This window comes from Grampus griseus, assembly GCF_964374135.1.
Source record: "Grampus griseus genome assembly, chromosome: 10".
Lineage (NCBI taxonomy): Eukaryota > Metazoa > Chordata > Mammalia > Artiodactyla > Delphinidae > Grampus > Grampus griseus.
Genome location: NC_139004.1, coordinates 39,952,675 through 40,070,924, shown reverse-complemented (window position 1 = coordinate 40,070,924; position 118,250 = coordinate 39,952,675). Strand labels below are relative to the sequence as shown.

The 118,250-nt window shown below is 48.2% G+C and overlaps 10 protein-coding genes and 1 pseudogene across 16 annotated transcripts; 4 read left to right on the top strand and 7 right to left on the bottom strand.

Moving 5' to 3' along the window:
* Positions 1 to 14,276: 14,276 nt before the first annotated feature.
* VPS52 (VPS52 subunit of GARP complex) lies at positions 14,277 to 35,487 on the bottom strand. 2 transcript variants are annotated; one of them, XM_082664082.1, is made up of 20 exons: positions 35,147 to 35,487; positions 34,227 to 34,311; positions 34,017 to 34,069; positions 33,758 to 33,833; positions 33,500 to 33,567; positions 33,034 to 33,209; positions 32,500 to 32,650; positions 32,117 to 32,217; positions 31,873 to 32,005; positions 31,669 to 31,726; positions 31,167 to 31,300; positions 30,569 to 30,724; positions 29,992 to 30,110; positions 29,591 to 29,714; positions 29,205 to 29,300; positions 28,987 to 29,094; positions 28,695 to 28,760; positions 15,543 to 15,654; positions 15,207 to 15,325; positions 14,277 to 15,000 (listed from the first exon to the last, which is right to left on the bottom strand). In XM_082664082.1, the coding sequence occupies exons 1-20, from the start codon at positions 35,234 to 35,236 to the stop codon at positions 14,854 to 14,856; spliced, it is 2,172 nt and encodes a 723-aa protein (XP_082520208.1). In that variant the 5' UTR covers positions 35,237 to 35,487; the 3' UTR covers positions 14,277 to 14,853. The 2 variants fall into 2 exon arrangements, with proteins under 2 accessions (XP_082520208.1, XP_082520209.1); XM_082664083.1 differs by lacking the exons at positions 34,017 to 34,069; positions 34,227 to 34,311; positions 35,147 to 35,487 and having other exon boundaries at positions 33,500 to 33,571; positions 33,758 to 33,944.
* An 89-nt stretch (positions 35,488 to 35,576) lies between these two features.
* On the top strand, positions 35,577 to 40,456 carry RPS18 (ribosomal protein S18). The gene is made up of 6 exons (XM_082662750.1): positions 35,577 to 35,653; positions 36,123 to 36,221; positions 39,746 to 39,832; positions 39,921 to 40,022; positions 40,130 to 40,221; positions 40,340 to 40,456. Exons 1-6 carry the CDS (start codon positions 35,651 to 35,653, stop codon positions 40,413 to 40,415), a joined length of 459 nt encoding a protein of 152 aa, XP_082518876.1. The 5' UTR covers positions 35,577 to 35,650; the 3' UTR covers positions 40,416 to 40,456.
* A 699-nt stretch (positions 40,457 to 41,155) lies between these two features.
* Positions 41,156 to 42,788, top strand: B3GALT4 (beta-1,3-galactosyltransferase 4). Its single transcript, XM_082664249.1, has 2 exons — positions 41,156 to 41,203; positions 41,383 to 42,788. Exon 2 carries the CDS (start codon positions 41,406 to 41,408, stop codon positions 42,540 to 42,542), a length of 1,137 nt encoding a protein of 378 aa, XP_082520375.1. The 5' UTR covers positions 41,156 to 41,203; positions 41,383 to 41,405; the 3' UTR covers positions 42,543 to 42,788.
* A 343-nt stretch (positions 42,789 to 43,131) lies between these two features.
* On the bottom strand, positions 43,132 to 50,034 carry WDR46 (WD repeat domain 46). Its single transcript, XM_082664676.1, has 15 exons — positions 49,917 to 50,034; positions 49,605 to 49,817; positions 49,416 to 49,496; positions 49,160 to 49,272; positions 48,949 to 49,036; positions 48,759 to 48,820; positions 48,433 to 48,537; positions 48,177 to 48,327; positions 47,916 to 48,051; positions 47,497 to 47,596; positions 44,184 to 44,497; positions 43,943 to 44,037; positions 43,722 to 43,817; positions 43,481 to 43,594; positions 43,132 to 43,394 (listed from the first exon to the last, which is right to left on the bottom strand). Exons 1-15 carry the CDS (start codon positions 49,983 to 49,985, stop codon positions 43,296 to 43,298), a joined length of 1,836 nt encoding a protein of 611 aa, XP_082520802.1. The 5' UTR covers positions 49,986 to 50,034; the 3' UTR covers positions 43,132 to 43,295.
* A 377-nt stretch (positions 50,035 to 50,411) lies between these two features.
* Positions 50,412 to 51,724, top strand: PFDN6 (prefoldin subunit 6). 2 transcript variants are annotated; one of them, XM_082664632.1, is made up of 5 exons: positions 50,412 to 50,430; positions 50,577 to 50,722; positions 50,992 to 51,062; positions 51,144 to 51,268; positions 51,516 to 51,724. In XM_082664632.1, the coding sequence occupies exons 2-5, from the start codon at positions 50,659 to 50,661 to the stop codon at positions 51,643 to 51,645; spliced, it is 390 nt and encodes a 129-aa protein (XP_082520758.1). In that variant the 5' UTR covers positions 50,412 to 50,430; positions 50,577 to 50,658; the 3' UTR covers positions 51,646 to 51,724. The 2 variants fall into 2 exon arrangements, with proteins under 2 accessions (XP_082520758.1, XP_082520757.1); XM_082664631.1 differs by having other exon boundaries at positions 50,418 to 50,722.
* A 310-nt stretch (positions 51,725 to 52,034) lies between these two features.
* On the bottom strand, positions 52,035 to 60,018 carry RGL2 (ral guanine nucleotide dissociation stimulator like 2). Of its 2 annotated transcripts, none has more exons than XM_082664422.1 (18): positions 59,800 to 60,018; positions 59,349 to 59,575; positions 58,019 to 58,102; positions 57,585 to 57,763; positions 57,404 to 57,454; positions 57,017 to 57,314; positions 56,495 to 56,746; positions 56,309 to 56,412; positions 56,131 to 56,215; positions 55,979 to 56,047; positions 55,737 to 55,811; positions 55,119 to 55,151; positions 54,877 to 54,998; positions 54,685 to 54,780; positions 54,491 to 54,602; positions 54,092 to 54,382; positions 53,333 to 53,447; positions 52,035 to 53,224 (listed from the first exon to the last, which is right to left on the bottom strand). In XM_082664422.1, the coding sequence occupies exons 2-18, from the start codon at positions 59,532 to 59,534 to the stop codon at positions 53,013 to 53,015; spliced, it is 2,364 nt and encodes a 787-aa protein (XP_082520548.1). In that variant the 5' UTR covers positions 59,535 to 59,575; positions 59,800 to 60,018; the 3' UTR covers positions 52,035 to 53,012. The 2 variants fall into 2 exon arrangements, with proteins under 2 accessions (XP_082520548.1, XP_082520549.1); XM_082664423.1 differs by having other exon boundaries at positions 59,370 to 59,575; positions 59,800 to 60,016.
* Positions 60,019 to 60,662: 644 nt separating this feature from the next.
* Positions 60,663 to 71,265, bottom strand: TAPBP (TAP binding protein). Its single transcript, XM_082664081.1, has 8 exons — positions 71,078 to 71,265; positions 70,775 to 70,945; positions 70,281 to 70,541; positions 63,565 to 63,963; positions 62,821 to 63,162; positions 62,641 to 62,730; positions 62,470 to 62,507; positions 60,663 to 61,778 (listed from the first exon to the last, which is right to left on the bottom strand). Exons 1-8 carry the CDS (start codon positions 71,112 to 71,114, stop codon positions 61,767 to 61,769), a joined length of 1,350 nt encoding a protein of 449 aa, XP_082520207.1. The 5' UTR covers positions 71,115 to 71,265; the 3' UTR covers positions 60,663 to 61,766.
* A 252-nt stretch (positions 71,266 to 71,517) lies between these two features.
* ZBTB22 (zinc finger and BTB domain containing 22) lies at positions 71,518 to 74,015 on the bottom strand. The gene has a single exon (XM_082664047.1). It carries the CDS (start codon positions 73,998 to 74,000, stop codon positions 72,090 to 72,092), a length of 1,911 nt encoding a protein of 636 aa, XP_082520173.1. The 5' UTR covers positions 74,001 to 74,015; the 3' UTR covers positions 71,518 to 72,089.
* A 1,456-nt stretch (positions 74,016 to 75,471) lies between these two features.
* DAXX (death domain associated protein) lies at positions 75,472 to 79,858 on the bottom strand. Of its 3 annotated transcripts, none has more exons than XM_082663973.1 (8): positions 79,781 to 79,858; positions 78,626 to 78,884; positions 77,640 to 78,471; positions 77,300 to 77,514; positions 76,918 to 77,140; positions 76,283 to 76,757; positions 75,913 to 76,123; positions 75,472 to 75,724 (listed from the first exon to the last, which is right to left on the bottom strand). In XM_082663973.1, the coding sequence occupies exons 2-8, from the start codon at positions 78,830 to 78,832 to the stop codon at positions 75,665 to 75,667; spliced, it is 2,223 nt and encodes a 740-aa protein (XP_082520099.1). In that variant the 5' UTR covers positions 78,833 to 78,884; positions 79,781 to 79,858; the 3' UTR covers positions 75,472 to 75,664. The 3 variants fall into 3 exon arrangements, with proteins under 3 accessions (XP_082520099.1, XP_082520100.1, XP_082520101.1); XM_082663974.1 differs by having other exon boundaries at positions 78,626 to 78,881; positions 79,781 to 79,857; XM_082663975.1 differs by lacking the exon at positions 79,781 to 79,858 and having other exon boundaries at positions 78,626 to 79,527.
* A 1,013-nt stretch (positions 79,859 to 80,871) lies between these two features.
* SMIM40 (small integral membrane protein 40) lies at positions 80,872 to 82,621 on the bottom strand (the record flags this gene model as incomplete). The annotated part of the gene is made up of 2 exons (XM_082663835.1): positions 80,872 to 80,882; positions 82,340 to 82,621. One exon carries the CDS (start codon positions 82,619 to 82,621, stop codon positions 82,379 to 82,381), a length of 243 nt encoding a protein of 80 aa, XP_082519961.1. The 3' UTR covers positions 80,872 to 80,882; positions 82,340 to 82,378.
* Positions 82,622 to 99,658: 17,037 nt separating this feature from the next.
* Positions 99,659 to 101,473, top strand: LOC309828330 (heat shock factor protein 1-like; annotated as a pseudogene). Its single transcript has 2 exons — positions 99,659 to 101,121; positions 101,343 to 101,473. The product of its transcript is annotated as a heat shock factor protein 1-like (transcript).
* Positions 101,474 to 118,250: the final 16,777 nt, after the last annotated feature.

Here is a 118,250-nt window from a genome sequence, read left to right as displayed (position 1 = left end):
TCCCCCAGGAAAAGAGCTTTTCCTGTTTCTTAGAAAAGAATCTGTACTTCCAATCTCCTGTCCTCCATCTGAGAAGTTTAACCAGGCTGCCTGAGACCTACTGCCATCACGGACGGATCAGATTTCCCGGGATTTTCTTGAAGGGATTTTTTAAAGAGATAACTGAATCCCCAGAGATCTCCATGACAACCCCCACCATCAAATTCTAGTTGCCCACAAATCCCACCCAACCCCATCACTTCCCCCAGAGGCCGCTGGCTGCTTATTGCCTCCGGTGCTAAAGCTACACCCAGCACCCCATCGGATGAGGCCATCTCCCTGTGCCCACTCCTGGACCCACGGGCCCTGTTTCAGGGCTTTCTGTGACCTTCACTGCATTTCACACTAAGAATAAAGCCCAGACGGAGGCTGCTTTTTCCAGCAGCACCATGGGCCTCTTATTGAAAGGTGAAAATAGGCAGAGGCATGTATCCAAGGAGAAGGAAGGGAAATGGAGGAGATGGAGACCAGTGGAAGAAGCCAAGGGAGGTTGGGGGAGAAAGTGGGAGGTTCTGGGTGTGGAAAAAGTAGAACAGGGTTGTGTGGGAGAAGACAAGAAACACCTGGCCAGTACAAGCACTTCCTTGCATTTGCACTTCTTCCGCAGGATTCCTCACTTACTGTCTTCTTCATGTGCTGGGAAACTGGTTTTGAACAAGAGTCAGCAGGGAGTCCCACGGAGCATCCCCTCCAGATTGGCACCCTGGGGCCCAGCGTGGCCCCGAGGATGGCACGTCATCATTCACTCTTGTAGGAGGTTCTGCTAGGGGAGTTTCCGCCTTGGGCGGCACCTTCAGTAAATTTATTGTTATTGTTCATGTTCAAGGATAAGGTAGACCTTAGTTCTTGTATTAACTTCCCCCAAAGAAAACTCTTTAGAACTTGGCAGATTTCTCCCGATGATGTATCAGAGAGGCTGATTATTGCCACATGCAGGAAGGGATGAAAGAACCTCTAAGGTAAAAGGATCACTTGGGAGACCGCTGGTCAGTTTCACCCTTTCAGAAACTATGTATTGAGTCCACCATGTATCAGGACTGTTCTAGGACCTGGGTACCACAAACAGGTGTGTGATGTGGCCCCGCCTTTGAAGCATGTGATCTCAGGTGTTCGTGGTGAGCATCTCAATATTGAATCTAGTCCTAACGAGTGTATCCACTATAATATCTCTCAAGTCTGTCCACTCTTCTCCATCCCTCCACCTCCCTGGGCCAGCGACCACTTGGACTGTCTGGCTCTTCTCTGAATCACTGAGATCACTGGAGAGACCGGAAAGACCTTCTCTGAAACAAGAGGCATGCCTGAGTAAGAGAGACCTTTCTGAAATGCAAATCTGATGGTTTCAGGCACCCTGCTGAAACACAGTCAATGGTTTCCCACCGACCTTAAGTTAAAGACCCAAGTCCTTAACCTGGCCTCTAAGGCCCCTTGGGGTGTGGCCCCACCGGCCTCTCCAGCCTCACCTCCCACTACTCACCCCTGTCACTCCCTAGCGCTCTACTCCACCGTGGCGTGCTTCCTCCCGCAGGCTGGGCCCTCCACCCGAAAGGCTTCTTCCATTTCTCTTTTAAGTTAGCTCCTGTGCATTCTTCAGATCTCAGCTCCTTTACCACATCCTCAGGGAAGGTACTCAGACCTTCCTTTCGAGTCAAATTCCCCTCCTCTGAGCTCCCACACCAAGGCGCACTCTTTCTCCGAGGTACTGTGTGTGGTCGCAGATCTGTGTTTTTTGGGGATTACTCGATTGGTGTCTGGCTCCCCATGGAACGTAAGCTCCCTGAGGGCAGGAGCCAGGATTGCAGATGCTCACTCTTGTCATTCCCTGGACCTGGAACTGGACACTCTACGAATATGGAGTTGAAATATTGGTTGAAAGGATGCATGCATGCCTGGATCTGGGGCAGGGGACGCATATTTCAGGATCTCAGGATGGATTGAGGCCGTGATTCTCCCTCCAAAAGCTGCAGCCCAGGAGTCCCATATGTCATTTCCTTAACACCATTCCTTCCTCCACGCTTCCTGGCATTGTCCGTCCACGGTTGAGCCTCCGTCCCAGAGTCCTCCACCTTGCCCATGAGACCCCTTCTCCCTTTGACTTCCTAATGCCCCTTCCTGGTTTTGCCTCTTTGGCCTCAGAAGGCAGCATGGAATAATATGGCAACAGCAGAGAATTCAGAACCAGAAATCTGGGTTCAATAACTAGGTAAAAGGATTAGCAGTGTGACCTTCAGCTGGCTTTTAAACCACTCTGAACCCTAGCCTTCTTATCTGTAAAATGGGAACAACTTCAGAATCAAGCATGACGGAGGATGTGGAAAATCTAAAAGCACCATCACCTAGGAATACTGATAAAAAGGAAAAAAATTAAACATATAACTGAGTTCTCAAAAGGAAAGTAAAATCCCAGGTGCTAGAAACAAAGAGAAAACTGAAAGCCAGAGGGTGAGCTGACTGTGGCTACGGTTACTAGGAGGGGGCTGGGAAGGAACAGGTTCTGTCAACCTGTTCTGTTTCACCAGCCACCCAGAGACAAATGAGGTCTCAGTCCTGAACAGCTGGGGAAATTAGATGAAAGACAGCCAAAGTTGACTCAAGAAGAAATAGAAAGCCTGACAGCTCTATAAATTCTAATAAATTGAATGAGAAATTTTAAGTACACACACACACACACACACACACACTACCCAAATGGCTTTATAAGTATATTATTCTGCTAACTCTTCAAGGAACTGTTTATTTATTTATATAGACCGTGCCAGACAATGGAAAAAGAGGACCAATTGAACTTATAAGATTGAAAATCCTAAATGAAATATTAGCAAACTGAATCCAATGGAGTTTGTGCAAGTGCATGTATATATGCACGTGTGTATGTGTGACCAAGCAGAGTTTATTCCAGGAATACAAGGATGGTCTACTTTAAAAAATCTATTAATGATATTTACAGCATTGACATATTAAAAGGAAAAAATATGATTGTCCCAATATGTAGAGATGCACCTGGATAAAGTTTAACACTAATGATTTAAAAAACAAATCTAACTAACTAGGAATAGAAAATAACTTCCAACACTAATACAAAGATACTAGTTTTTACTGTTTCTATTCAACTTGTGCTGGGGGTGGTGGTGGTCTGAACTAGCACAATAAGAAAAAGTAGAAGTAAAGCCATAATTATACATAGATGATTGATTATTTACATAGAAAATTTATGAGAACCTACAAACAATTAAAACTAACACCCTTTTGGGGGGCAAGATGAATATTCAAACATCAATATGGCTATACAACAGCAATAAACAAATTTTGTTTTAAGAAAATACCATTTGTAATTGCAACAAAAACTATAAGGTACTTAGGAATCAATATAGCAAAATATGTGCATGAGCTTTATGGAGAAAATTATAGAACTCTATTGGAGAACATGAAGAGAAGACAAAAAAGAATGGAGAGATATGCCATGCTCATGAGGAGGAAAATTCAATATACAGCTGATTAGTTTTTCTCAAATCTATACATTTAGTACAATTCTAATCAAAATCTATACATTTAGTACAATTCTAATCAAAAGTACTAGAGGGCTTTCCTGGTGGCGCAGTGGTTGAGAGTCTGCCTGCAGATGCAGGGGACATGGGTTCGTGCCCCGGTCCGGGAAGATCCCACGTGCCGCAGAGCGGCTGGGCCCGTGAGCCATGGCCGCTGAGCCTGCACATCCGGAGCCTGTGCTCTGCAACAGGAGAGGCCACAACAGTGAGAGGCCCGCGTACCGCAAAAAAAAAAAGTTCTAGAATTTAGTACAATTCTAATCTAAATTCTATTTAACAAGCTGTTCTTTACATTCTTGTGGAAGAGTAAATGGCCAAAAAAAGTCAAAACAAGTTTGAAGTGCAAGAATACTGGAGTGTTTGCCTCACCGTATATCACAGCTTTAAAGCTGGAGTGATTAAAGCAGTGTAGGCCTGACACATGGACAAATAGATAGACCACGGGTCCAGAATCAGACCCGCAGAGATATGAGAACTTTGTATATGACAAAAGGAACATAAGTCAGTGGAGAAGGATGGACTATTTCTTGACTTGTCTGGGGCTAACTGGCTATCCAAATGAAAAACAAAATGGATCTGTGCATTACAACAGATCCAAAAATAAATTTCAGATACCTTAAATATGTGAAAAAGAAAACTTTAAGTTCTTCAAAGAAAATACAAGAGAATACATTGATGATATCAGCATAGGGAAGGATTTCTTAAACAAGATACAAAAACACAAGCAATAAAAGATTGACACATACAACTACATTAAAAAAAATTTTAACTTCTATGAGACAAGAAACAACAAAACAAAAAGACAAGCCACAGATTGTGAGACTATTTACAATCTATATGACCAATAAAGGAAGGGTATTCAGGATTTATAAAAAACTCTTGCAGATCAATTAAAAAAAAGGACAAGGCAGGGGGAAATGAGCAAAAGCTATGAACAGGTAAGTCATCAAAGAGGAAGCCAAATAGCTAATAAACATAGGAAAAGATGCTCAACTTCCCTAATAATGCAGAAATGCAAACCCAGACCATGAGATACTACTTTACTAAATCAGCAAAATTAAAATAACTCTGATAACACCAAGTGTTGACAAAAATGTGGGATATTAGGAACTCATCCATTTTGGCTTGAAGTGTGAACAGTTATAACAAATTTGAAGGGAAATTTGGCAACACTTAATGCTGAAAATACACATACCCTAAAACCCAGTGCTCCGGCTTCTAGATGTATTCCTTAGGAAAACATTTATAGGGGTTCCCCTGATGGTGCGGTGGTTGGGAATCCGCCTGCCAATGCAGGGGACACGGTTTCGAGCCCTGGTCCGGGAAGATCCCATATGCCATGGAGCAACTAGGCCCGTGAGCCACAACTACTGAGCCTGCGCTCTAGAGCCCACGAGCCACAACTACTGAGCCTGTGAGCCACAACTACTGAGCCCGTGAGCCACAACCACTGAAGCTCGCACACCTAGAGCCCTTGCTCCGCAGCAAGAGAAGCCACCACAATGAGAAGCCCATGCACCACAACGAAGAGTAGGCCCCGCTCGCCACAACTAGAGAAAGCCCGTACACAGCAACAAAGACCCAACATAGCCAAAAATAAATTAAATAAATAAACAAACTCTGATCATGCATAACTCTTAAAAAAATTTCTACATATGTACAAGGAGGCAAGGATAAGAATGGGCATTGCAGTATCATGTGATTGTCAAGAAAACGTGGAAACATCCTAATCTGTCCTTAAAGGAATAGATAAATAAAGTACGGTTTATTCTTACAGTGGACTGCTACACAGCAGTTAAAATAAATGACTTATTTACCAACATATAAGTAAAAGAAAGTTGCAAAAGTGGATGTTGTATGATATTTATGTGTTTTAAAATACACAAACAATGATACATGTTAAAAAAAGCCTATTTGTTGGGACTTCCCTGGTGGCGCAGTGGTTAAGCAACTAAGCCCATGTGTCACAACTACTGAGCCTGCGCTCTAGAGCCAGCGAGCCACAACTACTGAGCCTGCATGCTGCAACTATTGAAGCCCACGCGCCTAGAGCCCTTGCTCCGCAACAAAAGAAGCCACCACAATGAGAAGCCCGCGCACCGCAGTGAAGAGTAGCCCCCACTCACTGCAACTAGAGAAAGACCGCGCACAGCCATGAAGACCCAACGCAGCCAAAAATAAATAAATTATACTTATATTAACAAAAGCCTGTTTGTTAAAGTAGAAAATATGCATGGGAATAATTCCCAGTGACTTCAGAATGATAATTACCACCTAGAAAGGAGAGGAATGGGATGAGCTTTAGCTATAACTGTAATGCTTTTTTAAATTACTATTTTTAAAGAAAAAAATACAAAGCAACAGAGGCAATGCAGCCATGAAGATTTGCTCAATTGGGTTGTTGTAATGAGCTTCTACTGCTTAACGTCTCCCCACCCCCCAAAAGTGTGTGCTTTGGAATCTGGCAGAGACACAACCTCAAACTTGCTCAGGATTCGGTTGTAGTCATCTTTTGTTTCCAGGATATAGGGTAAGAGATTGCAGAAGCATTTCCCTGGGGCCGGAAGGATGTTAATTATGAGAGCAGAAGGTCAGGGTTTCAGGTTGTGCTGTGCCAGAACTGAGGGCCGGATCCCAAGTGACAAAGGTGCCCAGGTGTGGCTTCATAAATGTGGCACATGATAGGTGAGGTCCCCTAAAGTCTGTGGACCAGAGCAGGGCCCCTGTGGTCCAGATCTGAGCATGACACTGTTCGTGATCATATTCATATTCACTTCGAATTCACTTTTACATATTCACTTTTGAATATGCTAAGTCTGTGGTACCTTTGAGACATCCAAGTAGGGATGCCAGGTAGGGAGTCAGATCCACAAGTCTGGAGATCAGAAGAAAGACATAAATTTGAGAGTGATCAGCTGATAGCAACTGAAGCCGTAGGTCAGGAGTGATGGATTTCCTGGAGGCAGAGTGTAGCATGAGAAGAGGAGGGGTCTAGGGCTCAGGACCCTTGAGGATCTCCAATACGACCAAATAGAGCAGGATGAGCCAACAAAGGAGCAGGGAGCAGCCAGAGTGAGAGGGGAAAACCCAGGAGAGTGCTCAGTCCTGGAAGCCAAATAAAGACTGTGTTTCAATGAAGAGTTGGTCAACGGCTTCCCTGGTGGTGCAGTGGTTAAGAATCCGCCTGCCAATGCAAGCAACATGGGTTCAAGCCGTGGTCCGGGAAGATCCCACATGCCGCAGAGCAACTAAGCCCGCGCGCCACAACTACTGAAGCCCACGCACCTCGATCATGTGCTCTGCAACAAGAGAAGCCACCGCAATGAGAAGCCCGTGCACCGCAACGAAGAGTAGCCCCGGCTTGCTGCAACTAGAGAAAACCCGCGTGTAGCAACGAAGACCCAACGCAGCCAAAAATAAATAAATAAATAAAAGAATTGGTCAAAAGCATTGAATACGGGAGGGAGGTCAAGCAGAAGAAAACTAAATAATGGATTTAATGAAATGAGGGTCATAAAAAAAAGCACCTGTGTGGCCTGGGAGAGGTGGACACCAGCCCAAGAGGGTTGAGGTGTGAGTGGAAGTGAGGGACTAGAGAGAGAATTTTCCCCCAACTTTTTATTATGAAAAGTTTCAAGCATACAGAAAAGTTGAAACTATAGTATAATGATCACTTGTACATCCACCACTTAATTTAAAATCGTTATCATGTATACATACATACATACAAATATTTACATATTTAGATCTAGTCCTTGAACCATGTGAAAATGTAGGAGATCGTGACGCTTCACACGTGAACATTTCAGCACACATGGCCTCAAAATAAGGACTTCCTCCAGCTAAGGAAATAACAGTCAGTCCCTAATACCACCTGATATACAGAATATACTCAGATGAACCCCCAAATGGCTTTTATACATGTCTTTTCAAATTAGGATCCCATCAATGTACACGCGCTGTGTGCGAGAGAGTGAGGCTGGGTGAGGGGATGGAGAGGTACAGGGAGTGGTCAGAGGAGGAGGTGAGGTGGAGGTGGGGGTTGGTTTTTCGTGTTTTATTTTGAGAGGGAGAGGCTGAAGATTCAGGAGGGGAAAAGGGGGAGGGTAATCAAGGACATGGGATGCAGTCACAGGTAGAGAAACTGGCTTTGGGCAGGAGGTGCCTCTGCTCCAGTGGTTCTCAAAGTGGGGTCCCCAGCCAGCAGCATCAAGCGTCACCTGGAAACTAGTTACAACTGAAAATTCTAGCCACCCACCCGCTGAATAGGAAACGTGTTTTAACACGCCCTCCAGGCAATTCTGATGCGCCAAGTTGGAAAACCATCGCTCTTTTCTGAAGGAACAGGGAGAGATGGGCACAGGTGCTATGTGGATTTGGTAACACGTGATTGAAGGAGTCCACATCTAATGGCTTCAGTTTTCTCTGTGATGTAAGAGCAAGATCATCAACTGAATGTGAGGTGGAGACAGAGAGGCATCTCATAGGCTCCAGGAACAGGGAGTTTAATGTAGCCAATGACCAGCCTGATGTGACTGGTTAACGAAGCAATGCCTCTTAGGGACCACGAATGAGGAGTGGTGACCATTTCCTGGCTCGAGACTTCTTCCAACACTTCTTAGCTTGAAGAATAAACTCCTGAAGAAAGATCATTAGGCTCACCAGGGTTGAGGTTTTGCCTGAGACATACAAAGGATGGAAATATAGCGGGGCAAGGCAGTTCAGGATACTGTCGAGAGAGCTGATGAAATGAAGGACCACACAGGTGTAGCCACATAAGGTGGGGCTGATGGGCTGGAGGAAGGGAGGCACCAGTGACCCGGAGGTCCCGGGAGACTGAGAAATGGTTGCGAGAGGAGGAGAGACTGAAGGGGGGAAGCTTAGGAGATGGGGGTTGAGTGATTCTGGAGGAGCCGCTGCAGATGACAAGGTCCAGGGTGTGACAGTGAGGAAGGGTGGCCAAGTCGGAGTGGAGAAGGTCCAGGGCATGAAGTCACCAAGGTGTTCAGACGTCAGGTGGGCAACAGGTCCCCTCCTTGGACAATGAGATGGGAAGAGACAGACAGTTTGCCGAGTGCCAGAGTCCCCCTGAGCGAGATGGAGAGGTCTGGGAGGGGACAGACAGTAGCAAAAAGGAAGACAGCAATTTAGCCCAATGGCTGAGCCCCGGAGGCAGAGGGTTATTTTAAAGTAGAAACTGGGGGTGGGGTGGGGTGGAGGAGGAGGGTCTGGAGGCAGCAATCTGGAGCAATGAAAGCACCCTCACCTATAAGAAAATAAACAGCTGTCATTTCAGAAGCCTGCAGAGGAGGTAGTACCCTCCAGGGAGAGTTCAATTTCGGTTAAAGCCAGGAAATGGAGGGGGCACTCCAAGGAGAAGTGAAGGGTAGGAGGAGACTCCCAGCTTATTAGAGGGCACGAGGGTGGGTTCAGGAGGGGGCACGTGGGTCAGAGCCAGAAAGCACAGAGTGTGGTGGAGACAACAACGCGGTAGAGTAGGTGGGCCAGGGAGTTTACATTTTCACTCTTAAATATAAAAACAGGGATGGGAGGCAGGCTGGATATCATCTCATTAGTCTCTGGGAAGCTATAAGAAGTGACGGTTCAGGATGTGGCCTCTAGAGAAGACCTGCTGGATTCAAATCCCAGCGTTGTCATGCACGACCTTGGGCAAGGTCTCTGGGCCCCCATTTCCTTGCTGTAAAATGGGGATAACAATAGTTCTGACCTCACAGGGTTGTTGTGCTGAGCCAGTGACTTAGTGTGTTAAATGTTGAGAACAGTGTCTGGACAGGCATTTCAGATAACTCGGTGGTGGCTCCCAAGCCCAGGGGAGCAGTCTCTTGGCTCACCTGGCCTCTGCCCTGTGCTAGGTAGGAAAGCCAAGTAGCCACCCCTTGGATGGGAATGAGGAGTTTTGATGAGCAGCTGCAAATGCAAGAATGACTCCAAGATCAGAGACACCCAAGAAGATCCTGGTAGAAAAATGGACTCTTTGGGGGCAGCAGCTTGGGGTCACTGCCTACCTCTGGGAGGGGGGCTTGGTTCCCCAAGATCACAGAAGATTTCATTGCTACATATCAGACCAATTATGGCTTCTCTAATGATAGCATGTCTAGCTCTACCGCAAAAATACAAGACGTTAATTCTAGGAATGCAGAGGAACTTCTGCAAGAAAAACCTCAAACCCACTGATCCCAAAAAGAGGGGAGAGAAGAGGAAGAAGCAAGATGGTCTCATGTCCACAAAGATAGAAATACAAATGTATTATATATCTAATTTGCCTCTAGACATTACAGTAGGTGAATTTACACAGCTGACATCCAAATTTTGCATTATTATGAGAGATCGTCAGAAGAATTTAAGGTCAAGTTTTACAAAGAAAATCAAAGAAATCTTAAAGGAGGTGGGCTTTGCTGTTATTTGAAGAGGAAATCTTTGGATCTTGCATCACAGCTCTTCGATGAAGATGAAATTGGAAGCTATAGGGAGGAATGGACAGGGAGTTTGGGGTTAGTAGATGCAAACTATTACATATAGAGCAGAAAACAACAAGGTCCTACTGTATAGCACAAGGAGCTATATTCAATATCCTGAGATAAACCATGATGGAAAAGAATATAAAAAAACGATATATGTATAACTGAATCACTTTGCTGTACAGCAGAAATTAACACAACATTAAGAAGCCACACATTACAGGTCAAAGTGGCAAAGTTTCAGCTGAAGGAGTGATATGATGCCTCAAATCTACAAGAAGAAGCTGTCTCTGCAACAGAAGCAATTGGACTGGAGACCTGAGAGGCAAGATGGGCCAACCAGAATGTACCATGAGTGAGTTGTCATCATCAAAAATATATTTCATCCAGTGGATTCAGAGGATGATCCGTTGGTGCCGAAGGAGGTCAGAGAACACCTCTGAGTGGAGTGTTCCAAGCCTGGACAAATTAAGAAACTCCTTTTCTTTGCTAGGCACGCAGCTGGTGTGGACTACGTGTCCTTGAGGAATGCAGAGGAAGCTGGTTATTATATTCAAACCCTTGATGGAAGGTGGTTTGATGGCCATGAAATCATTGCCCACGCAGGGGATGGGATTACAGACAATCGGGTTGAGGAGGCCTCAGGAGAGAGGGAGAGTTGAGGGTAAAGGGGAATCTCCAAAGGCTAAGTGTGTGTATGTGAACTGAAAATAGTTAATTCTCCTGTGTGCGGTGATATACCAAGAGAGGTGGAGTGGGAGGGCGCTGCACCACAGGCAGCAGTGTTTTGTCACTATCATTGTAGAATTGCTGGTGCATGGTAACAATAAAAAGTCGATTTTAGTATTATTTAAAAATTCTCTACAGACAACTGAAGAAATACTGAATTTCACTTTGAGGCTAGTGAAAATAAAATGTACTTTTCCCCATCCTCATTCACAGATCCTTTGGGATGCTGATTAAGAGCCTTGCCTTAGAGCCAGCGATGTCTCAGAGTGGAAAGGAAGCCAGGTCAGGAGAACATGTTGCTCCCCGCCCACCAGTCTTCTGACCCTTGGTCCCTAAATCCTGGAATTGTCCTGGCTTCTGTCCTTTCTAAATCCTGCCTGTCCAGCTTTTCCCTCAGTTCTGTAAAGATCCTTCTAATCATTTACTCTTACTTCACCAGAGTTAATTTGTTATTTCTCTGCAGACAGCTGCTTCCTCAGCTCCATGACTCCCAGCCTGGAGTCATGGAACAGGTGAATTTGGGGCACAGAAGTTTCGAACCACTGAACGGCTGTGTGGTGTTGGGTTCATTACTTACTCCAGCACATGAACCAGGAAGAACACCTCCAAGGACAGGTGTGTGAATTTGGTGAGATGACATATCTGCTCTATGATTTCAGGGACCTTGATTTATTCTCTGCTGAATCTACAGTGCTTGTCACAGAACACAGAGAAGGGGATCAATACATATGCCTTGGTTTAATGAACTTTGTATCTGAAAACACTCTATAAACTCAAATGCAACATGAATTGCTACATCCATTTTCCCCAGGATGGAGAGAGCTGATTCTATTTTTCCCTTCAAAGTTGTCTTGGTCTTGCTTTCTCCTTCTTTCCTTGAATCTTTACCCTAAATCTATGTTGGAACCCAGCCAATTTGCCTGCTTCCCCTCATGCCTGATTTCCTAAAATCTGAAAAGCCACCCTTCTTAAATAGAGGGTGGGTGGGTCCATATTGATAGGATGGGAAGAAAGGAGGAATCTCTTATTTCTTTTGTCCTCAGGGTACATGTCCACATTCAATAGCTCTGAAATTGATGCTGAGATGGGCACCCCCATTTTATGCAGAAACAGAGCTGTTGGACACAGAGTAGATATTTCCCAGAGAGTCCAGTTAAGAAATAACTCAGGACAAGCTGAGGGCACCGAGGTGTAAAAATAGAGGGAAATGATATTTCTTTAAAGGACAGAGATCCCTTAGCATTGGGGCGCTATTACAATCCATAAGGACACCTCCAGGTCCTTCCTATATGACACTAGGTAAAGACAGGGACCGATGTGCCAGATACAGACACGAGTCTTACAGGTTAGCAAAGGGAAGGAGGATATTGACACAGTCCCGTCCTAAGGAGTGATCCCTGATGCTTCTGGGTCTGTGAGGCCAGTGTGTCTGTCATCAGCAAAAGGAAAAAAGTGAAGGAGAAGCTTGAGGGGCGGTGATGTTAGCCAGAAGTTATGAGTTTCAGCCTGGGGATCACAAGGACCCATCTAAGCCACAGGACTGAATGTTGTTAGACTGAAGGAAAAGTCCCTCAGTTGCTTCAGCTTGAAGGGAGCATGAAGGGGGCTCTTCAGCAGTCGGCCAAGTTTGAGCGGATGAAGAACTCCATCCCCTGGTCGATGCTGCCCCCTGGAGGTCTATATAGGTATCGCGGCTCCCTTTCACGCGATTCTGTCGCCTTTTCATGCCCTCCTGAGACCGTTGGGTCAGAGGGCTCCTGTGGATTCGCGGAGCAGTTCAATGTCCCCGAAAACTGTGTGCTCCAATGTAACTTTAATGCCTCCAGGCTCCAGAATATGAGCCTCCTCATATTCCAGCAATGCTCCTCAGTGAGGCCTGCAAGAAACCGTGTTTATCAGTCCAGCGTATATACTTAGGTTCAGGGATGGACAGGAGAAGGGAAGCGCAGAACTTCGAAAACCAAGGCGCCAGCATGCACAGCCCTTCTCCCATCGGAGTATTAGGTGACTTTCGATGAAGACACCTGTCTCAGGAATCTCCCTCGTGGGATATCCAGAGACCCCCTTCTCAGAAACCGCTCTGTCAAAGCAGCTTATGTCTCCCTAGTCCCAAGTCCCAAATCCTGGGCCCTTCTGTGCTCCTCGAGCTGGGGCAGGAATCAGGTCAAATGTGAGAATATCTGGATCCCCCTGGTGGTGGTGGGGTTGGTGGGTAGTAACGGGACAGGAAGGTGGAGGCGCCCAGCGGTGAGCTCGCGGTCCCCCAGAGCCCAGCACACAACCGCCCAGCACTGGGCAGGCCTCAGGGAATGTCTGGGGCGAAGAGTCAGGCAGGGTAAACCTGGAAGGACGCCGAGTGGAGGGGGAAAGTGGTGGTGACACCGGGTGAGGTCAGTTAAGGACACTGTCCTGGTTCTGCCCCGGAGGCGTCTGAGGCAGTCAGGAGCCGCCCTCAGTCCCCACCATCTCTGCACCCTCCCCGGCTCTTCAGTCCTTGAGACTGAAGCTCAGAGATATGGGTCCCAAAGCCAATCAGAGCGCTGCTCTCAGAGATGGGGCGGAACCCCAAAACGGCGGGAGCCGGAGAAAGCGGCTCCAGCGACCCTGCCACGCCCCCCCACCGCACCCCCCCCACCCGGCGGCAGCCAATCGGCAGGGCCCGCGGGCAGAAAACGGTCCAGCTCTGCCTCGCCCTGCGCGGTCCTCGCTTTCAGCCACCCGCGCTCAGGCCATACGCGGGACCCCTTTGTACTCTTATTCTCTCTGCCTCCGCGGGCGGGCTGGGCCTGCATCCAGAGTGCCAAAGCGGGGCCTGGGAGGGAATGATTAGGCTATAGGGGCGGAGGAAGCGTCGCCAAATTACCATTTTCCCCTGACTGCCCAGGCCTTCCCCCTTAGGACTTAAGGCGCCCCCATGTCTCCCCAGTCTAGAGTCTGAGTTCAAACGAGGTGTACAGGCAGCGGCAGCAAGCAGGCGCCGAGTCATAGAAATGGATGAGATGGTCACATTGCAAACCTGGCCTACTAATGCCCCAGTGGTGTGGGTACCGCAGCCCTCTAGCAAGTGGCTGTGACAACCACATCAGAGGAGCTAGGGAGCTGACACTGAAGGAGAGGAGGCACTCCCAGGGTCAGCCTGAGGAGGCAGGAGGCAAAGAGAGCTGGTGTTGGTGTCAGGGAGCCAAGGCAGACCTTGGACAGTGCCCAAGGTGGCACAGCCGTTGATGCATCTGCCACCTTAACCAGGGCCATTTCCTCCACCAGGCTGGTTACTCATGAAACAGTCTCCACCCTAAAAGCACTACAGCCACTCTTTTGGCCTGAGGTAGCTAGAGGTGAGAGGTAACCGTGTGCCCCTACTTTCTGGACACCCACCAGAAGGGATGTAGGCCCAGGAGGTAGTCAGAGAGCAAAGATGACCCTGGAGCAGAGATGGGGCTACTTGAAGGCCCCAGGAGGAAGGAGAAAAGAAATGGGAAAAGAGTGTTATGTCATGTTAAATATTTATTGTTTTCTGCAGACTGACCTTGGTGTAACTCTCAAGCCAGGAGGGGACTGGTTAGTGTTCAAGTTGCTGAGATCTTAGGTCAAAAAGCTACAGAAAAGAACTCACTTTGAGGGAAAAGAAAAAAAAAAAATCAACCATTATGAGGCAGTCTCTCCCCTTGCCACACCAATTCGAAGAGTCGAGGCTTCACACCTCATAACATGGTGACAAGAGCTCAGTGAACCAGAAGGTTTTACTGGGAGAAGAAAAAAGCCCTGGGGGTGGGGCAGTGGAGGGAAAGAGAGGAATGACAAAACTGGAAAAATAATAAAGGTCATTTTGGAAGCCCAGGAGGAAGTGGTCCTGGGAAACCTGAAGACATGGGAGATTCTGAAAGCCAAAGGGATTCAGCTTATCCTGATGAGGCAGGGTCCTGGGAATGAAGGAAGGGTGAGGCATGTCAAGGACCTGGGAGGCAAGGGAAGAACTGGAAGGGGGCCCCCAGGTGAAGAAAGGTATGGGATGGGGCACAGAAGTCCATGGAGAGGGCTGGCGGCTCCCAGGGTCCGGCGCATCAGAAGTTGGGCTTGTGCTTCTTGAGCTCCACCATGAGGTGGTGGATGTTGATGAGCTCGGCCCGGGCAGGCAGGGCTCGGAGCTGCGGCTGAGACAACACCCGGTGGAAGCGATGATAGAGCTGGATCAGCTGGGTCAGCGCTCCCTGCTCAGAGAAAGTCACAGAGGGATGAGAGTTGGCGTGGTGCTAGGGATGATGATTAGGAGTCAGGTTAGGGCTCATCCAGAACTTTGGGCACAGCTAGTAGTTGAAGATCAAGGGTCATTTGTATGATTCTGAGCCCAGAGAAAAGAGGGGGGAAAATCAGTGATGGGGTGGGGTGGGAGTGGGGACTGGGAACTGCAGGTCACCTGGATGATACTGGTTCCATTTTTGAAGTTGGTGAAACTCCGCATTACATCCTGACTCAGAGACTCCACTGAGGATTTCCAGGAACTACCAAAGCCACGGATTAGCTGAGTAACCCGGGCTGAGAGTAGGAGGAAAGAGATCATGGCTAAGTGATATTTGATCCCTCTACGTCTTCCCCAAGGCATAGCCACCCTCACCATGCAAGCCCTCTTTCCTAGTGTTCTCCCAACCCACTCTTTCCTGCTCGACACCCTCCCCATGTAATCTGCATCCTTGAATTTTTCTTTTCCATTCACCTTTCCACTGACCCCATCATAACCACCCCATTCTCAGACCTTCTTCCCCACGAAGTCGTTCAGCTTGTCCACGCTCAATCAAAGCCTCAGCTTCCTTCACAAATGCCACCAGACCCCCAAAGGGGGGAGACAGCAATTCTTCAATGAATTCCTGTAGAAACATACACACATACAGAGTTGAGTTTACTGGTGTTGGCAGATTTTCCCCAATTCTGGCATCATGCCCAACTTGGTCCTTAGAAAACTCCCATAACAGAACAGCTAAACTCTGCAAAGGTCATATACTTTAAGACACTGCCAGACTCACAAGAAGTAGGGGAAATCTCCAAGGATTACCCTCCTCAAAAAAAAAATTTTTTTTAATTACATTTGAAAAAAATTGAGCTGGGAGCAGAGGGCTGGAACCAGAGAAGTGGATAACTGGGAGAGGCAGGGCTACCAGAAGGCAAGTGGCCATGGCAACTCTGCTATCGGGAAGCTGAGCCTGATGCTAGCCTTGAGTGGGGATGCTGAGCCTGGTCTCTCACAAGAGCCTCAAAGAGGTGCCAATGTAGACCCATGTGGACGGCATCTTTCAGCTATTGCAAAAGGAGAGGTAAATCTTCTCTGAAATCTCCTCGATCCCAATTTAGGCCCCTATGAATGCTTAAGACCAAGAAAAGAACTCAAAGATCACCAGTCACAGAAGAAAGCAAGCTACCACGAGAGTCAGCACAGACAATAAGCAATGGACTTAGACCTCCAAAGACTGCCAATGTTAGAACTGTCAGATACAGAGCAGCTGTACATTCTGTAAAAACTGTTCAAAGAAGTTAAAGGTACAGACACAAACATGACCAATTAACAAGATTAGGAATGGAAAGACTTGAAACAAAATGGAATTTTAAAGAAATGATTTAAAAATTTTTAAAAAGTCAACTGGCTAAATCGCAGATTAGAAATACCTGGAAGCATGATAGAGCAAATTGGAATTTATAATTAAAGAACTGACTCAGAATGCAGCAGACAGATAAGGAGATGGAAATTTTTGAGACACTGATAAGTACAGAAATCTAATGGTCTAGGCAGTGATCATTGATGCTACTGGCAAAAAGAGAGCCAAGAAGACATTATGTGCCCCTGATAGACGTACACACCACTACCTCTCAAATAGCCTTGTAAGAAAAATCTAATTGGAACCTGATCAAATCTTTCCATCGAATTACACATTTATGGGAAAAAAGGAACAGTTTAGGCATGCCACGGAAGGCAGTCAGCAAAATCCAGACTGTACATCATTCTACATGACAAATGACTCCATTTCTTCCACAAATAAATTGCAGAGCGGGGCAGGGGGGTAAGATGGAAGGGAAATCTATAGATTAAAAAGAGACTCGTGAAAAAAAAGAAAAAAGAGAGACATGTATGGACGCATATGGATCCTGACTTGAACCACTGTCTATGAGATAACTGGGGATACCTGAATACTGGCTATTTTGAGAGTGTTTTTTTTTCTTTTTTTGGCTGCACCACACGGCTGATCTCAGTTCCTCGACCAGGGACTGACCCTGGGCCACTGTAGTGAAAGCACCAAATCCTAACTACTAGATCACCAGGGAACTCCCTGAAAGTGATAATTTTTTTTAAGTGTGATAAAGTATTGTGGTTTTTAAAACACATCCTGATACAGATGAAGTGATAGGGATGTATGGGATTTGATTCAGGGACTTCCCTGGTAGTACAGTGGTTAAGAATCTGCCTGCCAATGCAGGGGACATGGGTTCGATCCCTGGTCTGGGAAGATTCCACATGCTGTGAAGCAACTAAGCGCGTGTGCCACAACTACTGAGCCTGAGCGCCACAACTACTGAAGCCCGTGCGCCTAGAGCCCATGCTCAGCAACAAGAGAAGCCATCACAATGAGAAGCCCACACACCACAATGAAGAGTAGCCCCACTCGCCACAATTAGAAAAAGCCCACGTGCAGCAACAAAGACCCAATGCAGACAAAAAAAAACAAACAAACTTTTTAAATTCAAAATCACTGTGGGTAGGGGGGACAGGTGGGAGAAGGATGAACAGTGAGTGTTGATACAGATGAAACAAAACTGTCTGTGAGTTGTTATTGGTTGAAGATCTGTGATGGCCCCTGGGAGTTCACCATGCTATCCTCTATATAGCATGTACATTTGAAATTTCCCAAAACACAGAGTTAAAATGAAAAAGCAAACAAACAAGTAAAAAACAATGGAAGGGAGGAATTAAAATAGGGAAAGAAAAAAGAAAAAACAGAAAAACAAAAAACCCAACCCAAATAGTAAGATCTGGTAAGGTGAAAATGAAACTTTTATTCCATTTAAAAATAAACTACTTCCACTTAAAAATCTTTTGTGGAATCTAATATGGTACAAATGAACCTGTCTACAAAACAGAAATACAGCAGAAGCAAGAAGAACTACAATCCTGCAGCAGGTGGAACAAAGACCACATTCACAGAAAGACAAACAAGATGAAAAGGCACAGGGCTATGTACCAGATGAAGGAACAAGATAAAACCCCAGAAAAACAACTAAATGAAGTGGAGATAGGCAACCTTCCAGAAAAATAATTCAGAATAATGATAGTGAAGATGATCCAGGACCTCGGAAAAGAATGGAGGCAAAGATCGAGAAGATGCAAGAAATGTTTAACAAAGACATAGAAAAATAAAAGAACAAACAGAGATGAACAATACAATAACTGAAACGAAAAATACACTAGAAGGAATCAATAACTGATGGAGAAGGGATAAGTGACCTGGAAGACAGAATGGTGGAATTCACTGCTGTGGAACAGAATAAAGAAAAAAGAATGAAAAGAAATGAAGACAGCCTAAGAGACCTCAGGGACAAAATTAAACGCAACAACATTCACATTATCGGGGTCCCAGAAGGAGAAGAGAGACAGAAAGGACCAGGGAAAATATTTGAAGAGATTATAGTCGAAAACTTCCCTAACATGGGAAAGGAAATAGCCACCCAAGTCCAGGAAGTGCAGAGAGTCCCATAGAAGATAAACCCAAGGAGAAACATGCCAACACACATAGTAATCAAATAGGCAAAAATTAAAGACAAAGAAAAATTATTGAAAGCAGCAAGGGAAAAATGACAAATATCATATAATGGAACTCCCATAAGGTTAACAGCTGATTTCTCAGCAGAAACTCTACAAGCCAGAAGGGAGTGGCATGACATACTTAAAGTGATGAAAGGGAAGAACCTACAACCAAGATTACTCCACCCAGCAAGGATCTCATTCAGATTCGATGGAGAAATCAAAAGCTTTACAGACAAGCAAAAGCTAAGAGAATTCAGCACCACCAAACCAGCTCTAAAACAAATGCTAAAGGAACTTCTCTAAGTGGGAAACACAAAAAAGAAAAGGACCTACAAAAACAAACCCAAAACAATTAAGAAAATGGTAATAGGAACATACATATTGATAATTACCTTAAACATGAATGGATTAAATGCTCCAACCAAAAGATATAGGCTTGCTGAATGGATACAAAAACAAGACCCATATATACGCTGTCTACAAGAGACCCACTTCAGACCTAGGGACACATACAGACAGAGAGTGAGGGGATGGAAAAAGATATTCCATGCCAATGGAAATCAAAAGAAAGCTGGAGTAGCAACACTCATATCAGATAAAATAGACTTTAAAGATTGTTACAAGAGACAAGGAAGGACACTACATAATGATCAAGGGATCAATCCAAGAAGAAGATATAACAATTATAAATATATATGCACCCAACATAGGAGCACCTCAATACATAAGGCAACTAACTGCTAACAGCTATAAAAAAGGAAATCGACAGTAACACAACAATAGTGGGGGACTTTAACACCTCACTTACACCAATGGACAGATCATCCAAACAGAAAATTAATAAGGAAACACAAGCTTTAAATGACACAACAGACCAGATAGATTTAATTGATATTTATAGGACATTCCATCCAAAAACAGCAGATTACACTTTCTTTTCAAGTGCGCACAGAACATTCTCCAGGATAGATCACAGCTTGGGTCACAAATCAAGCCTCAGTAAATTTAAGAAAACTGAAATCACATCAAGCATCTTTTCTGACCACAACGCTATGAGATTAGAAATCAATTACAGGGGGAAAAAACGTAAAAAGCACAAACACATGGAGGCTAAACAATACGTTACTAAATAACCAAGAGATCATTGAAGAAATCAAAGAGGAAATCAAAAAATACCTAGAGACAAATGACAATGAAAACACGATGATCCAAAACCTATGGGATGCAGCAAAAGCAGTTCTAAGAGGGAAGTTTATAGCAATACAATCCTACCTCAAGAAACAACAAACATCTCAAATAAACAATCTAACCTTACACCTAAAGGAACTAGAGAAAGAATAACAAACAAAACCCAAAGATAGTAGAAGGAAAGAAATCATAAAGATCAGAGCAGAAACAAATGAAATAGAAACAAAGAAAATAATAGCAAAGATCAATAAAACTAAAAGCTGGTTCTTTGAGAAGATAAACAAAATTGATAAACCATTAGCCAGACTCATCAAGAAAATGAGGGAGAAGACTCAAACCAATAAAATTAGAAATGAAAAAGGAGAAGTTACAACAGACACCACAGAAATACAAAGCATCCTAAGAGACTACTACAATCAACTCTATGCCAGTAAAATGGACAACCTGGAAGAAATGGACAAATTCTTAGAAAGGTATAAGCTTCCACAACTGAACCAGGAAGAAATAGAAAATATGAACAGACCAATCACAAGTAATGACATTGAAACCGTGATTAAAAATCTTCCAACAAACAAAAGTCCAGGACCAGGTGGCTTCACAGGTGAATTCTATCAAACATTTAGAGAAGAGTTAACACCCATCCTTCTCAAACTCTTCCAAAAAATTGCACAGGAAGGAACACTCCCAAATTCATTCTATAAGGCCACCATCACCCTAATACCAAAACCAGACAAAGATCTACAAAAAAAGAAAATTACAGGCCAATATCACTCATGAATATAGATGCAAAAACCCGCAACAAAATACTAGCAAATAGAATCCAACAACACATTAAAAGGATCATACACCATGATCAAGTGGGATTTGTCCCAGGGATGCAAGGATTCTTCAATATATGCAAATCAATCAATGTGATACACCATATTAACAAACTGAAGAAGAAAAACCACAAGATCATCTCAATAGATGCAGAAAAAGCTTTTGACAAAATTCAACACCAATTTATGATAAAAACTCTCTAGAAAGTGGGCATAGAGGGAACCTACCTCAACATAATAAAGGCCATATATGACAAACCCACAGCAAACATCATTCTCAATGGTGAAAAACTGAAAGCATTTCCTCTAAGATCAGGAACAAGACAAGGATGTCCACTCTCACCACTATTATTCAACATAGTTTTGGAAGCCCTAGCCATGGTAATCAGAGAAGAAAAAGAAATAAAAGGAATACAAACTGGAAAAGAAGTAAAACTGTCACTGTTTGCAGATGACATCATACTATACATAGAGAATCCTAAATATGCCACCAGAAAACTACTAGAGCTAATCAATGAATTTGGTAAAGTTGCAGGATGCAAAATTAATGCACAGAAATTTTTTGCATTCCTATACACTAATGATGAAAAATCTGAAAGAGAAATTAAGGAAACACTCCCATTTACCATTGTAACAAAAAGGATAAAATACCTAGGAATAAACCTACCTAGGGAGACAAAAGACCTGTATGCAGAAAACTATAAGACACTGATGAAAGAAATTAAAGACGATACAAACAGATGGAGAGATATACCATGTTCTTGGATTGGAAGAATCAGTATTGTGAAAATGTCTATACTACCCAAAGCAGTCTACAGATTCAATGCAATCAAGATCAAATTACCAATGGCATTTTTTACAGAACTAGAACAAAAAATCTTAAAATTTGTTTGGAGACACAAAAGACCCCGAATAGCCAAAGCAGTCTTGAGGGAAAAAAACAGAGCTGGAGGAATCAGACTGCCTGACTTCAGACTATACTACAAAGCTACAGTAATCAAGACAATATGGTACTGGCACAAAAACAGAAATATAGATCAATAACAGGACAGAAAGCCAGAGATAAACCCATGTACCTATGGTCAACTAATCTATGACAAAGGAGGCAAGGATATACAGTGGAGAAACGACAGCCGCTTCAATAAGTGGTGTTGGGAAAACTGGACAGCTACATGTAAAAGAATGAAATTAGAACACTCCCTAACACCATACACAAAAATAAACTCAAAATGGATTAAAGACCTAAATGTAAGTCCAGACACTATAAAACTCTTAGAGGAAAACATAGGCAGAACACTCTATGACATAAATCACAGCAAGATCCTTTTTGACCCACCTCCTGGAGAAATGGAAATAAAAACAAAAATAAACAAATGGGACCTAATGAAACTTAAAAGCTTTTGCACAGCAAAGGAAACCATAAACAAGACAAAAAGACAACCCTCAGAATGGGAGAGAATATTTGCAAGTGAAGCAACTGACAAAGGATTAATCTGCAAAATTTACAAGCAGCTCATGCAGCTCAATATCAAAAAAAACAAACAACCCAATCCAAAAATGGGCAGGAGACCTAAATAGACATTTCTCCAAAGAAGATACACAGATTGCCAACAAACACATGAAAGAATGCTCAACATCATTAATCATTAGAGTAATGAAAATCAAAATCAAAACAATGAGATATCATCTCACACCAGTCAGAATGGCCATCATCAAAAAATCTACAAACAGTAAACGCTGGAGAGGATGTGGAGCAAAGGGAACCCTCTTGCACTGTTGGTGGGAAAGTAAATTGATACAACCACTATGGAGAACAGTATGGAGGTTCCTTAAAAAACTAAAAATTGAACTACCATATGACCCAGCAATCCCACTACTGGGCATATACCCTGAGCAAACCATAATTCAAAAAGAATCGTACCACAATGTTCACTGCAGCTTTGTTTACAATAGCCAGGACATGGAAGCAACCTAAGTGACCATCGACAGATGAATGGATAAAGAAGCTGTGGCACATATATACAATGGAATATTACTCAGCCATAAAAAGAAACGAAATTGAGTTATTTGTAGTGAGGTGGATGGACCTAGAGTCTGTTATACGGAGTGAAGTAAGTCAGAAAGAGAAAAACAAATACCGTATGCTAACACATATATGGAATCTAAAAAAAATTTTTTAAATGGTTCTAATGAACCTAGGGGCAGGGCAGGAATAAAGACGCAGACGTAGAGAATGGACTTGAGGACACAGGGATGGGGAAGGGTAAGCTGGGACAAACTGAGAGAGTGGCATGGACATATATACACTACCAAATGTAAAACCGATAGCTAGTGGGAAGCAGCCGCATAGCACAGGGAGATCAGCTCGGTGCTTTGTGACCACCTAGAGGGGTGGGTTAGGGAGGATGGGAGGGAGGGAGATGCAAGAGGGAAGAGATATGGGGATATGTGTATATGTATAGCTGATTCACTTTGTTATAAAGCAGAAACTAACACACCATTGTAAAGCAATTATACTCCATTAAAGATGTTAAAAAAAAACTGCAGTGAAAAACTGATAAACTTATGAATTTCAAAACCTCTCTCTCAACTACTGATAAGTAGACAAAAAAAAATCAGTAAAAATATAGGTGATGTGAACCTCAGAATTAAAGAGCTTGATTTCCACACCTGACAATCAAAGAATACACAATCTTCTCAAACATACATGGGGGACTTTCCTGGTGGTCCAGTGGCTAAGACTCTGTGCTCCCAATGCACGGGGCCTGGGTTTGACCCCTGGTCAGGGAACTAGATCCCACATGCCGCAACTAAGAACCGGTGCAGCCAAATAAACAAATTTTTAAAAATTTAAAAATTTAAAGAAAACATTGGACATTTACAAAAGTTGGTCGTGTCCTAGGCCAAAGCAAATATAAACAAATTTCAAAAAATTTTCATATTTCAAATATTCAGTACCGAAAGGCCACATTCTCCATCCACAATGCAATTAAGTTAGACATTAATAACAAAAAGATAAAAAACTACTTTTGGAAATTTTAAAACACTCCTCTAAAAAATCTCATGGATTGAAGAAGAAATGACTGAAATATAAAAATTCTTAGAACTGAATAATAAAAATGCTACATACTCAAACCTACAGAACTCAATAAAAGGAGTACTTAGAGGGAATTTCATAGTATATTTTTTTTAAATGGCAGTGCCACAATTTTTTTTTTTAATTAATTTATTTATTTTTGGCTGCGTTGGGTCTTCATTGCTGTGCGCGGGCTTTCTCTAGTTGCGGCAAGCGGGGGCTGCTCTTCGTTGCGGTGCGCAGGCTTCTAATTGCGGTGGCTTCTCTTGTTGCGGGGCACAGGCTCTAGGGCACACGCAGGCTTCAGAAGTTGTGGCACGGGGGCTTAGTTGCTCCGCGGCATGTGGGATCTTCCCGGACCAGGGCTCGAACCCATGTCCCCTGCGTTGGCAGGCGGACTCTTAACCATTGTGCCACCAGGGAAGCCCAGGAATTTCATAGTTTTAAATCTTCCTGGATGTGTGTGCTGGCAAGTTCTAAGATACTTCCAAGGAAGAGATCATTTCAATCTCAAACTCTTTCAGAATAAAAAGAATGAAGAAATACTTCCTTCCCACCTTCTTCTTCAAATCCAGTATGACTTTGGTACCAAAACCACACAAGTACAAGTACAAGAAAAGAACATCACAGGCCAATCTCACTTCTGCACAGAGAAGCAAAAATCCCATATGAATTAGACCAAATCCAGAATGGTTTAACATTCTAAAATCTACAAATGTAATATACCACACAGTAGATTTTTTTTTAAATTGAAGTATAGTTGATTTACAACATTGTGATACTTTCAGGTGTATAGCAAAGTGATTCAGATATAGATATATATACAGATAGATATATACATTCTTTTTCAGATTCTTGTCCATTATAGGTTATTACAAGATATTGAATATAGTTCCCTGTGCTATACAGTAGGTCCTTGCTGTTTATTTTATATATAGTTGTCCTAATTTATCCCATCCATGACATAATAGATTTTTAAAAACTTAAATATATGATTACCTCAATGTATGCAGAAAAAGCACACATTCTTGATTAAAAATTCAATACCCATTCATGATTTTTTAAAAATTAATAACTTTTGGCATACTAGGGATCGAAAGGAATTTTCTTCACCTGATAAAGGATATCTATAAAAAACCTACAACAACAGTACTCTTAATGCGGAAATGATGAAAGCACTCCTTTTAAAATTAGGAAGAGATAAGCATTCTCACTATCACCACTTCTATTCAACCATTCAGCTTTGTACTGGAGGTACTAGCCAATGCAGTAAGAGAATAAAGACATAGAGAAATTAAATACATAGGGATCAGAAAAGAAGAAATAAAACTGTCACAATTCAGAGATGATGAACGCCTACAAAGAAACACACACACACACCTCCAAAAACATTATTAGAAATAATTTAGGGGACATCCCTGCTGGCGAAGTGGTTAAGAATCCGCCTGCCAACGTAGGGAACACGGGTTTGATCCCTCGTCCAGTAAGATTCCACATGCCGCAGAGTAACTAAGCCCATGCATGAGCCACAACTATGGAGCCCGAGTGCCACAACTACTGAAGCCCACGCAACTAGAGACCGTGCTCCACAACAAGAGAAGCCAACGCAGTGAGAAGCCCGCGCGCCGCAATGAAGAGTAGCCCCTGATCGCCGCAACCAGAGAAAGACCGTGAAAGCCTCCACGCAGCGATGTAGACCCAGCACAGCCAAATATAAATAAATAAGTTAAAAAAATAAAAATAAAGTTAAAATGATACTTAAAAAAAAAAAGAAAGAATTTAGGAAGGTGGCTGGCTATATAATCCATGTACAAAAATCAACAGCATTTCTACACACCACTTCAAACAAGTAAATTTCTTTTTTAAAACACAATATTTAAGGAACAACAGTTTATTTAAAGGACAAATCCTAAAAGAATAAAGTCCAAACAGAGAGAAAAAAAAATGTAGTTATTATTTCTAGTAATTCCTAGTATTATTCTTAGTAATTATCCCTAAATAAATGTAGATTTACTTCTAGTAGGAAAAACTATGATAAAAACTCTTAGCGCAAGGGTGATTAAAAGGAATTTTCTTAACCTGATAAAGGGCATCTACAAAAAAACCTACATCTACATTACTCTTAATGAGAAAATGATAAAAGCATTTCTTTTAAACTCAGGAACAGGATATTATTCAACTATTAAACTGTTATAGGGTCCTGGCCAGAAGAGTAAAAGATCAAAGACATAAGAAATTAAAGGTAAAGAATTGGGAAGGATTTATGTATTCCTAGTAGGACTAAAGCTACATATTACACCTACCTAGGAGCAATTCTAACAAAAGGTTTGCAATATCTTTGTGCTGAAGACTATAAAAGGTTATCAAAAGACAATAAAGAATACATTTAAAAATGTAGAAAGGGGCCATGTTCGTGGATGGGAAGTTTCAATATCAAAAAGTATCAATTCTTCTAAACTGATCAATGCAACTACATTCAAAATCATTAATAAGCTTTTCTGAAAACTTATAAGCTGATCATAAAATTTACATGAAAAATCAAAAGGCCAATAATACTCAAGATAATGATGAAAAAGAAGGTAGGAGAGGGAAGTCCCTGGCAGTCCAGTGGTTAGGACTCCGCACTTCCATTGCAGGGGCATGGGTTCAATCCCTGGTTGCGGAACTAAGATCCCACAGCTGCATGGTGCCACCAAAAACAAAACAAAACAAACAAAAAAGAAGGTAGGAGAATTTGTCCTAAAAGCATGATAATTAAAACTGTTTTGCAGGTAGACAAATTGATCAATGGAATAGACTAGAGGCAAGAGGCACATGTTTGTGGAGTTTTGCTGTGTGACACAGACAGGACTACAGATCAAATGGGGAAAGAAAGGGACTTCCTATAAATGGTTCTAGGCCAATCATTTTTCCAAATAGAAAATAATTAGTATCCTACCTCACATCATACACAAAAATCAATTCTAGGTAAATTTAGGGCTTAAAAGTAAAAAGCAAAATTCTACAATATTAAGAAAATGCAGTATAATATTTTTCTGGCTTTGGGGTAATTAGGGATTCCTTAATCAAGACACAAAAATAAGGATTATTAAATTCATGAAGTTACAATTAGAAATTTCTGTTCATCATAAGACAACATAGAAAAAGTAAAAAGGGGAATTCCCTGGCAGTCCAGAGGTTAGGACTCTGCACTTTCACTGCAGAGGGCCTGGGTTTGATCCCTGGTCAGGGAACTAAGATCCCACAAGGCTCGCAGAGCGGGCAAAAAAATTTTTTTAAATAAAATTAAATCAAAAAAAAAAAAGTTAAAAGATAAAACACCTCCTGAAAGGTATCTGCAACCTATACAATCAACAAAAGATTAGTAGGTAAATGTATTAAGAACTCTTATAAATCAGTAAGAAAAACACAAACAGCCCAAGTTTTAAAAGGTCAAATGCTGACAGACATTTTACAGAAAAGAAAAATTTGTATGGTTATTTAACATTTGAAATGATGCTCAATCTCATTAGTAATCAAGAAAATGCAAATCAAGCTCCCAGTGAGACACCTACCAGAAAGGCAAAGATAGTCTGATCTATCGTATGTTGGAGAAAATATGACTCATTGAAAATTCTTATACATTTCAGGTAAGGAATAAACTGGTCCCATCACTTAGGAAAACAATTTGGCATTGTCTCATAAAGTTGAATACTAGCATTCTCTTGATGCAGCAAGCCTACTCCTACCTCCAAGAGAGATTCTTTTTTTTTTTTGCGGTATGTGGGGCTCTCACTGTTGTGGCCTCTCCCGTTGCGGAGCACAGGCTCCGGACGCGCAGGCTCAGCAGCCATGACTCACAGGCCCAGCCGCTCCGTGGCATGTGAGATCTTCCCGGACCGGGGCACAAACACGTGTCCCCTGCATCGGCAGGCGGACTCTCAACCACTGCACCACCAGGGAAGCCCCAAGAGAGATTCTTGATAAAACTTTTGATATATCTATGTGTGCTAAAAGACATAATTGTTCATAAAACAATGTTCACAGGAGCAAGAAACTGGAAATAATCCAAATGTCCTCTGTTATATTCACACAATGTAACATTATATTGCAGTGAAAAAGAATGAGCTACATGGGCTTCCCGGGTGGCGCAGTGGTTGAGAGTCCGCCTGCCGATGCAGGGGACACGGGTTCGTGCCCCGGTCCGGGAAGATCCCACATGCCGCGGAGCGGCTGGGCCCGTGAGCCATGGCTGCTGAGCCTGCGCGTCCGGAGCCTGTGCTCCACAACGGGACAGGCCACAACAGTGAGAGGCCCGCGTACCGCAAAAAAAAAAAAAAAAAAAAAAAAAAAAAAAGAATGAGCTACAGCCATATGTCATAACAGGACAATACTAGAAAAATTATGCATGAAATAATCCTGTGATTCTCGCTTTTATGGCACTCAAACCCCAAACCAAATAGTTAGTTTTTGCATACCTATAGCTCTATTTTTTTTTTACTTTTTTTTTTTTGGCCACACCATGCGGTATGCGGAATCTTAGTTCCCCAACCAGGGATCAAACCCATGCCCCCTGCAGTGGAAGCACAGAGTGCTAACCACTGGACCACCAGGGAAGTCCCTATGGCTGTATTTTTAAAAGCCAGGGCATGATAAAGACAACATTTAGGTCAAGAGGTGCCTCTATGTGAAACGCAGGGTGATGGGGTGGGGTTTATTGCCAAGGTGTGTGGTAGGTTCATGGATGTCTATATCATTAAAAAAATACAAAAGAAGGGCTTCCCTGGTGGCGCAGTGGTCGAGAGTCCGCCTGCCGATGCAGGGGACACGGGTTCGTGCCCCGGTCTGGGAAGATCCCACATGCTGTGGAGCGGCTAGGCCTGTGAGCCATAGCCGCTGAGCCTGCCAGTCCAGAGCCTGTGCTCCGCAACGGGAGGGGCCACAACAGTGAGAGGCCCGCGTAGCTAACGGCCCCTTCTGTCTCTCTGTCTCTCTGTCTCTCTCTCAACTAAACAGCACATGGGACTATTCCTTTCCTCTTCCCCATACCCCTACCTGTGTCCGAGCATTGAGCAGCTGTTGGAAACTTTCAACCTCTTTGCTGTCATCCGCAGCCCGCTCCTAAGGGAAGACACAGGGAAATCTCAAGTTTGGGGAGAAGCTGCCCTTCACGTCGGAATATCCCCTTCTCCCCACATTTACTGTACATAGCCAGACGCTGTGCCAGTCTGCAAGAATAAAACACCAAACAAAGCCAGCATAATCTTTGCCCTCGTGGAGGTAACAGAGCAGTGGGGGGAACCCAAATTCTCCAGGGAGGGAGACAAGGAGAAAGGGCTTCAGGTACCATCAGCACCCCCAGCATCATGTCGTAGTTGTTGATCAGAAACACAAGCTGCTCCTTCCTTGAGGAGAACTCGGCTGCCACTCGGAGGACAAAATTCTCCACCTCCACCTGAAAAAATGAGAGGAGGAGGTGGCAGGAGCAGGCAAGGGCCCCCACCTCACACTCCAGCCCCCTGCAGCAGCGCTGTGGCTCGGCAACCTCTCCCAGCCGCCCCTCACCTGTAGCTGGCCTAGCAGCTGCATCGTCCGTTCATTGGGAATCGTCTGATTGATGCTGACAAGAGCCGAGGAGAACTCTGCATAGCGGCGTGTGATCTGGGAGAAAGAAGGTAGGAAGAAAAATCAAGCCAACCCCCTGGCCCAACCCATGAAACCCCCAACTCCCTTGAAGCTGGCCAACCGGTCTCTGGGTGACTCCCACCTCCAATCCCTCCCCCAACAGTGCCCAACCCACCCTGAGTCTGACCACACTCCCAGATTGCCCCTCACGCAGCGTGGCTAGCTGTCCAGCCAGGCCCATGGACACGACCGTGAAGCTGGGTGACCCCTGCAGTGAGGCTTCGAGCCCTGCCTTTGAACGGCCCGTTACCCCTGACCGCCCTCACGTAGTGAGGCCGAGTGTCCAGCCCCCCGAGGCGCTGAGGGTCAGTGCTGCGGACACTCTGGACGTTCATCTCCAGGATCAGTTCAAACCGTGGCCACAGCAAGGTAAGCACTTGTTCCCAGTACCTGTGGGCTTGATCAGAATCAGAGATCTGGCAAGGAATGTCAGGGGTGGGGGCCAGGGGGAGGGTGTGTGTGCGGGAACCCTCATCGACAGGTGATAGCTGGTGGAGGCTGGAGTGGGTGTGAAAGGTGAGTCTGGAAGCAGCAGTACTGCCTCTAGACAGACAAATGGTAACAGGGTCAATGGTTCAGGTCAGGAGGAGCCCACGGGTCAGAGCAGGCTGGTGCAAGACCAAAGATTTCAAGGCCAGTGGGACATCAAGGACCAGAACTCAGCGACCTGTCCAGGGCAGGAACATCCCTCTTGGCTGTAATGTTGCGGAATCGGAGGACAATATGGATACAGAGAAAAACAGCAATGGCATCGTAGCAGTCAGTGAGGTAAGACTCCAGGTGTTTCTGTGATTTAGGAACAGGCAGGGGATTGGAAGAGAGCATCTGTTACTTTGCTTTTCCCAGTGGCCATGGACAGATGCTTGTGCTCCCCTAGGGACGTGGCACTAGGGAGGGGATCTAAATGGGAAATGCTCCCTCCTTCCCTGCCCACTGGCCACTCGGGTGGTCCTGCAGCCTTGCTCCCCAGATCTAAGATCACAAGCCCATCATAGCAGAATTCAGGGCTGACCACCAAGGTTTAGGGGCCCCTGAGTTTTCAGGTGCTGTCACCTGTGTGTCCCCAGGAGCCTCTGGGACCCCAAGCTTTGATGGTTTCATGGGGAATCACACAGCGAGGACGAGGCTCATGCATTTTAGAATGAAGGGATCCTGGTTTCAGTAACCCCAGGGCTGTGACCTCACTGTGGTGCTGACAAGAACTGGGGACAGAGTTTTAAGAGCCCGGGAGCGAGGGAGCCTACCAGGGTCATGCTGAGCGTGCGGCCCATGACTGCGTGGAAGAGGTCGTGTGCAGCCGAGCCAGACACAACGAAGAATTCACAGATGAAAAGGTATTCACGGCAGGAGTTGTCAAGGAGGGCGTAGTGCTGGCTGCGGAAGAGGGCCTCGAAAGGATACTAGGATGGAAGGGGTAGGAAAAGAGACAGACGGGATGGACCCCAGTACCAGCAGTCCATGGACACAGCTGGGAAATCAGCAAACCTGGGTAATGGGAGCTCAGGAGACCCTCCCCATCTACCCCTAGTCCAGGCTGCGAAAGAGCATCCTGAACGGGTACTGAAGAGGTAGGGGGAGGGGGGGCACGAGAAGACGCCGCCTCCACCTGCTGTTGCTGCTCCCATATCCTCCTTCACACCTGCCTCATGACATATCACCCACCTCTCCCCTCTGTACACCCTAAGTCAATGGTCCCCACCCTCTTATCACAGAACACTGGGGTGACTGGAGAAGAGGACTCCCACGGGCCTGCAGTGGGGGAAGCTTCGCCCTGAGGTCTGTACTCGGAGTTCTCCCGCCCCCACCCCCACCCCGTCGGCTAAGGCTTGCTCCTCCTCCTACCCTCTGTTCTCCCCGCTGGGCAGTGTGGGGCACAAGGATGGGGGCTTCCAGTTCAGTGGGGGAGATGACAGAGCCCCGGGTCCCCAGGGTGAAGATGGTATTCCTGCTGCGGAGGGATGGCTTTGAGAAGAATCGTGGCGAGTCAGAGTCAAGGAAAACAGTCACATCACAACTGTGATGGAAGGTCAAAGACTCAGGACTTCCAGGGGCCCCCAGCAGCCAGACACAGCCCCAGGGTCCCTCTTTCCCAGTTCTGGAGCCCCACTTCACCTCACATCGGTGAATGAGCCCTAAGGAGCCTCTACACCCCCTAACATCATATGCAAAACTCTGTGTCAGGATGATTTGTGCATTTTTCTGGGGAGGGAGGCCACAGCCTTGATCACATTCTCAAAGGTTTTGGTCCCACAGAAAAAAGGTAAGCAGCAGTGCCTTGGAGGCTGGAGCCCGAAGCCCCCTCACTCTCCAGACCCAGCATGAGGGCCCCTCAGCTCCAGGATATCTTTCTTGGCTGTATCTTCTACACCCATTAGATCATCCTTCTCAGCGACCTCCTCATACTAGAGAAAAGAGCAGAGAGAACTGGGAACCATCGCTTCCCAAAGTGCAACAAAAAAATGTCTTTTTATCCTGTCCCCCATTGCCCCGTAGCTGCCCCTCCCCGCAGCCCAGGGGCCCAGGACTGCCTCTTCCTCCGTGGCCTCACCTGCACCTTCATGAGCCGCCCCAGGTAAGAGCGGTAGTAGGACAGGTAGATCTTGCTCAGTGTCTCCACGTACTCGTCCCTGATCTCCTTTGCGGTGGCCCGTTCGTTGCCCAGCAGGAACTGATAGAAAAACCTGGAGATGCCAGGGACCAGTCAGTCTCCCTGACGGCCCAAGACGCCCAGCATCATGCTGGGCTGCTCAAGGGCTCCGAGGCCACCCCCAGCCCTTCGTTTGGGCGACAACCTGTACTTCAGCAGGGCCGTCTGGGGGATCTGATAGTTGGTCATTGGTTTTCTGAAGGAATAGATCTTCTGAAGGATGAACTCTCGGATCTTCGTCACTGCCTAGACACGGGGGACCAAACACAGGGCATGAAGCTGCAACCTCACTGTTTGGGAATTACTGAGGGAAGGAACAAATGTTGGATATGGAAGGGGTAAGAGTAGAGAATACCTCTTTGATATTTCTTAAGACTTTCAGGGGAACCCAGAGATGTGCTCTGCTAGGTAAAGGCAAGGTGAAGTTCTTGGGCACAGGCTACAATGAGCTTTGCCAGGGCAATTCAGGGTGGACTTCTCAGGCAGGCTGGTTTGAGTAGTCTCTAGGGTATCCACCCCCCTCCCCACCTTGATCCGGAGCCTGTCGAGCACGCCTCGGACGTCTGCACAGGCCGCTGTGCCCCTAGCCTCCTGCTCTCGGACTGCAGCTGCCTTGGCATCCAGCTCCTGCAGCTGCTCCAGGAACCGGGGCTCTGTGACTGGTGCCTCCAGAATTGCCCTGGGGAGCAAGGAGGGGTGGGATGGGGGAGGAGGGAGACCCAGACACCCCTAGACTCTAAACCATACCCCTGGCATCCAGCCTCTGTCTCCTCTCCCTTCTTACACTGCATCATAGAGTCAGGACACACATACAAAGTTTTCTGTTCCTAGACACACACACCTCCACCACCCACATAAGCCTTGGACCCCCTTCTCTACGCCCAACCCTGGATGATTCCTAATCTTTGATGCCTAAAGCCTGCATCAAGGTTAGGAAGCGCTGTCAACCCACTCATCAGTTTCTGGAAGTGACGTGATGGAGACCCATGTGGTAAGTAGGGTAGGTCGCTCCAGCCCATCTACTTGGTACAGACATTATGCCCCTTCAAACTGATGACTCACGTGACCAGAGCAGAGGGCACCACCAGACCATCGACAAGCTCCCCGAGTTTCCCCCGGACAGCCTGGCGGTTTCGAAGCCGAATGTTCATGGCTCCTGACTGTTCCTGCAGTGTCCGGATCTCAGAGCTGATGGAGCTGAGATCACTCTGAAAAGCTCCCAGCATCTGCTCCATGCGCTGGGGGAAGGTGGAAGTGTTACTGAATGGCCATAGGGTTGGTAGGGGACGAGGGGGCCACCCAAGTTTCTTGGTAAAATCTCCAGCATCTATCAGTCCGAGGGTAGTGGATGATAAGGGAAGAGGTACCTGAAAGATCACTGGCAAATAACATCAGTCATAGCGGCAACAACAAAAACGGCTGCTGAGGTCACCCTGAAGTGACCCTAACTGTCCCCGCCTGAGGCTGATGACGTAAAGAAAGTTCCCAGAGACCATGATCTGGGCTCAGGATTATGAGGGTTACTAACCTCAAGGACAGCATCACAGGCTGTGATCTGGTTGTGCAGAGATGCTATGTTTTCACTCTCTTGGATATCTGACTCACAAAAAGTCAAGGGGCCTCACTGTGGAGATGGAGATCCTCAGACCCGCAGGACCCCTCCAATTTCTCCCTGAGGTGACATAAACCTCAGAGAGAAGATGGCAGCCCCAGCTGGGCTGTCAGCACCATGCCCCCCAAGATGCCCATTTTAATAACACCACCCTTTTTCTCTGCTGGAGGATACAATCCCGAATGGATTTCTGCTCAATCTGCTGTAGCTCCAGCTCAACCTGCTTTGAATAGTGACGGAGATCCACACCCTGGGAGGACAGAAACGTGACAGGTCAGGAGGGAGTCAGTGAAGCGATGCTGGAACAGAGTCAATGAAGGACTAGAGAGTAAGACACCAAGGTGGTATTAGAAGAGCAAGAGATTGTTTTCTTCTTCTTTTCTCTGAGGGGAAGGTAAGTGGAGGGACAGATTAGTATAGTGGAAAACCTCACCGTTTTAAGAGCTTCCTTTACTAACTCATCCTCCAGATTCGCCTGAATGTGAACTGCAAATAGAAGTTCATCATGAGGGTCCATCCAGCTCCTCCACAGCTCCATCCCCACATTGAACATCCACACACTAACCCCTGCCCTAGTACTTCCAGCCCCCATGCCTCTCAGGTTATAGGAACTGCATCCCCCCACCCCCGTGCCATCACTTACCATCCACTTCATCCAGGATGAATTCATCAGAGGTGATGTCCAACTCTCCAAGCTGCAATGGCTCCTGAAGACCCGGACCACCCTCCTGGAGAGGGACAGGTTAATGGGAAAGCAAGGGGGAGAACAAAATACAATGGGGTAATCACCAACCCTTCAAGTGAGGGAGAAGGACTTTCACTGGGGAGCCATAGGTAAATACTGAGTCCAAAAATTCCAAAAGCCTCAAATTGTCTCAGTCTTACTGACTGGGGCTGATGGGTAGGGAATATGACCAGCAGACAGGCAACCCAGAAAGGGCGGAGGTGACCAAATGAGGAAAATTAGGAGATGCAGAGGACAGAGCAGAACCTACAGTTGAATTTAAGATCTCTAGACTCCTGCTATCTTAGGTGTTCTATCACCATCCCACTCGGGAGCCCCAGCCTTTCTAGAAATGCCAACTAACCTATAGTGTTTACCTACATGCCAGGGGCCATCTTATTTGTATTCATTTGCCTAATCCTAACCGACAATCTATACAGTAGGTCTTATTTTCTTCACCTCATAGGTGTGGAAAGTGATGGCACAGAGGGACTAGTTAACTTGCCCAAAGACACACAGTGTAAGTGGCAGAAATGGAATTAGAACCCAAGCAATCTAACTCCAGAGGCCATGTTCCTAGCCGTTACTCTACACTGCTTTTCTATTCTGCCCAAACATCTGGAGATTAACTGAAATTGTGGCCCCAGAACCTGAGTCTCGGCCATTCTGGTCCCCGCTCAGTTTCAGGTCTGATTCCAGGAAGGTGTATGGAGAGCCAAACCGGGTAGCATCACCGGTAGCAGCCGAGCTCCCAACCTTGTGCCTAAACCCAGCCCAGGCCTTTCTGACGTGAGGAGATCGGACGAGACTCTGCAGGAGAAACAGCCCTGCGTTCTCACCAGCGGGCCCTCCTCCTCCTCCATATCTGAGGCTCCGGCCCGCAACACCAGCTCCCGGGCGGCTGCAGCCATGGTCGCAGCGGCGGCCATTCCGCGCAGCCTCACTTCCGGCAGCTGTCAGGCGAGTCTGTTCCCCGGAGTGGAACTACAAGTCCTGGAGTGTCTTGCACTGCGCGAAATCGCTCCCAGATATTTGAGTTAAATTGTTTGCCTCCAGCCTTTCCCGTTCAGCTCTAACCGCTTCACCCAAGTGCAAATGGGAATCGGAAGTCTTAAGCACGATCTCAATCCGGAACCCTCGTTGCTCTCACACCCAAGAACTTTACGAACACGTAAAGAAAAACCGCACCGGAAGTCTTGGCTCCCAACTCAGACTCTTGCACAGTTTCCGGAAACTCATCAAGATCGCTCCGCCCCTTCCGACGGGTAGTGATATAGTGCTGGTACGTCACTTCCGCTCTCTCTTCCACTGGAGGCCTACACGCCGCCGCTGGGGCCGCCGCCATGGTAAGACTGGAATCGGTACGGGGATCTGGCGACATCGGAACCGGGGCAAGGAAGGTCTGCTGTCAGGGGGCCGAAAATGTCCTACTCTGGGGGCCTGCAACTTTCTGTGTGGAGCTTTGGATCGCACCCCTGGAAAAGGACGACTAAAGACATCCAGTTCTGGGGAGTGGGGCCGGAGGAAGTCATTCCGCGGGCGCTGGAAAGGCTTGGGCGTGAGTGGGGCCCTCCGGCCTCCGCCACTCAGAGTGTACTTTGGGAACGGGCAGGAGACGTGCTTCCTCCCGGAGGTTGCGTTTTTCCAAGCCTGAACGCTTGATGCTCCTGCTGTCTGCAGGACCGAGGAGTTTGTTGTGTCGTGAAAACCTGACGGGGGCTTCTTGCTCTCTGTGTGACAAGCTTAACGCTCGTGTTTGAGGTTACAGTTTAATAGTAGTTCACGGTGTCTAATTTCTCCCCGAATCTCTGTCAGTCTCTAGTAATCCCCGAGAAGTTCCAGCACATTTTGCGAGTACTCAACACCAACATCGATGGGCGGCGGAAAATTGCCTTTGCCATCACTGCAATTAAGGTAAAGTAGGGTAAGGACTACTTGGGTTGTAAGTGAAACTTGGGTTGTTAACAATTGAGCTTTCATTAAGGCAAGGTGGAGGAAGTCCCAACCAGATCACCACATCTGCTGGGTAAAAAAAGAATAGTTAAGAGTGCAACTAGTTCCCTTAACCCCTTAACAATATTTGCCCGAAAAGGTAAGTGATAAAAGCCAAAGAACAGTCTCAGGTCAAGCCAATGTATTTCACCTAGGGGATGGAGAATGGGTTTGGTTGTCTACCTGAATTCACTAAAAACTTCCTGGACCATCAGCCATCAATCAGCTTGTAAGGTCCGTGCTAGATTTGGTTTCTGCCGCTCTCCCCCAGTGCATCATAACAGCAACTCTTCCTGGGAAATGTGTATATCCTAGGAATTGGATTATTGTACATTTTGAAGGGTGAGTAGAAATGCTGAGAGATTCTAAGTTGGGAGATGGGAGGTGTCACTATGTCATGACAGGACACCATTATAAGTATTTTATAGATAGGTTGTTAATTTAAAACAGTACATCATAAGCTTTTCTTTATAAGATCCATCGCATTTACTTTTTCATTCTGTAATTCAAGGAGCACAGCTTTCATACTTAAATGGTACATATGAAGACTGCTTCCTTCTGTTCTGTGAAACTAGTAAGGCCGTGTGGAATACAGTACAGGCTTACCTCATTTTATCGTGCTTAGCAAGAATGTGTTTTTTGTGGCAGCCCTGTCTCAAGGAAGTCAGTTTTCAATAGCATTTGCTCACTTGGTGTCTCTGTCACATTTTGGTAATTCTTGCAAGATTTCAAACGTTTTCATTACTGTGTTTGTTAATGGTGATCTGTGATCAGCGGCCTTTGGTGTTACTATTGCAAAAATATTTAGACTTGATGAAGACTCAGGTGATGGTTACCACTTTATAGTAATAAAGTATCTTTTAATTAAGGTATGTATGGGGTTTTTTGAGACATAAAGCTATTGGCTCCCTTAATAGATTACATAACTTTTACATGTGCTGGGAAACCAAAATATATTGTGTAGCTCCCTTTATTGCAATATTCACTGTTTGGCATGGTCTGGAACTGAGCCCACTGTATCTGTGAGGTTGCCTGTTCCCTTTTTAAAGGCTGTAGGTGAGATAGTGAAAATAAAAGATGAGCATAGTTAGGATACTTTTGTTAAACCCTTCCTCTGCCTCTTTGAAATTAATTAGTTTGTTATTTGTTAGCTTAAGTATGTGTCAACCTTTGTAGTCAGCTTAAAACAGTTTAACCAAAGCAGTTTCCGATACTTAATGAGTATTTTGATAAATCTTTTTATTAACTTGATGCCCTACTTATCACTGGGAAAGATTAGATATAGACAGGTACTAGGGCCGTTGCTAATTGTGTGGAAAGTCAGCCTTTGCTGGCTCTTCCTCTGGTGAGACAACTGAAGCTTGCAGGTGGTCTTTGGGTGGGGGGGCAGTTTTTAGCTATTACATATAGTGCTATTACAAATGTTCTAGTACATGTACATATACATTCTTAAAGAACATCCATTTACATTTCTGGTAGGTATATAGGACATGTATATGTTTAGCTTTAGTAAATATTGCTAAACAGTTTTCCAAAGTGGTCGTATCAATTTACACTTTCTACCAGAAGTGTATGGGAGCCCTGTTGCTCCACCACCTTTGCAGGTGGTCTTTTGTTAATGATCTGGAATGTAGGGCAGGGTAATACTTAGAAATTGGAAGAAAGTTGCCGGGGGGAGGTTGAGTATAAGGAGGGGTTCCTCAAAAAAATGTAGTTAGAGGAGCAAGGTTAATTGGCCAGGGAAAGGTGAAGTATTGAAGTTGGCACAAGCAGAAGAGGGTATTTGCTGAGAGGTAATACACACCTGCAAGGTTATTCTGTGCCATGATCCCTTTGTTGTTTTGTTTCCATTTGTCCACTTTGGCTATGAATATTCCTTAAGGCTGGTTGTTCTGCTCTTTCTCTAAATCAGGATGATAACTGTTGTCTGCAGATTGTTTGGAAACATGGAGGGAGTTGGAATTGGTCACAATGACTGGGTTTCAGAGACTAGTATGAAGTTAGTATCAACTCTTCTGTTATATGGTCCAGGCCCTTGAGCTACAAAGATGAGAAAGTGATGATTTTCTGTAGTGTACTCTTCTGGATGGAGAGAATAAGGGTGGTCTGCTTGGGGCAGAGTAAAGGGGATCTGTGGGTCTAACTTAGGAGGTTGGCAAGCCAGTATCTAAATAGGGCTTTCAAAAATCTTAGCTTGACAGCAACTTTTTTAAAAACTTGTTAATGGAAAGTTTTAAACACTTAAAAGTAGAAGGAGGGGCTTCCCTGGTGGCGCAGTGGTTGAGAATCCGCCTGCCGATGCAGGGGACACAGGTTCGTGCCCCAGTCCGGGAAGATCCCACATGCTGCGGAGTGGCTGGGCCCGTGAGCCATGGCCGCTGAGCCTGCACGTCCGGAGCCTGTGCTCCGCAACAGGAGAGGCCACAATAGTGAGAAGCCCGCGTACCGCAAAAAAAAAAAAAATAGAAGGAAGAGAAAGTTTGAGAGAGACTTAAGATCCTAGTCTCTTCTAAATCAATCTGGTAATTTGACTTCCTGCTCACTTTCTTACAGAAAGGAAATGCCATCTATTTCAGTTTCCTGGGGCCCTTGTAACACAGACTTGTTGGCTTCAAACAACAGAAACTTAATCTCTCAGTTCTGGATGCCAAACATCCTTGGTTTCTTTGTGTTACAGCTGCATCACTGTAGTGTCTCGCCTCTTATCACATGCCTTCTTCCCTCTGTGTCTGTGTCCTCTCCTTTGATAAAAACACCAGTCATTGGATTTAATCCAGTATGACCTCATTTTAACAAACTATTTCAAAATAAAGTAACGTTTTGAGGTTCTGGATGGACATATATTTGGTGGGACACTGTTCAGCCCAGCACACAGTCCTTCACTATCCAAGTCAATTTGGCTTGTGAATTCAGGTGGCAAGGAGTACCAGTGGTGGTGGTGATATGATGCCACTGATTTAAGTGTTTGTTTATTTTGATCGTGCAGTGACCTGCCCAAAGGATCATGGCCTGTCGCCCTTAGACATCGTGAACAACTGACATTCCTACCCCTTAATCAACCCTATTAATTCAAAATACCCTAATCTTGCTGCCTTGGTGCTACATCAGCTCTGAGGGGCATCAGCTTCATTCTCCACGATGCAGAAATGAGGAGGTGCCTTTCTTGGATGCTGCTGTATTGTCTGAACAGCAGCATTTACACTATGTCCGTATGCTGGGCAAGTGGGGAAAAAAGATTCTGCTTTCAAGGGGTATATGCCCCAAGTTCTCTGGTCCAGCCCTGCCTCTGAACAAAACTTTTTCTCTTTTAATGATTAGGCTTTGTATCTGGAAAAGTATAAGGCATTAGGTTATTTTAGGACCTACCTTTCTGTGCTTTTTGAATCATGGGTCTATAAAGGAAACCCAAAAAATCAGACTCATCCGACTCTGAAACCTTTCCTCAGGGTGTGGGGCGAAGATATGCTCATGTGGTGTTGAGGAAAGCAGACATCGACCTCACCAAGAGGGCAGGAGAGCTCACTGAGGATGAGGTGAGGACAAGGAAGGGGGGCTGGGGATTGGGCCTATGGGGAGGGGGCGGGGAGACCATCTGGACCTGACCCTTGTCCTGCCTGCCAGGTGGAACGTGTGATCACCATTATGCAGAATCCACGCCAATACAAGATCCCAGACTGGTTCTTAAACAGACAGAAGGACGTGAAGGATGGAAAATACAGCCAGGTGTGTATTAAGATGGGGGAGATTAGAGAAAAGCAGGGTGTCCAGTTAGAATTGGTCATAGGCCAGGGGGTAGAACAAGCATACCTCACCATCTCCTCTGTATCCAGGTCCTGGCCAACGGTCTGGACAACAAGCTCCGTGAAGACCTGGAGCGACTGAAGAAGATTAGGGCCCACCGAGGGCTCCGCCACTTCTGGGGGTGAGTGGGGCGGGGGTTCATCTCTGCCTGTCCCTAGACTCCCAGGGAATTCTCATGCTCTTTTTCCAGACGTTTGTATGGTGTAAGACCTGTAACCCTTCTCTTTTCTCACCTGCAGACTTCGTGTACGAGGCCAGCACACCAAGACCACAGGCCGCCGTGGCCGCACCGTGGGTGTGTCCAAGAAGAAATAAATTTGTGGGCGTTGTCTGTTAATAAATAGTTTATACAGTTATGGCTTCCTTCTTTATGGTTCTTTGCATTTTTCTGGAGACACTAATAGGGAACATGTTCTCACACTGGGGCCTGTTGGTCATTTTCCCTCCTGCCTGATTTCCCCACTCAGCTGCCCAGACAGTGTCCTTGGTCTTGGTTAAAGCTATGCTGTTGCCACTCCCCACTGCGGGAAGCAACATTTTACTTAGTGGTGCCCTGCTCTCCAGGTGGGTGGGAGAAGGGGCAACCAACACGCTCATCCTCGAGGAGGAGCCCTCACGATTTTCAAGACTAGGCTCCCTGTTGTCTTGCAGGGTGTTGAGGCTTGTGTAGGTAGTTGAGCCTAGCCGGTTGCCGCTTAGGCGAGTATTTCCAGGTCTTTACCACCCTAGGTTTCTGAGAGTTGGGGGGAGATGCTGATTTTGGTGACCCGGAAGAGCTGAGCGGCAGGGGGGGTGGGGCGCATTGTTGCCAGGGAGCCGCTGCCGTTCCGGCTGCACAGCGTTCGCCCGCTGTGCCCGAGGCCCGCGGGTCCAATTCCATTCTTGCCCAGTTTCGGGGAAGACCCCACTTGTACACCACAGTCCCCTCTGCATTCTGCTTGCCGCGCGGCTGCGAAGCTTCTGACAGGGTTCCCGGGGGCGCGCACGCCACGCCCTCCCAGCGAGAGAGGCGGGGCTAGGACGCTGCCGCGGACGGAAGAGGTGACTGTTGAAGCGGAAACCCGCCGGCCATGGAGGCAGGCCTCGGCCGCCGAGCCGACAAGGTAACCTCCCTTCAGCTGCAGCCATGGGCCCCGCCGCGCCGCCTCCCGCGCCGGCACCGTAGGGCGCTGGCACAGGCCGTGCCCTCCGCCCGCCCCAGCCCTGACGTGACCGGTTAGGGACCGAAGTGTCCTAGAGCTGCACTCTCCGCCCTCTAACCGCGTTCCATCTTTCCCTCCAGGTCCCCTCTGACTGCGCCGCACCATGCGCCTCAGCCTCTTCCGGCGCCTTCTCCTGGCCGCCCTGCTGCTCGTGATTGTCTGGACGCTCTTTGGGCCCTCGGGCATCGGGGAGGAGCTGCTGAGCATCTCGCTAGCCTCCCTGCTCCCAGGCCCGGCCTCGCCCGGGCCGCCCCTGACCCTGCCCCGCCTCCTGATCCCCAACGAGGAGGCGTGCGGCGGTCCCGGCCCCCCGCCCTTCCTGCTAATCCTGGTGTGCACGGCCCCGGATAACCTGAACCAGAGAAACGCCATTCGGGCCTCGTGGGGCCGGCTGCGCGAGGCCCGAGGGCTCAGGGTGCAGACTGTCTTTCTGCTGGGAGAACCCAGCTGGGGCTCGCGCGGGAACGACCTGGCGCGGGAGTCAGCGGCCCAGGGGGACATAATGCTGGCGGCTTTCCAGGATTCCTACCGCAACCTCACTCTCAAGACCCTCAGCGGGCTGAACTGGGCCGACAAACACTGCCCCGTGGCCCGCTACATCCTCAAGACTGATGATGATGTGTTCGTCAATGTCCCCGAACTGGTATCAGAGCTGGTCCGGCGAGGAGGCCGCTGGGAGCAATGGGAAAGGGGCATGGGGCCCCCGAGAAAGGCGAAAGTTGGAGATGAAAAGTGGGAAGGAGGCCCCACCTTGGCGAGCCAGCCTGTGCCTCTCTTGTACCTGGGCCGTGTGCATTGGCGGGTGCACCCCTCTCGGACACCAGGGGGCAAGCACCAGATATCAGAGAAACAGTGGCCTCCCACCTGGGGCCCCTTTCCCCCCTATGCCTCAGGCACGGGGTATGTGCTATCGGCTTCTGCTGTGCAGCTCATACTGAAGGTAGCCAGCCGGGCACCCCTTCTGCCACTGGAGGATGTCTTTGTGGGGTTAAGTGCCCGACGAGGAGGCCTCGCCCCAACCCACTGTGTCAAGCTGGCTGGTGCCACCCACTACCCCCTGGATCGGTGCTGCTATGGGAAATTCCTGCTGACATCCCACAAGCTGGACCCCTGGGAGATGCAGGAAGCCTGGAAGCTGGTGGGTGGCTCTGACGGGGAAAGAACTGTACCCTTCTGCTCCTGGCTCCAGGGAGTCCTCGGCATCCTCCGATGCCGGGTAATAGCCTGGCTTCACAGCTGAGAGGGCGTGAGCGCCCAGGAGAGGGGTGAGGAGCTGAGAGTCCAACCAGCACCCTCACCACCTTCTCTCTCCCGGGCCCAAGGCAGGGGCTCTAGCTGGCTGCAACTGATTGGTTGCCCTACACCAGATGCGCAGTCTGTCACTGAAGACTGAGGGATACAGGACACACCTAGGGGGCTGCCTTGCCTGCCAGCCCCAAAGATGGTCATCAGGAAGAGCCGCACATGCTGGGTTGTTCTCTCCAGCCACGGCAGGGGAGGGGCACAAGCCCCTCAATAAACTTGTCTCTTTTCCTCTTCGAGTACAGTGTGGTCCTCACCAGGAGTCTCAGATCACAAACCTGGGGAACCTGAAGGCTACCAGAGCCTGCTGGATGGAAAGGACATCTCCAGGGATGTGGGAGAGGGAGGACAGCCTCTCCCTGGAGGAAGGCCCTAGAGAGCCAGACTAAAGCCACAGCGACTACAAGATAGGGGTGAGGGTAGAAGCAAGACACCACGACCTCTCGTGTCTGAGAGCAGCCCCAGGCCGGACGTGGGAAGGGAACAGGTCCACAGGATGATCCAGACATGTTATCCAAAAACCCACCTTCCTGTTTAATACCAAGCCCTCTCCCCCAACCCCCAGGAGTCAGCTTTCCACCCCCTGTGGGGGAGGGGGCTCACTGCTCCCTCCTCATTCCAGGGAACAGGTCATTCCCCACAGGTGCTCTTGGGGAGAGAATGTCGTTCCCAGGAACCCCTGGAGCCTGGCTCAGCGCACAAATCTGTCCAGGGCAGATGGCCGGGCCCCCATGGGCTTGGCCTTCTCTTGCTTCTGCGGCTGCTGCTCCAAGCTCTGCCGGACTTTGTCCTGGGGTGGGGAGAAAAGGCGAGGTGAGAAGTGGCAGGAGGGCATAGCCCACAGGCCACCCGGCCCATCCCCCAGTGCTCACTTACCCTGTGTTCCTCATCCATGACCTTCCTCTTCCTCTTCACCAGACTTGCTGTGGAGCTGCGGCCCTTCTGCTTTGGCTTTGGCTGGAAGGGAGGCTTGGTGTCGGGATCGTAGCCCTGAGGGAGGGGACAGGAGTGAAACCTGAAACAGACTTCCAAGGCAGGGAACTGCACTTATGAGGACATGGTGGGGACAGGATGTGGGGGTGAGGAAGGCCCGGGCCCTCGGGGGCCTGCTCCGTACCAGCCTCTCAAGCCGTTCCTTCTTTTCCTGCTCCAGAGAGATGACATCAACCTCTGCCAGGGCTCGTGGGTCCAGACAGATGAGCTCTGCAGGTACCTGGGTGTGTCACAGAGGGACAGGAATGCGTAAGGAGCCACAGGAGGGTGACACCCAAGAGATGCCGCTGAAGCCCACTCTTCCCAAGACCCCCGGCCCCACACCACATGCAGACACTTCCTCACCTTCTCCAGTAGGGCCTTCACCTCCCACTCCTGGCGCTGCTTCCGGCTCCTGTATGGGTTACTCTCCAGGCCGTCGAAGTTGGGCTCAGCAGCCCCTGGAGGGAGGAGGGAACACAGAACTGTAAACAGGAACCTACTCCAGCCTGAGCAAGCCCCTGGCCCCCAGCTGTCTCAGGGTCAGGCCCACTCCAGCTTCCATCCCAAGGTCATCCACTTAAGAGCCCCAGCCCTGCCCACTCACCAGGGACCAGCATGCTGGTGATGCCCCCGCTGTGCCCCACTCCCAGCACATCTTCAAAGGGGCAGAACTGAAGGCCATGCACGTGGCCTGAGAGCCGGTGGGTGAGGTAGGGCTGCTCCAGGGACGGGGGGCTGGACTTGCCCTGTCCTGCCCATATGTTGACCACATCGCCCGTTCCTGCAGCCAGCAGTCCCCGCTGGGAGAAGGCCAGGTGCCCCGCTCCCTGGGGCAGGGTCCGAGCGCTCAGAGGCTGGAACGTCCCTCGCAAGTCAAAGATCTTCAGCTGGTGGTCCAGGCCAGAGGTGGCCATGTGCCTGGGGGCAAGGGGGGCTGGTTAATCCATAGTATGAGCTTACTGGGCAGGCCCGTGGCCAAGTCCAGGCATCAGGTCTGGTTGAAGAGAAGAAGACCAATAATGACAGTAATCACTACCATCACACCACACACTCCACGCACCTCTTCTCAGTGAGGCGGCTGTACTATTTTCATTTCCCTTTTACAGAGAAGAAACTGAAACTAGCTCAGAGAAAGGAAATCAGGGTGAGTGGTAGAGCTAGAATTCAAGTCAGACCTGTGTCTTTAGTGTCTGTGCTCTTACCCACTCACGACATGTGAATGAAAGGGAGGACACACACGACAATCTACACCCAGGTGTGAGGTCCCACCACATAGACAGGCAGCCCATCGGTAAGCAGCGGGAAGGGCTCACAGCAGTGGTCAGGGAGGGCTTCGTGGGATTTGAGCCATTCTAGGTAATTCTCAAGAAAGCACAAAAAACAGAGATGCATGTATAAGCAGGTACAAATGAATTAACATCAGAGCATGGAGACAGGGAGATGGAAGCAGGGGTTTGTTTTCCAGGCTGGTGGGAAATATGGCCAGGAAGGCCAGGAGGGGACAAATTGCAGGGGCTCCTGAAGGTCGGACGGGAGATAGTTCCCAAAGCTGCTCTCCGGCAATGACAGGCCACAAGATGGAGGCTGCATGGACCTGAAAAAACCTCCTTAGGAAGCAAGGAAGTGATGCACTAGAGGGCCCTGCCCCGCCCCCTTCCCTGGAAGGAGGGTGGGCAAGGTTGGTGACCAAATCCCCTCAAGGAAGCATGTACCATGCAAGTCATTTACTTGCAGAGGTTGGAGTTTCTATTGATGTTCAAGTTGCTCCTCAGGGAGGCTGAAGGGGGACCAGCCAGGCCAGGGGATGTATGTTTGCCAGAAGCCAAAGACCCTCCTCTTAGCCTTGGCTGTGAACCCAGGAGGAAGACACTAAGGAGTTCCTACTTGAGCAGAGACTTGGCCTGTGATGGGGCCGAAGAGAGGCCCAGCTGGATACTTGTCCTGACAAGACAATCAGGGCCCAGCTCCACCCGAGGGAGAGGCCATCAGCACAAACCAGGACTTATGGAGGGCTCCTGGGACACAGGGTCACACCCTTCACTGAGCCAACAACTGAGGAGCACACGCTGGCTCCTGCCCCAAACACACCCAGCTCTGGGATCCCCTGTGCAAATGCCCACCCAGTGGCCAGATGGGTCTCCAAGGCCACACTACCACGCTACTGAACTTGCAAGAAACACTTCAGCTTTGCGAGTCCAATCCAATCCTAATGCAAGCTTCCAGAAAGCCAGCTGAGGACGACAGTCAGCCTCATCTCTGGAGCCCCTGTGGCTGGTCTGAGGCACCCCTGAGGAGGACCAGAGCTAAGCCGGGGTGGGCCTAAGACCAAGGACCAGAGCCGTCTGGTGTCAGGCTGTTGACCAAACCTCTGTGAAGGAACTGATGGAGCCCTGAGCACAGGAGTAGCTGACCCAGGCAGCCTGGGGAAGGCCAAGTCCAGCTCAGGTCCAATGGCCCATAGAAGGCAGAAAACCTCAGGACAGGCCCCCTGACAGTCCTAGCACCAGACTGGCACAGACATGGAGTAAACAGGGCAGAAGCAAACCACCTGTCCACAGAGACACAACTATGGGGGGCCCAGGAGGCGTGAGCATCTGGCAGGCTTTCATAAGTTGGTAGCCACTGGGCTTTTCTTCTTCCTGATTTTCTATCAAACAACTTAAAAGTAAGGTTATGGAGTTAATACTTAATGTAGAAGATTCCTGAACAATGGTGTAAAAGGAGGAAAGCCATGTGGGAAAGAGTATTCTGACATCAACACCCAGGACACACAAGAAGGAGGAAGAACTGGAGGCTAGAAACTGTGAGACACTGAGAATGGCGAGAAACAGACCTTGGAGGGACCCTGGAGGGGAAAAGCAGTCAGGACTTCACAGCGTTCGTGAGGCGGAAATTCAAAGCAGACCTGCCACCCCCAACCCTTCACATCACCAGCCAGACCTAAAGAGGACAATCGTCTTTGACAAAGATGACGAAATACAGCGCTCCCTACCCACCAGGCACCATGATCAACTCTATAGGCCTTAACTCGCGTTCACGCCTACAACAGTTTTCTAAGCTAAGCCCCAGGCTTGGCAAACTATGGCCCATGAGCCAACAAAGCCAGCGCACCACCTATTTCTGTATAGCCCACAAACTGTAAAGAATGGTTTTTACATTTTTAAGTGGTTGGGAAAAAAAATCAAAAGAAATATATTTTGAAACATGAAAATTATTTGAAAACTCCAATGTCAGCATCTACAAATAAAGATTTATTGGGACACAGTCACACTCATTCAGTTACTTGTTCTGTGGCTGCTTTTTGTGCTAAGACAGCACGGTATTGTGGTCAAGACTGACACCACGTAAAGCATCTCACTTGAGAGTACCAAATTTCAAGTACCAAAATCTCTCCACAGATCGGCATCTGTAGATAAACATTTGCAATTGGGTTGGATGATTTGGGACACTAACTTTCAACCTCAATTAAACCAAATGTTATTCTCAAAAACAGGAATCCAACTCTTCCCATGAGTAGACCTGTATTACAAAAATATTGTGCTCAATTATTTTTCTAAGTTCATTGCTTAAAAATTTGCAATCCTGTGTTTCCTCTTGTTATTTAAGGACCTACATAAATCACTCAGATATGCCCCATTGCCAACAAGCCTAAAATACTTACTATCAGGCTCTTTACAGAAAAAGTCTTCTGGCCCTTGAGCGAGACACTCATATCCCCAGTCTCAGGGTGAGGACAATGTGTGGTACACCGAGGTCACCTAACATGCTCGCTGACATGGCTGGTCAGGAATAACACCAGGATTTAAACCCAAGCAGCTTGGCTGCAGCGTCTGTGCCCCTCCTCTCCTTTCTGCTGAGCTGTGACACACACACCGCCCCTCACCCCCCAGCACCTCAGGCCCAAACAAGTGACTTACGTGCCTGTAGAATCTACTGCCACAGCCCGGACCCCACCACGGTGACAGAGAATCTTTGCCAGTGGCTCCTTCATGGCTGGGCTCCATAAAGACACAGTCCCTAGGCATCAGAGGAGAACTTTAGTTACTAAAAGGGCGCTGAGGTGATTAACCCTGGGAAAGATGGGGACTCAAGGCCAAGAAGTAACAAGAGAGGGAAGCAGAGGAGCAACCTGAAGGGACCCGTTAAAAGCAAATATAGAAGAAAAGCAGGGGCATTCCCTGGCGGTCCAGTGGTTAATACTCAGAGTTTTCAATGCCAAGGGCCCAGGTTCGATCCCTGGTCGGAGAACTAAGATCCCTCAAGCTGAAAAAAAAAAAAGAAACGAAACGAAAAGTAGGACAGGATGGTCAGGCTCAAAGTTCACCCAGGAACCGACCATTGCTGTGTCCCAGATGGATGACGGCGTTGTAAGGGTTCTGAGTCATGACGTTGAGCCGTCCAGCCCGAGCATTCAGAGCTGCCACAATCTTTCCCACTGACACGTCCAGGTAGGTCAGAAACCCTGTCTCTGACTAAGAGAGAGAGAGAGAAAATGAGTCCTGATTGCCCTCTGTCCTTCCTCTACTGGGGCCCCAGGGGAGGATGGTCAGTCTTCTCAGGGCCTGCCACCCGGTCCCTCTGCTCCGCAGCCACTCACAGCTGTGGCCAGGAGAAAGTGGAAAGGCAGGAACTCAAGCTGCGTGATGCGGTCACAGCGGCGGATGCAATGGAGCTCGATGCCCTGGTTGTCGTAAATGTGAAGCCAGCGGTTCTGGGCGACAGCAAGCAGTGCCTCCGAATGCAGAAACCTGGGAGGAGCGGAGTAACAGTACAACGTGAAAGGGAGGCACTGGCTGTCATTCGATCAGGGATGGGCTGTCTCAGCCCCACCGCTGCTAACCGAGGCCACTGACCGGATGTCCCGCACTGCCTCCATGACGTTGATCTCGCACATGAGCTTCTTTGTCACCCAATCAAGGGCAGCCACATGACCCCGGCGCCCTCCAAAAGCCAAGTGTCTGTTGGAGTTGGAGGACAGGCAGGGTGTCAGTTCAGGGGGGCACCTGGGCTCAGACGTCTGCCCCACACCAGCTCCTTCTCTCCAGGTGAGAGCAGAGATGCTGCCATACACGCGCACCCTCACATGCAAGCAAATCACAAGACCCTCCCCACATCGACAACCCAGACACACACTGGTATGGCTGAGATGAGCAAGACTGAAGTAACTGGAATTCCTTACCTCCCAGTTCGAGAGTAATTAAGCCTGTAGGGTCCAAACTGCCTCAAGTTCAAGTCAAAATGCTAGAAAAAAAAAGAAAAGAAAAAAAAGAAATAATTGGCTCCCTTTGGTAATTTTCTCTTCTAGTCCCCACTCCCATCTTACTCTGCATCCATCAACCCATTGGCCCTTTTTCCATCCTCAGGCTCACTTTGGCTGCACTTGCAATGTCCACAGCCTCCACAATGTCAGCCTGGCATATTTTTGCCGTGTCCTCCCCATCCTCTCCTTCCAGAAATCTGCAAGTGAGCATCAGGGATGAATTAAGGCTTCCTAATATGTAGTGGGTGTACCAACATAAAAATGAGAAATGAGAGCCCCATAAAGCAGGGGCTGGGAGGCCCACATTAGGGTCCACTCACCCAGGTTCCTCAGCAAGCAGCAGCTCAGAACGAGCAGCTTTGACACTTATTTCCTCTTCTTGAGCTTCAGCCGCCTCAAGTCGGCTCCGGATTTTGGTCTCAGAACGTGGCAGCTACAACATCGTTGGTGGAGAAGGAGTGGGAGAAGAACCAAGGGATATGGGGGTCACAGGAGAGCCACCTGGCCCCGCCTCCATCCAACTCACCCAGACACTCCCTGCCTGCAACCCCTCCCCACTCTCCGACTGGTCCTCACCTTTTTGGATTTGTCAATGCGACAGAACTTCTGAACCACCTCCACAGGGACGGGGGCGGGGCCTGTAAATGGGTCCTGGGCCTGGGGCAAGGAGGAGGCAATTAGGAAACAGGCTCAGGTTGACCCCAACCCTCGTACCCTCAAGCACAAGGCGACTTGCCTTGCCACCCTATCAGGTCCCAGGCTCACCCCAGACAAGCTCCGCTGAAGCCCTGGACTCCTCCGTTCCCGGGGTTTCTTCGGGACCTGGGGCTTCTTGGAGATCCGAGACTTCCTTGTGCTGTGAGTGTTCTTTGGCTTCTGGGGGCGGAACTCTCGATTCCTCTTCCGTTTACGAGGTGGACCTGGAGAGGCTCCGGCAGCAGTCTGAGTGGTCTCTTCCTCCCAGTATCGCCGCGGTTTCTGCCGACAGATCAGGATACCCGATAGTGCGCTGCCCCTCGCCCCGCCCCTCCAACCCCGCAGCTAAAAACTTCCCTTCCACTCCAAGGAGGTCTCTACCTTCTTCTTGCCCTGAAGTTTGTCTTTCTTGGGCGTGACATTATTGCCCAGCTTGGGGACCGTCTCCATCTAGTCCACTCGAACCACGATACACGTGCAAACTCTTTTCAGCTGTCCCACAATCGGATGGAGAACTCCCGGAAGTTCTCCGACCCTCATCCAATCAGCGCCGCCCCAGGTCTGAAGTCTTCTAGGCGCCATCTTGACTGAGGGCGCGCTCGCCACTGAGGGCCTCCGCGGGCCTTGGCCCCGCCCTCCCGTGCAGCAGCTTATGCCCGAGTAATGAAAGAGAGGCTGTCCGGGGCCAGGACCCAAGCAACCGTGCAGTTTCTTTTACCAGCTTGGTTTCCCCATCTTGCCTAAAACCTTCCAAATCCAGTCTTTTCAGCGGAAAGCCGCTCATTAAACATGTTAGAACTACATTTCCCGGCATGCACCAGACGAAAGCTTCCGGCGCCGTCTTTTCCCGGCATTCGTTGTTTACTTCCGGGTTTACCAATACTGACGGGAGAACGTGAGTGGGTCAGGGATTCGGTTGAGGGGTTTGGGGTCCTGTTTCGCCCGCCACCCCCTGGGGCAGGGGTGAAGCAGATATTCCGGATCCGGAGAGACTGCAGTGTTCCGAGAGGCTGCCTGTCAGGAGAGCTGTCATTTCCGCAGGCCAGAAAAGGGAGCTCGGGTACCTTCCAGAGTGTGAGACCCAGCGCCGCCCTCCCGCTCCCCGCAGGCTTTCGTCCCCGCCATGGCTGAGCTAATCCAGAAGAAGCTACAGGGAGAAGTGGAGAAATATCAACAGCTACAGAAGGGTAAGGGAGAAGGGTCGGTGTGGCCTCGCCCCAATTCCCTCAAAACCCAAAGCCATACCCAGACCATGTGTTCTGCACTGCCCCCACCCCACCCCCCTACTCCCGGCCCCAGCGTGCAGGTCCATCCCCACCTCTATACTCTTCCCATCCACTGACTCGCCGCCCCGTCCTTGGCCTACTTCCTCAATTGCATCTTTTTCTCATCAGGATTTTGGGGGTCGGGTGGCGCATGTGATGTCTCTAATAAAGTCTTTCCTCCCACCCACCAGACTTGAGTAAATCCATGTCAGGGAGGCAGAAACTAGAGGCACAACTAACAGAAAATAATATCGTGAAGGAGGTGAGAGACTGGGATTTGTGGGGTGAGGAGGGATCTGTCCTGGCAGTAATTCTGATCATGTATGTCCCACCCCTCCATCAGGAACTGGCCCTGCTGGATGGATCCAATGTGGTCTTTAAACTTCTGGGTCCCGTGCTGGTCAAACAGGAGCTGGGGGAAGCTCGGGCCACAGTGGGGAAAAGGCTGGACTACATCACGGCTGAGATGTGAGTCTTTATTCCACCCCCCTGTGATGTACCTGACGCGTTGGGAAAAAGGTGTTGAGGAACCATCGTAGAGTCGCTCTCCAGAGTATCCCCCAATTGTCCAGTTCCTCCAACCCTTCCCTTGTAACTCCTCTCCTCCATCCTCCCCTTAGATCTCAAGTTTTCCACCAATCTTCTTCTTGCCTTCAGCACCCTCAACAGTAAGTCTCAGTAACTTCTCCTTACTTGCTTTTTTGCCTTTCCTCAGTAAGCGATACGAATCCCAGCTCCGGGACCTAGAGCGGCAGTCAGAGCAACAGAGAGAGACCCTTGCTCAGCTGCAGCAGGAGTTCCAGCGGGCCCAGGCAGCAAAAGCAGGGGCTCCTGGGAAGGTCTGACCCTGTCCTGGGGGGGGGGAGAGGGGAGGAAATGAGGCAGCTCTAGGGTCTATACTGTAGCTAATAAAATGTGAAAATACCTGGCCGTTTTCTGACCAGTCGCTTCTGTTATAATTGTCTCCATCCATTCTCCTGGTCCCTTCCACCTTATATGTTTATCACTTGCATTACTCTCTCAGGTCCAGATCCTTGCACTGGAATCTCTGTGTGGCAGAGTAACCCTTCTTTCTTGAGACTAAAATCCGAAATGTCTCAAACCTAATTCTTGCCTGTATGTGGAACCCTTAACTCTTCCATATCTTGGTTGGAAACATGAAAAGGGCATTTACAACACAATAATTTCAGGGAAAGTGAGTTTATTGAAGAACTCACAATTCTCTGACCCCAGAATGAAACATGGTGACCCTCCTTTGCTATGATTTCTTGTCATCCTCAAAATAGCCCTGGCACATTAGTTCTTTTTAGTCTCTTTCTTCCTAGAATTTGAGTGTAGCTTAAACTGATTTCAAGCCCCAGCACATAATGCATTGTAATATTGTAAGGTCTCCCAGTTTGTACATTGTCCACAAAGTTGTTCTTCCATTTCTTTGTCCTAAAATTGTTTCTTACAAATTCAGAGTCAGGGGTGTTCTTCATGCTGATCACTTTAATTGGGATGGCTAGTACTTGACATGGGTTTGTAGCAACTGAGGAGAAAAATGTAAGAGCAAATAAAGGGACCAGGGATGGCGAGGTTGCTGGGGAGGAACAAACCATTCTGAGGAAACCGTTTCCACCAAGTCCTTGCTTCCAGTTCTTCATGGATAGAGAACATTGGGCCCCTCTTTTTCCACGGTGTCTACCTTCAGCCAACTCCCCACCCCCACTCCAAGCAGCTAGTTCGTACACACTGCAAGGACGGGAGTAGAGTTCAGGTAGTGTTTTGGTTTATTAGTGTTGTCACAGTGACAGGAACCCCCAGACTAGGAAGAGGAACTCCTACTAGAACCTTTTTCTTACCATTCCCTTCCCCTGGGGCTCAGAGCCTCTAGGCTTTTCCTTTCCCCCTACTTCCAGGCCTTTCCTTGGCCCTTAGCATGTTAGGATGTGGCCAGGAATCAGAAACGGATCCTTTTCCCAGCACTAGCTGTGTGCTGCATTCATGGAAAGTGGGAAGCTATACACAGGTATCCGTCTTGGGTACCAAGATTACCAGTTCCCATAGGGCTGGATCTCGGCTGGCTGGTAAACCAGTGGCGCTTCACTGCCCCAGGGTGGTTGGCCATCCTTATGGATTTTTCCCCAGTGCGGCAACTGCCACCATTCAGGATGGCTCCCCACATCTGGCACGGCCACCATGAGTTCTAGGAGCCAACAGGGCTTCGTCCTCAGAACAGTGCTCGGGCAATCTTCCTCCCTTTGGCCTTGATCCTGGGAAAAGAACCCCCTCCTCCCTCACTTGGGGGAGTTCCCGAGGCAGAAGGGCCACTGGCACGGCCCAGTGTAGCAGTGGAGGGCCGTCGCCGCTGCCGCAGGAGGAAATCGAGTGAAGCTCCATCCATAGCGTAGAAGACGTTAGCCGAGGGGGGGATGGTCAGCTCTGTAGGTTCAGAAAGGGTGTCAAACACAAACACAGTCATTCCCCGCACAACCCCCCGCATGTGGATGCACTCTCCTCCAGAGTCTGTCTGCCCTCCCAGCCTCTGACCTCGCTCCCCTGGGAGCAGCTGCACTAGCTCATACTCTGAAGCCACCGCAGAATCACGATTGTTTTTCTTAAGGACACGACTGATGACACTTGGAGCCTTGTCCTGGCTTGTCACCTGGCAGGACAGTAGACCAAAAGAGCAATCAGTTGGCCATGATGACCTGTGCTTTCCATTTTTCCAACCCTAGCCAGTAATCCCAACCAGAAAAGGTTACCCGCACCCAAACTTTCAAGCGAAGAGGGAAACCCAACATGGTGGCTCCCTGTACTCCATCCGCCAGCCCACATAGTTGCTGGGCTGCTTCCTGTGGGGAAACTGCTATTGGTTCTGAAAATCTAATACAGCCACCCAAAGTTCAAGGTGCACCAGCTAATGCAAAGTAACCTTCAAAAGAAAACATGGTTGCTAAAACCAAAGGTCAATTAAAAGTAAAAACAGGGCTTCCCTGGTGGCGCAGTGGTTGAGAGTCCACCTGCCGATGCAGGGGACACGGGTTTGTGCCCCGGGCCGGGAGGATCCCACATGCCGCGGAGCAGCTAGGCCCGTGAGCCATGGTAGCTGAGCCTGCGCGTCCGGAGCCTGTGCTCCGCAACGGGAGAGGCCACGGCAGTGAGAGGCCCGCGTACCGCAAAAAAAAAAAAAAAAAAAAAAAAGTAAAATCATCCTCCCATTTGGCTGTTGACATCTAAGACATCATCTATCTCTAGTCCCTCGGGGCACCATCCTTCACCCCACCTCCCAGCCCACAGCTCCCTCACCAAGATGCTCTTGTAGACACTGCCGTCTTCCCCCAGCTCCATCTGGACTCGGATGATGCGGCAATCAGAGGCCCCTGGCCCAGGCCCCCCTCCCCCATATCCAGGCCCCCTGGAGGCCCCTTCTGCACCCCCACTGAGCGGGGAGCCACAGGAGGCTGAGCGGCGGTGACCTCGAGAAGGCCTCGGGGAGGAGGCTGGGGGAGAGAGGTGGCTGGGGTCAGCGGGACTCTGAAGGGCTGGAGTGCTTTCCAGGGCGGAGTCCAGAGATGAGACAGACGGCCACTTCATGTGCTGGGGACAAACGACACAGGGAACTGGCACGAAGGCAGGGAGGTCAAGGAAGAAGGATTCACGAAGTCAGGGTCAGTGTTGAGGTCAGAGGTCAGGAGCGGAGCTCACCTGGGCCAGCCGGGTCAGCAGTGGAGCGGGGGTTGCAGGCACCTCCTCTGCCCCCACATTCGGCCAGTCCCAGGAGACAAGGGGTGTGGGACCTCCAACAGAACCCAGCACCCTGGAGTGGCAGGACATTGGGAAGGTCAGAGGGAGAAGGACAAGTCCCCAAGAGACCACCCTCCAACCACTGACTCCCTCACTCTGTCCACTGCGAGATGACAAGCGTTGGCCGAAGCACCCGCGGGGCAGGAGGGTCACTGCTACTGGATGGCTCCACCTCACAGGACACCTGATGGCTGGGGATGGGGGCAATGGGCAGAGGTCAGTGCATGACATACTGACCCCCACGCCCAGCCTGAGCCCTGGAGTCCCAACCGCACCCAGCCAGTCACCTCTGGGCCTCTGTCAGTGGCCGGAGCCCCTGTAGCCACCGCTGGATATCGGGGTCAGGTCGGAGGTCATAGCCACGACATTTGTTCTGGAGCTGCCTCAGCTCAGAAAGGACAGCAAACTCCTAGGAAGGAGCCCACAGACTGCAGGCGCCAAAATTCAGGAACCCCTGACTCTGCCCTCCTCTCCCCTTCCTGGGATGTAGCTAGGGACAGCTAGCATCCAGCCTAAATGCTCCCCTCACCTTCCTCCGCTTGTCAAAATTGATGTATCCGTTCTGCAAGGATAAAGGGGATGGGGTGAGGGTCCCAACCCTGCCACAGAGAGAACATCCCCTCTCCCAAACACTCACTTCACTCAGCCTCTCTGACTCCTCTGGCCCTCCCCCTCCTCCCCCTCTCATCCATCATGCCCCAAGACCCCTACCTTACCCTTTAAATAGAACATCATGGGTCAAAATTGTGTCCACTTTACAGTTGAGAAAATTAGAGCTCAGAAAAGATAAGGAACTTGCCCAAGATCCCAGTATTGATTTATTTAGCAAACTATATATGCTTACATCTCAGGCATGTTCTGAGCACTCGCCAAACGTTAATTCATTTAACTCTCATAATAAAAGGTTGATGTAGAGACGTCACTAGTTTCCCATTTACAAATCACTAAGGCACAAGGAGGTTAAACAAACTTGCCGAAGTAACAGAGTCCTGGCAGTGCTTCTGCCTTGCAGCCCCTTCTGGAAGGAGGTCTGTCTGACCCTGAGGCCTACTCATTCCATTATCGCAATGCGCACACACACGCACGCACGCACGCACGCACGCACGCGCACACACACACACACACACACACACACACACACACTGACCTCCAGCTCATCCTTGGAGGCTGCGTCCAGCATCACAAGGTCCTTCAAGAAGGTGCCAAGGTATGGGACCACACCCTGAGATCAGAGGTAAGAGTCAGTCACCCCTGCCATTGATCCAAGGGCCCTCCATCTCTCCGCACTTTCCTATCCCATTGCCTCAGAGAACAAGTTGAATTCTCCTCACGCTGCTGTGCCTCCTCTTCCATCCCTCAGACTGCTTCCACCCCCAACTAGTCACTCACCCCACCCCGGGAGCCAGACCTCGGGGACTTCTTGGAATTTGGCTCCAGAGAAGGCTGCAGCTTCACCTCCTGGTGGTGACAGAACAAGGAGACATGGGGGTGGGGGTGGGGGGGTGGGGGGGATGTCTGGGAATGCTGGGAACAGGCCTCACCTGCAGGAGGAGCTCCCGGCTCTGGGAATAATTATCCTCCTCGGAGAAAATCTGGCAGAGGCTGGAAAAGACTCTGAGGCTGTCCCTGGGGAGCAGGAGGCAGTGGTCTTGAGGAGGGCCCTGGCTCAGTTGCCCCCCTCCCAGCCCTTACCCGACTCCAGTGCCCCATCCTCCCCACCTGGCTGCTTCCCCCCAGGCTGCCCGAAGCCTGTGGATGGGGCTGGATTGCAGGGCCGACACCACAGCATACACTGAAGAGAAGTTTCGGAGCAGACGGCACTCCTGTGGGGTTCACAAGAGGGGGCCGCAGCTGTGGGCCTCTTTCCACACCACAGTCCCTAGTAGGGCCGAGCCTCTCTCTTACCTCTGCCACACGGATCCACTTCTCCAGCAGTCGGGCCCTCTGGGGGGGACGGAGTGGCCGTATGGTCACCTCCCCAGGCCCCTCTCCGGTTGAGGTAGCCCCCAGGACAGAGCTGACCACTGCCCCTGCCACCTTGTTGAACTGTATGACAGTAGCCCGGACAGACGGGCAGAGGTGGGAATGTCCTGGCCGGTCTCTGTGACCCCACAGGCCCCCCAGGCACTGAGAGGGGACCAGATTGAGAAATAGCTCCTGTGGGGCAGAGGTTAGAGGTTAAAGTTTGTAGTCAAGTGAGGTCAGCCTTCCAATATCGGGGGTGTGAGGATCTCAGGTGGCCAAGGAACCAGAGGGGCACAGGGTTTGAAGGGCAACAATCAAGAGGAAAGGGGGCAAGGTCAAAACTGGGTGGGCGAAGGAGACTGGGAGCTGGATCAGGAAGGATTGGAAGCACGCTAAGGATCTGGAGTCAGGGACAGGTTAGTAGGGGGCAGGGGGCAGGGGGGTCAGAGGTCAAGGTCTCACCGCATCTAGCAGGGTCAGCTGTTCGGCCAAGTGGTCAGCGAGGAACACCAGGACATCCGTGGGGTCAGCAGGGGGATCGCCGGGGAGGGCCAGGGGCTTAGGAAGTTCGGGGGTCTGGGGGTCCACCCGGGACCGGAGGTTGCGGATGAGGTCAGCGCCGCCCCCCCCAACACCCTCCCCTGCTGCATACCCTGTCCGAAGCAAGAAGCTCTCAAGCCAGTCAATCTGACCCTTGACCTCAGAGCCAAAATCCTCAGGGTGAGAGGCCAGCCAGGTTGACAGTACAGAGATGGCTACCCTGGGAGAAGTGGAATCCGCCAGGGGTCAGATGTCAGGCTGCAGCCTGGGCGGAGGGAACTGTGAGGTTAAGAATCAGGGGTCACTCACCCTTTTGTCCTCTCTAGCTCATCAGTAGGATGAGATTCAAGGGCTTCCAGCCTGGGGAGTGGAAGAGATTCTATCTGTCCATTTTTTCCAAAATGCTAGTGGCTTTGACTATTTGGGCGGGATATTCCGGCTTTAGAAAGTCCAGACATGTCAATGACCCTTGGCCCCTTATGACCCTGACCTGTCAGCCATAAGCCCTAGCAGGGCAGGCGTGGAGGTGAAGGCCCGGTGAGTAGCCAGGAAGGCTGCCGTGAAGGTCACGTCAGTCCCTGATGTCCGGGTGTCCAGCAGGTGTCTGACCAGGGCCTCCAGAGTGCCAGCTCGGAGCCTCCGGAAGGAACGCGGGGGAGGCCTCGGGGCCTGGGGGAGACAGAGGGCCAGTCACTGACCCTTTTTTCAACTCTGCCCCTAGATATCTGGGGGAAATCCCAGACCTAGGAGATGATCCAGGCTCACTGTATTAAGATTCAGAGAGGGCAAAAGACTTGACCTAAGTCACACAGCAGAGTGCAGTCTGCAAACTTCCAACCTGGCACTCTGGCCAGAAAGTTGGCCGGAGGAAGGGGAACTGGGAGGTGGAGGGTCAGAGGTCTGAAGTCAAAGTTATGATCTCACCAAGGGATCAACAGACCGATACTGGCGACTTGTGACAGTAAAGGTGGCACCATCCTCCTCCTCGTCCCAGACAGACACAGGGGCCTGGAGGAGCAAGGAAGGGGAGGTCAGACAGTTCCCCACCATACCCCACTGCCCAACCCTCAGCCCCAGGCCCTACTCCTCCCTCTGTACCCCTCACCTGTTGCGGCGGGGGACAGTACCAGCGAGTACGAGGGGTGGGGGGGACTGGTGACCCCAGGTCTCCCCCACTGGGGCCCAGACAGCCCCCCGCAAGCCGCCTCAGGGCCCGGTGGAGTCTAGGGGTTTGCCGTGGGGGGCTGGATGGAATGCAGGAACTCTGGTCCTGGAGACCGCTGTAGCCCCTTCCCCCCAGAGCTGAACCCCAGAACAGCGGAGAATCAAGGTGCAAAGGGTAGGAGACGGGAAGCGAGAGAGGCAGAAAGCCTGAGGCAGAGACCTTGAGAAGCTGAAACCTCAGTCACAGGCACAGCCGCATGCTCCGCCCTCCCCCGCAGGAACTGACCAAGCCCAAAGAGTTAGTCCTTCCCCTTAGCCCCCTTTCCCCGGGTCCCTCAGCCCTGGAGACACCCCTCGAGGTGGCGGCTCTGATCCCAGTACAGGAGGAAGGGGAAGTGGGGATGATGTGGGGGAAAGACTCAGAGTGTCATGTGACCCAGCCCCTCCCCCAACCGATCCCGAAAAACCAGCCCTGCTAGTCACCCAGCCCTCACCCAGACTCTGGACCCAGGAGTCCAAAGCCTCGGGGCCTCAAATCCAACTTTTGGCGCCTCCCGAGGCCCCAGTCATACTCCTGGCCACCGCCATTAGTCCCGGAGAAAAGCAGGTGACCACCCGCCACTCAGCCCGGGATGGTCCCTCCAAGGTCCAAGAACCTTGGCTTCGCGCCTCCACCGAGAGCCCGGCAGGAGAGGGGGGAGGGGTCACGAAGTCAAAGGGTTCCCTCCCCAATCCCGGAATCAGAGGAGCGGGTTACTGTGGAAACAAACCCCTCCCCGCCAAACAAAAACAGGGAGGGAGACAGGGACCTAGACACCAAGCCCAGAGAGACGGGCACACTCGGGCACAGGCGGAGAGGGCCAGAGACCCGCAGGACAGCCAGCCAGACGCTCCTGGCAGGAACAGGGCAGGTTCCTGCGGGCAGGTCCTGAGTCACACTGCGGCACAGAACCACAGAAACGCCGGGACTCCCCGCAGCGGGGAGACAGGCAGACACCAGCGAGAGGCGCGGAAGTAGCTGAGGCAGGAAGAGATGAAGGGACACAGACACCAAAAGGTGGAGAGTCTCAGAAATATACACGCCCCCTACCTCCCACCTCCCGCGTCTCACCTCGTCGTCTTCTTCTTCCTCCTCCTCCTCCTCCTCCTGCCCCCCGCCCACGCCCCGGCCACCTGGGCCCCCACCCTCTTCGGGGTCTCGACTCCGGAAGCTGCTCAGCACGACTCCCCCGGGGGGGCTCGTGTCCCAAAACAGCCGCAGGGGCCGCGGGAGCATGGCCGAGTGAAGGAATCAGCGGGGTCGGGCCATGGGGGCGCCTGGGGAGAGACAGGAGGGGTCAGGTGGAGAGTCAGGTGGACGCGGGGGATCCGGAGGGGAGGTAAGCGGGTGGGTTCTAGGTAACCGGATGGGAGTCCTGAAGGGAGGCTGGGCGGGGGGGAAGGAGGGATACAGGGGTGGAATATGGGGGGCCTTGCATTTTGGGGATGAGGGGGTCACGAGTACGGGAACGGGCAGGGTCACAGGGTGCTCTGGCTCTGACCTGCTCAGGAGGAGTGGGGGCAGCGAGGGTCCCGGGCCGCTGTTCCCGTAGGTCTCCGGCCCCTGATCAAGTTCCCGGACCGAGTCCCTTCCCTGGCTTTTCGGCACCCCCTTGTACCCCACCCCCTCGCCAGACTCCCGGGCCCTCCCGCCCTTTCCGCTCCCCCCACGTCCGCCCGCTCCGCGAGCAGGAGCCAAAAAGGGAAGGAAGTGAGGACAGGAGCCAGGGCCGCGGACGAGAGGAGCGCTAGACACTCAGGGGCCGGGACCCAGGAGCCCGGGTCTCCAGCTCCGCTGTCCTCGGGCCCCCCGGACTCGGGGATCCTGGAACCCAAGTCGCCCCGCACTTAACTGATATAAAGATTTCAGTCTCCAGCCCCCGGGGAAGGGCAGGAGCCAAATTTGACATTCCTCTCCCCTAACACAACCACTAGGCTAAAACTCCCGCGGGAAGCGTTTTAGGCGGGGACGGACACAGTTACTCCAGCCCGCGGGGTTCCACTCCCACCCCCACACGCGCGTGTAGCGGGCCGAAATCCACTCCGGCTTTTCCTGAGAGCCCTGGGTTCCCGCCCCCTCGGAAAGGGGCGGAGCAGGAAGCCGCCACGTCCGGTTAGGGACTCGGCGCTCGGGGGTTTCCGACGCCAGGGCCTGGATCTCGGTTCACGTACTGTCACCCCTCTAGGGCCGGCTTCTTCAGGGCGTCCTGTCCGCCATTAGTGGCGCCCGACCCCAATCAGTTCCGAAGGGGGATTGGGTGCAGCCGAGGCATTTGAGAGGCGGGGTCGTTGGAAGGAACCACACGCGATTGGAAGTGTTCTCGCGCTTGCAAAGGGGATCCCTGGGGAAGAACTAAGGCACCCGTTGGAAGCACTGAACAAGTTTATTCCCATACGATTAGACCCGCTCCCCGCGTCAGTCTGGCCGACCGTCCTGACCTTCGGAGGTCCCTAAGCCGAGCCGCTGCTTCCTTCCTCCAATAGTTATTTGATCCAACACCTGCTTTTGAATTCTTAGGACGCAAAAAGACTAACTTCTTATATTGAGCGCCCTCCAGCGGGCGCCAGGCCCTGTGCCGGCGCGGGGGATACACCAGGGGACGGACAGGCTCATCCTCGCCTTCGAGGAGACGACAGTCCGGGCAGGGAAACAAGCATTTAACAACGACTCGCACAATCACTTAAATACAACCGTGGTGAACCGCACAAGAGGGACACGCGGCGATCTGAGGGAATGACAAGGCTGACCTGATCTGGAGCCCAGGAAGGGCGAGGATGGACCAGGCAGAGGGAACAGCGCTCTGGGACCCAGGGAGGGTGGGAGGCTATTGAAGAAAAGGATCAGCCGTAGGTGTGATAAGCATTGAGAAGAGGGCCGGAGAGAGCACGAGGCGGGCTTGAAGAGGTAAGCAGTGGCTGGAGCGCAGGGATACACAAGCCAGGACAAGAAGAATGGATTTTGCCTCTCGAGCACCCGTTTCTGTCCCAGAGGTCCCTGAGACTATTTCAGGGGGTATGCGAAGTTTGGGCTATTTTCATAACAATCGCAAACTGTTATTTGCCTTTTCATTCTCATTCTCTAAAAAACGTACAGTGTTTTCCTGAAGCTACATGACGTGTATTGACATCGTCCCCACAGCTAATGGAACGTGTGCTTGTGTCTTTCTGTGTATTAAATTGTTCTCAGTTTTAAGTTCTAGTACAATAAATATCTATAGTTTATAACCCACATAAGCAAAAGCTCTGTAGGGTCCTTGATAATTTTTAAGAGGTCCTGAGAACAAAAATTTTGATAACTGCTGCTCTAGAGCCCTAAGAAGGTGAATGTCTTTTGTCTTTTCAGAAAGCAGCTGCTCACTGGAGAGAGACTGGAGGGGGCACGAACCAAGGGTATACAATTTGGGGGAGTTACTACAGTGGCTCAGACCAGAGATGATGGTGGCTTCCCCAGGATGGTGGTGAGTTGGCCTCACTGTGTTTTCTGGAAGAGAAGTAAAAAGGAGGTGAGGAATTCGGGGCAGGGTGAAGTGCTCATGGTCAATCCAGAGACAAATGAACATCATGGGCACAGAGGATGGCAGATGATAGAGGCTAACATTTTCTATGTTTTAAGCCTGGCACTGTGCCAAGTGCTTTTGCTCCTGCATCTTCCAGAGGAGATGCCCTTTCTCTTTTAATCATTCCAAGAGCCCTCTGAGGCTCTGCTGGCCGGAAGGGTAGCCACCACCCACTTGTGTCTGTTGAGCATTTGAAATGTGGCTAGTCCAAATTCAGGTGTGCTGCCAGTTTAAAATAAACTCCTGTTTTTGAGGACTTAGAATGGAAAAAACACTATAATTTCTTATACTGATGACATGTTGCCACGATAACATTTTGGATATATTAGATATCTCTTTACCTTTTTAAAGCAGTCCCTAGATTATATATTTAAATTTACGTATGTGGTTTGCATTATAATTCTATTGGACAGCACTGCCTAAGCAGTTTTTTTCCCCCTACACCCAAGGAAACTGAGGTGTAGCATGTTTGAGATGGCAGGATTTAATGCAGGTCTGTGTGAATTCCAAGTCTGGGTTCTGCCCACCAAGCCAGCAGCCTCCCTCCTGGGTGAGGAGTTGGGCAGAGGGGATAAAATGAGAAGGGAAAAATAAAGGAAGGTAGAGTGTTGTTACCTTTTCCACTGAATCCTTGGAAGTTCCCAGGTAGGCAGCTGTGGAGAGAAATTTAGAAGGGATGGGATGGGGCAGTAGAAGGGCAGAGGGATGGGTGTCAGACTTCTTCTGGGAGGAGGAAGAGAATGTCTGCCAGTCAAGGGTCCCAGCCTGGGTGGGACTTACACTCACCGGCCCAGCCCAGCACGTTGATGAGCCCAAGGAGGAGAAAGGCAGACAGGAAGAGGCCTACGCCATCCTCCAGAGAGGGCCCAGAGAGACCTGGCAGGCAGAAGGAGCAAGAATGAGTCTGAAATTCCCAGGCACCTCTCCCCACACCCCTCCCCATTTCTCCATATTTCAGGCTCTTACCAGCTACCTGCAGGGTTACCTCGGCGCTGCGCCCCAAGGCGGGCAGGCTGGGGTGGTGGACACGACAGGCATAGCGTGCCCCATGCTGCCCGGTGGTGACTGGGGGTGGCTGCAGGTGTGCAGAGAGGCTCACGGAGCCATCTGAGTGATGGCTTAGGGCGGAGAGCCATCTCTGCCCCTCGGCCTTCTGAAAGCGACCCTCTGGGCCGCCCCAGAGCTCCCACTCCACCTCCAGGCCCTCGGAGGGGTAGAAGTGGGACACGAGGCAGAGCAGCTCCGGGGGTGCCTCCCTGGGGGCAGCCCATATAAGAGGTGCTGGTGTCAGGGTCACCTTGGGGGGCTCTGGGGAGAGAGTAAGAAAGCAGCATGAGGGAATCAATCTACACCGTCCTCTCTCAGAGGCCCTCAGTGTGCCCTCTGGCTTCCCCAATACTGAGGGGTTCGGGTTTTCTCCTCCCAGGATGGGGAACCTGCCATCTCTCCATTGGTGTTTCACAGGAATCTCCATGCCAAAGCCCCCATTCTCAGGGACCCCTACTCCCTCAGATTTGGGAACCTTCATCCCAAAGCCGCTCAGATTCCCAGGGACCCTCTACCCATTGCCCCCCTGACTCTCAGGGACCCCCAATCTGTCTCCCTCTACTCACCCAGCACCCTTTTCTCCACCATCCTTCCCCAATCATGGTGTCCCCATAATCCCAGTGATCACCCTCTACCCACAGAGACCCCTGTCCCCTCACTCACTCTGTACGGCAAGCTCCAGGGTGGTCTGCCCTTGTAGGTATGGCAGGTGTACAGTAGCCAGATAGGTGCCCTCCTGGAAGGGCTGCACTGCAGGCAGCCAGAAGGTCCCATTTCCGGTCCACGGCCCCAAGGGCTCCTCATCATCCCAAGCAGCAAATGCCACCGCCCCCTCTCGGGCAGCTGGCATTTGCCCACTCAGCCCAGGAGTTGCAGCCAGCATCAGGTGCCCCTTACCCAGGTGCTGGCGTCGCCATTCCAGCCCAAAGGGAGGGGGACCTGGGGCCAGAGAGGTAGCAGCCTTGGGGATGGGGGGCGAGTAGGCGAAGCTCAGGTCCAGCAGGGCATCTTGTCCCAATCGGATGCGAGGGGTGGGGGTGTGAGTGAGGACAGTCAGCACAGCTGAGGAAGATGAGGAGAGGAAGGTGGGGAGGGGGAGAGGAAGAAAGAGAATAAAATAGAGAAATGGAGTTACGGGGGGGACTCGACTCTAATTTACCCACCCCTCTGACGACACCTCCTTTCTGACACTCACCATCTTCCAGCCCTCCCTGCAAATCCCCTTTGCCCTGGGACTGGGCGGGACCCAGTGAGACTCAGAGTGAGCAGAGAGGTCTCACGGTGAATAGAGGCAGTGAGTGGGTACAGCCCTTGAAGGCTGCTCGGAACACACAGCCCGTGCTGCACCAGCTCTGGGGTCAGCGGGATCTGAGTGTGCCCTGACACAACCTGAACCAGCCCACCAGCCTCCACGCCCACCTTTGAAGAGCCAGGCCCTTCTTGGTTTGCTGGTGAAGAAGTGATGATTCATGACTGTCAACCCTATGGTGCTATGCAGAGTATTTACTGACTCTGGAAGGTTCTGGCTCTAGACTAGACGTGAACACAGACATCTGTGATCTACTGAGGCAGTATATGCTGGTTGAGTGCCTGGAGCCTGGCTGCCCTGGTTAATCCCCACTCTGCAGCTATTTATATGGCCTTGGAACAGTTACTTTACTCTTCACTTTCTGAATCTCCTAAATAGGGATAATAATGATGATAGTACCTATCCCATGAGGTTGTAGTGAAGGTTAAATCATTTAACACCTGCTACTCAGACATATGCAGTTCCTGATTCTGGATAACAAAGACATCTATATATGAAAGCTGCTTAGAACAGTGCCTGGAACACAGTATGACTACAAAAGTGTTTGGTGTGATTACAGCCAACCATCTGCCAGACAAATGTAACGTGCCCCAACTCAATAGCATCTCTAGAACATTTCCCCACTCGGCTCCAATGCCCATCTTACCTGCCTTGACCAATGATCACCACCAGCCCCCAGGCGCTAAAGGCAAGCATTTGGAGTCCCTAAGACTCCTTCTTCTAATTAATTCATTCAACTAATATTTATTGAGCACCTAGGATGTTCACGGTTGACGAGAGTGGTAAACAAGACAGGCAGCCCCTGCCTTCAAATTGTGTAGGAGACAGATTGCCAAATATAATGTGCTATGTGCTCTCCCCACCAGGCCCTAATTCTGTCTCCCAAATAGATCTTACATGTTTCCTACTCAAGTTCTTATCAATATACATTTGGACAATTACAACAGCCTCCTCTCAGGTCTCCCTATCCTCTATCAGTATCTCTCTCCCTTTCATTTCATCCTCCACACTGAAACCAAATAGCGTGGCTACAAATCTGATCTGGGCACTTGCCTGTTTAAAAATCCCAGCTACCTAGGAAGCCAGCAACTAAAGGCACACGCTGGAGCTAGATGGCCCGGGTTCAATTCCTAGCCCTGCTTCTTACAAGTTGTGTGTCCCTGGGCAAATTACCTAACTGCTCTGTGTCTCATATATCTTCATCTGTGACATGGGAATAACATCAGTACCTAGTTCTTACGGTTGTTGAGAGGAATAAATAAGATTATGCCTATAAAGTGCTTAGAACAGGAGCTGGCATATAGAAAATGCTTAGCTGTTACTATTTTCATTACTGTCATCATCATCATGATGGACTTGCTGGGTATCTTGGGAAAAGGACTTAATCTCTATTTTCCCCATTAGTCCAATGATCTAATCCTTGCCACCTTTTGTAGGAATCAAGTAAAATAACAGGCTTTTGGAAAAATGGCACACACACACACACACACACACACACACACACACACACAAAACTCCTGATGGTTCACTATCATTTATAAACTCCAGCTTTCACAGTACTTGGTAATCCAGCCCATCTTTCCAGACTTCTCTTGCACCCTAAGAACCAGCCACATAGAATCCCTTTCTTGAGACCAGCAGAAACTCTAGTCACTGGGCTTTTCTTTGCTTTGGTTCCTTCGGTTTCTAATGTCCCTCCCCCATTTTCTCCAACATCTAACTACTTCATGTCCTTCAGATCTGTTCCACTGCCAGAAATGTCTGGGTCTTCCAGGTAGAAGTAATTTTTTTCTCTTGTGGTTATTTTTTTATTTTTTTTTTCTTTTGCGGTACGCGGGCCTCTCACTGCTGTGGCCTCTCCCGTTGCAGAGCACAGGCTCCGGACGCGCAGGCTCAGCGGCCATGGCTCACGGGCCTAGCCGCTCCGCGGCATGTGGGATCTTCCCGGACCGGGGCATGAACCCGTGTCCCCTGCATCGGCAGGCGGACTCTCAACCACTGCGCCACCAGGGAAGCCTCTGTGGTTATTTTTATGTCATTTTTTTTCTTTTTTCTTCTTTTGGCCATGCCACGGGGCTTACGGGATCTTAACTCCCCAACCAGAGATTGAACTCCAGGCCCTCAACAGTGAAAGAGCAGAGTCCTAACCACTAGACTGACAGGGAATTCCCTATTTTTTTTTTTTTTTTTGCGTTATGCGGGCCTCTCACTGTTGTGGCCTCTCCCATTGCGGAGCACAGACTCCGGACGCGCAGGCTCAGCGGCCCAGCCACTCCACATGTGGGATCCTCCCGGACCGGGGCACGAACCCGTGTCCCCTGCATCGGCAGGCGGACTCTCAACCACTGCGCCACCGGGGAAGCCCCCCCTTTTTTTGTGTAATTTTCAATCCTAGCTTCTAAGGCCTATAAGGTTAAACTTCTCTGAACTTCATGGGATTGTTTTTGTTCAATAGAGTAAAAAAAAGTAAGCAATTTCATTTAGTTTATTAAAATCCAAAAATACATTTTTGCATTGTAAGAATCAATCTGTAGGATTAATAAACAAAACCTAAAGGTTTTACAGTTCAACCTTAAGCTAACAGTGCTCTTTAATATGGGATTATGAAGCAATTTTAGACCTGCATCCCACAACCTGGACTCTGTAAAAATACAAATGTAAACACAACAGGGCCAGAACCTGTTGGTAAGGAAATTTCTACCTGTTTTGCAGCTTGTATTATATAGGCTTATGCTTTTCTGTTAAAAAGTGAATGGTAAAAACTATTATAAAATATTACTGGGGCTTCCCTGGTGGCGCAGTGATTGAGAGTCCACCTGCTGATGCAGGGGACATGGATTCGTGCCCCGGTCCGGGAAGATCCCACATGCCGCGGAGTGGCTGGGCCCGTGAGCCATGGCCACTGAGCCTGCGCATCTGGAGCCTGTGCTCCGCAACGGGAGAGGCCACAGCAGTGAGAGGCCCGCGTACTATATATATATATATATAACTGAAAAAATTTAAACCCAAATCTAATCAAGCCTCTAGTTCTAACTACCAATTTATAGGAAATATGGAGGGAAAAGGAACAAAGGAAATGACAGGATGAGGAAACAATTGGCCAAATATAGAATGTGGGAACTTCTACAGAACAAATGACAAATCAATAGCATTTAAAGGGGTGGGGCAATTACAAATAAAAGAGACTTAAGAGACAAAACTGGGACCTCCCTGGTGGCGCAGTGGTTAAGAATTCGCCTGTCAATTCAGGGGACAAGGATTCGATCCCTGGTCCAGGAAGATCCCACATGCCACGGAGCAACTAAGCCCATGTGCCACAACTACTGAACCTGCACTCTAGAGACCGTGAGCCACAACTACTGAAGCCCGCGTGCCTAGAGCCCATGCTCCACAAGAGAAGCCACCGCAACGAGAAGCCCGCACACCGCAATGAAGAGTAGCCCCCACTCACTGCAACTAGAGAAAGCCCGCATGCAGCAACGAAGACCCAAGGCAACCAAAAATAAATAAATTTTTTAAAAAAGAGAGACAAAACTGTTATAGACTGAATGTCTGTGGTTCTCCCTCCCCCAACCCCCCCAATTCAAATGTTGAAGCCTTAACCCACAATGTGGCTGTATTTGGAGATAGGGACTAGGAGGAGGTGATAAAGTTAATGAGGTCATAAAGGTAGGCCCTAACCTGATAGAGCTGGTGCCCTTATAAGAAGAGGAAGAAACACCGCAGCTCTCTCTCTCCCCTCCACGTGGGGACACAGCCAGAAGGCAGCCATCTGTAACCACAAGGGGAGAGTTCTCACCAGACAACAGCCCTGCTAGCACCTTGATCTTGGACTTGATCTTGGACTTCTAGCCTCCAAAACTGAGAAAATAAATTCCTGTTGTTTAAGCCCCCTGGTTTATGATATTTTGTTTTGGCAGCCCAAGCAGCTGCAACAACCAAATAGAATATATAGACCTCTTTTTTATCCTGACTGAAGCAAACAGACTGTAAAATAACATCATTGAGACAATCGGGAGAAATTTAATATGAGCCAGGAGTTAAATGATACTAAGGAATTATTGTTTGTTTTGTTAGGTATGATAATGCTATTGTGTGGGGGGGGTTGTTAAAGTCCTTATATGATAGAGATGCTTACTGAAGTACTTATGAGTAAAATAATACGATGGGATATACTTAAAAATACTTCCAAAAAAGAACAGAAGTTTGGGGGAGGATAGGTAAAACAATTTGGTAAAATGTAATAACTATACAAGTAGATAATGGGTATATGGTGGGTTCATTTTACTGTTCTCTACTTTAGTGTGTTATTGAAACTTTCTATAACAATTTTAAAAGAACGATGAGAATTAAATACTATACACACAAGTATATTACAAAAGTATATTTCTCAAGAAACATTTTAGAGTATTTGACAACTAATTTGGTAAGAAATGAAGTATAAATGCATACTAGCAAAATTACTGATGATCTGTGACCCTGGAAAGAGTTCATTTTTAACTTTACATTGAAACAACAACTTTCACATTCTTAAATCCCTAATCAAGTAGGAATGCTTGAAAAGGAGGGCTGAACACAGCAACTAGTTTTCACCCCTGGTGGTGGGTGAGATGCAATAATTTTCTCTCCTGGGCACACACCCATGGCTCCCTATCTGCACTTCTTTTATGGTCCAAGTCACTTTCTACTCTACAATTACCCAAGACAAATCTGATGGGAACCTTCCTGAGAGTAGACTCTACATCCGATCACCTTTGTGACCCTTAAAAGTAACCAAGGCCACCCAGAGGTTCTGATTTAATTCATCTGGAATAAAACTCAGATTTCAGTATAACCTCCAAAAGGATTCTTATTTGCAGCCTGGACTGAGAACTACTGGGCCCTAATTTATTCTTGGTGATAATAAATATTTAATCAGTGAATAAATTAACAAAGTGTCTCGCTTGATTTTTACAACAATGGGAAGGCAGATGGGAAATAACCATCCACATTTTACAGTTGGAAAAGCATATTCAGAGAGAAAAGGACATTCTCACCCCACCTTGTGAAGCCAACAGCCTGGGAAATATTCCTACCCACTAGAGAGAGCTACTGTCCCCACAAGGAGCAGTTTGCCTCTGCCCCTGCCCACAGCGAGGTCTGGGGACTAAGAATGGAGGTGTAGGCAGATGTGAGGGTTTCAGGGTGGGTGCTGAGCCCCGTGGGTGATTCTCTCTCAGTGATGAGGGTGGCAGGGAGAAGGTACTGGGGAAGGGAGGGTGTAGGGCTCGGCTGGGGTTGACCAGCCGGTCAGGCTGTATTGTTTCCATAAAATCGCACAAGACTGAAGGAAGCCGAGGACTCTGTTAATATCCTACCTACCCTCTCGAGAAGACCTCCGAGAAATCCCAAATCCCGGTCATATCTTCCCCATTCTTGCTTTATCGGCCCACTCCCTCCCTGCGCCCCAGCCCAGCAAGGTGCCCGACCCCTGGGCCTCAAACTGCGTCACACAATGCAGTAAGTGGCCCTTGCAGCGGGAACCATTAGATCTGCCGCTTCCCTTCCACGCACTCAAGCCCACCATTCGGTGACCACAGAGTCAGGGCATCATCACGCGCCATAGGGAAGGGTCTGTCAAGGGAGGTCGACGCGCTAGAGCTCAAGAGCCTGCGCTTTGCTGGTTGCCGCAGTGCCGGATGTGGGCGCGGGTGGGGCGCGAAGGCTGTTTTTTTAAACTGGGTGAACCGCAAATGTGGGGGAGCCTAGCAAGATCTAGGAGGAAAGGTGCAAAAGTTCCTGTTTCTGAGACCCTCCCAACTCTGTCGCCTAGCGAGTTTCTTAAGGTCGGGTGTCAGGAACCCCCGCCTGGCTCCAAAGCCCCGCCCCAAACCGCACTTTTGTTTAAACTAGGCTGGGACTAGAAGAACCGGTAGAGACATCTTAACTTCAGCTGAACTGCCTCGATTTATAAATAAAGAAACTGAGACCCGACTAGGGAAATGACTCGCTCAAGTCCACATAGCGAGTTAACGGCTGATCTGGACCCTTAGAATCTACCCGTTTATCTCTACTTCCCCTCGGTAGCTACCTGTTGCCATGGTGATGAGAGCAGGCTCCGGCTGAGGCTCGGACTGTGGTCGAAGGAGGCTGGAGAGGCTGAGGACCGGGCTGGACATGCTGACCATGAGCCACCTCCCATCCAGGGCCCGCGGGCAGCTCTGCTCCGGGGTCAAGCCGCTGAGCCAGATCGCCGAGGCAGGAAGCGGGACGTAGTGGCTCATTTCGCAGCGTGGCGCGGGGGCGTCCTGCGGGTATCGCCTGAAGGCGGCCAGGAGGGTGCCCGCGGGGTCTGTGAGCACAGAGAGAGAAGTTGCTGCAGTAGAATCTCCGCCAGGAAAGGGGAGGGGAGAGCAGCGTCCAGGGAATTTTAAAGGTACAGACTACCCGGTAGCGAGAGATTTAAAAGTGATCCAGTTTCATTTTACAGAGGGGGAAACTGAGGCCCGAGGTCACTGTGAGACCTAAAGAGCAGGGGGGTTCGGTGGAGGCGACAGAGTTGGGAGCGAGTCCAGCATGACTCACCATGCACTTTGAGGTAGCGCTCTGGGTCGAGGTCCGGCCGGGGAGGTGGGCTCTCCGAGCTCTGGCGCAGCAGCAGTGCAGAGGGTTTCTTGGACAACCGGCCCCCGCCCGCATCCTCCACGAACCAGCACTCTATCACTGCGGGTCCCGCCGAGACGACGGTCGCCGTGCCTGGGGGGTATGGGCGCGAGTGAGGGGACGGCCCCAACGTCAGGTGACCCGACCTCCTCCACCCCACCCCCAGACGTGGTGGCAGTCACCTCCCACCTCTTCCCTAGGCTAAGAGTCGCGGGGTTCGCTCACCCAGAGCCACAGCGAGGAGCAGGGACAGAGGCTTCATGGCGCCGCGATCTTCTCAGCTCCGAAGCCGGCTTTCCCCCTTTAACTTTCACTTTCACTTTCCTCCAAAGGCCGGCAGGAGGGGCGGAGGAAATCTCCGCTCCGGCTAGGGGAGGGCTCGGGGGAGGCAGGTGCTTCCTCCGCCGGCTGGGATCCCGGAACATCCTCTCCAGTTCTGATCTGGGGAACTCAGCCCCGCCCAGCCCTCCTGAACCACCCAGCACCACAGAGTCCGGGAGCCTTCCCACACCAGAGGCACCCCCTCCTGTCCACCCCAACCCCGAATCCACTTCCCTGAGAACCCTTACTCCACCTTCCCCGACCTGGGCCAGGTCCCCAGCAAACACATAGGGGTTGTCGGGAAGGCAAATGAAATGACCAATAAATATTTTAATCACCGTTTAAAAAAAATAAGATTTAAAATAAAACCCTTGTACTCCTACGACTTACTCCTTGTCTCCACTCCCCCACTCCCCAGTGAGAATGGAGGTGGGGGACCCCCAAGGTGGAGGAAGAGGGATTAGGGTAGAAATAAGGGGCACATCCTTTTGGGGGGCAGGGTATGTTCTAGGACAAGGGTGGGGCTCAAAGTCCTGGTCCCCACAACTACGCAAACACAGACTTCAGGTACAGACTACAACCACCTGACCCTCGACCCAGCGACTCCAGGATGCTCAACAAGTCCCCTCTCCCTCCCTCCCCCCCACCACTTGCACCCTACTCGGGAGCTGGGGCTTCAGTGTACCCATCTGAAGGGAAGGAAGGGCTGAGTTCCGGTGATACTTTAGGGAGGAGGGGCTGAGGAGTAGAAAGGGGTGGCCCATGGTGCGAGGCGGTTCCCTCTCCAGAATATATACAAGTCCATAGAGATAGGAAGACAGTAAGTGTGTTGGGAGATCACCTACGGGCCACAGCGCCCCTGGCTAGTGATCCCTAATCCCTCTTCCCGGAAAGCTACCCCCAGTAGCTCGCCTCTTCAGTTTGCTCCTCCGCCCCCACTGAAGCCCATCTCCACCTTGTGGACGCTGGGCGGGGACCAGACCCGTCGACTGGACGGGGGCGTGGCCCCACTCGCCTCGTCGCCGCTGCCCCCGCCGCCGGGGGACTCTCTCCTGGGCTGCAAGGCTGGCCCGGTGGTCACCCCGGGTCCGGGTCCGGCCCCGCCCCCGCCGCCTAGGCGGTGCCGGCGCTCACAATGTCCCCGATGGCGCATGAAACTGTCTCGCCACATGAACTTCTTGGCGCAGACGCCGCACTCGTAGGGCTTGAGGCCTGTGTGTGTCTTCATGTGCTCTGTCAGGTGATGCTTCATCTTGAACTTTTTGTTGCACACGGGGCAATCAAAGGGCCGCAGGTTGAGGTGCATGTTCACATGGCGATCTCGCATGCTCTTGTGGGAGAAGGCCTTTCCGCAGTGGCACAGAAAGATCTTATTTCCATCCCCACTGCCTGTCCCTCCAGGAGTCCCGCCGGTGCCACCCGGCATGCCCAGGGCCCCTGCCGATGTGCTCCCCAGGGTCACTGCCCCATGTTCAGCTTGGTTCCCTGGTGGCTGGCCTGGAGCCTGTGAGGAGGAGGAGGAGGATGAAGAGGATGGGAAGACCAGGATCTGGTTGCCTTGCATGTCCAGTGGAAGCAGGGGCCTCGAAGGATGGGAGGGAGCATAGGAGGAAGGGGTTGGTCCCCCTGAATCATCAAGCCCTGCCCCAGGACCCCCACCTTCATAGGGGCCAAAGTCATTGGAGGACTCACAGAAATTGACCTGCTCCTCTCCCTTGTCTGGAGGCTCAGACAGGGTCCGGACGTCACTTATGCTAAGGGTAGCCTCAGATCCTCCCCCTGGTGGCACCCCGGAGCCACCCCCCAGCTCTTCATCTTCATCATCCTCACAGGTCAACACCAAGTCTTCCTCCTCCTCATCCTCTTCCAGGTCTGGGTCTTGGGGAACGAGGGGCGCTGGTGCTGGGCAGTTTCCACCCCGTTTCACATATACCCAGTGTTTCTGCGGCACAATGCTGGGGGGTGCGTAGGTGGGCCGGCGGAGCCCAGCCCCAGGGACCACTGCACCCCTCCCATCCCCACCGTCATCACACAGCTCATCTGCCTCCAGCAGCAGCTTCCCAGAGGTAGCCCCCCCACTGCCAACCACAGGGGCGGGGAATACAGGGCCACCTCTTTGACGCTCCCTACTGCCCACTGCAGAAGCTGCAAAAGCCTCCTGGGAGGAAGATGAGAAATCAGTGGACTCCCGAGGGCTGAAATAGTTGCTGCTGCTGGGGGACTGATTCTCACTGGCCCGGCTGGAGGCATGGAAGCGTACGGATCCCACAGTGGCAGGGGCCACGGTGCCCCCACTCCCTGAGGTGACCCCAGCACCAGGGACAGTGACCGATGTGGCTGCAGCAGTGGTGATGGTGGTGGTGGTGGCTGCGGCCCGGCCCTCTCGGAGGAGTTCAGTGCACTTATCCACGATGTGCCACATTTGGAGCACAGACCCCACTGTGAGGAAGTTGACAATGTCAGCAGCGGCCATGCTGAGGCGACCAGTATAAGCTGAAGCCAAGACAGTCTCGAAGGCGCCTGGGTCCATGACGCTAGGCAGCGAGATGGAGGTCATGCCCTTGAGTAGGACCTGGTCGTGGAAGTAAGGGGAAGAGGCAGCCAGGACAGCACGATGAGCCCTGAACTCCCGTCCCTGCACTCGGATGGACACATCACAGAGCTGGCCCTGCAGCCGCTGCTGATTGAGAGACTCCAAGAGGGCACTGGTCACCTCGGGGAAGGACACGTGCACTACTGCCGCTGCAGGCAGGGGCAGTGGTGGTGGGGCCAGCGATAGAGGCAGGGGGAGTGCTGCCCCGCTGGGAGACAGGGGAGATGGCTCCATGGTGTGGAGGGAAGGGGTACCCCCCCAGCCACAGGAACAAGGGAAGGAGGAGGGCGGCCGGGGGGGTCTCTGGAAAGAAAGAGAGAAGAATGATAACAACCCATAATGACACAGCCCTTTACAGTTTAAAAACATGTTCACACATTATCTGAGTAACTCCCCACAGTGACACTATAAGGTAGGTATTCCTTTCAACTCCATTTGACAGATGAGGAAACTGAGGCTCAGAAAGATTAAGAGATTATCCAAGGTTACACCATTAAGTGGCAGCACCCACAAATGCAGGTGTCCTAACTCCAAATCCAGTGATCTTTCCTTGGACGTTACAGAAATAAGGTGCTCTTGGGGAGTGGGGTGCCTCCCCTCAGAAATTCCCATTTGCCTGAGAACCTGACTTTCCAAAATTTACCTTTCTGGGGTTTTGTACCCTTTTCTTGGGAGGGGGGCAGGTTGGCTCTGGTGTTGAAAACCACCCCTCTCTCCACTTCCCTTTAGGCCGTGCCCCCCCCACCCCACGGCTCTCTCGCAGGCCACGCACCTTGCCCCCAGTTATCCCCAACCCCGCCCATTTAGGCCCCGCCCACCTCAAGACCCGCCCATGGCTTTTTGGGCTCCGCCCCTTATCTACCCCCGCCCACATCGGACCCCGCCCCCTTCTGCTCCGCCCCAAGCGCTACTTCGACCTCCTCTCCCACCCGGAAGGCGCCCCCCAACCCCGCGCGTCCCCGCTTACCGGGCCGCGCGCCCCCGGGCCCCCCCGCCCCTCACTCGGCGGCCAGAGCCGCAGCCTGGGCCCCTCCCGCCGCCATCTTGCGCCGACTCCCTCCGCCCTCCGCCTCCGCTCCGCCTCCCGCCCCTCAGGCTTTAAAGGCACAGGCGGGAACCCCGCCCGACCCGCTGGGCAATACTCGGCCGACTCGGCCACTTCTCCTTTAAAGAACAGCTTCTTCCTTCCACCTTAAGGGTACCAGGTCTCTTTCCGCCGCTGAGGACGCAGGACTCGGTTCGGCCGAAGTTCTCATTCCCCTTTAATTCGGTAAGCCTGCCTCTTCCCATTGGCGATGGGTCTAGGCCGTCGCTGCCTGGGCTCCGCCCCTGAGCTGTGGCCATTAGCGGGTTTGCGGGATCTAATCGCCCCGGTCTCCCAGCTTCTGACAGTCCCCCTGAAACCCCGCCCCCTACCTCCGGGCCTGGATTGGCTAAATAACCTTGAGTCGGCCCGTGATTGGCCTTTTTACTGCTACCGCTCGAAGTGAGAAAGTAAAGCGCGTTCACGAGGCTGAAGTACATTTTTTCAGCGCCTGGCAGAGAGCAAGGAGAAGGCCTGAGGGCGAGAAAAACTCCGCGAGAGGCGTGCTGAAGGCAGCTGGAAAGGGCAGATCCAGGGCTATCCCGGGGGAACGGCTAACCCTGAGCCAGAGAACAGCTCATGCCAATCACCAGCTGGTGAGAGCAGGACAAGGAAAAGACAGGAATACAATAAGAAAAGAACTTTATTGTTTATTAATGTTTCTGTGTAAAACTTAAGCTTTTTTTTTTTTTTTTTTTAAAGAAACCACCAAAAGGCGATTAGCTCAGTCCATCCCTTCCTCAGTCGTCTGGTTCCCACCGTCCTCCAAATACTATCCCAAAACATTTTGGAGGCAGGGAGGAGGGGGAGGCAGTTAATCAGAGTCTGAGAGCACGATGATCTCCTCTGGATCGCACTGTGTGGCCACACTCATCTGCAGGGGAGTGAGAGACAGAGTCAGAGAGGTCTGGAACACAGCGGACGAGAAGCCAAGGGAAGGACTTATCAGAGATCAAAAACTGGGGTGGGAAGAGAGAGGAGGTGATGAGTGCAGCAGACAGAATACCCCAAACTGAACAATGAAAGAGAATGAAGTCAGGAAACACAGCCTCCCCCTCTTACCTTAAAAGTACCAGGTCTGGAGGGTTGTGATTGTGGGGTGTCGAACAACCGGGCTGGAAATGGGCTACAGAGGGAGCTGGTCACCAGGCCGTGGCTAGGAGAATCCACCCTTGTGGAGGAATCGGCAACTGGAGCCATGGAAGCCAAGGGGGAAGGCGGGCTGGGCAGAGTATGTGTCTTCTCATGCACTGCCCTTTGCCTTTCCACATAGCTAGAGACAGAAACATATGTGGGTGGAAGGGTATGTGGAGACTGAGGATGGAGGGGGAGCTCCAGTTTCTCCTCGCAGACTCCGTTCCACAGTATTCCTCTCAGAAAGCCCCCGCAGTCCCTCCTTGGCTTCCCTCTTTCTCCTCCTTATTGCTGTTACCTCTTTCCTAATGGCCCGGCTTCTGTTTGCTTCTCCTTCCGAGATTTCTTGTGGGGAGGACTGGAATCTCCCCAGGTGTGAGGAGAGACGCCTCCGTTGAAGGAAGTGGAGGTGACCATGGCTGCTCCATTCTCCAAGACAGTGGTGAGAGGGTCTTCTGATTGCTTCCTGGAAGAGGAAACGTCCCTCTCCTCAGGGGAAGGAGTAGTATCCAGGGGCAAGGCTTCAATCTCTAGCTCAAAGAGCTGAGACATAGGGCTCTCCTCCTCCAGGGGCAACTCCTCGAGGTGCTCTCCACTGCTTTCAGCAACTACGCTGGAGGGGGCCGGGGGCTCTTCTGCCAGTGAAGATGGTGACACTGTGAGTCCTTTGTTTTGCTGCTCCCCCAACGACCCGCTGATCCCTTTGCGAGGTTCCAGGTTCTTTTCAGTGGAGATCTGTAGTGGGGACATGGGGCTCTTATCTCCATCCTTCCCTGGAAAAGAAGAAAAGAGGGGAGGGGTAGCAAAAGAACTAGGGGAAAGAAAACTGCTGAGAGGACACTAGGAGTAAGAGGAAGAAGGGAAGGATCTCAAACGGGGCTCATGCCCAACAGAGTAGAGGGAACCGACAAGAATACTGTTTCCTTGACATACCTGCTTCCTCATCCTCCTCCTCCTCCTCCTCTTCATCGTCCCCCTGACCTTCCTGCATCTGTTCCAGATCCTCCTCTTCTTCGGAATCTGTGGCCTCCTCGTCTTCCTCCTCATCTTCCTCTCCCTCCTCTTCCTCCTCCTCCTCATCACTTTCCTCATCTTCATCATCGGTCTCAGCCTTGGAGGTGGTAGGGCACTCCTGGGATGCCATCCCACTAGGGCCCTGCAGGGGACAAAGGAGTTTCTCTATGGAATCCCTTGCCCCAGAGGGGCTGCTTCTTGCATTCCTTCTGCACACGCCATGATCAGTCACCACGTACTCCCTCCTGGCCAGTACAGTGGAAGGACAAGGTCTCTCTGAAGGGTGTATTCCCTTCCATACCTCACCAGAATCCAAGGAGGCTTTGGAGGGGTCTGCAGAGTGGGAAGGGGTGGCTTGGGGGAGCCGCGCTCTTCTCTTCTGTCTCTCGCCCTCCTCGCTCTTGTCTTGCATCATTGCATACTTGGAGATGACCTCATCCAGCCGTCTCATAGCCAAGCTCCGGTTCTCCCGCAGGTGCCGAGCCAGGGCAGGATCTGACAGTGCGGGATCAATGCCTATGTGGGAAGATATAAAGTCAGTGTACTCACCCAGAACCCTAGAAGAAGGGACTAGAGAGACACCCCCTCCACCACACACCTGACGAATGAGGGTTACCAAGGAGCATCTCACTAATGCCTACCTGGCCTATAGTCATCTGTGAGGTGACAGCCAAAGTTGTAGATGAGATCAAGGTGGCGACGCTCCTGTAACCTGATGCCCACATCTCGGAAGGCATCCTGAGCCATGAGCTGAAGCTGCTGTCGGGGGAGGCCAAGGCTGTGCCGAGCAGCTGCCTTCTCTACAGCCCGCAGTACGTCTCCATAGTCAGGGAAGGTATCAGGCCCTGGCTTGTTGATGAGCCGCTCAATGCGCCTGTTGACCTCTGGGTAGCGGGTACCACGGTAGGGGATGCGCTGCTCTATGACCCGGCCTGTCAGTGAAGAGCAGTCTTTCAGCTCACACAGCCGCCCAAAGAGGCGGATCAGCTTACGCTTCAACCTCGCCTCCTGCAGGTAAGTGGAGTCTGGGTCATCCAATTCTGAGAGATCCAACTCCTTTTCCTGCAGCCGCCGGATCTCTGCCACGTAGAGTGCCAGCAGCTGCTCCAAGCGCTGGATCTGCCGCCGGGAACCATGGGTCCTTGGGGCCTCAGAGGCAGTGGTCTCAGCACTTGTGGGGTCCAAGGAGGGGTCTGCGGGAGGGTTATTCCCAGAGGGCTCACTAGAGGTGGTGGCAGCAGGGGCCAGGTTCAGCTTCTTCTTGGCTGAGTGGGCCTTGAGAACAGTGCAGAGCTCATTAATGTAGACATAGAGCTTAGCTGGCCGGCTCTGGGCCCGAGAGAGGACCCGAGAGAGGATGTTGCAGAACTCCGCCGAGGCCAAAAACAGAGAGTGGGCCCGCTGCTGCCGGTTATAGAGGAACGGGACCACCTCAGGGTGGTCCGCCGTCTGCGTCTTACACAGTTCAAGGAACTGGAAGGTTCAGGAGAAAAAGGGAGGGGGAAAGAGACAAGGGATGGGATTGAGAGAAAGAAGGTGAGGTGGGGTTAGTGGGGAAGAAAGGACAGGAGAGCCAGTCAGCCATCCCCCTCCCTGGGGTACGAGAATCTTCTCCCCTAAAGCTCACCTCTTCAAACAGCTTCTCATTCTCCAACTTGTAGCATTTCTTGCCGCCCGAACTACTGCTTCCTCCAGCCCCATGGGGCTGAGAGGAGCCAGGGGCTTCTGCCCTGGGTGAGGCCGGATTGGGGGATGGGTGGGAGGGCCCTGGCAGAGCAGCTGCTTCATCTTCATCATCATCATCCAGCACGATGATGCTGTTAGCGGTGGCCATGGGGGATCAAATCCCCCGGAGGGAGGAAGTGTTGGGGATTTCGTAATTCCTGCTGGAAGGGGATGGGGCCTCAGACAGAGCCCCTCCAGCATAGCCCCATCCCTTCATCTCACACATTTTTCAGTCTTCTTGGGTTTCAAAACACCCAGCCATGCCCAACAGTGTCCTCACTGCCTATCTTCAGCAACCATTAGTACCATATGTTTTTTGGGCCCTTTACTATGGGAGCCCCAAACCATCAGAAAACCTTAAGTCCCACCCCCAGCTCCACCCCTCACGTCGATATCCGGTCTTTCAGTTGCATTTCCCCACTATTTCTCATAGTTGGCAAGTTGATTCTTCCTCTCAACCCCTGGACGACCTCTCACATTGCACTCCAGATTTCCTTGACATCCCCTCGAACAGATACCACACCCCCGCTGGCACCACCTCAGGTGTTTTCCCCTTTCGTTCTCACACACATCAAATCCACACCCTCACTCCATCCTGAAGGTTCACTCCAACTCCGAGACTCTCTGAGGCGAAGAAGGTTCCCTCCCAACAATCCATCCCCCTTTCTCCTACTTAAATTATCTCCATATTCCACTCTCTGATGGCTCTCCTCAAACCGGGGCGTTAGGTTGGAGATATTTCACCTCAAGTCCCCCTCCCTCTCACCCCACCCTAATTTTCCCCATTCTCTTTCTGGGACCTGTAACCGATAGTGAGCCCCACACTGGGCTCTCCTGCTTCCACTCAGATTCCAGCCCTGAGTCCGGTCCTTCCCCTAGATGAGCTTCCCGCCAAGTACCCCTCCCCCAGTTCAGCCCCCGGCCGCCCCACTCCCCTTCAGGGATAGGAAGGAAGGTACCACAGCTTGCCCCTCAGACTCAGCGCCCGGAACCCCCCAGTACCTGTCCCTCGACATTCCCGCCCCCGCCTTCGCTCCTCGCACCGTCCGGCCCCCACCTCAGAAACAGTCTCTCGAGAAGACCCTCGCCGCTGATCTCAGAACCTCGCACGGTTCCCTCCGTCTTCCTTCCCCCTCCCACCGCAGGCCCTACTCCGGACCGGAAGCCGCGGAGTTTCCGGCTACAGGCACCTAGGTGCGGCCATATTGTCGTACGGAATCCAGTCCCCCCCCCCCCCCCGCCCCCGGTGGCCGGAAGTGACGGTGGACCCGCCCCGCGAGGGCTTCTAATGCCGCCCACATAGTCTGCGGCTCCCTTCCCCCTGACCTGCAGGGGACGGAATTGTCCCATCCGGGCGTCCCAAATGCTTGGAGGACGCCATTTTGCCGTACGGCGCTGGCTACGCCCGGATTGGGGCGCGCCGCCAGTGGAGCTCTTTTCACCCGGTGCTTCTGCCACTCCGCCAATCAGAAACTTCCCGCATCCTGGCCCAGCTGCCGGCGAGTTGCGTGCCGGGAGGACTGAGCCACCTGTCCAAGCAGGGGAGGGGGGAACGGAACAGGGCAGCTGAGGAATCGGCCCTCCAAGGCTGCACAAGGGTGCACGGAAGGGCGGGAATCTCTTAAGAGGGAAATAAAACCTTTTCCATCCACTGGGCTATTGACAAGCCTTCTGGCGCTGCTTTCCTACCTGCCAGGTACCAGTTTCCACGGCTTAATCGAATGTGCCTGTCATTCCTTTCTATGGGCTGTGCGCTCCCTTGTCGCTGTCCAGAAGCTATTTCTACATCCAGTTGCCTACATCTCCCAATCTTGAAGTCATAACACATGCATACAAATGAGCACAACACGCTGTACAAATGTGTTATTATTACTGCTATTGTTGTTGGTTTGCTTTTCAAGCTCCACCACAGAACTAATGACCAACCAAGTAGGTGGGACCTGGGTGGTTCTCCTTCCTTTTCTGGAGGGGATTCCCGAGGCGCAGGCGCTGATGACCAGGCGGCCGTGCTTTGTCCAGGGGCTCCAGGGCCTGAGGACGGGCGATGTGGGGAGGGGGTTCTGAGAAGAATCTGTGCCAATTGCCGCTGTGAGGGCTGTGAGACGAAATGAGGCTCGTAAAATACCTCGAGTCTCTCTCGTCCTCTTCCTCTGAGAGAGCTGATGAAAGAAGGAAGAGAGAAGAAAACGACTTTGACGCCCGCCTTGCCCGCCCCCCCCCCCCCCCCCCACCTAACCCAGCTTTAGGGAAGCTGGAGGGACTCGTGGAGGCAGAGCTGGGTCCAAAGGTGAGCTTCTGGGGAAAGCGGAAATGTTAATACGGTTCCAACTGCTGAGTTTCCCACATCCTGCATCCTTGCGAATTCCACAGATGGTGAGCATCTTGCCACTTTCTGGGACCACAGACCCTTACATCCCCAAGCCCTCAGAGTCCCAGAACCTCAAACTCTCCCTTCCATTAAAGAATCCCACACCACTTCTCTCCAGTCATCTAAGTCTTCAAATTGGGGGACATGAAGACTTGCCCAAGGGTACTCGGATTTGGGAGATATAAGGGACTTAATTTCCAGATTCTCAATTTTCCCAAAATTTGTTTTCCTCAGTAAATTCCTGCAGTAGAGCTTCTCCTTCTTCCTTTTCTCTTTTACAATAGACTTTCTCCCTCTTAAAAAAAAAAAAGGATACTGTAGTTCTCAATCATGAAATCTCAGGATGTTACCTTGTTTTTTGTTGTTTGTTTTTTCGTTTTGTTTGTTTGTGTTTGTTTTTCTTTTGACCACTGGACGGCCAGGGAATTCCCTTACTTTGTCTTAAATAAAGAGACATGTAACCTGTTTCTTCAAGGCACCATGAGCACCACCTCGTCTATCTCACTTAAAATGTACTTTTAGGTAGTTCCCTGGCAGTCCAGTGGTTAGGACTCTGTGTTGCCAAGCAGGGTGCTGGGGTTTGATCCCTGGTTAGGGAACTAAGATCCTGCAAGCTGAAACAGAAAAAAAATGTACCTTTAATATTAACAATTATGAAAATGTGTACAATCTTTATGCTATTTAATCAGTTCTGCTCACATAATAATTGTAATGATAACCCAGAAGAAATTTTTCTAAAAAACTAGAGTCTTATGGTCACAAGAAAGAAAAATATTTTTCATCTCAATTAATATATATGTTTATGTAGGAAAGAGTGATAGATTGGTCAATAAAAGACTTTCAAGTATAAAAGGATAAAATTGTCTGTGGAGAAGTAGAATGGTAATAGAAGTTCTAGGAGAAAAGAGAATGATGGAAGAAGAAAAGGAAGGATTCCCAATTATATTTTTAAACGAGTGGTGGTGAATATCAAGTCACTCTGATATTTCAACTCCCCTGGACACACAAAAGATTGATTTAATTGTTTTATTTTAAAATGTGAATATTTTTTGTATGCCAGGAATTACATCCTTGAAACAATGTTAATGTATGATGAAAAGTTTTAGGTGCTTACTTAAAAATACCTGAGGATTATAAACTTTTTCAAAATTAATTCCCGGAGTATAGGTGCAGAAATTTTAAGATAGCTGCTCTCAGCTCTCCAAGTGTCCCTCCAAAGCCCCCATTTCCCCCTTTCTCCCCTCTCACCTCTGTGGCAGGGAAAGAGGACGTTTATAGGAAAGGTGGTCACAGTTCCAGCTCCTCCTCCATCTGAGGTGTTCTCAGGAGCCAGTCCCCAAACTTTGCCCATGGTAACAGCCATAGCAGCTTATAAACAGCCTCCAGCGTCAGTAGTGTCAGGGTGAGGACCAGGAAGATAAAGAAGGCCTTGTCCATGGCCTGCCGCAGGGGACCCCTGGGAGGAGAGGGCCTCCGGGCAAACGCCAGGAACACGTCCTCCTCGTCCACATCACCTTCCTCCTCAGCCATCTTAACCCACTATGTGACAGCTGGCTGGAGCACGGAGGCTGGGATGGAAGCCCTTACTCAGCCTGGCCAGGATTAAGGGACGTGGTGTTGGCAAGTCCTGCACCAGCAGAGCTTGACCCTAATTCCCCCAACCAAGAGAAAGGAGAGGAGGGCCTCTGAGCCTTTGGAACAGTCAGTGCAATGTGAATGGTCTGGATTAAACAATTCCTAAAGTCTGTCCAGCTTTACCGTTTTATAATTCTGTGTTTCGGAAGCTGAAGGCCCAACAGAGACATGCCAGCTGGAGCTGACCAAGTCATTCTGGGCCTCTAAGCTTAAGGCTCAAGGTCTTGGGCCCCTACAGACAGAGGGAGCAAGTGGACCTAGTATGCTAGTCAAGCACCTAAGGCCCTTTTCAGCTTTACATTGTGGGGGGGGGGACACGCCTAACCTAGGTGGGGGGAAGGGGGAGAGCGAGCAGCGGTGGCTACAGTCCGCGCAGGCTCGTAGTTCTTCCCCAGGTCTGTGGGGCCCCGAGGTTGCGGCGCTGAAACCCCGCACTCTTGCTTCGTGACTTTGAAGACGATTATATCAATCATTGGACTGCAGGAGCCAGGGCGGAGGTTTATAAAAAGAGAAAGAACATGATTGGCCAGCGGTGCGAAGGAGAATGATTGAGACTTAACTATTGGGGCAATAATAAGGAAGAGCGAGCTTGTGCGTGAGGGGCGTGGCCTGAGAGTTGGTGGGAAATGTCCAAGAGGCTGTATTGTGGCACGGGTTGAAGGCCTTTTCTGGACCCTGTTCCCCAGGCACTGGCCTGAAAGTTCGTGAGGGAAATCGAAGTCCATATGGAGACCGGCCCACACCCGCCCCGTAGGTGGTGGTTGGGGGGTGGAGTGTGGACAGCGGAGGAAAGGGTCCATAGTGAACCTCATATCTGGAGCCTCTATGGTCTCTTACCTAAACTCCAGTTTGATCTTAATAAGAAGATATTGTTTTCTTGGGAAGAACTTGTTTACCCAAAATGGTACAAAGGATGTCACAGGTTTTTTGTTGTTGTTGTTTTTAAAATATTTGTTTATTTATTTTGACTGCGCTGGGTTGTAGTTGTGGCATGCTGACTTCGTTGAGGCATACATGTGGGATCTAGTTCCCGACCAGGGATCGTACAGTGTCCCCTGCATTGGGAGCGTGGAGCCTTACCCACTGGACCACCAGGGAAGTCACAGTTTTGTTTAGAGTCAACTCGTGTTATCGTTTGCTACCGCCACAGGAGGTCATTACAAGTCAAAAAAAAACTGGATCAGGGTCCAAACTAATCATTTATTAGTTGTGTTAATTAAACAAGGAGGCCATCAGACTGAGTGGCTCTAATGTCATGGCGGCCTACTTAAGCAAGCCAAAATCTAAACCTGTAAATGCCTCAAGGTCATGTAATCAAGATGCCAAGGGAGGGAATTCCCTGGCAGTCCAGTGGTTAGGACTCAGCACTTCCACTCCAGGGGGCACAGGTTCGATCCCTGTTTGGGGAACTAAGATCCTGCATGCTGGGAGGCACAGGCAACACAAAAACAAAATCAAAACATCAAAACGAAACAAAAAAACACTAAAGGACAACCAATCACACACAGCCAACTAGGCTAAGCTATAGCCAATCAAATAATTTCCTTTCTCTGTTTCCACACTTTCTCCATTTAAGTTTTTCCTCTGGCTGAGGTCTGAGGAGCGCTCATAACCACTTCTGGTTTGGTGCGGGCCCATTTGAATGCATTTTTTGCTCAAACTTAAAATTTTAACATGCCTCAGTTTACCTTTAACAGTTGTATGATGGAGACCTTGGGCCAGTCAGCTGACCTTTCTTTAGTTTTTCTTTAAAATTGAAAAAGTCTTGCCTCACAAAGTTGTCAGGAGGGACAAACGAAATAAGATTTTTTTTTTGTAAATTATGAAGTGCTGTGTAAACATAATGTATTAATTTCTGATACCCTCACTATGTCTCAGGCAAGTTTGCAATAAGGCCACCCAAACACCTTTATCATCTCCTTATAGTTCCTTCCCCATGATAGGTTCAGCACTAAGATCTTGTGTAATACATAAACTCAGCACTTTATTGAACTTAAAAAATTTTTTGAAGTAATTTCAAACTTACAGAAAACACTTAAGAACAGTATCGGGAACTCTGGTATCCTTTTCACCCTGATTCCCCATTTGTCAACATTTGGTTATATTTGCTTATTTCTCTCAACCCCAATATAACCATCTATTATGGGTTGAATTGTGTCCCTTCAAAATTCAGATAGTGAAGCCCTAACTCCCAGTACCTCAGAATATGACCTTATTTGGAAATAGGGTTGTTGCAGATGTAATTGGTTAAAATAAAATGAGGTCATACTGCAGTAGGGTGGACCCTTAATCCAATATGACTGATGTCCTTATAAAAAGGGGAAATTTGGACACAGACATGTCCAGACCAGAACATCACGTCCAGACCAGCATATGTCAAGACCAGAATGTCATGTGCATGTGAAGGCAGAGATAGGGTTGATGTGTCTACAAGCCAAGGAACGCCAAAGATTGCCAGCAAACCACCAGAATCTAGGGGAGAGGCATGGAAGAGACTTCTGTCACAGCCCTCAGAGAGAACCAACCCTGCTGACTCTTTGATTTCTGACTTCTAGCTTTCAGAACTGTAAGAAAATAAATTTCTACTGTTTAAGCCACCCCGTTTGTGGTACTTTGTTATGGCAGCCCTAGCAAACAAATACACCATCCTAATCAGGAAGTCAACACCACTATCTAATTATAGGTACAATTCAGAGTTCATCAGCTGTCCCACTAATGCCTCTGTCCTTTTTGGTCCAGGATCACAAATCGCATTTGGTAGTCACATATCTGCAGACTCCTTCAATGTGGGCAGTTCTTCTGTCTTTCTCTTTCATGAATTAGTTTTAAAGAGTACAGGCTTTTCATTTCTGTACAATCTCTCCAACCTAAGTACATGTTGGGGCAAGAGAGAAATGATGCGGCCTTTGTGTATCACATCAGAAGTTGCTGGAGGCAAAACCATCTCACACCTGATGCTGCCAAACCAGTCTGGCAGGTTCTCCACCTTAAAGTCCTAACTGTCCCTTTGTAATTCCTAAGTATCTGGCACATCACCAAATCTCCACCTACCTGCCTTAGCATCCCTTTATGACTCTCATCGGAATAAGCATGACGATGTTTATTTTTATTTTTAAAATTTATTTATTTATTTATTTTTGGCTGCGTTGGGTCTTTCGTTGCTGTGCGCACGCTTTCTCTAGTTGCGGTGAGCGGGGGCTACTCTTCGTTGTGGCTTCTCATTGTCGTGGCTTCTCTTGTTGTGGGGCACGGGCTCTAGGCGTGCAGGCTTCAGTAGTTGTGGCACGTGGGCTCAGTAGCTGTGGCTTGTGGGCTCTAGAGCTCAGGCTCAGTAGTTGTGGTGCACGGGCTTAGTTGCTCCGCGGCATGTGGGATCTTCCCGGGCCAGGGCTCGAACCCGTGTCCCTTGCATTGCCAGGCAGATTCTTAACTACTGCGCCACCAGGGAAGCCCAATGACGTTTATTAAATGGTGATTTTTTTTTTTTTTTTACTCCGTCATTTCTTCTTCAGTTTTCAGTCAACAATCGACTATAAAAGAACATTTCTTTCTCCCTCATTTATTCATTTATTTATTTATATCATATGGACTCATGGATTCCAATTTTACTCAATAACTTGTAATCCATTACTACTATATTTACTTATATTGCCTGGACCCATGCATTTCTATTTTATTTAATTAATTGTAGTTAGTTACTATCATCATTAATTTCATGCACAAATTATCCCAAATTTGGGCAGCGCCAGACCTTGGGATCCGTGCCACCTGGCGCCCACCATTCCCACGGGAGAAGATGGGAAGCCCATGGGCTTGGTGGTGCAAGTGGAGTTCATAGGCCACAGCCCCAGCAGCTGCAGCATCGGAGCTAGAGGCTGCCACAGCCCCAAGGGCCCCCAGCTGGTGGGGGGCGGGGAGGGCTGTGAGGGCTTCCCTGATACTGGCTCGAACCACTCTACTTGTCGTCAGGCACCACGGAGAAGGAGCTCCTGCAAGCTGGACGAGCAGCTGGACATCCTGGCGCTGATGGAGGTGAAGATGAAGGAGATGAAGGGCAGCATCCTCACCTGTGTCTCACTGAGGCCAAGCTCTGTGAAGAACTCCTCGAGAGGGATCGGCTGCTGGCTATGGCTGTCATCCGCAAAAAGCACAGGATGTGAACGAGTGCCATTTCGGCCTTCGGAACTCCCAGACACCTAGCAGCTTAGTGGGGACCTTAGACCGCCGCTGTTGAACTCCCTCATACTCCTGGGGCACTGGTTGAGAGTACTGAGGCTTAGGGCAGTTGGGCTCTTGCTGGTGACCTGGCACCCTCTCTTGTTTCCTCCTGAAGCAAGCTCCTGAAGTCTGGGATCTCAGACTCTGCACCGGTGACACCAGCAATTATGACTTTGTCTACCCCTCCCCACCTTCACCCCCACCCCCAAATTTACGTTTCAGGTTCTGGTGAAGCAGAGGCTTCAGAACCATTGAACTTGAAACTTATCCCCTACGGATGCAGGCAGGATGCCCAAGGACTATGGGTTTGGGAAGACGACACCTTGAGTTTGGCCAGTAATCAGAACTCTTCCACATGTAATGATAAGAGATCCAAGTAACATCAGTTCTACTTTTTGTGCTTTTCCTTCCCACGTGCAGCCTGTGCTTCTGATAGGGACTGGCAGATCTGTGCCTCTCCCTCCTAGGACCTCCCTCCCAGGAGGCCATCTACAAGGCAATCTATGGGATCTCGTGGAGATCCAGCTTGCCAGGGACTTAAGTCTATCCTGTTATGTTTGCTACAAATTCTATTTTCTGCACAATTAGTCAGATTAAAGTTTTCACTATGTTTGTTTGGCAAAATGAATTAAACAGAAAGTAAGGTTGAAAAAAATTATCCCAAATTTGGCAAATGAGAAAGTGCTCCAAGCTGGTTCCTGTGTCCTTTTGCAATGTCTACAACATTATTTGATTACTTTCTGGTACAAGAGGTAATTCAGGCTCAATTTGTACTTTTCCTGACTCAGCCCAGGAATCAACCATTTCTTCAAGAGCCTCTGGCTTCTTTTTTTTTTTTTTTTAAATAAATTTATTTATTTTATTTATGGCTGCGTTGGGTCTTCATTGCTGTCTGTGGGCTTTCTCTAGTTGCAGTGAGCGGGGGCTACTCTTCATTGCAGTGCGTGGGCTTCTCATTACGGTGGCTTCTCTTGTGCAGCACAGGCTCTAGGCTTCAGTAGTTGTGGCTCGAGGGTTCTAGAGCGCAGACTCAGTAGTTGTGGCTCACAGGCTTAGTTGTTCCACGCATGTGGGATCTTCCCAGATCAGGGCTCAAACCAGTGTCCCCTGCATTGGCAGGCGGATTCTTAACCACTGTGCCACCAGGGAAGCCCTCTCTGGCTTCTTTTAACAAAGGGTAGTATTTGGAAACCAAGATCTGGGTGCCAGATATCTTCATTTCTACTATGATGCCATCGTTCCTAGGCCTTCTCAGCAAATAGAGCTAGGAAATATATGAATGTATATATGTATACACATACATACATACGTACATACACACACACACACACTGTTCCATTTACTATAGCCACCTAACATACCACCCCAAAACTTGGTGTAAAACAACCATTTTATTATACTCATGGAATACTGTGTCAGAAAGGACACAATAAGGATGGCTTGTCTTTGCTCAGTGATGTCTGGGTCCTTATCTGGGGAGACTTAAAGGCTGAGGATGACTTAACCACTGAGAGCTGGGATCATCTGGAGGCATCTTCTGTCACATTTCTGGCAGTTGATGCTAGCTGTCAGCTGACTCTCTAATGGGGATGTTGGCCAGAACACCTGCACTTGTCCTCTCCATGTAGCATGAGCTTTTTCACAGCATGGCAACCTTGAGATAGTTAAGATTCTTACATGGCACTCATGGCTCCAAGAGCATGTTGAAATGAGTAAGGCAGAAGCTGTATAATCTTTTCTGAGCTAGCCTCAGAAATCATACAGTATGACTTCTGCTGCCTTCTGTTGGTTATAAGACAGTTACAAACATGTTTAGATTTAAGGGGAGGAGGTATGGACCTCATAACCCACTTCTTTTTTAAAATTACTTTATTGAAGTATAGTTGATTTACAAAGTTGTGTTAATTTCTGCTGTATAGCAAATTGATTCAGTTATACATATATATATATTCTTTTTCATATTCTTTTCCATTATGGTTTATCACAGGATATTGAATATCGTTCCCTGTGCTATACAGTAGGACCTTGTTGTTTATCCATCCTACATATAATAGTTTGCATCTGCTCATCCCAAACTGCCAATCCTCCCCTCCCCCATCCCCCCATCCTTGGCAACCACAAGTCTGTTCTCTATGTCTGTGAGTCTATAAACCAACCTCTTGACAGAAGAAATGGAAAGAGTTCAAGACAAAGTAGTAGATGAGAAAGACAACAAGAGTACAGCCAGTCCTTTCAAAGAATTTTGCCATAAAGGGAAGGAAAGAAATGCAGCATAATGTAGAAAGAAATGTGGGCTCAGAGGAAGGATATTTAAAATGGACATATATTGGTATTTTTATATGCTGATAGGAATGACAAAGTAGACAGGGACAGGGACCAGGGAGTGCAATTGTAGGAGTGATGCTCTTGACTGAGAAGGACTGGGATTCAGTGCACAAGTGGAGGGGGTGACCATAGATAGACACATTTGTGATGCCTGGAGGGAGACAGAGTCTAAGGGCAGAAATGTAGGAGAAGGTGGGAAGTGGAAAAAGAAGTTCTTTTCTGTTGTCCCTGGTTTTCAGTGAACTAGGAAGTAATGTCATCAGCTGGGCATGAGGGAGTTGATTTGAGGAGAGAAAAGAAGGTGCCCCAGGGCAAGAATAAAAATGGAGGCTCACATATCATAGGTCTAAATTTTTTAAAGTTAATCATCAAGCTAATAAACTGTTAGGTATGTTCTTTACTCTTACTTTACCAAGTTTACTTTCATAACAACAAAAGAATGTGCGTAAAGCAACACAGCTGGAAAAAATATCAAAATGACTACATTTAATTATTATCGCATGTACCTAGGTATTCTTTTGGTGGACCAGATATGGCTGGATGAGTAACAAAATAAAGATGTGCATTACTGGAGAAAGAATAGTCTCTTCAATAAATGATGCGGAAAACTGGACAGCCAACATGCAAAAAAAAAAAAAAAAGAATCAACTCAAAATGGATTAAAGACTTGAATGTAAGACCTGAAACCATACAACTCCTGGAAAAAAACATACACAGTATGCTCTTTGACATCGATTGTAGCAATATCTTTCCGGATATGTCTCCACAGGCAAGGGAAACAAAAGCAAAAATAAACAAAGGAGACTATATCAAGTTAAAAATCTTCTGCACAGCAAAGGAAACCATCAACAAAATGAAAGGACAACCTACAGAATGGGAGAAGATATTTACAAATCATATATCTGATAAGGGCTTAAAATCTAAAATATATAAAGAACTCATACAACTCAAAAACTACTTGATTTTTTTACATGGGCAGAGGAGCCAAATAGACATTTTTCAAAAGAAGACACACTGATGGCCAATAGGCACATGAAAAAGATGTTATACATCACTAATTATTAGGGAAATGCAAATCAAAATCACAAGATATAATCTCATGCCTGTCACAATGGCTATTATCAAAAAGGCAAGAAATAACAAGTGTTGATGAGGATGTGGAGGGAGAAAAGGAACTCTTGTACATTGTTGGTGGGAATGTAACCTGCTACAGCCACTGTGGAAAACAGCATGGAGATTCCTCAAAAAATTAAGAATAGAATTTCCATATGACCCAGCTATTCCACTTTTGGGTTTTATCTCCAAAATATGAAAACACTAATTAAAAGAAATATGCACCCCTGTGTTTATTGCAGCATCATTTACAATAGCTACTCTATGGAAACAACCTAAGTGCCCACTGGCAGATGAAAGGATAAATAAGTTGTGGTGTATGTATATTAAATGGAATACTATGCAGCCATAAAAAGATTAAATCTTGCCATTTGAGAGAATATGGACGGATCTTGAGGGTATTCCACTAAGTGAAATAAGTCAGATGGAGAAAGACAAATACTTTATGATTTCACTCATATGTGGAATTTAAAAAAAAATAAATGAATAAATAAATGAACAAACCAAACCAAACAAAAACAAACACGTAGATACAGAGAACAGAGCAGTGGCTACCAGAGGTGAAGGGATGAGGGGAGGGTGAAGAGGGTAAAGGTGGTCAACTTTGTGGTGATGGATGGAAACAAAATTTTTGGTGGTGAGCACACTATAGTGTAAACATAAGTAGAAGTATAATGTTGTACACATGAAACTTATGTTATAAACCAATGTTACCTCAATTTAAAAGAGACATGCATTATTTACAAGTTAATAAATATATATTTCAAACCATTTATTTTTCTTATCTTCATTTTTGCAAAGTCACTAATTATGTTGTTATAACTGAAATTTTCATATAATCTATGTTCTATTAACAGTAATGGGCTAAAGAATTTAAAAGTTAAATGCAGGACTTCCCTGGTGGCACAGTGGATAAGAATCCGCCTGCCAATGCAGGGGACACGGGTTCAAGCCCTGGTCAGGGAAGATCCCACATGCCGTGGAGCAACTAAGCCCATGTGCCACAACTACTGAGCCCACGTGCCACAACTACTGAGCCCACGTACCACAACTACTGAAGCTCACATAACTAGAGCCCATGCTCCGCAACAAGAGAAGCCACCATAATGAGAAGCCTGCACACTGCAATGAAGACTAGCTCCTGCTCGCCACAACTAGAGAAAGCCTACACGCAACAACGAAGACCCAACGCAGCCAAAAATTAATTAGTTAATTAAAAATAAAATAAAACTTAAATGCAACTGACTTCAAACTTTACATAATTTCAATATATTTTCATGAAGACATATAATGAAGTTAATGTAAAATTAAAATTATTATCATGCTTTCAAATGTTATTTTTCTAATATTTAAATCATCTATTAAAATTGAAGTGTAAATTGCAAATTATACTGAATAAATATTAAAAGTTATTTATAGAAAGCTGCCATTTGAAGGGAGGGCTTCCCTGGTGGCGCAGTGGTTAAGAATCTGCCTGCCAATGCAGGGGACACAGGTTTGAGCCCTGGTCCAGGGAGATCCCACATGCCACGGAGCAACTAAGCCCATGTGCCACAACTACTGAGGCTGCACTCTAGAATCCGTGAGCCACAACTACTGAGCCCGCGTGCCACAACTACTGAAGCCTGCATGCCTAGAGCCCATGCTCACAACAAGAGAAGCCACTGCAATGAGAAGCCTGCGCACCACAAGGAAGAGTAGCCCCCACTCGCTGCAACTAGAGAAAGCCCACGAGCAGCAGCGAAGACCCAACACAGCCAAAAATAAAATAAAATTAATTAATTAATTTAAAAAAAGAAAGCTGCCAGTTGAAAATTTAACTTTTTGAAATTTTAATTAAATCCTATGAAATATTTTTATAAAAATAAAACTATTCAAGTATTAGATGCCTATTTAGTTGCCAGTGTAACTTCATGTGCCATATTTGTTATACATACATATGCATGTATACAAATTGAAGAGTAATATTAATTGTTTAGTACAGGAACATGTTCCTCAGCCACTGTGGTCAACTGTGACCCTACTGGGAAAGGGTACATCATTATGTAAGAAGGTACTACATTCATACTGACTGAGAGAAGGTTTGACAAGTTAATTGATTTGTCTTTTCTGTTACTTAATCACTATCACTGCTAAATTCTCCTGCATCCCAAACAAGTGGCCATCTGCAGGGTCAGCAACAGCAAAACCTATGAATCTTCACAGCATTTGGTCACCATCACCTTTTGTTTCAATGATAAAGGACAAGAGGTAAGGAGACACATTTCCTTGCAACTTGAATAGTGTTAATTATAGCAGCAGATGTTTAGACTTATGGTCATGCTGTGTCTAGTAGGCTGCCTTCTAAAATGGCTCCCAGTGATCTCCACCTTCTGATGGTTATGCCCATATGTAATCCCCTCCCCTTGAGTGTGGACTGAATCTAGTGACTTGCTTCTTTTTCTAGTTGCAGTGAGCGGGGACTATTCTTTGTTGCGGTGCATGAGCTTCTCACTGTGGTGGCTTCTCTTGTGTTGCGGAGCACGGGATCTAGGCGCGTGGGCTTCAGTAGTTGTGGCCCACAGGCTCTAGTTGTGGTTTGCAGGCTCTAGAGTGCAGCCTCAGTAGTTGTGGCACACAGGCTTAGTTGCTCCACAGCATGTGGGATCTTCCCAGACCAGGGCTTGAACCCGTGTCCCCTGCGTTGGCAGGCAGATTCTTAACCACTGCGCCACCAGAGAAGTCCCCTAGTGACTTGCTTCTATTGAATAGAATTTGGCAAAGAGTGACAGGATGTCAATTCTGAGATTAAAAGTCATGACTTTTGTCTTGTAGTCACTCTATTGCTGGCTTTGAAGAAGCAAGCTGCCACTTTGGAGCGGCCCACAAGGCAAGAAACTGAGAGTGGCCTCTGGGAAATAGCCAAAAAGAGACTGATACCTTCAGTCCAACAACCTTTAAGGAACTGAATCCTGCCAGCGATCCATGGAGCAAGATTAGAATCAGGTCTTTCCCCAACGGAGCCTTCAGAGGAGACCACTGGCAACACCCTGATTGCAGCTTCATGCGAGACCCTGAAGCAGAGGATCCAGCTAAGCTTCTCCCAGGTTTCTGACTGACAGAAATCATGAAATAATGTGTGTTGTTTTGAGCTACTAGTTTGGGGGTAATTTTATATAACAAGAGATAATTAATACACTGAGCCAGAATTAAGTGTCAGATCCTTAGTAACAGAGATACCCCTATGTCTCTTCGAAATTGTTTGTGTGTGTTGACATGAGGTGTCCTCTTAAATGTGGGCTCAAGGCAGAGTCCCTTCTTGCCTGGGTGTACTAATAGTACCAGGACTGGTTCATTAGTCTTCAATTTTTTTGCTTGCATGTTCCCTAAAAACATTTTGGAAAACTATGTGACCTCCTGCATGTCTTTTACTTCATATCTAATTTTTTCCTTGTAAATTTAAATAACTACAAACAGTGTAAAAATTTTAGTATCTTATAAATATCAACATTTAAAAATAAGACTGTTTATATTACTGTTTTAAATGTAACCAGTAGAACCTAAATGCCATAGCTTTTTTTTTTTTTTAGCTATGCCGTGAGGCATGTGGGATCTTAGTTCCCCAACCAGAGATTGAACCCGTGCCCCTTGCAGTGGAAGAGCAGAATCTTAACCACTGGACCTCCAGTGAAGTCCCAATGCCATAGCTTTTTGATATTCAACATCATCCTTTTGAAAAACATATGAATAGGGACTTCTCAGGTGGTCTAGTTGTTGAGACTTCGCCTTCCAATGCAAGGTTACAGGTTCAATTCCTGATCGGAGAGCTAGGATCTCACATGCCTCAGGCCAAAAAAACAAAAAACATAAAACAGAAGCAATACTGTAAAAAGTTCAATAAAGACTTTTAAAAAAAAAAGTCTTTTTTTAAAAGACTTTTAAAAAAAAATAAAATCTTTAAAAAAAAACCAGATAGAACATATAAATAAACTCTTCTTCAACAGCTGGACATTTTACATTATTTACTTTTTCCTTGAATTTATATTTCATTCACTTCCACTACATAATTTTTTCTTAATGTATTTTATATGTGAAAGTCTTGTATTGATCTTTCTATATTTCTCTGTAACAAAATATATTTTTTAAAATTAGTTCTTTTTAATTTCTTTTAACCATAATACTCTAAATGTTTAAACTTTTCTTTTGGATTGAACTATTAGCAACAAAGCAAATTGATCAAAATCACATAAATATATTATACATTTTGATAGCTATCAATAAACATATAAAATTTTATTTACAATGCGTCTTTTAATGGGTTTTTAGCTAGTTCTGTATTAAGGAAGAACAAATCTGACTCCATATTAGATCTGTTCCTTTTACTTTTTTCTTTTATTTTAAAATTTTTATTTATTTATTTATTTATTTTTGGCTGCGGTGGGTCTCTGTTGCTGCGCGCAGGCTTTCTCTAATTGTGGTGAGCAGTGGCTTCTCTTGTTGCGGAGCACGAGCTCTAGGCGCATGGGCTTCAGTCGTTGCAGCATGCAGGCTCAGTAGTTGTGGCTCTGGGGCTCTAGAGCACAGGCCCAGTAGTTGTGGTGCATGGGCTTAGTTGCTCCACAGAATGTGGGATCTTCCAGGACCAGGGTTCGAACCTGTGTCCCCTGCATTGGCAGGCGGCTTCTTAACCAGTGCGCCACCAGGTAAGTCCTCCTTTTACTTTAATCTTTATGCTCTGTTGCCTGTGCTTAGTCATGCTGGCTCTGCACCTTTTGTAAAAGAATGTTGCCTATAGCTTCAAGTATACAGGATAGACTGACCTTGACCTGACCTGAACACAGAATAACATTTGTCTTGTTGGAGGTTTAGAGGAACATCGTGACCTGTGAACTGACCTACCTGGACAGCTGCAAGAACAAACGATCCCACACCAAGAAGTTTGCAACAACTAACCACGCCACTCCCTCATCTTGCCTTTAAAAGGGCTTTGCTGGACTTCCCTGGCGGTCCAGTGGTAAAGACTCCACACTTGCTTCCACTATATGGGGCACGGGTTCAATACCTGGTCAGTGAACTAAGATCCCGCAAGCCCTACAGTGTGGCCAAAAAAAAAAAAAGAAAAAGAAAAAGGCTTTGCTTGAAAGCCTTTGGGGAGTTTGGGCTTTTTAAGTCATGAAAAAGCCCTTTGCCTGGCCCTGCAATAAACCTTTCTCTGCTCCAGACTCTGACAACAACAAGTTCTGGTATTGTTTGGCCTCACTGTGCCTCAGGCACCTGGGCTTGCTTTAGGTAACAGTTCATGTAACATCGTTACATGTAACAATCGTAAGAATAGCATAGCTGGAATGAGACAACCTTCAGTAACAATTCTCTATCTATTTTTCTTTTCATCAGAATAAAAGCTGAGAGTTCTTGTTCACATAAATAAGTAAATGGGAATGGAAATAATTTTATTATAGCAATGACACTCACTTCTTTGAACTTCTTCTGAATTATATGCCAAAAATCACATAATAAGCCATCATTAAATGTATTTTAATGATATTCAAGCTGAAAACTCCATTAGATTCTCTATTAATTTTGTTGAAAGCAATGAATTGAAAACCACCTGACTTGCTAAAGGATTCATTACTCAATTATTAGAGTCATTTACTTTCAAAAACAATATTTCAAATTGGGCTTCCCTGGTGGCGCAGTGGTTGAGAGTCCGCCTGCCGATGCAGGGGACATGGGTTCGTGCTCCAGTCCGGGAAGATCCCACATGCCGTGGAGCGGCTGGGCCCATAAGCCATGGCCGCTGAGCCTGCGCGTCCGGAGCCTGCGCGTCCGGAGCCTGTGCTCCGCAACGGGAGAGGCCACAACAGTGAGAGGCCCGCATATCGAAAAAAAAAAAATTTTCAAATTGTACTTTAGTTTAGCAACTCAGATGTTTTTATATTTCCCCATCTTGGGAGAATGGCAAATGGGCAATGGCAAAAGAGGAGGAGAGAAATGAAAATATGCACAAAAGTTCACAGGTAAATCAGTTTTACGAAAAGGATATACAGAAATAGAGAATGTGAAAATGGATACATTCATAACTGGCCATGTCCTCCTGTCCCTTGTAGGACTTTGTGTATTCCTTGGAGTCTGCACACTCCAGGGTGAAGACCACTGGACTAGGGACATGTAGTATGACTGTCAGCCAGCACAAGGTGTACTTGAGACTTAACCAAAAATTCAATATGAGACCAGTCAGCATGGTATGTGTTTTCCTTTCCCTCCAGATATGTTCAGCCACGTGCATGCAATGGCAGAGTTGGCAGAGAATTAGGACTTTGCCAAGAGTGCTGGGAAAGGATGAAGGAGCAAAGGAGTCAAGGCTGTATGCAAGGTAACATCAGGATTATTGGTGAAGTCCAGACAGGAAGATGAGTCCTAAAATTTCCAGTTCTTAAGGATGAACTCTCCCAGGGTAGCAAAATGAGAAGAGAAGGGGGTTCGAGCTTTGGACAGCTCCAATATTTAATGTCAGTGGGGCAGGAAGTAGATGGGCTCCAGGCTAGGCATTTACAACAGGCCTCCTGTTTGCACTTCCTGAAACAGGAGATAGGTGGGCTCCAGGATAGATATTTACAACCAGCCTCCTGTTTGCACTTCGAAATAGGAATAACAACAGAAACAGGGTGCGTACACTTTAAGATAACAGTCATGGCAGGAACAGAGAGGGGCTAAACCCTGTTTGAGTAAAAGATCAAGAGGTCCTATATTTCCCATCTTTGGGGCAAAGGAGACACCGTACATGCACAGAAAGGCTCCTTGGGGGTCAAAAAGAAGGGGTCACCACCCCAGAATAGGTGATGCCAAGGGCCCCCATAGGCCTCTGGGCTGGAATCCATCTTGGAAAAAAGTTGTGCATGCAAGTTGGGGAGGGTCCTATGACAGGTCAGGTGTGGAAAAAGAAACCAGATAATTGGCCAAAGGTAAACAAAGGCTGGGAAGAACCACGCTGTATAAACGATTTAACAAACTCTTTACTCCTCCTCATTAGGGAGAACGCCCACACCCTTTCTCTCTGGGTGTGTTATCTCTGCCTTGCTTCTGTCTTCACTAAACAAACTGTTTCTCTGTGTGCTCTCCCACTTGTTGTGCTGTGTCTCTAATAATAAACTTCATACCTGTTTTTACAGTTTTTGTCTCCCTGAGAAATGCATTTTTCAGTGGAGGCAAGAGCCACAGAAAATTTACTTCTAGTCTCCAGCCCTTGCTGGTCTAGTGGCTAGGATTCCTGGTTATCATCCAGGCTACCCAGGTTCAATTCCTGGGCAGGGAACTAAGATCTTGCTTCAAGCCACCACTCACTGCTGCTGCTTCTCCAAGATCATCAGGATAAAGAAGGCAATGGAGGTCAAGAGTGATCACAGAGGTGGATATTAGAAAGTGTTGGGTCTTGGAGACCAAGGAAAGTGTCCCAAGAAAGTGGAAGTCCACTTATCTGGTGCTGGGGAAATCAAGTAAGAGGAGGTCTGGAAATTTATTGTATTTAGTTACATCCAAGTCATTGGGGGATTTAGGAGAGTAAGAGGCAGAAGCCCAACTGGAGTGGGTTGTGAAAAATGAGTGGGAGGTGGGGGATGGGAAAAGCCAATACTAACAATTCTTATTTGGAGGAGGACAATACGATTATTCTTTATCCCTTTTATTGGTTTTCATTATAATGTTTACTGCAGTTTATTATATATATATATATACATATTGTCTTCTCTTCTTTATCTGTGGGTCTCCTTTCTCAAAACTGGAATCATAGGCTTCCCTGGTGGCGCAGAGGTTGAGAGTCCGCCTGCCGATGCAGGGGACACGGGTTCGTGCCCCGGTCTGGGAAGATCCCACATGCCGTGGGGCGGCTGGGCCCGTGAGCCATGGCAGCTGAGCCTGCGCATCCGGAGCCTGTGCTCCGCAACGGGAGAGGCCACAACAGTGAGAGGCCCGCGTACCGCAAAAAAAAAAAAAGAAAAAAAAAGAAACTGGAATCAAAGCTCTATGAGGCTGGCAACCAACACTGTCTTGTCCAGTCTGTGCAGTATACTGGACACTTGGAAATATTTTTGAATCAATTGATGAAAAAACCAATGCTAAACAAAAGGTTTACAGAAGTAGTTCATCCCCAAACAAAGATATATCTTGATCCAAGGACAAATTTGTGCTTCATTTCTTTGAACTTGAAAGAAATTTTAAGCTCTTTTGGTTAAATCTTGAGAATTGGACATTCAAGTTCCTCTCACCTCATGCCGCAAACCTCCCTGAAATGGGATAAGAAAGGCACAAAGAGAACAGGGGAAGAGACAATATCAGACAGGAGAAGACAACATCTTAACTGTAAAGCTGGTGGAGCTGAGAGAAGAGTGATTACTGACCTTGTCAATCCGAAAAAGCAAAACCTAAGGGTGAGAGCAGGAGCTGTGGGCAACAAGAAGCAATTCCTGAGGCACAACTTCGGGAAGATGTAGGAATTTCACAGCTCTAGTTTCCCGTGAAAGCAGAGGTGCAAGGAGAGGATGGATTAAAAGTTTTTGAAGAAGCTGAGATACCTGCAGTTAATTCCCCCCACAGCTGGTAACCAGGCAACTCCCAGGCCAGCCCATCATGCTGAGAGAAGACTGGGGAAAGGCCAAACCAGACAGATTCTGGCCTTGGGGACACCAAGCCCAAATGAGCAGAGAGCAGGCTCCATACTGAACACAGGGGCCTTTAGTGAAGACCTATATCCCAAGCAGTGAACCACCAGCCCCCTTTCCCCATTTGGTTCCCAGAAGACTGACAATCCACTCTCACCCCCCAGGAGGCAACTGACTCCCTCAAGAAAAAATACCCACAGGTACTGACGTTTGAATGTGATTCAAAAAATTTGCCATTCTGCGTGCAGGAAAGCGCGGAGTCCTAACCACTGTCCTGCCAGGGAATTTCCGTGCTTCAAAAATTTAAGTCTGGATTCCCACTCAATTACCTCAAGGCCACTAGTTCCCACCTAGGTTCCAGAGTGGCCCACCAGCTTGTGGATGTCTTGCTTTTAAATAGGAGTGCTCAGTTCAGGACTGTATACTGTATTTGAGGGAGACTTTGGACATGAACAAAAAATCAAAATAAAAAGTTAAAAAGAAGCCGGTGGGCGGCGCCGGCGGGAGCTCGCCCGTCGCAAGATGGCGGCGGCCATGTGGGCTGCAGGCCCCGGGCCGGTTCACATCCGGGCGGCCCGCGGTGGCGGCCGGCCCGTGGTCTCTCCTCGTGGTCACTCCCTCCGCCTCTCCCACCTTGCCCGGGATGGATCTGCCCGTGTGCCTGGGCACGGCAGAGCCCAGCAACGTCCAGGTCTTCCTGACCAAGTTGTGGACCTTCGTGAGCAACCAAGACACGGACGTTCTGGAGCCCGAGCAGGAACAGCGTCCACGTGCTCAACCAGAGCCCGTCTGCCAAAGAGGTGCCACCTAAGTCCTCCAAGCACAGCAGCACGGCCAGCTTCGTGGGGCAGCTCAACATGTGTGGCTTCCGGAAGGTGGTCCGCATTGAGCAGGGCAGCCTGGTCAAGCCAGAGGGGGACGACACCAAGTTCCAGCACCTGTGCTTCCTGCGCGGCCAGGAGCAGCCCCTGGTCAAGAGGAAAGTGACCAGCGTGTCCACTCTGTGGAGCGAGGACATAAAGATTCCCCAGGACAGGGTCACCAAGCTGCTGACCGACGTGCAGCAGATGAAGGGGAAGCAGGAGAGCATGGATTCCAAACTGCTGACCGTGAAGCAAGAGAACGAGGCCCTGTGGCGGAAGGTGGGTGGCCTGCAGCAGAAGCACGCCCGGCAGCAGAAAGTCGTCAACAAGCTCATCCAGTTCCTCATCTCGCTGGTGCAGTGGAACTAGATCCGGGGGGTGAAGAAAAAGATCCCCCTGATGCTGTACGACAGCTATTCCATGCCCGGTACTCCCTGGAGCACATCCACGGCCCGGGCCCCTACTCGGCTCCGGCATGGCCTACAGCGGCCGCAGCTTCTGTTCCCCAGATGCTGTTGCCGGCTCGGGACCCTTCGTCTCTGACATCACTGAGCTACCCCAGTAGTCCCTTGGCCTCTCCAGGCAGGAACATAGACGACTAGAGGCCCCTGTCCAGTAGGACCCTGGTTCGAGTCAAGGAGGAGCCCCCCAGCCCACCTCGGAGCCCCCGGGCAGAGGATGCTGGTCCCGGGCACCCGTCCACCATGGTGGATACGCCCCTGTCCCCAACCACCCTCATTGACTCCATCCTGTGGGAGAGCCTGCGCCGGCTGCCTCGGCCACACCCTTCACAGACGCGGGGGCGGAAGGGGGTGACCCCTCTCGCCCCTGCCCACCTCGGCCCCACACCCCATCCCTCCCAGAAGTGCCTCAGCATAGCCCGCCTGGACAATTTGACTCGCGCTCCATAGATGTCTGGGGTCGCCCGCTTCTTCCCCTGCCCCTCCTCCTCTCTGCGTGTTTGAGTCCAGCCAGGGGACCGAGCTCAGGGACCACTTGGACGCCATGGACTCCAACCTGGGCGACCTGCAGACCAAGCCGACTAGCCACGGCTTCAGCGTGGACACCAGTGCCCTGCCGGACCTGTTCAGCCCCTCGGTGACATTGCCCGACAGGAGTCTGCCTGACCTTGACAGCAACCTGGCCCGCGAGACCCCCAGGCCTCGCGAGGCAGAGAGCAGCAGCCCTGACTTGGGGAAGCAGCTCCTGCTGGACCCGGGCTCCGTGGACGTGCGGGGCAGTAGTCTGCCGGTGCTCTTTTTTTTTTTTTTTTTTGTGGTACGCGGGCCTCTCACTGTTGTGGCCTCTCCCGTTGCGGAGCACAGGCTCCGGACGCGCAGGCTCAGCGGCCATGGCTCACGGGCTCAGCTGCTACGCGGCTCGTGGGATCTTCCCGGACCGGGGCACGAACCCCTGTTCCCTGCATCGGCAGGCGGACTCTCAACCACTGCGCCACCAGGGAAGCCCTGCCGGTGCTCTTAGAGCTGGGGGAGGGCTCCTGCTTCTCACAGGAGGACAACCACGCTGATGACCCCACCATCTCCCTGCTGATGGGCTCTGAGCCCCCCAAAGCAAGGGACCCCACTGTGTCCTAGAGGCCTGGGTCTTGGCGTGGCCCCCCAGACCAAGGGTCCGGCCCCGTGTGCCAAGGCTTGCTTGGGGCTTCATAGCCACACTTAGACTGACTAGTACACGGGTGTTCATAGAACTATATTTTGGATTTTTACATGAGAAACCCCCTTTCCCTTTCCATAGAGATATACAGATACATACGAGAATGGACGGGTGGATGGACAGACGGACAAGACAGGCAGAGATCTAAGAACAACGGGCTCTGTCTGTGGCAAAAAACAAACAACAACAAAATACAGAGCAAACAGAGGCAGAGAGAAGAGGGGAATGTCACATAAACTATAATAAACTTCCTCATAGATAAGCTAGAGTGTCTCTGAAAGAAGAACAGGATGCTGTGAAACATCAGCAAGGAGGTGCTGTAAGATGATCAACAGTATATGAGAAATAAAACCTTAAGGCCCATTTTAAGATCCAGACTTTTCTTCTTATGAGGGAAAGAAGCTACTGGTATTTAAAAAACAACAGTTGGCATTATTATCCTTAGCTCAACCAACCAAAAATGGTATGTATCTTCTTTTTGTGTCTTGAAAATGAAGGGAGTCTCTAAAGAAAGAAATGTATCTTTCTCTGAGAAATTACTGTTTGTTCTGGTTATTTGGTTATTTAGGAATTGTATTGGTTTGACACTGCAATTAATTTACAAAGGAATTCTTCCTATTGAATAGGTAACATACTGCAAAATCCCACAGGGAGAAAGGTGCATCACTTGTTTTCTCGTGTCCTGCAGCCACCCAGTTCACCTCTCAGGAGCCAGACTCTTTTACTGGTTTCTCCTGCATCTTTCCAGATAGAGGCAATTTACTGTGAAGCCAACTACGCTTCTGCATCAGCGTCCTTTGCTTGCTTAGGCCCCTTCCCAGGCCTTATACCGAATTTTGTATTTGTACTTTTTGTATTCTTTTTCTTAAAAAGGGCCACCAGAATTGTACAAGTTTCAGAGCCCCTCAAACCTGAATCTGCTAGCTTCCAGAGACAGTGTCTTCATATACAAGCATGTATTTGCATATATTCTATAAAAATACATAAACAGTAGTATATCATATTCATTGTTCCCTGCCTTGCTTTTTTACACTTCATATCTTGAAATCAGTATTTACAAGAGTTGCCTCCTTTTTAACCATTGTGTTACATTCTATTGTAGGGATAATGGTACTTTTATGTAAACATTCATCTATTGATGAATAATTGAGTTATTTCCACTATTCTACCAATACACACTGTGCTGCAATGAATAACCTTGTATGTAATTCACAGTCAGAGTGACCATACCTGCAGGTGTCTGGGGTAGTCCTTACTTGTAACAGTGCTCCCTTAGATTCTCAAAAATGTCCAGTGTAGATGTATATTCTTTGAAGGAGAATCACTAGATTAAAGAATATGTAAATATTTAACTTCAATAGATATTATAAAATTGCTGTCTGTAGAGGTTGCACCGGTGTACCCTCCCATCAACGTGTGGACAGTACTAATTTCGTTCCCTGGCCCCTGCCAAATGAGAGTGTTATCAAACTTCTATATCTATATAATGGGCAAGAAATAGTGTGTCATTGTTATTTTAATTTACTTTTAAAAGTTAGTGAAATTAAGTGTATTTCTTTCAGTCAAGTGGTTGAAAATCTATTTGAATTTCCTTTCCTATAAATAATCTATGTCTTTGCTCATTTTCTATTGGTTGTCAATATTTTTCTTATTGATTTGAAAGAGATTTTTATATGTTGGGGAGTGCTGCCTGTTATTTAGAAATAACTTCAGGAAAGTAAAGGCTGGAGGTAAATATACACATACTTTATTTTAATCCATGCTTTTCAAACTGGTTTACACACATCCAAGGAAATACTTGTCAGTGTGGCAGGGAACAGAGTAGATGGTGTTTAATAGCATCAGCTCTGGAGCCAGACTGCCGTGTTCATGTTCCAGTTCTGCCTCTTGCTAACTAAGTAACTTTGGACAAATCTTTTAAATTTCATTGACTCAATTAACTATCCATAAAGTAGATAATAATCTCTACTTCACAAAGTTGGAGTTAAAGAACCTATGCCAAGAAAAGATAGTTAGCTTGGAAAACCAAAATAAACAATAATTCTGGTCCTGTTATTTGGCTTTTTAAAAAGAATCATAAGGGGCTTCCCTGGTGGCGCAGTGGTTGAGAATCTGCCTGCTAATGCAGGGGACACAGGTTTGAGCCCTGGTCTGGGAAGATCCCACATGCCACGGAGCAACTAGGCCTGTGAGCCACAACTACTCAGCCTGCGCGTCTGGAGCCTGTGCTCCGCAACAAGAGAGGCCACAACAGTGAGAGGCCTGCGCACCGCGATGAAGAGTGGCCCCCGCTTGCTACAACTAGAGAAAACCCTTGCACAGAAACAAAGATCCAACACAGCAAAAATAAATAAATTAATTAAAGTACCCTTAATTTAAAAACAAAATCATAAGGACACACAAAATTAAGGTAAAGTGATAAGAGTATGCCATGCAAATTTTGAACAAGAATCCAACTGACACAGATAACTTCTTAACAGACTGTATCAGTTAGCTAATTGCTGTTTTTATTTATTTATTTATTTTTGGTTTCAATTAATTAATTTATTTATTCATTTATGGCTGCGTTGGGTCTTCATTGCTGTGGGCTTTCTCTAGTTGTGGCAAGCAGGGGCTACTCTTCGTTGGGGTGCGGGCTTCTCATTGCAGTGACTTCTCTCGTTGCAGATCACGGGATCTAGGCACACAGGCTTCGGTAGTTGTGACATGCGGATTCAGGAGTTGTGGCACATGGGCTTAGTTGCTCCGTGGCATGTGGGATCTTCCCGGACCAGGGCTTTAACCCATGTCCCCTACATTGGCAGGTGGATTCTTAACCACTGTGCCACAAGGGAAGTCCTAATTGCTGTTTTTTAAAAAAGAACAACAGGCCCCAAATGGAGTCATTTATGCTACGCCCCACCGAGACTTAGTACCTAACTTAATTGTACTTTCAACTTCTCCCAGGAGTGGAATTTTAAACCAATTAGTCTGAAAGTACCTGATCAACCCTAGTGAAGTAATCAGCTTGATAAGACCCCCTGCCTTCCCCTAACGCAAGGGGATCTTCCCTGGAAAATTCACTTAACTTCCTTGTCTCATCCTCCTTCTGCTTTTAAAATCTTTCCATCTTGAACATCTCCTCAGAGCACAGTTCTCTTTGTTTTTTGGTGGGTTTTGTTTGTTTGTTTTTAAATAAATTTATTTATTTAATTTATTTATTTTTGGCTGCGTTGGGTCTTCGTTGCTGTGCGTGGGCTTTCTCTAGTTGCGGCGAGCAGGGGCTACTCTTCATTGCGGTGCGCAGGCTTCTCATTGCGGTGGCGACTCTTGCTGCAGAGCACGGGCTCTAGAGCGCAGGCTCAGTAGTTGTGGAGCACGGGCTTAGTTGCTCCGCGGCATGTGGGATCTTCCAGGACCAGGGATCGAACCCGTGTCCCCTGCATTGGCAGGCGGGTTCCTAACCAGTGCACCACCAGGGAAGCCCCAGTTTCTTGATGGTGTTTTTTGGCCCTGCTGCATGGCTTGTGGGATCCTAGTTCCCTGACCAGGGATCGTACCCGGGCCCACATCAGTGAAAGTGCTGAGTCTTAACAACTGGACCACCAGGGAATTCCCTGAGCACACTCCTCTTTGTTAGATAGGATGCTGCCCAATTCATGAATCATTGAATAAAGCCAATTAGATCTTCAAATTCTCTCTGTTCAGTTTGTTTTCTAACACTGTGTATCTCACTATCCCAATATTTTGTGTCTTAAGCATTTAATTAACTCACGCTTCTGTGGGTTGGCAGCATGGGCTGGGCTCCTGTATGGATTTCTTGTAATCTCAGCAAAGCTCACTCATATGTTTGTGATCAGCAGCTGGTCACTTGGACAGCTCTGCTTCTGAAGGTTGCCTGGGTGTTGCTGCGGTGATAAGAGGTGCCCGGGCCACAGGTCTTGTCATCCAGAAGACTAGCCTGAGGTTGTTGGCTGGCAGGGTTTCGGGATTGAGAGCAGAAGTGTACAGGGCTTTCTGAGGCCTTGGCTGGCACAAGGTTGCTTCCACCTGGTTTTATTGACCTAAGCCAGTCACAAGGCCAATCCAGATTCCAGCAGTGCGGCAACAAGCTCCACCTTTTGATGGCGTAGCTGCCAAGAGCACATTGCAAAGAGCTCAGATAACAGGAAGTGGGGAGCATTGCAGCCGATTCCACACCTAGATAAATTTGAAGTTTGAGATACAGAGTGCAGGTGAGAGATAGCCAGCAATCATGGGGCTATGCAAACCCACAAACGTCCCACAGAGCAAAAGTCAATCTGAACGTCTGTCACAGCCAGAGGAAACCAAAACCGCTTCTGGTCTGTGCTGGTTAAGTAAAGCATTTCCTCCCCTGCATCTGGCACTGATGGGTATGGTGGGATGCTGCGGGAGTCTGGAAAGAAATTCACCAAGAAGAATCCGGCCACACTGTCTTTGTTCCCCAGCACAACTTTCCAAGTCAAGCCAGTGATGGCTGGCCGAGGGAAGAAACTTAATTTAAAATGAAGTGTGGAGGACTTTTTATAGAGAGATTGAGCAGATTCGCTCTGTGACCTTCCTGAGTATTGTTCAAAGGCAGAGAAAGAACTAGCTCCACAGGGCAGGTTTCCAGGGACAATGGGGGAAAAGGATAAAGCTATTATCTGATTACAACCTACAAGCCCACAGACTCAATGTACTGTTACAGAGATAAAAAAAATTATAGATTGTAGTAAGTGATATAAAGGAAATAAACAGCGTGAGAGAGAATTAGAGCTATAGAGAGAGGGGAGGCAAGAGGGGTTTCTTGATAGAGTTGCCTGGAAATGACTCCCTGGGGCGACTTGAAGTCGGAGAATGAACTGTCCCAGTGTTTCAGGCAGAGGGACTGGCTAGTGTCAAGTCGCAAGACAGGGAAGACCTTGGCACGTTCTCGGGCAATGACTTGTTTTTTCTTTTTTAACTACAATTTATGGGATAAAAAACAGTTTATTACTGCAATCCAGAACACATGCATCCAAAACAAAAATTTCATGGAATTCTCCTTCTACATAAAGTGCTAAAATGCACTCTTGTATTTTCTTTTACTTCAGGTTCATTGAGACATAATTTACATACAGTAAAATCCACCCTTGTTAGGTGTACAGTTCCATCTGTTTTGACAAATGTATGCAGTCGCAGACATCACCACAATCAAGATATAGGACATTTCCATCCACCTCAAAATTCCCTCAGGCTCCTTTGTAGTCAGTCGCCTCCCCCGACATGAAGCCACTAGCAAGCGCTGATCTGATTTCTGCTCCTACAGATTTTTAAAAATAGTTTTTCTTAGTATCTGTCTATAGGTTTATTGATTTTAATGATCTTTTCAAATAACCTGGTATCATTAATTTTTCTCTATTTTTTCTGTTCTCAATTTCATTGATTTGTGCTCTAATCTTCCTTATTTCTTACTTATTCACTTTTTTTTTTTTTTTTTTTTTTTTTTTTTTGGTGGTACGCGGGCCTCTCACTGCTGTGGCCCCTCCCGTCGCGGAGCACAGGCTCCGGACGTGCAGGCTCAGCGACCATGGCTCACGGGCCCAGCCGCTCCGCGGCACGTGGGATCCTCCCGGGCTGGGGCATGAACCCGCGCCCCCCGCATCGGCAGGCGGACCCCCAACCACTGTGCCACCAGGGAAGCCCATAGCAACTTTTGTGTTTTTTGTTTTTTGTTTTTTGCGGTACGCGGGCCTCTCACTGTTGTGGCCTCTCCCGTTGCGGAGCACAGGCTTCGGACGCGCAGGCTCAGCGACCATGGCTCACGGGCCCAGCCGCTCTGCGGCACGTGGGATCCTCCCGGACCGGGGCACGTACCCTTGTCCCCTGCATCGGCAGGCGGACTCTCAACCACTGCGCCACCAGGGAAGCCCCCTTACTTATTCACTTTGAATTTAATTTGCTCTTCTTTTTTCTGACTTCTTAAGATGGAACATAGATTAATAATTTGAAACTTTTTTTGTTTTCTAGTTTAATGTTTAAATTTCCATTTAGGCACCACTTTGGCTGTGTCCCACAAATTTTGATATGTTATTTTTCCATTTTTATTCAATTCAAAATATTTTCTACTTTCCCTTGTGACTTCCTCTTTGACCCATGGGTAATTTAGAAGTGTGTTGTTTAACCTGCAAATATTTGGGAGATTTTCCAGAGATCATTCTAATTTAATTCAGTTGTGGTCAGAGAACATACTTTTTATGATTTCAATTATTTAAAATTTGTTGAGTCTTGTTTTATGGTCCAGACTATTATCTATCTTGATGAACGCTTGATGTGCCCTTGGAAAGAATGTTGTTCTTCTGTTGTTGGGTGGAATGTTCTATAAATGTCAATTAGGTCAAATCTGTTGATAGTGTGTTCAGATCTTTTTACCTTTGCTGATTTTCTGTCTACTTGTTTCATCAATTACTGAGACAGGAGTATTGAAGCCTCCAGCTATAACTGTGGATTTATCTATTTGACTTTCAGTTCTATAAGTTTTGCTATATGTATTTTGGAGCTGTGTTCAGTGCATGAACATTTAGGACTATTATGTCTTCTTCATGAATTTTTGTTTGTTTCTGAGATTTTTTTAAACTTTTTTTTTAATTGGAGTATAATTGCTTTACAATGTTGTGTTAGTTTGTGCTGTACAATGAAGTGAATCAGCTATATGTATACATATATCCCCTCCCGCTTGGACTTGCCTCCCATCCCCCCATCCTGCCCATCTAGGTGATCCCAGAGTGCCGAGCTGAGCTCCCTGTGCTATTCCACAGGTTCCCCCTAGCTATCTATTTTACACATGGTAGTGTATTTGTGTCAAACCTAATTTCCCAATTCATCCCACCCTCCACTTCTGCCCCTGTGTCCATACGTCTGTTCTCTACATCTGCGTCTCTATCCTTGCACTGGAAATAGGTTCATCTGTACTATTTTTCTAGATTCCACATATATGCATTAATATGTGATATTTGTTTTTCTCTTTCTGACTTACTTCACTCTGTATGACAGACTCTAGGTCCATCCACATCTCTACAAATTACCCAATTTTGTTACTTTTATGACTGCATAATATTCCATTATGTATATGTACATCTTCTTTATCCATTCATCTGTTGATAGACATTTAGGTTGTTTCCATGACCTGGCTATTGTAAATAGTGCTGCAGTGAATATTGGGGTACATGTGTCTTTTTGAATTATGGTTTTCTCAGGGTATATGCCCAGTAGTGGGATTGCTGGGTCATATGGTAGTTCTATTTTTAGTTTCTTAAGGAACCTCCATACAGTTCTCCATAGTGGCTGTATCAATTTACATTCCCACCAACAGTGTAAGAGGGTTTCCTTTTCTCTGGGATGCTTGGTACAATTTAAATTTTCTTAAATTTTCTGAGGCTTGATTTGTGACCCAGGATGGATCTATCTTGGAGAATGTTTTGTGTGCACTTGAGAAGAAAGTGTATTCTGCTGCTTTTGGGTGGAATGTCCTATAAATATCAATTAAATCTATCTGGTCTATTGTGTCATTTAAAGCTTGTGTTTCCTTATTTATTTTCTGCCTGGATGATCTGTCCATTGGTGTAAATGGGGTGTTAAATCCCCCACTATTACTGTGTTACTGTCTATTTCCCCTTTTATGGATGTTACCATTTGCCTTATGTACTGAGGTGCTCCTATGTTGGGTGCATAAATATTTATAATTATGATACCTTCTTCTTGGGTTGATCCCTTGGTCATTATGTAGTGTCCTTCCTTATCTCTTGTAACAGTCTTTAAAGTCTACTTTATCTAATATGAGTATTGCTACTCCAGCTTTCTTTTGATTTCCATTTGCATGGAACATCTTTTTCCATCCCCTCATTTTCAGTCTGTATGTGTCGCTAGGTCTGAAGTGGATCTCTTATAGACAGCATATATACGGGTCTTGTTTTTGTATCCATTCAACCAGCTTGTGTCTTTTGTTTGGAGCATTTAATCCATTTACATTCAAGGTAATTATTGATATGTATATTCCTATTACCATTTTCTTAATTGTTTTGGATTTGTTTTTGTGGGTCTTTTTCTTCTCTTGTGTTTTCCACCTAGAGAAGTTCCTCTAGCATTTATTGTAAGGCTGGTTTGGTGGTGCTGAATTCTCCTAGCTTTTGCTTGTCTGTAAACCTTTTGATTTCTCTGGTGAATCTGAATGAGATCCTTGCTGGGTAGAGTAATCTTGGTTGTAAGTTTTTCCCTTTCATCATTTTAAATATATCCTGCCACTCCACTCTGCCTACAGAGTTTCTGCTGAAAAATCAGCTGATAACCTTACGGGGATTCCCTTGCATGTTATTTGTTGCTTTTCCCTTGCTGCTTTTGATGTTTTTTCTTTGAATTTAATTTTTGTTAATTTGATTAATATGTGTCTTGGTGTGTTTCTCCTAGGGTTTATCCTATATGGGACTCTAGCTTCCTGGACTTGGGTGGCTATTTCCTTTCCCACATTAGGGGAGTTTTCAACTATAATCTCTTCAGATATTTTTTCAGACCCTTTCTCTTTCTCTTCTTCTGGGACCCCTATAATTCGAATGTTTGTGCATTTAATATGTTCCAGAGGTCTCTGAGACTGTCCTCAATTCTTTTTATTCTTTTTTCTTTATTCTGCTCTTCAGCAGTTATTTCCACCATTCTATCTTTGAGGTCACTTATTTGTTCTTCTTCCTCAGTTACTCTGCTATTGATTCCTTCTAGAGTATTTTTCATTTCAGTTATTGTGTTGTTCATCAGTGTTTGTTCTTTAGTTTTTCTAGGTCTTTGTTAAACATTTCTTGTATTTTCTCAATCCATGCCTCCATTCTATTTCTGAGATTTTGGATCATCTTTACTATCATTACTCAGAATTCTTTTTCAGGTAGGTTGCCTATTTCCTTGTCATTTATTTGGTCTTGTAGGTTTTTACCTTGCTCCTTCATCTGTAACATATTTTTTAGTCGTCTCATTTTTTTTGATGGGTGGGGCTGTATTCCTGTCTTACTGGTTGTCTGGCCTGAGGCATCCAGGACTGGAGTTTGCAGGCAGTTAGGTAGAACCATGTCTTGGTGCCGAGATGAGGACCTCCGGGAGACCTCACTCCAGTTAATATTCCCTGGGGTCTGAGGTTCTTTGTTAGTCCAGCAGTCTGGACTCGGCACTCCCACCACTGGAGCTCAAGCCTGACCTCCCAGCCTGGGAGCCAAGATCCTGCAGGCCATGAGGCACAGCAGAAAAAAAAGGCAGAACAATAACAAAGAATAAAACATTTTTAAAAATTAGAAAAATAAGGACTTCCCTGGTGGTGCAGTGGTTAAGAATCCACCTGCCAATGCAGGGGACATGGGTTCGATCCCGGTCTGGGAAGATCCCACATGCTGTGGAGCAGCTAAGCCCGTGTACCACAACTACTGAGACTGTACTCTAGAGCCTGCGAGCCACAACTACTGAGCCCGCATGCCACAACACTGAAGCCCACGTGCTGCAACTACTGAAGTCTGCGTGCCTATAGCCTGTGCTCCACGACAAGAGAAGCCACCGCAAGGAGAAGCCCATGCACCACAATGAAGAGTAGCCCCCGATCGCTGCAATTAGAGAAAGCCCACACGCTACAACAAAGACCCAACGCAGCCAATAAATAAATAAATAAATAAATATTTAAAAAGGCTTTAAAAAAAAAAGTAAACTGCTGATGCCTACTTTTTTCTCCTCTCCTGTTTAGAGGTCCCAACCTTATTTCACTTAGCTATTTATTTTGCTATTAATTTCATACTTTTATTATTTTTTTATCAAAGTTATTCATGCACATAGTCTAAAGATTCAAATAGTTGGGAAAAAACATACCTTCTCCCACCCATCTGCCCATTTCTCCAGTCCAACATAGCCCATTTTTTTAAACTGCTTATTTATTTATTTATTGAATTATAATTGACATATAATATTATATCAGTTTCAGGCATACAACATAGTGATTTGATATTTTTATACCTTATGAAATGATCTCCATGATAAGTCTAGTTATCATCTGTCACTATACAGAGTTAGTACATTATAGCTCATTCTGCTTAGATGGATATTCATCATTAACCTATTATGACTGCACAAACATTACTCACTGAATAAACTCTCATTTTCCCTTGACCTAATAATTACCTTTTTGTTTATTGTTTCTATGTTCTTACCATGAATTCAACCCCCACATATCTTCCAGTATGTATTTCTTCTCAATTTGTTCAAACACATCAAGTAGTCTATCACATCTTCTGAATGAAATTCCCTCTCGAAGCCTCTGATCAGCTCCAATGGGAAGTGGCTGCCCTCCAGTCCTGCTGAACAGCTCTGGTGTTTGGGGTCTCCCTTCACTGTCCCCTAGGAATTTTCCTCCTCCCTTGTGTTTGACCTCCTGTTTCATACATATCAAGCCTTCTTCTTTTTTGTTTATCTCCTAGTTGTGGTGGAGCACATCCTGTAAAAGTTTCCAGAGCAAAGGTGCACGAGAAGTAAATGCTTTGAGACTTTGTATGTCTGGAAATGTATTTATCCTATTCATAGTAGTTTGGTTTGGTACTGAATCTTAGTAGTTTGGTAGTAGTTTGGTTTGGTACTGAATCTTAGATTGGAAAAAAATTTCCTAAGAAATTTGAAAGCATTGCTCCACTGTGTTCTTGCTTTCAATGAATGGCATTCTTGCTCTTGATTCTTTGTATAAAACCTTTTTTAGGGGACTTCCCTGGTGGTCCAGTGGTTGAGACTCTGTGCTTCCACTGCAGGGGGCGCAGGTTTGATCCCTGCTTGGGAAACTAGGATCCCTCATGCCACGTGGTACAGCCAAACCAACAAAACAAAACCTGTTTTATCTTCCTTCAGGAGTTGTTAGGATCTTCTCTTTTTCCTCACTGGTGAAACTTCAAAATGGTATAACTCTGGAACGGGCATATTTTTGTTTAATGTGCTGGGCCCTGTCATTCTAGAAACTCATCTGCCAGTCCTGGGAAATTTCTTAAATTATTTCTTTGGTTATATCCTTCCAGCTGTTTTCCTTCTTTATATAACTCCCAGAGTCAGATACTGGACCTCTTGGACTGATTCTATAAATTTTTTAATCCTTTTTTCTCCTCATTTTTTCACATTGTTTTCCTTTTGCTCTATATTCTGGGAGATTTCACCAACATTATCTTTCAAATCTCTATGTTTTTCACTTCTATCATATATTTTTTTTCATTTTCAATAGTTCTGTTTTGTTCTCTGAATATTATTTTTTATAGTATTCTGTTATTGTTTCATGAATGTAATTTCTTTTCTTAACTCTCTTGAAGATTAATAATAGATATTTTGGCAAGTTTTCTTCCTCCTTTTTAGTCTCTGTTTCCTATGAGGTATTTTCTTACTTTGATCTCTATATTTCCAGTTAGAGATTTTTCTTAAATTTCTGATGATCCTTGACTGTCTGCCTATATTTAAGAATGGTGGGACTTCCCTGGTGGCGCAGTGGTTAAGAATCCTCCTGCCAATGCAGGGGACACAGGTTCGATCCCTGGTCTGGGAAGATCCCACATGCTGCGGAGCAACTAAGCCTGGGTGCACTAGGAGCCTGTGCCCCTAGAGTCCGTGTTCTGCAACAAGAGAAGCCACCGCCTGCAGCAACTAGAGAAAGCCCATGTGCAGCAATGAAGACACAGTGCAGCCAAAAGTAAATAATTTTTTTTAAATGGTGCACTAAAAAGCTGATTAGAAGATCTGTTCACTTTGCATGGGGCTTTTCAACTTTAACATGATAATCCTAGTTTGGGTTCTCCCAAAAGAGAACGGAAAGCTATGTATTCAAGTGGAAGTACTTGGTGGAAACATAAGTAGGGGAGTAGGAAAGTGAGATAGGGAAGAGAAAACAGCTGTAAAGCTAACTATGACTGAGGCTTAATGCTATGGAGTAACTTTGGGAAAACGGTGTAAAACACACACCTCAGAATTATTGCATACAAGGGCAAGAGACCTAGAGTATTTATACATCAAATTCCGACAGTCATTGGTTGAGAGCTGCTCCTGTGGAGGAAGGTATTAATTCCCTAGAACCTCTGGCCTCTGCCTTGTACCTGGGCAAGGTCACCTTACCTGGCTTTGGACAGAGACTCCAGGCAAAGAGGCTCAGATTTTGGCAGCTGGAAGTCAACAGGAGTACACTGAAGTGGGATTGCCCAGAGGATACGAGTGGGGGCAGTGATGTCTGCTGTAGTGACCTAGCTGGGCTGTTACTTGGGAACTTCCATCTGTATTTTTAGGTCTTTTCTTTTGTCCTTGTCATATTTTCTAGACAATCTCTTGTCTGGAGGGTTACAGTCTGGTTGTCAGGGTCTGTGAGCTAAGTGGGGGGAAAGGCGGGGAATCTCAACTTTCATTGGGAAACTCTAAATCTTCACTTAATCCTCCTGTTTCAGGATGACACCCTTGCTCTCTGATGTCCTCCAGTCTAGAGACCCTCTAATTAGTACTGTTGACCTAAATAAACAGACTGCCAGATATTTCTCCAGCAAAGATAGGCTTATTAGGGATCAGCAGAGAGTTGCAGTTCGGGATCTGCAGTCTGGTGAGGCACGTGCAAGTCCCTACACGGCAAGGGAGGGAGAATTCTTTTACAGAGAGGAAAAGGAAGTTGGGAGGGCTATAGCAAACAAAGAATCCATGGCTTTTCACTGGCGGAGTCCTTGCCAGGAAAGGAGTCTTTCTTCTTCCTATTGGTCTCTGCTGTTGTCGCAGGGTGTGAGAGCTCCCCCTGCTGGTCTCCTGACTGTATTTAATTGAGGTTTCTATTTATTGATACTACTTTTTTTACATTTCTCCCTTTTGATCAAGATCATTCTCTGAAAGCATTGCAGATCCAGAGACAGGTTTTCTAGTTTCAACGGCTTTTTGTCCCTCAGTATCAGGAAGGATCTTTCTTGGGTGTAGTGTCTTATGTCAGAGAGAAAATGCACAGATTGAAAACCTATCAAGGTCTCATTTGAGCAACAAGAAGGGGCAGGAGGGAGAAGTCTCATGTACCTTTTATCTAAAGTCCATATGTTATCAAGATCATAGACACTGGATACCATCTGAAGTTTTTTTTTATATAAATCTATTTAATTAATTAATTAATTAATTAATTTTTGGCTACATTGGGTCTTCATTGCTGCACACAGGCTTCCTCTAGTTGCGGTGAGCAGGGGCTACTCTTCGTTGAGGTGCGCGGGCTTCTCATTGCGGTGGCTTCTCTTGTTGCAGAGCACAGGCTCCAGGCACGCAGGCTTCAGTAGTTGTGTCACGTGGGCTCAGTAATTGTGGCTCGCGGGCTCTAGAGTGCAGGCTCAGCAGTTGTGGAGCACAGGCCTAGTTGCTCCATGGCATGTGGGATCTTCCTGGACCAGGGTTCGAACCCGTGTCCCCTGCATTGGCAGGCAGCTTCTTTTTTTTTTTTTTTTTTTTGCAGTATGCGGGTCTCTCACTGTTGTGGCCTCTCCCATTGCGGAGCACAGGCTCCGGACGCGCAGGCTCAGCGGCCATGGCTCATGGGTCCAGCCGCTCCGCGGCATGTGGGGTCTTCCCGGACTGGGGCACGAACCCGCGTCCCCTGCATCGGCAGGCGGACTCTCAACCACTGCGCCACCAGGGAAGCCCAGGCAGGCGGATTCTTAAGCATCACGCCACCAGGGAAGTCCTGAAGTTGGTTTTTTTTGTTGGTTTTTTTTTAATATTTACTTATTTATTTGTTTGGCCATGCCGGGCCTTAGTTGCGACACGTGGGATCTTTTAGTTGCGGCATGTGGGACCTTTAGATGCAGCATGTGAACTCTTACTTGTGGCATGTTGAATCTAGTTCCCTGACCAGGAATCGAACCCGGGTCCTCTGCATTGGGAGCGTGGAGTCTTAGCCACTGGACCACCAGGGAAGTCCCTATCTGAAGTATTATGTCATCAAAAAGGTTTGGGGAAATTTTTTCAACAGGCCTGGTCTGGATATCTTGGGAAAGCTGTCTCATCAGATGTCATCTGCTTCAATTCTGGGAATCTTTACTTTCAGGTCACCAAATGATGTGCAGCTACAGTCAGGGTTCAGTACTTCCTTTAGGTGTGTCAGATAAATCCAAGAGTCTATTCCTTGGAGTTTGGCAGCACGAGGGTTGGTAGAAGTACCCGATAAAAGCCTTTCCGGAGAGGCTGAAGAGAGTCCTTCTGGAGGTTTCTTTTCCAAGAGATGATGTCTTCAGGTTGCAAGGTGTGATGCTTAAGGTCTTCCTCTCCTGAGTATGCACTGTGGAAAGATTGCTCTACCAAAGCACGGTTATTTTTAGTAGAAGCAATTAGGCCTTTGCAATATTGGGTGTCTCTCCTTTTATCAGTTGTGAGTCAAAAGAAGCAGAAGCCAAGTGCATTGGGCATCCTGTGACTATCTCAAAGGGTGAGTATTTATGAGTTCCAAAAGGGGTGGATCTGAGACTTAGAAGGACCCATGGCAATGCTTTTGGAGGGTCTCTCCAAGGTAATTGAAGGACCTCTACAAATTTTGCCAGTTAAGTCTTAATGATGCCATTAGCGCATTCAACTAAACCAGAGGATTGAGAGTAGTAAGCACAGTGAAAGCATTGTAAAACTGGCCAAACAGTGCAGACTTGTTGAGGTATCTGGCCAATATAGTGGGTTCCTTGATCACTAATGAAGTTTGAGAGGAGTTTCCCCAGGTAGGGATAATCTTTTCCAAATGGATTTTAGCCACAATAGAGGCAGTAGCTCATCTGCAAGGGAAGGCTTTGGTCCAGAGTGAAAACATACAGACCATGACTAAAACATATATCCATGAGATGGAGGAAGTTGTTTGAAATCCATTTGCCAGATCCTGAATGGTCCATTAGGCAGTTTAAGTATAGAAGTATGAATAGGCTTCCCTGGGTTATACTTCTGACAAGTGGGACAAGTGAAGTGGGCAGTTTTTGTGGCCTTGTTAATGCTTCCTCACCAATATGGATTCATGAATGCTATCATTTTGTCAGTAGCCTAGTGGGTTAATCCATGTACAGTGGTGAGGAGTGGGAATTTTAGAGTCAAAGCAACAACGTTGAATTCCTAATCTTATTTTTCCTTTTCTGAGGTCAATTGGTTGGGCTTCTCTAGCCAGTTTTTCTAAGTTATCATTTGGGAGAAATATCCCTTTGGACTGTGACAGAAGTTTGGCTGCTGGCAGTCCCTTTAAGGGGAGCATTTCTTGTGGAAGTATCAGCAAGGTGATTTCCTTAGCTTCCAGAGAGTCAAGTTCAGAATGCCCCAGAATTTTACCAATAGTTAAAGTGGCAGGTAAAAGTATTGCACCTAATAATTTCTGAACATAGGGGCCATTTTAAATTTTATTTCCACTGGAAGTAAGGAAGCCACAGTGCTTCCACAACATCCCAAAATCATGAACTACTCTGAAAACATATCTACTATCAGTATAAATATTGGCAGTTTTGTCCTTGGCTGAAGTACAAGCCCATGTAAAGGCATATCATTCAGCCTGTTGGCCGTAGGTAAAGATGCTGCCTCAACATCAAAAGGAGTTGTAGTAGCATACCCAGCACAATATTTACTGTTGTCACCTTTTAAATAAGAACCACCAGTAAACCATAAGAGATCAGAATTACCCAGATGAATTTCCTCAAGATCATCAAGAGGAATCACAAGGTGGTCCATCAGCGTTAAGCAGTTGTGAGGGATTTCATTGGTGAAAAGGGGAGAAGAGTAGCAGGGTTAAGATTACTAGAACATAAATGAGTTACATGAGACCATTTAACAAAAGGACTTCATAGGAGGTGAGGCATCTGGCTGAGAAATGTTCAGTGTCATGAGAATTCAGGGGCGCTTCTACTGCATGAGGTACAAATGGCTAAAGGGGATCCACAACAATTTTCTCAGTGGCTTCAACCTAAAGGGCAGTGACCATAATGGCTCTAAGGCAAGGGGCATGATGGGTCGATGGTGGTCCCCGTATTTTTGGGTGAATACCCCAAGGACATTCCCTTAGTTTTCATATACAAAAAGGAAAAAGGGAATCTGATAATTGGGATGCCTAACGGTGTGTGGGTTCCTTACACTCTCCTTTAAAGCCTTAAATCTAAGTCTCCGGTTCTTTCCATAAAATTGGGTTGGGGTTGTTATTGTTGAGTAAAACATACTGAGGTTTGGCCGTAAGAGAGAAATTTGGAATCCAATTTTGGCAATAACCAATTATCCAGAGAAAACCTCACAGTTGGCACTTAGTTTTGGGTTTTGGGAAACTTAGGATACCATGAAGTCTAACTGGATCTAGGTGTAGCCCTTGTTCTGATAGCAGATGCCCGGATATCAAATCCAGGTTTGGGCAAACTGCATTTTCTCTTGGCAACCTCATGTCCCTTTAAGGCTGAAAGCTTTAGCAAACTGGATGCTGTCTCCCTGGGAGGAGCCTCGGGAAAGAGAGCAAAGAAGCAAACCATCTACGTATTGCAGCAAAGTAGAACCTCTAGGGAACTTTCTGTCATCCCGATAAACCTTCAGGATTTGTGATAAATAAGAAGGACTCTCAGTGAAACCCTGAGGCATTACTGTCCAGGTGAATTGTTTTTCTTCCCAAGTGAAGGCAAAAAGACATTGGCTAGTTCATCAGGAATGCATTGCATAAACCAATTATAGTAAAGAATTTACTTCCAG

Excerpts from the sequence above, each read along its gene's own strand:
- DAXX (XM_082663973.1), bottom strand. The coding sequence starts at position 78,832 with ATGGCCACCGCTAACAGCATCATCGTGCTGGATGATGATGATGAAGAT. Across the intron at positions 77,515-77,639 it reads CACAGATGACTATAGGCCAG|GCATTGATCCCGCACTGTCA; the intron begins GTAGGCATTAGT and ends CTTCCCACATAG. Across the intron at positions 75,725-75,912 it reads CCAGACCTGGTACTTTTAAG|ATGAGTGTGGCCACACAGTG; the intron begins GTAAGAGGGGGA and ends ACTCCCCTGCAG.
- VPS52 (XM_082664082.1), bottom strand. The coding sequence starts at position 35,236 with ATGGCCGCCGCTGCGACCATGGCTGCAGCCGCCCGGGAGCTGGTGTTG. Across the intron at positions 34,070-34,226 it reads CATCCTGGATGAAGTGGATG|TTCACATTCAGGCGAATCTG; the intron begins GTAAGTGATGGC and ends TTCTATTTGCAG. Across the intron at positions 30,725-31,166 it reads CCCAGCGGGGAGAACAGAGG|TATCCTTTCGAGGCCCTCTT; the intron begins GTAGGAGGAGGA and ends CTTCCATCCTAG.
- RGL2 (XM_082664422.1), bottom strand. The coding sequence starts at position 59,534 with ATGCTCCCGCGGCCCCTGCGGCTGTTTTGGGACACGAGCCCCCCCGGG. Across the intron at positions 57,764-58,018 it reads ATCGGTCTGTTGATCCCTTG|GCCCCGAGGCCTCCCCCGCG; the intron begins GTGAGATCATAA and ends TGTCTCCCCCAG. Across the intron at positions 56,413-56,494 it reads AGTGGATCCGTGTGGCAGAG|GAGTGCCGTCTGCTCCGAAA; the intron begins GTAAGAGAGAGG and ends TGAACCCCACAG.
- TAPBP (XM_082664081.1), bottom strand. The coding sequence starts at position 71,114 with ATGAAGCCTCTGTCCCTGCTCCTCGCTGTGGCTCTGG. Across the intron at positions 63,163-63,564 it reads CCTGGAGCTTGCCGTACAGA|AGCCCCCCAAGGTGACCCTG; the intron begins GTGAGTGAGGGG and ends CTCTCTCCCCAG. Across the intron at positions 62,731-62,820 it reads GGTAACCCTGCAGGTAGCTG|GTCTCTCTGGGCCCTCTCTG; the intron begins GTAAGAGCCTGA and ends TCTGCCTGCCAG.
- ZBTB22 (XM_082664047.1), bottom strand. The coding sequence starts at position 74,000 with ATGGAGCCATCTCCCCTGTCTCCCAGCGGGGCAGCACTCCCCCTGCCT.
- WDR46 (XM_082664676.1), bottom strand. The coding sequence starts at position 49,985 with ATGGAGACGGTCCCCAAGCTGGGCAATAATGTCACGCCCAAGAAAGAC. Across the intron at positions 49,273-49,415 it reads GCATTGACAAATCCAAAAAG|CTGCCACGTTCTGAGACCAA; the intron begins GTGAGGACCAGT and ends ACGATGTTGTAG. Across the intron at positions 48,052-48,176 it reads ACTTTCTCCTGGCCACAGCT|TCAGAGACAGGGTTTCTGAC; the intron begins GTGAGTGGCTGC and ends TCTCTCTCTTAG.
- B3GALT4 (XM_082664249.1), top strand. The coding sequence starts at position 41,406 with ATGCGCCTCAGCCTCTTCCGGCGCCTTCTCCTGGCCGCCCTGCTGCTC.
- RPS18 (XM_082662750.1), top strand. Across the intron at positions 36,222-39,745 it reads TTGCCATCACTGCAATTAAG|GGTGTGGGGCGAAGATATGC; the intron begins GTAAAGTAGGGT and ends ACCTTTCCTCAG. Across the intron at positions 40,222-40,339 it reads GGGCTCCGCCACTTCTGGGG|ACTTCGTGTACGAGGCCAGC; the intron begins GTGAGTGGGGCG and ends TCTCACCTGCAG.
- PFDN6 (XM_082664632.1), top strand. The coding sequence starts at position 50,659 with ATGGCTGAGCTAATCCAGAAGAAGCTACAGGGAGAAGTGGAGAAATAT. Across the intron at positions 50,723-50,991 it reads ATATCAACAGCTACAGAAGG|ACTTGAGTAAATCCATGTCA; the intron begins GTAAGGGAGAAG and ends CCCACCCACCAG. Across the intron at positions 51,063-51,143 it reads AAAATAATATCGTGAAGGAG|GAACTGGCCCTGCTGGATGG; the intron begins GTGAGAGACTGG and ends CCCCTCCATCAG.